General features: G+C 47.0%; 5 protein-coding genes across 6 annotated transcripts in view; 2 read left to right on the forward strand and 3 right to left on the reverse strand.

Annotated features, from left to right (window-relative positions):
- The first annotated feature begins 28,674 nt into the window (after positions 1 to 28,674).
- On the forward strand, positions 28,675 to 57,930 carry TLCD3A (TLC domain containing 3A). The gene is made up of 5 exons (XM_081346716.1): positions 28,675 to 29,006; positions 43,534 to 43,617; positions 50,266 to 50,479; positions 53,280 to 53,375; positions 56,379 to 57,930. The coding sequence occupies exons 1-5, from the start codon at positions 28,885 to 28,887 to the stop codon at positions 56,649 to 56,651; spliced, it is 789 nt and encodes a 262-aa protein (XP_081202842.1). The 5' UTR covers positions 28,675 to 28,884; the 3' UTR covers positions 56,652 to 57,930.
- Positions 57,931 to 64,451: 6,521 nt separating this feature from the next.
- On the reverse strand, positions 64,452 to 71,290 carry GEMIN4 (gem nuclear organelle associated protein 4). The gene is made up of 2 exons (XM_081346674.1): positions 70,751 to 71,290; positions 64,452 to 67,745 (listed from the first exon to the last, which is right to left on the reverse strand). Exons 1-2 carry the CDS (start codon positions 70,911 to 70,913, stop codon positions 64,588 to 64,590), a joined length of 3,321 nt encoding a protein of 1,106 aa, XP_081202800.1. The 5' UTR covers positions 70,914 to 71,290; the 3' UTR covers positions 64,452 to 64,587.
- An 8,591-nt stretch (positions 71,291 to 79,881) lies between these two features.
- GLOD4 (glyoxalase domain containing 4) lies at positions 79,882 to 96,336 on the reverse strand. Of its 2 annotated transcripts, none has more exons than XM_081346712.1 (9): positions 96,102 to 96,336; positions 94,779 to 94,828; positions 93,719 to 93,839; positions 92,774 to 92,918; positions 90,320 to 90,456; positions 88,487 to 88,573; positions 86,295 to 86,408; positions 84,840 to 84,926; positions 79,882 to 80,682 (listed from the first exon to the last, which is right to left on the reverse strand). In XM_081346712.1, the coding sequence occupies exons 1-9, from the start codon at positions 96,189 to 96,191 to the stop codon at positions 80,617 to 80,619; spliced, it is 897 nt and encodes a 298-aa protein (XP_081202838.1). In that variant the 5' UTR covers positions 96,192 to 96,336; the 3' UTR covers positions 79,882 to 80,616. The 2 variants fall into 2 exon arrangements, 1 of the variants encoding a protein (XP_081202838.1); XR_014028789.1 differs by lacking the exon at positions 79,882 to 80,682 and adding an exon at positions 85,568 to 85,723 and having other exon boundaries at positions 84,839 to 84,926.
- A 173-nt stretch (positions 96,337 to 96,509) lies between these two features.
- MRM3 (mitochondrial rRNA methyltransferase 3) lies at positions 96,510 to 105,190 on the forward strand (the record flags this gene model as incomplete). Its single annotated transcript, XM_081346708.1, has 4 exons — positions 96,510 to 96,784; positions 98,250 to 98,494; positions 102,294 to 102,461; positions 104,085 to 105,190. The coding sequence occupies 4 exons, from the start codon at positions 96,510 to 96,512 to the stop codon at positions 104,609 to 104,611; spliced, it is 1,215 nt and encodes a 404-aa protein (XP_081202834.1). The 3' UTR covers positions 104,612 to 105,190.
- A 12,357-nt stretch (positions 105,191 to 117,547) lies between these two features.
- Positions 117,548 to 137,440, reverse strand: part of NXN (nucleoredoxin) — an 85,534-nt gene continuing 65,641 nt past the window's right edge. Inside the window, exons 6-8 of the mRNA XM_081346707.1 lie at positions 135,839 to 136,018; positions 125,129 to 125,253; positions 117,548 to 118,123 (exon numbers count right to left, since the gene is read on the reverse strand). Coding sequence (XP_081202833.1) covers positions 117,941 to 118,123; positions 125,129 to 125,253; positions 135,839 to 136,018 — 488 coding nt within the window. The 3' untranslated portion in view covers positions 117,548 to 117,940. The remainder of the gene's footprint in view (positions 118,124 to 125,128; positions 125,254 to 135,838; positions 136,019 to 137,440) is intronic.

The following is a 137,440-nucleotide window of genomic DNA, read 5'->3' on the forward strand; positions in this document are numbered from 1 at the left end:
AATATATATAAAAAATTAAAGTCTTCTGACTCCCGTGCCTCTGAGCAAGTACAGAGGGCCTTCTGCTCCAGGAGTGCTTGGGGGGGAAAGGCCAAAGTACTGTATTGTAAGGCGACCAGAGTCCCTTTGGGTAGTATTCAAGATGGACATTGATTAATATTTATATGTCTATTTATGTGTAAGGGTGAAAGTTTATATATATGTTGTATATAGCATGTTTAAATGTGTGCTATGCCTTGTATATGTACACTTTTGAGAGCAAGCAAAATAAATTTCATTTTTAATGTGTGCCAATGTGCCCACAGTAAAAAAAATGACATTAAAGGTTTATCTATCTATCTATCTATCTGTCTGTCTGTCTGTCTGTCTGTCCATCTGTCTATCCATCCATGATCATCTATCTATCTATCTATCCATCCAACCATCCATCCAACCATCCATCCATCCATCCATCCATCCATCCATCCATCCATCCATCCATTTATCTATCTATCTATCTATCTATCTATCTATCTATCTATCTATCTGTCTGTCTGTCTGTCTGTCTGTCTGTCTGTCTGTCTGTCTGTCTGTCTGTCTGTCTATCTCTATCTCTGTCTATTCTCTTATCATATCTCTCTCCATCCTTATCTCTATCATCTCTCATCTGTCTGTCTATCTATCTATCTATCTATCTATCTATCTATCTATCATCTATCTATCTATCTATCTATCATCTAATTTATCTACTTATCTGTCTGTCTGTCTGTCTGTCTATCTATCTATCTATCTATCTATCTATCTATCTATCTATCTATCTATCTATCTATCTTCCTACAAGCCATTAGAATTCTCAACACGAACAAACTGGAACTATAAATACTTGTATTTGTAGTTTTTTAATTTTTTAGTTTAGAGTTATGTGTAGTTTGTGTTCTGTTCTTCGTTTGATTCGTGTTGTCTGATGTAGCTCCTTAGCCCTGGGGAAACGTTGTTTCATTTCACTGTGTACTGTAATGTATATTGTTGAAATGACAATAAATTCTACTACTACTACTACTACTACTACTACTACTACTACTCTCTCCTATCAATCCATTTCCTATCTATCTATCTATCTATCTATCTATCTATCTATCTATCTATCTATCTCTTTCTCCTATCAATCCATTTCCTATCTATCTATCTATCTATTGACAATTAGCATATACATTTAATTAATAAATATTTAATAAAAAATAAATCGAAAGCCCAAAGTGCATGGAAAAGTCAGCCTAGGATATTAGCTAGGGCAGTGCTTCCCCAACTTTCTCCTTCCTTTCCAAAATTGCCAATCAGAAACTCCTTTTTGCCCAATGTTAAGTCATCACCGCCACCATCATTGTAGCCAGGGTCCGTCCACTGCAGGATGAAGGCCTCTTCCGCATGTCTCCAACCCATGTGGTCCAGAGCTTCCTTATGCCAACTGGACAGGCCATACTGGCTGATCTCGTCACTCCATCTTGTTTTAGGTCTCTCTCGTGGACATTTTTGGTCAAGCAGGATCCATTCTACGACCACCTTGGTCCACCGGCCGTCAGTTAATTCAATGTTTATTGCTCAAGCCTAAACACAGGAATCTTCTCAGACTGATGATTTGCACCGGTAACCACAAACAACTAGTGCAAACTGATCACTACGAGATGATCACTTGGCCATGAGCCAGCCGTGTGCAGCAGCAGCCAAAAAAGATAATACAATCCTGGCTTGTATATAATAATAATAATAATAATAATAATAATAATAATAATAATAATAATAATAATAATAATAATAATAATAATAATAATAATAATAATAAACCTTTATTGTCAAAGTATAACATGTGTACATTGAGATTAGCTGAGCCTCTCCCCGTGCTCCCTCCCCACAACACACAGTGACAACAAACCCTCCATCCTACCACACCATGTGAACCAACTACACCACACACCGGCCTCCCAAGTCAATTCTGCATAAAATTCACAAAAGTTATTTCTCATTCAAAAGCCTAACAGCCCACGGATAAAAGCTGTTTTTCAGCCTGTTGGTGCGGCTGGCTATACTCCTATATCTCCTACCCGATAGTAGGAGAGTAAAGAGATACCATCCAGGGTGTGAGTTGTCCCTGAGAATTTTCCTCACTCTTCCAAGGTACCGAGCCCTGGCGAGGTCATCCAGTGGTGTCAGGGGACAGCCCACAATGTCTTGTGCTGTGCTCACTACCCTCTGTAATACTTTCCTATCCGCGGCTGTCAGACCAGCATACCAAACCACAATACCATACGAGAGGATGCTCTCTATAGTAGACCGGTAAAAGAGGGTCATTAGCCGTTGTTCTACCCTGTTCTTCCGCAAGACCCTAAGAAAGTGAAGCCTCTGTTGGGCCTTTCTAGCCACCTGAGTTGTGTTAACTTTCCAGGTAAGATCTTCACAGAGGTAGACTCCCAGGAATTTAAAGGAGGAAACTCTCTCCACACAGTCCTCCCCGATGTAAAGTGGGGCAGGTTCCTCCTTTTTTCTCCGGAAGTCTAACACCATCTCTTTTGTCTTGCCAATGTTTAGGTGCAAGTTGTTGTTACTACACCATATGGATAGTTTTTGTACTTCTGCCCTGTATGCTGTCTCATCCCCACCTGTAATAAGACCCACCACAGTTGTATCATCTGCAAACTTGATTATCGCAGTGGATGGGTCAGATGATACACAATCATATGTGTATAAAGAGTACAGGTAGGGACTAAGCACACAGCCCTGTGGCGTGCCGGTGCAAAGCTTCAGGGAGGTGGACAAAGCAGACCCGACCCTCACTGTTTGTAACCGATCCCTAAGAAAGTCTTGAATCCAATCGCAGATGGCGGGGGAGAATTTCAAGTCAGTCAGCTTCTCGATGAGAATGCTCGGCAAAATGGTGTTGAAAGCCGAGCTGTAGTCAACAAAAAGCATCCTGACATAACTTCCAGGTTTCTCGAGATGACTTGCTACAGAGTGTAAAGCAGTAGCTATGACATCGTCTGTCGTCCTGTTTCCCCTGTAGGCAAATTGATGTTTATCAAAGTCCAGTGGGAGGCATGTCCTAAGATGTTGGAGAACCAATCTTTCGAAGCATTTCATGACTACAGACGTTAAAGCAATAGGTCTGTAGTCATTCAGGCACTCAACTGCAGTTTTCTTGGGGACTGGGACAATGGTAGCTGCTTTCAAGCAAGATGGTACACATGCCGTTTGCAAGGAGATGTTAAAAATCCTTGTCAGGACCCCTGCTAATTGGTCGGCACAATTCCTGACCACTATCCCCAGCACCCCATCTGGGCCTGCGGCTTTGCTGGGATTCACAGCCTTTGTGAGATGGCCTCACGAGATCGATGGTTCGTTAAGGTGCTTCCAAGGAAAAGGCAGCACGCAGGGATGCAATCAGTCAAAGCTTTATTTAACGATAGAGTAAAGAGAAAGAGTTCCCTGGCATGGAGGCATCCATGCCTGGATTGAGCTCATGGATCAGCAAGCAAGCAAGCAGGAGAGAGAACAAAGAGAGCAAGGGGAGAGCAGCCCCTGAGCAGAGGTTTTTATGGGGGGCCTCAGCCCCTCCCTTACCAATTAACTCTCTCCAATGGGGCTGCAGGGGCCGGGGACCCCTGACCCACCAGTGAGAGCAAAGATGCCTCTTTGCTCCCATCTGATGACCTTTTGGGGGAACTGCCATGGCCGGCACAAAAACATCTAACAGCCTTCAATACAGCTCTCACTTGGTGTTCACACAGGGTGAGTGGCTGAGAGTCAGAAGGCCGGCCAGCAAAGGCTACGGCAGAAATCTTCAAACTTGGCCCTTTTATGACTTGTGGACTTCAACTCCCAGAATTCCTCAGCCAGTGTGACTGGCTGAGGAATTCTGGGAGTTGAAGTCCACAAGTCATAAAAGGGCCAAGTTTGAAGATCTCTAGGCTACGGGGTCTGGTCTTTTAACCTCGTAGCGGGCGAAGAAGATATTCAGCTCCTCAGCCAACGAGGCATCGGTGTTCGCCGTGCTCCTCGTGCTGCCCTTATAGTTGGTTAAGTGCTGCAGTCCCTGCCATACTTGCCTCGGATCGTTATCTGCTAAGTGGTTCTCCACCTTTTGTTTGTATTGTTGTTTTGCCATCCTAATGCCTCTTCTGAGATTTGCCCTGGCCTCTCTGTATGCGTCCCTGTCCCCTGCCTTAAAGGCAGAATCCCGGGCTCTCAGGAGTGCTCGTATCTCTGCAGTCATCCAGGGTTTACAGTTCCCGTAAACTCTAATGCACTTATCCGTTGTTACGCTATCGGTGCATGTTCTAATATAAGAGAGTACGGCATCTGTATATGAATTTAGATCTTCTTGCTTGAGGACTAGCCTCTTTCCATTTCAGTCCCTTTACTCTCTTGAAGGCCTTGTATACTTTTCCTTTGTTCTCTAATCCAGGGGTCCCCAAACTGGCCGGCGGCCCGTAGTGGGCCGTGGCCGGCTGGCCATCGGGCCGCAGGACAGGCTGGCCAGGGTGTGTGCATGTGCGCGCACCCCCCCTCACTTGTGCTAGCACCGAAGCCGCAGGGCGCAAAAACAGGATGCCGTGCCACGCAAAAATGGGCCGCCGCTGCGCCTTGGGGTGCGAAAATGGGATGCCACCATTGCACCTCGGGGTGCAAAAACGGGCCGCTACCGCACTGCGGGACACAAAAAAAGTCCAACACCATGCAAGGTGCAAAAATAGATGATGACACACCTTGGGGCAGAGAAACGGGCCACTGCCACGCTACAGGTTGGAAAAACGGCACCGCCGCACCACACGGCACAAAAATGGGCCACTGCTGCGCCTCAGGGCGCAGAATCAAGGCACTGCACTATGTAAGAACGGGGCAGGGCTAGTGAGTATCACGCAGGTGTTAGGCCCGGCCTGTTTATGATGCGCACATGCTTGTGGCCCCGTGTGCCTGCACGCACACACTCACATGTAAAATGTTTCCCCCTCCCTTTTCCTCCAGTCCACCAACTGACAAATCTTGGTGACCTCTATGCTAATCCATGTGCGGGTCTTTCTTTGTTGTCTTGTGATGCCGAGCATGTATGATTCCATGCCTCTTTGCGTCACTGCTTTTGTATCAATTGTGAGGTTACTGTCCATGTTAGAGCAGGTAGCACATACTGATTGAAAACTTTTCAGGCGTAAGGGGATTGTTCTTGAAAATTATGCTTAGCTTGCTGAATGCCTAACAACCACATTTAACATCCCAATGTAAATAAAACACTTTTAATCTGGGTGTCTAATCTTGGCAATTTTAAGACTTGTGGACTTCAGTTCCCAGAATTCCCCAGCCAGCCTTCCTGGCTGGGGAATTCTGGGATTTGAAGTCCACCCATCTTAAAAATTGGACACCCCTGCTATAAATCAATTTAAACATCCCTGTTGTGATTGGGTAATGGCTTCAGGTGTCATTACCCAAAGGAAAAAAAACCCACTTTTATCTAATTCTGCCTAATTTACCCAGGTGTGGAAACCACCAGGCTAAGGAAATGTTAAATAAAAGTATCAAAAAGTCCAGATCAAAACGTCCTCCCGATTTCACCAAATGTTAAAGTGTTTGAAAAAGGCTGAATTTTGGCTATCTGGAAAGATTTTCATGCCCAGAGGATTGCAATTTTTTTATTCCTTCAGGAATCGTACAATTTCCTTGCCCATGAAAAATCTACTCCTCTGCATTCGCACAACACACTATTCCAAACCAGTGGTTTGCAATTTTTGCTCCTTCCTGAAGACAAATTGGAAACATTTATAATAATAATAAAGTTGGAAGGGACCTTGGAGGTCATCTAGTCCAACCCCCTGCTCAGGGAGGACACCCTATACCATTTCAGACAAATGGCTGTCCAGTCTCTTCTTAAAAGCCTCCAGTGTTGAAGCATTCACCACTTCTGGAGGCAGGTGGTTCCACTGGTCAATTGTTCTAACTGTCAGGAAGTTTCTCCTTAAATTCAGGTTGCTTCTCTCCTTGATTAATTTCCATCCGTTGCTTCTTCTCCTTCCTTCAGGGGCTTTGGAGAATAGCTTGACTCCCTCTTCTTTGGGGCAGCCCCTGAGATATTGGAACACTGCTATCATGTCACCCCTCACCCTTCTCTTCGTTAAACTAGACATACCTAATACCTAATTTAAGAACAGTCCATCTATCAAAGCTTGGCAACTCCTATAATTCTGCCCCCAGTTGCAGTCGTAAGTGGAGAACTACACCCACCTTCCCTGTTTGTTTCCCACAAAGTCCATGGAGAAGAACACAAGTTCCACTGAAAAGCCGCTCACATTGTCCTTTGCCAGGCAACAGCCCTGGACTGGCCTGGTTGCAAGTCGCTTGCAAATTCCTGCCGTCTTTTTTCATGGGAAACGGGACGGGAAGTTACAAAGTAGTGGATGGGAAAAAAATAAATCAATCAAGGAGAGAAGCAACCTAGGACTAAGGGAAAACAACCCAACAGCGAGAACAATTAATCAGTGGAACGACTTGCCTCTGGAAGTTGTGGGTGCTCCAACACAGGAGGTCTTTAAGAAGAGATTGGACGGCATTTTATCTGGAATGGTGTAGGCCAGGGGTAGGCAACCTTGGCTCATTTATGACTCGTGGACTTCAACTCCCAGAATTCCTGAGCCAGCATGGCTCAGTATGGAAACCTCTCTTTCTCCTCAGCATGGCTGGCTCAGGAATTCTGGGAGTTGAAGTCCACAAGTCATAAAGCGGCCTAGGCCTAGGCCAGGGATAGACAACCTTGGCTCATTTATGACTCGTGGACTTCAACTCCCAGAATTCCTGAGCCAGCATGGCTCAGTATGGAAACCTCTCTTTCTCCTCAGCATGGCTGGCTCAGGAATTCTGGGAGTTGAAGTCCACAAGTCATAAAGCGGCCTAGGCCTAGGCCAGGGGTAGGCAACCTTGGCTCATTTATGACTCGTGGACTTCAACTCCCAGAATTCCTGAGCCAGCATGGAGTTGAAATCGAAGAGTCATAAAAGAGCCAAGGTTGCCTACCCCTGGTATAGGTTTTCCTGCCTGAGCAGTGGGTTGGACTAGAACAGGGGTCGGCAACCTAAAAAAGGAAAAGAGCCACTGGGAACCGGTTCCATCACAAATTAAAAAAAGTGGGAGCCGCGTGCATGTGTCCATGCACGCGCATGTGCAAAAAAAGTTTTGCGCATGCGCAAAACGGTTTTTTGCGCATGCGCGGACTCACGCGGTTGCCATTTTTTTAAAAAAGTGAGATGGAACCGGTTCCCGGTTGCCCGACGGCGACGGCCCGTCTGCAAAGCTGCCGCTTTCAGCAGCTTTGCAGACGGGCCGCGGCAGCTTCCTCAAAGAGCAGCGCCCCTGCCCATTCTGAGAGGTGCGCACGCACCTCTCCGAACGACCGGAGGTGCGCGCGCACCTCCCCAAACCTTTGGAGAGGTGCGCGCGTACCTCCGCGCGAACGGGCAGAGGTGCCGCTCTTTGAGGAACCTGTAGCGGCCCGTCTTTCGGCAGCTTCGGAGACGGGCCGCTACAGCTTCCTCAAAGAGCGGCATCTCTGCCCGTTCGCGCGGAGGTACGCGCGCACCTCTCAGAATGGGCAGGGGCGCTGCTCTTTGAGGAAGCTGTAGCGGCCCGTCTGCAAAGCTGCCGAAAGCGGCAGCTTCGGAGACGGGCCGCGACAGCTTCCTCAAAGAGCGGCACCTCTGCCCGTTCGCGCGGAGGTACGCACGCACCTCTCCAAAGGTTTGGGGAGGTGCGCGCGCACCTCCGCCCATTCAGGGGAGGTGCGTGCACCTCTCCAAACGGGCGGTGCCACTCTCCATTTGGAGAGGTGCGCGCGCACCACTGCCCGTTCAAAGAGGTGCGCGCGCACCGGGCGGCTGGGAGCCACAGGAGACGGCTCAAAGAGCCGCATGCGGCTCCGGAGCCGCGGGTTGCCGACCCGTGGACTAGAAGTCCCTTCCAACACTGTTATACTGTTCTATTCCATCATTCTTTTCATTAAACTAGACATACCGAATTAGAATAGAATAGAGCTGGAAGGGACCTTGGAGGTCATCTAGTCCAGGGCTTTTCAACCTTTTCACCCATTGTACCACTTTTAGGATATGGCAACATCTGAGTACCACCAGTCACCTAGCAAGGTGTCAAAAACTTGATGACCCCCCCCAAAAAAGAGAAAAAAGTGATGAAGTACAGGTAGTCCTCGACTTACAACAGTTCGCTTAGTGAGTGTTTGAAGTTACAATGGCGCTGAAAAAAGTGCCCCCCCCCAAGCCACAGCCGAGCAAGATGCCTGCCTACCCACCCGCCCGGCGGCGCTCTTCCTCCTGTCCAAGGTTTTCATTGTTGTGAGCATTTCTGTTGAGGATTGGCAGCAGGGTTGGGGTGGGGGGGTGTTTGGTTTTTATTCCCCCCACTGTGCTAGGGGGGTGCAGCAAGGTTTGGTCACTTCACATGACCCTGGGACACTGTGACTGTCATAAATATGAATCAGTTGCCAAGCATCTGAATGTAAATCACAAGAGCCTGGCGCTGATCCTGGCGCTTCCACTGAACCCTGACAGCCCTGCAGCTCCAGCCCTCTCTCGCTCAGGCTTGTGCGGTGCTGCCACCACTTCAGCTCATTCCCCTCCCCTGCTACCACTTTTCTAGGATGGTCGCGTACCACCTGCCAGGTGCCCATGTACCACAGGTGGTACCCGTACCACTGGTTGAAAAGCCCTGTTCTAGGCCAGCCCCCTGCTTAAGCAAGAGAACCTCTACCATCTCAGACAAGTCACTGTCTAGCGGCCTCTTCTTAAAAATTTCCAGTGATGGAGCGTCCACGATTTCTGGAGGCTAGCTGTTCCACTGGTTAATTGTCCTCACTGTTAGGAAGTTTCTCCTTAATTCCAGGTTGCCTCTCTCCTTGATCAGTTTCCATCCATTGTTTCTCGTCCTGCCCTCTGGTGCTTTGGAGAATAACGTGACCCCCCTCTTCTTTGTGGAAGCCACTCAGATACTGGAATACTGCTATCATGTCGCCCTTGTTTCTTCTTTTCCTTAGACTAGCCCAGGGGTAGGCAAGCTTGGCTCTTTTATGACTCGTGGACTTCAACTCCCAGAATTCCTGAGCCAGCCACGCTGAGGGGAAAGGGAGAGTTTCCGAGCTGAGCCATGCTGACTCAGGAATTCTGGGAGTTGAAGTCCACGAGCACCAGTTGCGGCCCTATCTGGACCGAGATGCCCTACGCACAGTCACCCATGCGCTCGTGACCTCCCGGCTAGACTACTGCAACGCTCTCTACATGGGGCTGCCCTTGAGGACCACTCGGAGGCTTCAACTGGTGCAGAATGCGGCCGCGCGAGTTGTTATGGGAGTTTCCCGATACTCCCGTGTAACACCTCTTCTCCGTGAGCTACATTGGCTTCCGGTTGTCCTCCGGGTGAGATTCAAGGTGCTGGTGATGACCTATAAAGCTCTAAATGGCTTGGGTCCGGATTATCTAAGGGAACACCTGCTGCCGGCATCAACTTCCCATTGTCCTGTGCGCTCCCACAGGGAGGGCCTTCTCAGGGTGCCGAAGGTTAGGGAGTGCCGGCGGGTAATCCCCAGAGGGAGGGCATTCTCTGTGGGCGCGCCTGCCCTTTGGAATGATTTACCTGTGGAACTCCGGACTGCCCCCAATCTGCGTTCATTTCGCCGGGACCTGAAAACCTGGCTTTTCGATCTATCAGGCCTGGACTGAAGGGGTTTTAGCTTTTTAAATATTGTTTTAACTGTTGGGCTTAATTAATTTAATTTATTTTAATTTTATATTATCTTTATATTGTATTTTATGCTGCCCTGTAAACCGCCCTGAGTCCTTCGGGAATAGGGCGGTATAAAAATCTAAATAAATAAATACATAAATACATAAATACATAAATACATACATACATACATACATACATACATACATAAATAAATAAATAAATAAATAAATAAATAAATAAATAAATAAATAAATAAATAAAAGAGCCAAGGTTGCCTACCCTTGGCCTAGGCCTAGGCCTAGGCCTAGGCCACTTTATGACTCGTGGACTTCAACTCCCAGAATTCCTGAGCCAGCCATGCTGAGGGGAAAGGGAGAGTTTCCGAGCTGAGCCATGCTGGCTCAGGAATTCTGGGAGTTGAAGTCCACGAGTCATAAAAGAGCCAAGGTTGCCTACCCTTGGCCTAGGCCTAGGCCACTTTATAACTCGTGGACTTCAACTCCCAGAATTCCTGAGCCAGCCACGCTGAGGGGAAAGGGAGAGTTTCCGAGCTGAGCCATGCTGACTCAGGAATTCTGGGAGTTGAAGTCCACGAGCCATAAAAGAGCCAAGGTTGCCTACCCCTGGACTAGCCAAACCCAAGTCTTGCAGTCGTTCTTCCTATGTTTTAGTCTCCAGGCCGTGGATCATCTTAGTTGCTCTTCTCTGTACTCTTAGTGACAAGCCAGCTTAACCTACCAGATGAATGTACAGGAACTCATATCTTGCTGAGCTTCACTAAATATAATGTGATTTATTTGGCGTTGGTCCACCTGTGCAAACCAAGGCATGTATAAAAGATGTCTGGCTGACTTAGGGTAGGATGTAAACAATGTACCGAGGTAGCCAAGCCTTTTCCAATCTCTCCTGTTTAAAAATCGGGAACGATATTTCCCTAACCGGCAAATCCGGTTGCACAAATTAGATTGTCACAGAGGCCAGTCTTACCAGTCCTGGGGCATACGCGTCCAGACAAATTTATTTATTTGCTCACTTTATTTGTTTAATTCAATTCAAATGAATAGGTGGCAGGAACCTGTGCGGTCTTGAGTTGACACATGCATGCACACACACACACACACACACACACACACACACATACAGTATATATGAAGGGGAAGGAGAAGGGGAAGGGGAAGAGGAAAAGGGAAAGAAGTTGGAAGAGGAGGAAGAGGAGGAGGAAGAGGAAGAGGAAAAGAAAGAGGAGGAAGATGGGGGGAAAGGGAGAGGAGAAGGAGGAAGAGAACTACGACTTCTAGTCCCGCCTTAAGCGTGAAAGCCAGTTGGCTGACTTTAGGGCCAATCACCAGGAGACGGTGAGTTCTAGTGCCACCTTAGGCATAAAAGCTGGCTGAATGACTGGGCCAATCACCAGGAGATGGTGAATTCTAGTCCTGCCTTAGGCATGAAAGTGACTTTGGGCCAGGAGACAGTGAATTCTAGTCCCGCTTTAGGCAAGAAAACCAGCTGGGTGACTTTGAGCCGTTCGCCAGTGGATTGGGAATTCTAGTCCTGCCTTAAGTGTGAAAGGCAGTTGACTGACTTTGGGCCAATCACAAGGAGATTGGGAGTTCTAGTCCCGCCTTAGGCCTGAAAGCTGGCTGAGTGACTATGAAGCAATCACCAGGAGACGGTGAGTTCTAGTCCCAACATAGGCATGAAAGCTGGCTGAGTGACTATGAAGCAATCATCAGGAGACGGTGAGTTCTAGTCCCACCTTAGGCAAGAAAGCTGGCTGAGTGACTATGAAGCAATCACCAGGAGACGGTGAGTTCTAGTCCCAACTTAGGCATGAAAGCTGGCTGAGTGACTTTGGGCCAATCTCCAGGAGACAGTGAATTCTAGTCCCACTTTCGGCAAGAAAACCAGCTGGGTGACTTTGAGCCATTCACCAGTGGATTGGGAATTCTAGTCCTGCCTTAAGCGTGAAAGGCAGTTGACTGACTTTGGGCCAATCACAAGGAGATTGGGAGTTCTAGTCCCGCCTTAGGCAAGAAAACTAGTTGGGTCGAATTTGGGTCAGTCCCTCTCTCAGCCCAGCCCACCTCACAAGGTTGTTGTGGTGGAACAAAAGGAGCAGGAAGCAGGATGAGGCATATTCTACACCCTGAGTTACTTATAAAATGATAAAATCGGGATAAAAATCTAATAAGTCAATGAACACAAACAAGGCAGACCTCAAGCACTTGATGCCTGCCTGTCAATATTTCTTTCTGGTGAGAGGTTCTGCACTCTGCGTTGAAAAAATAAAATAAAAAAAAGCTAAAGCTGGGTAATTCGCTGTAGAAAAATGTACTTCAAAAAAATAATAATAGAAGTTTATTTCTAATTAGCAGCTTTAGATCATTAGCTGCATCTTTCCTTGGAAAGTCTGCTTTGTCACTTGGAGATTTGCACACTTCTGGGCAGTGTGTCGTGATCTGGCTCAAGCATTGTGCTAACTTCCTTCTTACGTAACAGCCGGAGGGCGAATATGGAGCTGTTTTGGCCCTTTTGTAAATCCAGGCACAAGACAAATTCCTTTGGCTCTCCATTAATGCGGCCCAGCCTTTTGCAATCTCAGCTCACAAGCCGGTATGAAAGGTGGGGCTGCTTTAAGCAGGCGATTCATTAAAGCAGGGGTGTCAAACTCAATGTCATTGAGGGCCACATCAGCATTGCGGTTGCCCTCAGGGGGCTGGGTGGGTGTGGCCTGGGTGGGCGTGGCCTACTGGGCGGGCATGGCTAGAGTGCGTATGGCCTACTGGGTGGGCGTGGCCAGCTCTACATCGTTGGCATCAAGGGTGCCTATGGGGGCCTGGGCAAGAGTGGGACAGATCTGGGGGACTCTAGCAGAAGGAGGGTCTCTGGGCCAGGGCCAAGGCAGTGGGGGCCGTTCCCTCACTGTTTCCAGGATGGCTTCGCGGGCCACATGAAACCACTTCGCGGGCCGGATCCGGCCCCCGGGCCTTGTGTTTGACATGTCTGCATTAAAGCATTAAACCTTGGCGACTTTAAGTCTTGCGGACTTCAACTCCCAGAATTCCTCAGCCAGCCATGGAATTCAAGTCCACAACTCTTACAGTCGCCATATCCCAAAGAGGCAACTGGACTTTTTTTCTTTTTTTTTCTTTGAAGACGTTTTGCTTCTCCTCCAAGAAGCTTCTTCAGCTCTGGTGGGGAACAGAAGGATTTATACTCCTTGCAGACGGCTGGCCGTTTGCATTCTTTTCAAGCAGGCATGTCAAACTGCCGGCCTGCGGGCCGGACGCGTCACGCCGAAACCGCGCCCTGCCCCATTGCCGGCAATGGGCGAAACGTTGCACAACGTCACGTGACGTTGCGAGTTTGAAACGCCTGCTTTAGAGAGTCGTTGAGGCTGCTTGGAGGTTTGTGATACAGGAGAACTAACCCCTCAGGACGAGATTCATCAGCCCATCTGCCTTTAAAAGACGAAGGCCGCTCTTTCGAAGACAGCAAAGTCCGCATTTTGGACAGGGAGTACCGCTGGTTTGAAAGAGGAGTCAAAGAGGCCATCTAGCTCAAAACTGGACAGCCATCTCTCAACAGAGGGGGAGGGATACGACAAAATCCATCTCCAGTCTACAACATGGTCCTCTCAGCAGTTCCAAGATGGCTCCACACACAGAATAGAATAGAATAGAATAGAATAGAATAGAATAGAATAGAATAGAATAGAATAGAATAGAATAGAATAGAATAGAATAGAATAGAATAGAATAGAATGGAATGGAATGGAATGGAATGGAATGGAATGGAATAGGAATGGAATGGAATGGAATGGAATGGAATGGAATGGAATGATATGGAATAGGAATGGGAATGCAATAGGAATATGAATAGAGAATGGAATAGAGTAGAGTACAGTAGAGTAGAATAGAACAATGAAAGAATAGAATAGAATAGAATAGAATAGAATAGAATAGAATAGAATAGAATAGAATAGAATAGAATAGAATAGAATAGAATAGAATAGAATAGAAAAAGAATAGAATAGAATAAGAATTAGGAATAGAATAGAATAGATTAGAATATAGAATAGAATAGAGTAGAGTAGAGTAGAACAATGAAAGAATAGAATAGAATAGAATAGAATAGAATAGAATAGAATAGAATAGAATAGAATTGAATAGAATAGAATAGAATAGAATAGAATAGAATAGAATAGAATAGAATAGAATAGAATAGAATAGAATAGAATAGAATAACAGAGTTGGAAGGGACCTTGGAGGTCTTCTAGTCCAACCCCTTGCTCAGGCAGGAAACCTTACAGTTTCCTTCAGTTGTCTAATCTCTTCTGAAAAACTTCCAGTTTTTTTGTTACTATTTATTGATTTATGAAATATATTTACGGATTTATTAAATCTACTTGTTTATGAAATTTATTCGCTGCCCATCTGATAACCCACAATTCTGGGCAGCTTACAACGTATCTTCGGGGTGTCGAAAAGATCCACCCAGCAGCTGTGACCACTAGTCACAGACGTCACAGGACGAGCAGCCCTATAGGGGAGTCCTCGTTTTAGAACCAATTCGTTTAGTGACAAAGTTAGAATGGCCCCGAAAAAAGTGACTTACTGTATGATCATTTTTTCATCCCTAAATGAACTGTCATAAGTCAAGGACCACCTCCGGGTGCTAGATTTGTTTCCTTTTCTGCATGCTGGTCCTTGGAATATTTCAAAATTCCCCCTTCATTTCTCCCAAATCCTATCCTAGGGCTACTCCTAGGCCTTAAGAAGGAGCCAGGCCGATAATCACAAAAGTGTGGGTTTTTTTAAACAGATAAAAACAGGCTTAAGGTCTGCAATGGAAAGGCCTATCAGGCTGTTTTGTCTTCTAATACAGGGCTTTTCAACCTTTTCACCCGTTGTACCACTTTTAGGATATGGCAACATCCGAGTACCACCAGTCGCCTAGCAAGGGGTCAAAAACTTGATGACAAAAAAAAGGAAAAAAAGTGATGAAGTACAGGCAGTCCTCGACTTACAACAGTTCGCTTAGTGACTGCTCGAAGTTACAATGGCACTGAAAAAAGTGCCCCCCAAGCCACAGCCGAGCAAGACACCTGCCTGCCCGCCCAGTGGCGCTCTTCCTCCTGTCCGAGGTTTTCATTGCTGTGAGCATTTCTGTTGAGGATTGGCAGCGGGGGTGGGGTGGGCGGTGTTTGGTTTTTATTCCCCCCCATCTGCTGGGTGGTTGCAGCAGGTTTTGGTCACTTCACATGACCCTGGGACACTGTGACCGTCATAAATATGAATCAGTTGCCAAGCATCTGAATGTAAACCACAAGACCCTGGAGATGCTGCAACATTCCAGCTGATCGGCGCTTCTTCTGGGCTCAACGGAAGCGCCAGGATCAGTGCCGAGCTCCAGCTGGAGCCTGGTGCTGATCCTGGCACTTCCACTGACAGCCCCGAAGAAGCGCTGATCCTGGCGCTTTCGTTGAGCCCTGACAGCCCTGCAGCTCCAGCCGTCTCTCGCTCATTCTCCTCCTCCACTACCACTTTTCTAGGATGGTCATGTACCACCTGCCAAGTGCCAATGTACCACAGGTGGTACCCTTACCACTGGTTGAAAAGCCCTGCCCTAATAGACACAATTCTGAGATATTGTGAGCTGCAACTGCGTCAAGAGCAGAGTGTGAAGGCACTAAGTGGGAAATGCGAAAGAGTTAAGCCATGCAAATTGAACAACCAAAGGAGGGAAACAATATTTTATTTTATTGCATTGCATTGCATTTTATTATTTTATTTTATTGCATTGCATTGCATTTTATTGCATTTTAATTTTATTGCATTTATTGCATTTTATTTTGTTGCATTTTAATTTTGCGTTGCATTTTATTTTATTGCATTTTGTTGCTTTTTAATTTTGTTGCATTTTATTATTTTTTTACTTTACTTTACTTTACTTTACAGATAGTCCTCAACTTACAACAGTTCATTTAGTGACAGCACAAAGTTACAACGGCAATGAAAACAGGGATTCGTGACCGTTTTCCAAACTTACGAGTGTTGCAGCATCCCTTGGGGTCATGGGATCAAAATTCAGCCCCTCGGCAACTGACTCATATTTATGACAGTCGCAGTGTCCGGGGGTCACGTGATCTCTTTTGGGGACCTTCTGAGCAGTCAATGGGGGAAGCCCGATTCACTTCAAAAGCGTGTTACTAACTTAACCACTGCATTGAGACTACCCGTAATTGTTTTTCACACTACAACTGTAGCATCTCCATAGCAGAAGATCAAAATCTGAAGGCTTGGCAACTGTTGTGTACTTATGCAAGGCTTTTTTTGTCATAGAACGCTCAGAACGGAGTACCGGCACCTTTTTTGGATGGAACCTTGTAGGGTAGGCAAGGCGGGTTGTATGACATGTGTGAATTCCGGCACCTTTTTCTTTTACAAAAAATGCACTGTACTTATGACAGTTGCAGTGTCCCGGGGTCAAGTGATCCCTTTTTTGTGAACTCCTGACAAGCAAAGTCAATGAGGAAGCCAGATTCACCTAACAATCCTGCAATGCTCTCTACATGGGGCTGCCCTTGAAGACCACCCGGAGGCTCCAGCTGGTGCAGAATGCGGCCGCGCGGGATGTGATGGGAGCATCCCGATACTCCCATATTACACCCCTCCTGCGTGAGCTGCATTGGTTACCGGTTGCTCTCCGGGTGAGATTTAAGGTGCTGGTTCTTACCTATAAAGCCCTACATGGCTTAGGCCTGGGATATTTGTAGGACCGTCTTCTGCTGGGAACGACCTCCCATCGCCTAGTGCGCTCACACAGGGAGGGCCTCCTCAGGGTGCCATCGGCCAGACAATATCGGCTGGCGACCCCCAGGGGAAGGGTCTTCTCTGTGGGAGCGCCAGCCCTGTGGAACCACCTTCCCCTTGAGCTCCGGATGGCCCCGGATCTCGGGTCCTTTCGTCACGGCCTTAAAGCATTTCTCTTCCATCAGGCTGACCTGGACTGACGATAGGGATTTTTAAATAGAATATTTTTAATATTTTATCATTTTATCATTGAGGCTTGTTAGTTTAATCTTTTTTAACATTTGTATTATTGTGTTTTATTGTTGTTAGCCGCCCTGAGTCCTTCGGGAGATAGGGCGGCATATAAGTCCCAAAAATAAATAAATAAATAAAGTGGGGCAAAACTCGCTCAACACCTGTCTCGCTTAGCGGTGGAAATGTGGGGTTCAATTGTGTAAGCCGTAAGTCGAGGACTACCTGTACTTACCTTGCTTCTGGCTACTTGCCTATTAAAAATATGATTAGCGCTTGTGGGATTTTGTTCTCCTCCAGTCCGAAATAAATAAATCCGATACCCAGTCAGGCTGCTAAAAAAACAAGGAACAGATGCACACAGTCCCTCCCGCCCCCGGGGAGATTCGCATCCAGCTCTGGGCGTAGAACAGGTAGTAGGAGAAAGCCAGGCGAGGAATTTGAACACAGATGGTTATCAAGAGGGCTGGCGCTTAATACTCAGCAGTAATTCCCCTAGCATGCCCTGATAATGACTCCATCAGCTTTGCTGCAATAAATCTACTACGTCCTGGGAAATAAATTCCACCGCGTTTTGCCTCCTTAGCCCAGAGAGACTGAAACAAATGGATAATAATTTACTTTAGTCCCAAAAGGCTTGGATGAGGGGCAATAATTACAATTAGCACAGCTGGAAAACAGGGCTAGCGGCCCAGGGGACCCATTGGGTGATCCTCTGTATCTATATGTTTATATCTATATCTATATCTATCTCTATCTATCTATCTATCTATCTATCTATCTATCTATCTATCTATCTATCTATCTATCTATCTATCTATCTATCTATCTAAGTTGGAAGGGACCTTGGAGGTCATCTAGTCCAACCCCCTGCTCAGGCAGGAAATGCAAATCCCTCTGTTAATGCAGCCTAGCACTGTGTTGGCTTTTTTGGCCGCTGCAGCACACTGCTGGCTCATATTGAAGTGATTGTCTACTATGACTCTGAGATCCCTCTCACAGTTACTACTATTGAGCAAGGTACCACCTATACTATACCTGTGCATTTGATTTTTCCTGCCTAAATGTAGAACCTTACTTTTTTCACCATTGAATTTCATTTTGTTAGATAGCGCCCAGTGTTCGAGTCTGTCCAGATCCTCCTGTATTTTAAGCCTATCTTCTGGAGTATTGGCTATTCCTGCCAGCTTGGTGTCATCTGCAAATTTGATGAGTTCCCCATCTATCCCCTCATCCAAATCGTTGATGAAGATGTTGAAGAGCACTGGGCCCAGAACAGAGCCCTGGGGCACCCCACTACACACTTCCTTCCATGTAGATGCGGTTCCATTGAGGACCACATGCTGAGTACGGCCTGTCAGCCAGCTACGAATCCATCTGGTGGTGATGCTATCTAACCCACATTTTTCTATCTTATCAAGTAGTAGGTTGTGATCTACTTTATCAAATGCCTTACTGAAGTCTAAGTAAATTATATCTACAGCATTCCTCTGGTCCACTAATTTTGTCACTTGGTCAAAGAATGTAATAAGGTTTTTCTGGCATGATCTGTTTTTGACAAACCCATGTTGACTTTTAGTGATGACTTTGTTTGCATCAAGGTGTTCGCTGATTTGTTGTTTGATTATCTTTTCCAGAATCTTCCCAGGTATTGAGGTCAGGCTGATAGGTCTGTAGTTTCCTGGATCTATTTTTTTTTCCCCTTTTTTGAAGATGGGAACTACATCAGCTCTCTTCCAGTCCTCTGGTAGTTCCCCAGTGCTCCAGGATCTATGAAAAATATAGTTCAGTGGTTCTGAGATCACGTCTGCCAGTTCCTTGAGAACCTTGGGGTGTAATCCATCTGGTCCTGGTGATTTGAACTCGTCTAGGCTGGACAGGTGTTCACTTACCATTTTTTGCCTATCTTAACTTGCGTTTCTATTCTGTTTTTTATGGCACTGGTTTGGGTAGGTTGGACTGTTTTTTCCCTTTGTGTAAAGACAGATGCAAAAAACGAATTAAATAGTTCTGCTTTCTCCCTATTGCTTGTCACCTTCTTGCCACTTTCCCCCACTAATGGACCAATCATTTCCTTAACTTTTTTCTTGTTTTTTATATGTTGAAAGAAGCATTTTTTGTTATTTTTGACTTTGGTCGCAAGCCTTAGTTCATTTTGAGCCTTAGCTTTCCTCACTTCAACTCCCAGAATTCCTGAGCCAGCCATGCTAAGGAGTAATGGAGAAGTTTCCATGCTGAGCCATGCCGGCTCAGGTATTCTGGGAGTTGAAGTCCACGAGTCATAAAAGAGCCAAGGTTGCCTACCCCTAGCTAGTTTCATCATTTTAATCAGCATCTTGGCTGGAGAATTCTGGGAATTGAAGTCCACTCATCTTAAAGTGGCCAACTTTGGAAAGCCTGAGTCAAAAGGAGGGTCTAACGCAGAGGTCACCAACCTTTGTCAGTTGGTGGACTGGAGAAAAAGGGAGGGGGAAGCATTTTACACACACGTGTGCATTTGCTCACGGGGCCACGAGCACGCACGTGTTGCAAACAGGGCGAGGCTAGTGCCCACGTGATACTAACCCTGCCCCATTGTGTGGCACAGCGCCTTGTTTCTGCACCCCACAGCGTGGCGGAGACCGTTTTTGCACCTTGCAGCATGACGGTGGCCTGTTTTTGTGCCCCATGGCATGGCGGCAACTCATTTTTGCACCCCATGGCACGGCAGTGGCCCATTTCTGTACTCCGCGATGTGTTGTCATCCATTTTTGCGCCTTGCATCACAGCTGTGACCTGTTTTTGCACCCCTTGGTGCTGCGGCACTCATTTTCACGCCCTGAGGCGTGTCGTCGTCCCATTTTTGCACCCTGTGGCATGGTGTCCTGTTTTTGCACCCCACAGCCACAGCGCTAGCACAAGTGAGGGTGTACGCTCACACTGGCCAGCCTGTCCCATGGTCTGGTGGCCAGCAGGCCACAGCCCACTACCAAGCTGCGGCCCACAGGCTGGGGACCCCTGGTCTAATACAGAGCTGATTAAATTTACTCACCACCTTTTAAAGCAACTGTCACGGTTCCAACAGATGAAACTCTTCCAAAAGAACTTCGAGGCATTGTCTATCTTAAAAGATCTTTTATTCGAGCAGCAGAATATTCCGCATTTACATAATCAAAGCCAAAAACTGAATCCCCCTCCCCTGGGCACATAGTAAAGGTAAAGGTAAAGGTTCCCCCGCACATGCGTGCTAGTCGTTTCCGACTCTAGGGGCCAGTGCTCATCTCCGTTTCAAAGCCGAAGAGCCAGCGCTTGTCCGAGGACGTCTCCGTGGTCATGTGGCCGGCATGACTAGACGCCAAAGGCGCACGGAACGCTGTTACCTTCCCACCGTAGTGGTCCCTATTTTTCTACTTGCATTTTTACGTGCTTTTGAACTGCTAGGTTGGCAGAAGCTGGGACGAGTAACGCGCTCACTCTGTTACGCGGCACTCGGGATTCGACCCACCAAACTGCCGACCTTCTGATTGACAAGCTCAGAGTCCTAACCCACAGAGCCACCGCGTCCCTGGGCACATAGTATCAAAGCACAATTCCCTCCTCCGGGCTTCCTCTCCAGCTCTCCAGCCCTCCAATTCTTTATCAGCTCTGGGCTCAGTAACCTTGATTCTCACGCTAAGTTTAGTGTTGTTATGTCTAGCTGGACTCTCATTCACATGCCCCCCCCCGCTCCCAGCATCATCTAACTCTAAAAGCGAAAGAGAAAAAGATGGCTACATTTCCCTCTGTTGTCAATGCAAAACATCCGATTTTAGCAGCGTTGACAGCAACAATGGGAAAGCCGCTGGTGTGGGACGATGTGTAGGAGGAACCTACTTTTGTCGAAATTTATTCTGCGATCTATAATCTCAAGTCTACACACCCAAACAATTAAAATGTTTTTATCATGATGGTTTCGGATGGTAGCCAAAGGTGTCATTTTCATACAGATTATCCAACAAGTAGTCAAAAACAATGACTCCAATCTTCCTTTTTCCTTCTGGCGTTTGATTCCGCCTGCATACCATTCTCTTGTTGATTTGTCCTCACAACCACAACCCCGTGAGGAAAGCGGGCGTAAGAGAGTGACTGGGCCCAATTTATTCAATGAGTTTTTAGAGGGCCATTTGAACATGGTTACGAAGATAGCAGGGACATCTCGCTGACAATGGCTAATCTTGAAAGTTGGACCTGGTTACTAACTGGATAGGAGGCCACCCTGAAATCCACAGCCTGAATTTCCTTATTACAGATAGTTCTCAACTTACGATCACAGTTCAGCCCCCCCCCAAAAAAACAACACCACAATTGGGTGAGCGAGCCTGTCCCTCTCTCTCATCCTAACCCACGACTGCGGCAAGAAATGTCGCGAAAAGGGGCCAAACTCACTTAACAAATGTCTCGCTTAACGACGGAAAATTTGGGCTAGGGTTTGCTCGTAAGTCGAGGACTGACTGCCTGGACTTTGTTAGTTTACCACTTTTCGTGTTGTACAGTTGAAACCAACCGATCCATCGCAATTGATCCAGCCAATTCCTGGTGAGTCAACTTGAGTTTTGTGTGTTGTGCACAGACACACACTGCTGTGAATGACGAGCCAGGCTTTGTGGTATAATGCGTTGGGCATCCTGCTGGGTGTATCCAGCAAGCCATATTTTTAGCGGTTTATTTATTTCAAGGCTGTATAACACCACCCGATTCGTAATCTATGAGTCCGGGCGGCATAGAAAAGAAGTATAAACAGCCACAAAATAATGTACTGTACACACATCCCTGAGGCTCAGTTACTATCCTGGCCCAATGCAAGGAAGACGAGATAGGTCTTCACGTCTTTCTTTCTTTCTTTCTTTCTTTCTTTCTTTCTTTCTTTCTTTCTTTCTTTCTTTCTTTCTTTCTTTCTTTCTTTCTTTCTTTCTTTCTCTCTTTCTTTCTTTCTTTCTCTCTTTCTTTCTTTCTTTCTTTCTTTCTTTCTCTCTTTCTTTCTTTCTTTCTCTCTTTCTTTCTTTCTTTCTTTCTTTCTTTCTCTCTTTCTTTCTTTCTTTCTTTCTTTCTTTCTTTCTTTCTTTCTTTCTTTCTTTCTTTCTCTTTCTTTCTTTCCTTCCCGCCCTCCTTTTCCTTCCTTCCTTTTTTTACCTTGTTTCCTTCCTTCCTTCCTTCCTTTCCCTCCCTCCCTCCCTTCTGTCTTTCCTTCTTTTTTCTTTTTTCCCCTCTTTCTTTCTTCTCCCTATTTTTCCTTCCTTCCTTCTTTCCTTCCTTCCTTTTCTTTCTTTCTTTCTTTCTCTTTCTTTCTTTCCCTCCCACCCTCCTTTTCCTTCCTTCCTTTTTTACCTTCTTTCCTTCCTTCCTTCCTTCCTTTCCCTCCCTCCCTCCCTTCTGTCTTTCCTTCTTTTTACTTTTTCCCCCTTTCTTTCTTTCTTCTCCCTATTTTTCCTTCCTTTCCCTCCTTTCCTTCCTTCCTTCCTTTTCTTTCTTTCTCTTTCTTTCTTTCTTTCTTTTCTTTCTTTCTTTCTTTCTTTCTTTCTTTCTTTCTTTCTTTCTTTCTTTCTTTCTTTCTTTCCTTTTCTTTCCTTCTTTCCTTTCTCTCCCTCCCTCCCTCCCTCCTTTCTCTTTCTCTCTCTCTTTCTTTCTTTCTTTCTTTTTACTTTTTTTCTTTCTTAACCTTTTTTTCTTTCTTCTCCCTATTTTTCCTCTTTCCCTCCTTTCCTTTCCTTTCCTTTTCTTTCCATTCCCTTCCTCCCTCTCTCTCTCTCTCTCTCTCTCTCTCTCTCTCTCTTTCTTTTTTCTTTCTTCATTTTTACCCCACTTCTATTACTTGATGAATAACTCAGGATGGCAAATATTTGATTATTTATGTTTATTCGATTTATTAATTTCCACCCCAATTTATTATTTTTTACAAATAACTCAAGGCGGCAAACATATCCAGCACAGCTTCCTTCTCCTATTCCCCACCACCACCCCACCACCACATCATCACTAACTTGTCCACTGCAGTGATTCACTTAACAACTGTGGCAAGAAAGGTCGTAAAATGGGGCAAAACTTTACAAAACAAATGTCTCACTTAACAGTAGAAATTTTGGACTCAATTGTGGTTGTAAGCCGGGGACTAATTATACTCTGTTATTCTGTGCCATTGAAGGACGAATTTTCTGATCCCTACTGTGGTCAGAAGTCAAGAATAACTGTGCAAATTGGGGGTTGGGGAGCTTGATTCATAAGAGGGCAACTCTGCTTTCATCATTTCCTCCCCCCCCCTCCGTATATGTATATTTTTGGCTGCTTACTGAAAAGCTGAAGATAATTAATATTTGGTGGAGGGGAGACCACCAGTGGATCCCAGAGTCACAATCAGGTCAGGAAAAGTCCTAGCAAGGACATGCTAATATGTGGGCATGTTTTAGCATGCTGTGCAATCCAGCCAGTTTGGTTAGTTTATAGTTTAATCTAGGCAGTGAACCCACAAGTATCTAGGTTAAGCATACTAAATGCTCCATCGTAAGCAAGTTGTCAGAATCCATTGATATCACATTCATAAATGTATGTTTAAAACATTATCCCCCATCCCTGGATTCTGCCGTCTCCCGAGGAAGGAGGAGCGGATGTGGAGATTCAGCCTGCCTTAGGTTATTTCAAAGACCAAGGGAAACCTTTTGAACTGGGGGAACAAAGGGGAGGGCTAGGGAAGGAGGCATCTGGCCTGTGTCTCCATTTGAATCTGTAAAGGAAGAAGGCAATAACCGTAAAGATCCGAAGTTCCCTTTTTCCCACGAAAGGGATGACACGAAGTAAATGATGGGGGGCTGACCAAATGGGGTTGAGGGAAGGGGGGTTGAACCGGAAACTCTTTATAAAGTTTCAGTCTGTAAAACAATACCAGGTCCTGTCTTGTATTTCCACAACCAAACATGTCCTAGTAAAAATTCCTTTTGGACTAGAACTGACTCCAAGAGTTTTTGTTTTCCTAAGTCGTGGATTGGGGTGGGTCCTGACACAAGTTGAACATTAAGTTTGCCTGTTACATTAGCCAATGTTGGTCTTTACTTCTAGTTTCCCTTCCATTCCTGTTTTTACAACTGTAATTTTAGACAGCCTGTATTTAAGGGCAGTTCAATACAAGCAGTCCTCGACATAATAATAATGATAAACTTGGAAGGGACCTTGGAGGTCATCTAGTCCAACTCTCTGCTTCGGCAGGAAACTGATACCATTTCGGACAAGTGGCTGTCCAGTCTCTTCTTAAAAACTTCCAGTGTTGGAGCATTCACAGCTTCTGGAGGCAGGTTGTTCCACTGGTTAATTGTTCCAACTGTCAGGAAGTTTCTCCTTAGTTCTAGGTTGCTTCTCTCCTTGACTAGTTTCCATCCGTTGCTTCTTGTCCTGCCTTCGGGCGCTTTGGAGAATAGCTTTTCAATCTTTTCACCCATTGTATCACTTTCAGGATATGGCAACATCCGAGTACCACCAGTTGCCTAGCTTGACTCCCTCTTCTTTGGGGTAGCCCCTGAGATACTGGAAGGCTGCTATCATGTCCCCCCTTGTCCTTCTCTTCATTAGACTAGACATACCCAATTCCAGCAACCGTTCCCTATATGTTTTAGCCTCCAGTCCCCTGATCATCTTTGTTACTCTTCTCTGTACTCTTTCCAGAGTCTCAATATCTTTTTTACATTGTGGTGACCAAAACTGGATGCCGTATTCCAAGTGTGGCCTTACCAAGGCGTTGTAAAGTGGTATTAACACTTTATTATTCATTTATTGAATTTCTATACCGCCCTTCTCCCGAAGGACTCAGGGCGGTGTACAGGGCAGTAAAAGCATTACATACAAAAGTTAAAAGTAAATTAAATTAATGAAGCCCTAACAATAAATAATTAAAAATACCCCAAACCCTTAAACCAGGCCGGCCTGTTCAAATAAGTAGGTTTTCAGATCACGGCGGAAAGAGCGAAGGTCGGGAGCCATCCGGAGCTCAACCGGCAATTGATTCCAAAGGTCTGGCGCGCCCACAGAGAATGCTCTCCCCTTGGGGGCCGCAAGCCGACACTCTCTGACCGACGGCACCCTGAGGAGGCCCTCTCTGTGGGAGCGCACAGGACGATGGGAAGATGACACCGGCAGCAGGTGTTCCCGTAAGTAATCCAGACCCATGCCATTTAGGGCTTTATAGGTCATCACCAGCACTTCACGTGATCTTGATTCTCTCCTTCTGTTAATGCAGCCTAGGACTGTGTTGGCTTTTTTGGCAGCTGCAGCACACAGCTGGCTCCTATCGAAGGGATGGTCCCCAATTCCAGCAACCGTTCCCTGTCCTTTTTTAGAGTGGGACTTGTGACTTTATCCCTGCAAGCAAAGAGGGTGATTTGGGGGCAACTGAGACAGAGAGAAGTTTGAAGCCTCTGGGAGGGATAGAGAATTACAGCTTAGTTGTGCAATAGGTCGTGTTGTTGTTGTTAGTTGCGAAGTCGTGTCCGACCCATCGCGACCCTATGGACAATGTTCCTCCAGGCCTTCCTGTCCTCTACCATCTTCTGGAGTCCATTTAAACTCACACCTACTGCTTCAGTGACTCCATCCAGCCACCTCATTCTCTGTCGTCCCCTTCTTCTCTTGCCCTCGATCTTTCCCAGCATGAGGCTCTTCTCCAGTGAGTCCTTCCTTCTCATTAGGTGGCCAAAGTATTTGAGTTTGAGCTTCAGGATCTGGCCTTCTAAAGAGCAGTCAGGGTAGCCAAGAAATTAAAAGACGATTGCTCCTTGGGAGGAAAGCCATGGCAAATCTAGACAGCACACTAAAAAGCAGAGACATCACCCTGTCAACAAAAGTGCGTATAATCAAGGCTATGGTCTTCCCAGTTGCAATGTATGGCTGTGAAAGCTGGACCATAAAAAAGGCTGAGCGCCAAAGAATTAAGGCCTTTGAACTATGGTGCTGGAGAAGACTCCTGCGAGTCCCTTGGACTGCAAGGCGATCAAACCGGTCAGTCCTAGAGGAGATCAACCCTGACTGCTCTTTAGAAGGCAATAGGTCGTAAAATGGGGCAAATGTCATTGAACTGTCTTGCTTAGCAACATAAATTTTTGGGCTCAGCCGCGCTTGTAAATTCAGCTGTCCAGTACAGATTTTTTTTTTAAATTGGGTTTTTTTCTCAGGGTGGCTACACATTTACTTTTTCATTCCTTTTTGTTTAGGTTACCCTTCGGTTCGGCTGGAACGCACTGTACATTTAATCCAGCTTAAAAAAGAAACACTGTGGCTACGCAAGAAGTGATATTCAAACAAATAACGAAAAGCACGGCTGGCATCTCGTTTATCACCACGTCCAATCCCCCCCTCTCTGCCCAGCCCCGTTTAATCCTCAAAGGAACGGAGTTTTTTGAGTGCCGTTTCTGATCCCCAAAACTCAACCGGGGTTTGCTGGGGATTTGAAAGCAACGTGGGGAGACGGTTACCGGCTGCCACGTCTCGGGGGGGGGAATTCACAGGAATGCAGCACCCCACTTTTCCCCCCCCCCCAATTTGTGGTGCGTGGCCTGAACACGACGAACGTTTGTATCTTAAAGCAAACGTGTTGGTCCAGTTTTCGTCACCACGGCGTAAAAAAGATGTCGAGACTCTAGAAAGAGTGCAGAGAAGAGCAACAAAGATGATCGGGGGACTGGAGGCTAAAACATATAAGGAACGGTTGCTGGAATTGGGTTCTTGTTGTTAGTTGCGATGTCGTGTCCGACCCAGCGTGTCTGACCCATGGACAACATTCCTCCTGGCCAGGGCTTTTCAACCAGTGGTACGGGTACCACCTGTGGTACATTGGCATCTGGCAGGTGGTCCGCGACCATCCTAGAAAAGTGGTAGCGGGGGAGGGGAATGAGCTGAACCGGTGGCAGCACCGCACAAGCCTGAGCGAGAGACGGCTGGAGCTGCAGGGCTGTCAAGAACCGTGGGGGTCTTGGTTAACCGGCTGGCAGCCAGCGGCATGGAACGCTTAGAGCAGGGGTGTCAAATTCGCAACCTCACATGAAGTGTCGCGACGTATCGCGACTTGTTTTCCATTGCCGGGCAATCGGGGGTGGGCACAGTTTCGGCATGATGCATCCGGCCCGCAAGCCGGCAGTTTGACACCCCTGGCTTAAAAGTCTCATTGTTCTTCTCCGCATCTGGTTGTATGGAACTTTCAGGGCTCCAGCATTCGATCGGGATGGACTGCCACCTGTCAGAAACGGCGTAGTTGGATTTCTGCTTGGGCAGGGGGGGGTTGGACTAGATGACCTACAAGGTCCCTTCCAACTCTTGTTATTCTCGTTCTAATTTCAAGTTTGGAACGTTCGGAACTCCAGCGTTTGCCCCCAATGGAACCACTCAGAGGGTTTCAGCGTTCGACCGCACGGTCTCGAACGCTCGCTTGCGTGGAATGCTCAGGGCTCCAACGTTCCAACCGGATAGAGACTTTTCCCTGCTCGCCTGCTGGCCGCCCCCCACCCCACTCCTTGCTTCCAGCGGATCCTGCGTGGAAGTGGGAGGCTCAGTGGAGGGTCAGGGGGCGGGGTGGGAGAGGGTTGGGGGTCTCTAGAACGTTCGCTCGGGTGGAACGTTCTGAACTCCAGCGTTCGACCCCATGAAACACTTGGGGTTCTCCGCGTTTGGTTGCACGGAACGTTCGGAACTCCAGCGTTCGCCCCAATGGAACGCTCAGGGTGTCCAGGTTCGACCGCCTGGAATGCTCAGCGTTCCGTTGCCTGGAACGTTCAAGATCTCAACATTCCAACCGGATAGAACTTTCACTGCTCGCCCGCTGCCCGCGTTCTCATCCGGCCACACACGCCCCCCCCTGCAGGATGGGTGCATCCTGCGTGGAGGGGAGGAAGGGCTCAGTGGAAGGGCGGGGGGTGGTGGTGGTGGTGGTGGCAGAGTTGTTTTTTCTTCTTCTTTTTCTTCTCCTCCCCCCCTCTTCCTCCTCCTCCTCTTCTCCTCCTCCTCTTTCTTCTCCTCCTCCCCCTCTTCTCCTCCTCCCCCCTTCTTCTTCTCCTCCTTCTCCTCCTCCCCCTTCTTCTTCTTCTCCTCCTCCCCCTCCTCTTCTTGTGCTCCTTCCCTCCTCCTCCTCCTTTTCTTCTTCTCCCCTCCTCCTCCCCTCCTTCTTTTATCCTCCTCCTCTTCCTCCTCTCCTCCTTTTCTTTCTTCTTCTCCCCTCCTCCCCCTCCTCTTCCTCCTCCTCTTCTTTCCTCCTCCTCCTTTCCTCCTCTTCTCCTCCTCCTTTTCTTCTTCTCCCCTCCTCCTCCTCCTCTTCTTCTTTCCTCCCCCTCCTCTCCTCCTCTTCTTCTTCTCCCCTCCTCCTCCCCTCCTCTTCCTCCTTCTTTTATCCTCCTCCTCTTCCTCCTCTTCTCCTCCTCTTCCTCCTCCTTTTTTTCTTCTCCCCTCCTCCCCCTCTTCTGCTTGGGCAGGGGGGGGTTGGACTAGATGACCTACAAGGTCCCTTCCAACTCTTGTTATTCTCGTTCTAATTTCAAATTGGGAACGTTCGGAACTCCAGCGTTTGCCCCCAATGGAACCACTCAGAGGGTCTCCTCTTTCCTCCTCCTCCTCTTCTTCTTTCCTCCTCCTCCTCTTCTTCTTCTCCCCTCCTCCTCCCCCTCCTCTTCCTCCTTCTTCTTTTATCCTCCTCTTCCTCTTCTTCTTTCCTCCCCTCTTCTCCTCCTCCTTTTCTTCTTCTCCCCTCCTCCTCCCCCTCTTCTTCTTTCCTCCCCCTCCTCTCCTTCTCCTCTTCCTCCTCCTCCTCCTCTTCTTCCTCCTCCTCTCCTCCTCCCTGCCAGGAAGCGCCTGGGCTGCCGCCTTCCTAACTCCCCGCGCGCCCGTCCCTTCCAACTCGCTCTCTCTCGCCCGACGGTCGCAGCTCCGCCCCTCCGCCTTCTCGCCGCCTTCTCTCCGCCGCCGCCCGGCCTCCTGTTGACCAAGACGGCCGGGGCGGGCGCTCGGCTGGGGGGGAGCGGCTCCGGAGTCTCTGCCTCTGCCCCGCCGGGAGCGCCGAGCGACTCTCCGGGAGCTGCTGGGCGAGAGCGGCCGGCCGGGCACTGGCGGGGCTGGGATGTGGCAGACTCTGGCCCTGGGCTTGCTCTTCTTCCCGGCGCTCTTCGCCGCCTCCCTCCGCAGCCTCGCCCGCCTCGCCCCGGCATGGAGCCTCAAGGACCGGGTCGTTCTCAGCGGCAGGTACCGGCTGGCACCGGGCGGGCTGGGCTGGGCTGGGGGCAGAAGGGAGGAGAGGCAGGGCGGGCGGGGAAGAGGCCGGCCAGCATCCCGGAGGAAGGCGGGAGGCCCCGGATCTGCTCAGGAAACCGGATGGAGCCGTGCAAAAAAAAAAGGAGCAAGCCGGGGCTGCGGGCGTAGCCGGAGAGAGGGACCCGGGCCGGGGCTGCGGGCGTAGCCGGAGAGAGGGACCCGGGCCGGGGCTGCGGGCGTAGCCGGAGAGAGGGACCCGCGGGAGAGAAGCGGCAACCCGAGCCACCTCGCTGGGTTCGAAGCGCCGGACCTGTTGCTTGCAAAGGAAAAGGAGCCGAGCTTTTTTTTTTTGGGGGGGGGGATGAGAGGGCTGAATCAGGATCAGGATCAGCTGGAAGGGAGCTCGGAGGTCGTCTAGTCCAGCCCCCCTGCTCAAGCAGGAGGCCCTCTACCGTTCCAGACAGGTGGCTGTCAATCTCAATCAATCAGAGCTGGAAGGGACCTTGGAGGTCATCTAGTCCAACCCGCTGCTCAGGCAGGAAAATCTATACCATTTCAGACAAATGGCTGTCCGGTCTCCTCTTAAAAACTTCCAGGGTTAGAGCATTCACCCAGCTTCTGGAGGCAGGTTGTTAATAATAACCATAATGTTGGAAGGGACCTTGGAGGTCATCTAGTCCAACCCCCTGCTCAGGCAGGAAAATCTATACCATTTCAGACAAATGGCTGTCCAGTCTCTTCTTAAAAACTTCCACTGTTGGAGCTTTCACCGCTTCTGGAGGCAGGTTGTTAATAATAACCATAAAGTTGGAAGGGACCTTGGAGGTCATCTAGTCCAACCCCCTGCTCAGGCAGGAAAATCTATACCATTTCAGACAAATGGCTGTCCAGTCTCTTCTTAAAAACTTTCAGTATTGGAGCTTTCACCGCTTCTGGAGGCAGGTTGTTAATAATAATAATAAACTTGGAAGGGATCTTGGAGGTCATCTAGTCCAACCCCCTGCTCAGGCAGGAAAATGTATACCATTTCAGACAAATGGTTGTGCAATCTCTGCTTAAATACCTCCAGTGTTAGAGCAGCCACAACTTCTGGAGGAAGGTTGTTAATAATAATAATAATAATAATAAACTTGGAAGGGATCTTGGAGGTCATCTAGTCCAACCCCCTGCTCAGGCAGGTAACCCTATACCATTTCAGACAAATGGTTGTGCAATCTCTGCTTAAATACCTCCAGTGTTAGAGCAGCCACAACTTCTGGAGGAAGGTTGTTAATAATAATAATAATAATAAACTTGGAAGGAATCTTGGAGGTCATCTAGTCCAACCCCCTGCTCAGGCAGGTAACCCTATACCATTTTCCAGTGTTAGAGCAGCCACAACTTCTGGAGGCAAGCAGTTCCACTGGTTAATTGTACTCACTGTCAGGAAGTTTTGCCTTAATCTCATTCCCGAGGTGTGTAATCTTGGGGGTGGGGGCTCTCACGCTCCCCACACATGGGGGGTTGCCAGGTTGGCAAAGCTGCTGTTCATCCTAAGCCCCACTATGCCAAGGACTGCAGTCTCCTGGCTTGGCAGGGCCAAGATTCGGTCCTTCGCACTCGGAAACTGGGTTGAGACAAGCAAGGATGAAACCTGCTGTCTGAAGACGCCAACCCTGGCATAAGGGTAACCCTCGACTTACGACCACAGTTGAGTCCCAAATTTCCGTTGCTGAATGAGACAGCGAGTTTTGCTCCATTTTATGACCTTTTCTTGCCACGGTTCTTAAGTGAATCGCTGCAGCTGTTAAGTGAGTCACACGGCTGTTAAGTGGATCCGGCTTTCCCCTTGGACATTGCATGTCAGAAGGTCGCAAAAGGGGATCAACTGACCCTGCGACCGTCATAAACGTGAATGAGTTGCCAAGCGTCTGAATTTTGATCACGTGGCCATGGGGATGCTGCAACGGCCGTAAGTGTGAGAAACGGTCATAAGTCCCTTTTCGTACCTTTGAATGGTCACCCAACGAACCGTTGTAAGTTGAGGACTACCTGTAATTACATTTTAGATGCAAAACATTAACTATTACAAGCTGTCCTCTATTTACAGCCATTCATTCAGTGGCCGTTCAAAGCTACAACGGCACTTTTTCACACTTAACGACCGTTGCCGCATCCTCGTGGACACATGAGCAAAATTCAGACCCCTGGCAACTGTCTCGTACTTATGACGGTCACTGTGTCCCCGGGGTTGTGTGTGTGTCACGTGATCCCCTTTTGGGGCCTTCTGACAAGCAAAGTCCGTGGGGGAAAGCCAAATTCACTTAACAACCTTGATACCAAGTGAACACTAGCAGCGATTCACTTCATAACTGTGGCAAGAAAGGTCGTAAAATGGGAGAAAACTCGCTTAATAACGGCCTGACTTAGCAATGGGGCTCAATTGTGGCCGTAAGTCAAGGGCTATCTGGATTGCCACTTTTTCTTCAGTTAGTATTTCAGATATTTCTGCCTCCCAACCAGCCGGCTCTGCAATCCCATTTAAGCAAGTTTCTAGACCTCTGTGCACAAGAATTTCCTCTCCTCGTTTACTTGGGTTGATGACAGGCATTGATTAATTGCTGAAATGCCGCCATTGTTGTTACAAAGGTAAGAAACCTTGAATGGGTATTTAAGCGGAGGCAATACTTGAATAGAGGGACGTGGTGGCTCAGTGGGTTAGGACGCTGAGCTTGTCGATCAGAAGGTCGGCAGTTTGGCAGGTCGAATCCCGAGTGCCGCGTAACAGAGTGAGCGCCTGTTACTCGTCCCAGCTTCTGCCAACCTAGCAGTTCGAAAGCACGTAAAAATGCAAGTAGAAAAATAGGGACCACTCCGGTGGGAAGGTAACAGCGCTCCGTGCGCCTTTGGCGTCTAGTCATGCCGGCCACATGACCACGGAGACGTCCTCGGACAAGCGCTGGCTCTTCGGCTTTGAAACGGAGATGAGCACCGGCCCCTAGAGTCGGAAACGACTAGCACGCATGTGCGGGGGAACCTTTACCTTTACCTTTAATACTTGAATGAACTTGTCTGAGGTTGAAAGTGAAGCAACCATCATTTCTGATTAAGAGTTACTTGCATTTGATTAATGACTGTTGCAAAAGAGGCCGGTCACATGACCAAGGCACTTTAGGACAGTCCTACCTTATGACTGTTCCTGGGGAGCTGCATTCCTGTCATAACTCAGGGATTACCCATATTCTGCTCCTTTATGTTTGCCTACAGGCTTGCCATTCGCAAGCGTGCAGTGTTACATACAGCAAGTCCTCCGTTTGTCGCTGCACTTCGGTCCCAAATTTCTGTTGCTAAGCAAGACGGTTGTTAAGAAGGGACTGCTGTCCCATTTTGCGACCTTTTCTTGCCAGCGTTGTTCAGGGGATCGCCGCAGAGGTTAAGTTCGTGACACGGTTCTTAAGTGAATCTGGCTTCCCCCATTGACTTTGCTTGTCAAAAGGTCCCAAAAGGGGATCACATGACCCCTGGGACACTGCAGCCGTCATAAGTTCATGCCAGTTTCCAAGCCTCTGAATTTTGACCACATGACCCGGGGGAATGTTGCTAGGGTTGTAAGTTGAAAAAAAAAGGGTTTTAGGTAATTTTTTTTTCAAACGGTCACTAAACGAACGATTGTAAGTTGAGGACTGCTTGTAAAGCTGGGTATAAATCTAACATTCAGGCTCTCCTGCTTGAACAGGGGGCTGGACTAGAGGACCTCCAGGGTCCCTTCCAGCTCTATTCTATTCAAACCCTCAGCAGTTGGATTATGAATGGTGAATTCTGACTATGACTGACTATGATTTTAAATTTGGTTTGTATGGGGTTAAATTGTTATGTATTTAACACATCTGTTGTTTAATATTTTTTTAAATTTTGTACTTTATGTTTTTTTTTAATTTTTTATTGTTGTGAGCTGCCCTGAATCCTTAGGGAGAAGGGCGGCATATAAATTTAATAAATTCAAATTCAATTCAAATTCAATTCAAATTCCAAAGCCAAGGAATTTGAACCCTTGGCACCTATTTGGCCTTGAGCGGAGGTGTGCCCCGGATTAATTCAAGAATATAAATTGTGTCCTTGTGCATACACAAGGAGGGAGGGGTCGCTTAGCATCAATTAGTATGACCACACAGGAGTATTCTCCAAACACCCATTGCTTGTGTCTTGCCTCCTCCCAATGGAGAATGTGGCAACTTCAGTCCGTGACTAATGAGATCTAATTGGGTGACACCTTTACTGGGACAGACCAAACCATCTAGAAGAACACACAACGGCAAGGAACTCTTCTCGGTTGAGACCTACCACCGTGAAGTGATTCCTCCTCGTTGAGCTCTAGCTGCTTGACACTTCGGATGGTTTGGGGGCTCAAAAATACCTCGGCCTGTTTTTAAGCAGGAACCCTGCATGGAATGGGTCACCCACCCAGAGAGACTTAGAAGGACATGGTGTACGGAACGGTGTTGCACATCTGGAAATGTACATGCAGTCCCCCATTTACAACCATTTGTTTAGTATCCGTTCCAAGCAGTGAAAAAAGGGGCTGGTTTTCCCCACGACCGTCGCAGTTGGGTCTGGCTAGCTAGTTTAACGAAGAGAAGGGAGGGGGGGGGGACATGATAGCAAGTCTTCCAATATCTCAGGGGCTGCCCCAAAGAAGAGGGAGTCAAGCTATTCTCCAAAGCGCCCAAAGGCAGGACAAGTAGCAACGGGTGGAAACTCATCAAGGAGAGAAGCAACCTAGAACTCAGGAGAAACTTCCTGACAACTAGAACAATTAATTAACCAGTGGAACAACCTGCCTCCAGAAGCGGTGAATGCTCCAAGTTTTTAAGAAGAGACTGGACAGCCATTTGACTGAAATGGTATAGGGTTTCCTGCCTGAGCAGGGGGTTTGACTAGATGACCTCCGAGTCATTATTATTATTATTATTATTTCCCCAAGATCACGTGATCCAAATTCAGGCACTGGGCAACCGGCATGTATTCATGGTGGTTGCAGTGTCCCGGGGTCACAATTAACACCATCTGACAATGGGAAAGGCGGTTTCGCTTAAGAAGTGCACAATTGACTTAACAATGGCAGTGATTCACTCAACCGTGGCAAAAAAAAGTTGTAGGATGGGGTGCAACAGAATAGAATAGAATAGAATAGAATAGAATAGAATAGAATAGAATAGAATAGAATAGAATAGAATAGAATAGAATAGAATAGAATAGAATAGAATAGAATAGAATAAATAGAATAGAATAAATAGAATAGAATAGAAAATGGAATGGAATGAGAACAGAACAGAACAGAACAGAAAAGAAAAGAAAAGAAAAGAAAAGAAAAGAAAAGAAAAGAAAAGAAAAGAAAAGAAAAGAAAATATGGAATGGAATGGAATAGAAATAGAAATAGAAAATAGAATGGAATGGAATGGAATGGAATGGAATAGACTGGACTAGAACAGAACAGAACAGAACTGAACAGAATAGAACAGAATAGAATAGAACTGGAAGGGACCTTGGAGGTCTTCTAGTCCAGCCCACTTAACGATTGCCTGGCTTAGCAAAGGACGTGTCCAGCTCTGTTGTGGTCATAAGTGAAGGACTGCCTGTAACTCAGTGGTGGGTTCTCGTTTCCTAGCCATTCTCGAGATGTAGCACCTTAATACTTTTTAATGAAGACTTTATCCTTTGAGGCCCAGTGGTACACACAATTCTGGTCTTTGGTGGGTTTTTTTCATTTTTGTGGGGAAAAAATTTCCAGTACAGGCCGTCCTTGACTTAACGACCACAATTAATCGAGCCCCAATTTTGTGTTGTTAAGGGAGATGGTGGATAAGTGACCTTTTGCCCCACCTTACATCTTTTCTTGCCACGGCGGTTCAGTGAATCTGGCTTTCCCATGGATTCTGCTTATCGGAAGGTCGCGATAGGGCAGGGGTGTCAAACTCAATTTCATGGAGGGCCGCATCAGCATTGCGGTTGCCCTCAAGGGGCTGGGTGGGTATGGCCAGGGTGGGCGTGGCCTACTGGGTGGGCGTGGCTAGAGTGTGTATGGCCTACTGGGTGGGCGTGGCCAGCTATACATCGTTCACATCAAGGGTGCCTATGGGGGCCTGGGCAGGAGTGGGACAGATCTGAGGGTCTCTGGCAGAAGGAGGATCTCTGGGCCAGGGCCAAGGCAGTGGGGGCCTTTCCCTCACTGTTTCCAGGATGGCTTCGCGGGCCACAGGAAACCACTTTGCAGGCCGGATCCGGCCCCCGGGCCTTGTGTTTGACATGTCTGCAATAGGGGATCACATGACCTCGGGATACTGCAACCGTCATACATGTGAGTCAGCTGCCAAGCGTCTGATCGTTGATCACATGAGCTGCAGAGGTCGTACGTGGAAAAACAGTCATAAGTCATTTTTTTCCTGCCGTTGTAACTTTGAACGGTCGCTAAACGAACCGTCATAAATCAAGGACGACCTGTAGTTTAGGCGTTGCTGGTTTGCATCCAAGGAATATGCAGACTCCGAGATTCCCACACATGATGCTGCTTTGGGGGTAACACACCAGAACACCCACTTCTTTCCTGAGTGAGTGTACAAATTGTTCTTGATTACCGACCACAGTTGGGCCTTGCAATTTGGTTGTGAGGTGATGCAGTTGTTAAGCGAAACCACGGCCGGTCTTATGATCTTACAAGTGGTCCTCACTTAGCAATGCCCATTTGAACTTGCAACAGCGCTGAACAGCGGGTCAGGCCATTGCAGCACCCTTGAGGTCATGTGATCTGCCAGCTTCCCACATGCAAAGTCAATGGGGAAGCCAGCGGGAAGTCGAAAGGGATGACCTGCCTTCTTTAATAGCAGTAACCAGGACTGCCGGAACTGTGGTTGCACTTTAGGACCACATCCCTTAACTGCAGAAATTCCGCTCCCAATTACCATTATTAAGCAAGGACTGCCAGCTTTACGGACCTGCAAAGGTTGTAAATGCGAGGATTGGTTGCGAGGTTACTTTTTTTTTTAAATCGCTGTTGCAACTGCGAGCGATCGCTAAACAAGGACTGTAATAGTTTAGGGAGAAAAATGACACGGGAGCGGCAAACTAGTTTTCAACTTGCAACCACACCTGAGCCCCAAATTTCTGTTAGTAAGTGAGACAGTCGTTAAATGAGTCTTGCCCCCATTTTACAACCTTTCTTGTTAAGTGAATCGCTGCAATTGTTAAGACAGCAATACGGTTGTTAAGTGTAGCTGGCTTCCCCATTAGCTTTGTTTGCCAGAAGGTTCCCAAAGGGGATCCCAGGACACCGTAACCATCATAAATACGAGTCAATTGACAAGCATCTGAATTTTGATCATGTGACCACGGGGATGTAATAATAATAATAACAACAACAACAACAACAACAACAACAACAACAATAATAATGTTGGAAGGGATCTTGGAGGTCATCTAGTCCAACCCCCTGCCCAGGCAGGAAACCCTATACCATTTCAGACAAATGGCTGTCCAGTCTCTTCTTAAAAACGTCCAGTGTCGGAGCATTCACCGCTTCTGGAGGCGACGGTCGTAAGTGTGAAAGACGGGTAAATCAGGTTGTTTTCTGTGCCGTAATTTATTTATTTATTTTTATTTTAATTCCATTTATATCCCGCCCTTCTCCGAAGACTCAGGGCGGCTTACAAGCTTAGCAGTAGCCTTCATTCTATGTATATGCCTGCTTATTAGGGCTTTCACACACACACCCCAAGCGGCATTATTACAAAGTCACTAAATTAACTGTTGTGAGTCTAGGTCTACCTCTATTCCGAATACTGGAGGAACTTAGCCGGAGGACTTTTTTTGTTTTACTAACAAACAACCAAAATTGGGCCAAAAACGTTTGCAAAAAACAGCAGAGTCTGGTTCGCTGGCTTTGCCGATGGAAAATTACGACACACGAGGTAAAACAGATGGGGAGGGAGAAGGAAAACAGCAGACCTAACCTCTGCTCTTGGTGGATTTCTGCACTCTGTGTGTGTGTGTGTGTGTGTGTGTGTGTACGTGTGTGTGTATACATGCACGCATGCATGCATGCATACATACATACATACAAAAAAAAAACACCAAGTGTGCTTCCCAAATGGAGTTAGGTTAAAACAGAGGCAAAATTTAGTTAACGGGCAGACCTCAGAAATTAGTCAGGGAATTTGCTTCACTTCCTTCAACCCTGCTGACTTTGGGGTGGATTCTGTTAAAAAAAAAAACTAAACTAAACTAAACAGTTCTGCTGCTTAGGAGGTCTGGGAGACAAACGACTTTGGATAACCGTTGCTCGGCTGCTGTTGTCGCGATTTGGAGGTAGACTGCTCCCGAGGCTGGAGGCTCTACTGTAGAGCTGACGTTTTCCCTCTGCTTGCCACCTTCCTGAGCGAGGCGGCTGCTTCCTGGAATCGGCACTTTTTAAAACAACAACAACAACAACAACAACCCCTTCTCTGCTTACATTGAGGGGTGCTGAGAAAGGGTTGGTCATGTTTGATTCCCTCTGATGGAGCTACTCCCTGGGTGGTGGAGGAGTAAACGGAGGAAGGAATGTCTAAAAAAAAAAAGCTGGACACCCTGTGCAAATTTTGACCCAGAATGGATTAAGAGTAGGATGAAACGCAAGCCAAGGTTATTGATCTAAGGATATGTACACACGGTGATCCGGACACGGCGTCCTTGCCGCATTACATATTGGGAACTATTCCTGGCACGGTGTTTCTTTGGTGTTTATCCTTTTTGACTTTACCTGCCCTCCTTTTTCCAGTTTAAACAGCTATACCTGACATACACCTGGTTCCTGGCTTCATCTCCAAAAATAACGCAATAGAATAGAATAGAATAGAATAGAATAGAATAGAATAGAATAGAATAGAATAGAATAGAATAGAATAGAATAGAATAGAATAAAAATATAGAATAGAGTGGAGTAGAATAGAACAGAACAGAATAGAATAGAAATAGAGAATAGAAATAGAGAATAGAATAGAATAGTTAATAGAATAGAATAGAATAGAATAGAATAGAATAGAATAGAATAGAATAGAATAGAATAGAATAGAATAGAATAATGGAATGAAGTAGAAGAATAGAATAGAATAGAATAGAATAGAATAGAATAGAATAGAATAGAATAGAATAGAATAGAATAGAATAGAATAGAATAGAATAGAATAGAATAGAATAGAATAGAATAGAATAGAATAGCAGAGTGGGAAAGAGACCTTGGAGGTCTTCTAGTCCAACCCACTGCTCAGGCAGAAGACACTATACCATTTCAAACAGGTGGTTATCCAAACTCTTCTTAAAAACTTCCAGTCTTGGAGCATTCACAACTTCTGGAGGCAGGTTGTTCCACTGGTTAATTGTTCTAACTGTCAGGAAGTTTCTCATTAGTTCTTGGTTGCTTCTCTCCTTGATTAGTTTCCATCCGTTGCTTCTTCTCCTGCCTTCAGATGCTTTGGAGAACAGCTTGACTCCCTCTTCTTTGGGGCAGCCCCTGAGATACTGGAAGACTGCTATCATGTCCCCCCTCGTCCTTCTCTTCGTTTGACTAGACATACCCAATTCCAGCAACTGTTCCTCACATGTTTTAGCCTCCAGTCCCGCAATCATCTTTGTTGCTCTTTTCTGTACTCTTTCTAGAGTCTCAACATCTTTTTTACATCGAGGTGACCAAAACTGGATGCCGTGGCCTTACCAAGGCCTTGCAAAGTGGTATTAACACTTCACGCGATCTTGATTCTCTCCCTGTGTTAATGCAGCCTAGCACTGTGTTGGGTTTTTTTGGCAGCTGCAGCACACGGCTGGCTCATATTTAAGTGATTGTCCACTAGGACTCCGAGATCCCTCTCACAGTTACTACTATTGAGCAACGTATCCCCTATACTATACCTGTGCATTTGGTTTTTCTTGCCTAAATGTAGAACCTTACTTTTTTCACCACTGAATTTCATTTTGTTAGATAGCGCCCAGTGTTCAGGTCTTTTGGCTAACAGGTATTTGACAATTTTGGTCATAAGTGGAGGCAGTCATGACTTTGTTCTTTTGCGGTGGTCGTTGAATTGTTAAGTGACCCGGTTGTTCGTGGTGGGGCATTATTTCAATAAAGAAGAATATTTGTGGCTGAGGGTTGAAATGAGGGGTCCTTGGTGCTCTCTGAGGTTGGTGGTTTCGTTGCAGACATTTCATGACCCAATTAGGTAATATCATCAGTGCTAAAAGGGAGTGGGATTTGTGGAGAGGAGGAGGAGGAGGAGGAAGAGGAGGAGGAGGAAGAACAGGAAGAGGAGGAGGAAGAAGAAGAGGAGTAGGAGGAAGAAGGAGCCTTGGTGGAGCAGTGGGCTAATGCCTCCTTAAGTAACACCAGCTGCCTGCAATTAGTGCAGGTTCGCATCCCACCAGGCTCAAGGTTGACTCAGCCTTCCATCCTTCCAAGGTAGGTAAAATGAGGACCCAGATTGTTGGGGGCAATTAAGCTGACTTTGTAATGATGCCGCTTGGGGTGTGTGTGAAAGCCCTAATAAGCCGGCATATACATAGAATGAAGGCTACTGCTAAGCTTGTAAGCCGCCCTGAGTCTTCGGAGAAGGGCGGGATATAAATGGAATTAAAATAAAAAAATAAATAAATAAAGAACAGGAGGAAGAGGAGGAGGAAGAAGAGAAGGAGGAGGAGGAGGAGGAGAAGGAGGAGGAGAAAGGAAGAACAGGAAGAAGAGGAGGAGGAAGAGGAAGAACAGGAGGAGGAAGAAGAACAGGAGGAAGAGGAATGAGGAGGAGAAAGAGGAAGAAGAGGAGGAAGAGGAAGAACAGGAGGAGGAGGAGGAAGAGAAGGAGGAGGAGGAGGAAGAACAGGAGGAAGAACAAGAGGAGGAGGAACAGGAGGAAGAGGAGGAGGAGGAGGAAGAGGAAGAACAGGAGGAGGAGGAGGAAGAGAAGGAGGAGGAGGAGGAGGAGGAAGAACAGGAGGAAGAACAAGAGGAGGAGGAACAGGAGAAAGAGGAGGAAGAGGAAGAACAGGAGGAGGAGGAGGAAGAGAAGGAGGAGGAGGAGGAGGAAGAACAGGAGGAGGAGGAACAGGAGGAAGAGGAGGAGGAGGAGGAAGAGGAAGAACAGGAGGAGGAGGAGGAAGAGAAGGAGGAGGAGGAGGAGGAGGAAGAACAGGAGGAAGAACAAGAGGAGGAGGAACAGGAGAAAGAGGAGGAAGAGGAAGAACAGGAGGAGGAGGAGGAAGAGAAGGAGGAGGAGGAGGAGGAAGAACAGGAGGAGGAGGAACAGGAGGAAGAGGAGGAGGAGGAGGAAGAGGAAGAACAGGAGGAAGAACAAGAGGAGGAGGAACAGGAGGAAGAGGAGGAGGAGGAAGAACAGGAGGAAGAGGAATGAGGAGGAGAAAGAGGAAGAAGAGGAGGAAGAGGAAGAACAGGAGGAGGAGGAGGAAGAGAAGGAGGAGGAGGAGGAGGAAGAACAAGAGGAGGAGGAACAGGAGGAAGAGGAGGAGGAGGAGGAAGAGGAAGAACAGGAGGAGGAGGAGGAAGAGAAGGAGGAGGAGGAGGAGGAGGAAGAACAGGAGGAAGAACAAGAGGAGGAGGAACAGGAGAAAGAGGAGGAAGAGGAAGAACAGGAGGAGGAGGAGGAAGAGAAGGAGGAGGAGGAGGAGGAAGAACAGGAGGAGGAGGAACAGGAGGAAGAGGAGGAGGAGGAGGAAGAGGAAGAACAGGAGGAGGAGGAGGAAGAGAAGGAGGAGGAGGAGGAGGAGGAAGAACAGGAGGAAGAACAAGAGGAGGAGGAACAGGAGAAAGAGGAGGAAGAGGAAGAACAGGAGGAGGAGGAGGAAGAGAAGGAGGAGGAGGAGGAGGAAGAACAGGAGGAGGAGGAACAGGAGGAAGAGGAGGAGGAGGAGGAAGAGGAAGAACAGGAGGAAGAACAAGAGGAGGAGGAACAGGAGGAAGAGGAGGAGGAGGAGGAAGAGGAAGAACAGGAGGAAGAGGAATGAGGAGGAGAAAGAGGAAGAAGAAGAGGAGGAGGAAGAACAGGAGGAAGAGGAGGAGGAGGAGAAAAAGGAAGAACAGGAAGAATAAGAGGAGGAGGAGGAGGAAGAGGAAGAACAGGAGGAAGAGAAGGAGGAGGAGGAGGAAGAGGAAGAACAGGAGGAAGAGAAGGAGGAAGAGAAGGAGGAAGAGAAGGAGGAAGAGGAAGAGGCAGAGGCAGAACAGGAGGAGGAGGAGGAAGAAAACGGTGGGGTCTTTGGTGCTCTCTAACCTTGATTGTTTTCTTACAGACCTTTCATGACCCAACTAGGTAACGCCATCCATGCTGCAAGGGAGGGCGGTTTGTGGGGAGGAGGAGGAGGAGGAGGAGGACAATGACTGTGGGGTCCTTGGTGTTCTCTGAGCTTGGATGTTTCCTTGCCGACCTTTCATGACCCAACATCATCAGTGCCAGAATATCCTGCGTAGGACTGATGATGTTCCCTAGTTGGGTCATGAAATGTCTGGAAGGAAACAGGGCACATTATCTGCTAGGCACTGAATGTTGGTTGCCAGCAAAGACGTCATACGTTGCAGCCCTGTGACGGGATGCCACCAATGGCCGTAAATGCCAGCTTAGGCTGGTTGCTGAATGCCTAAAAGGTGGTCATGTGGCCATGGGTGAGGGAGCAGGCCAGTGGTCGTAACTTCGAATCCGGGTCATTAAGTAGCTTTTTCGGGGTCTGTTGTAACTTCCAAACGATTGTAACTCAAGGATGATCCCTACTTCTCAGAGATCGTGTTCAAACAAACAGTTGACAAACACAAGTTACGACGGCACGGGGAAAAAAGGAACTTATGACCGTTTTTTACACTTACGACCGTTGCACATCCCAGCGGTCACGTGTTCGAAATTCAGACGCATGGAGACTGACTCACATTTATGACGATTTCAGTGTCCTGGGGGGGTGGGGCCTCACGTGATCCCCTCTTGCGACCTTCTGACAAGCAAAGTCAACGGGGGAAGCCAGATTCACGTAACAACCGGGTGACTACCATAACAACTGCGGCGATTCACTTAACAAAGGTGGCAAGAAAGGTCATAAAATGGGGCAAAGTTCTATGTGAATTTCCTGACAGAACAATTAATCAGTGGAACAACCAGCCTCCAGAAGGTGTGAATGCTCCAACACTGGAAGTTGTCAAGAAGAGACTGGACAGCCATTTGTCTGAAATGGTATATAGGGTCTCCTCCCTGAGCAGGGGGTTGGACTAGATGACCTCCAAGGTCCCTCCCAAGTCTGTTATTCTATTTCTATTCTACATAACCCCAGGACAGTGCAGTTGCCTGGATTTTGATTTTGATCACATTATCATCATCATCATCATCATTTCAGACATGATTTGCAACTTTTAAGCTGTTTTTCCCCCTCACTTTTCCAGTGTTTGGGGCACGGGAAGGGAAGCAACGGGGCCTTGCCAGATTTGGGGATTTAAGGCCTTTGAAACTCAGCTGTGTGAGTCAAAAGTGGGTCGCCTAACAAAGCGAGGCTGTGTTGCTTCCCTTGGATAAACTGGCTCAGCCAACGGCAGATTCCATGTCAAATGAGGGGCCAGAGGAGGTAGAAGGGTTTTCTGGAGGTCATCTAGCCCATCCCTGTTCGTGGGGAGGATCTTCCTTGTTCCTATCTGGGTTTGTTTTCTCTGTCACTTTGTGGCTTTTTTTTTTTGCATTTCTTGTGTTTTGTGTCTTGTTTGGAAACATTTTTAACCATTTATATACTGCCCTGAGTCCTTCGGGAGAAGGGCGGTATATAAATAAAATTAAAAAAAAATTGTAAAGAGGCTATCCAGAGTCACTGGACATTGGATGACATATAAGTTTAATACCAACAACTAATCAATCTAAAGCAATGTATCTCAACCTTGGCAACTTTAAGCTAGGTGGACTTCAACACCCAGAATTCCCCAGCCAGCAAGGAGTTGAAGTCCACCCAACTTAAAGAATGCCGGCTGGGGAATTCTGGGTGTTGAAGTCCATCTGTTTTAAAGCAAGCTCACTAAGGAATTCTGGGAGTGGAAGTGCACCCATCTTAATACATGCTGGCTGGGGAATTCTGGGAGTTGAAGTTCACCCATCTTAATGTATGCTGACTGGGGAATTCTGGAACCTTGGAGGCCATCTAGTCCAACCCCCTGCACAGGCAGGAAACCCTATCCCATTTCAGACAAATGGCTGTCCAGTCTCTTCTTAAAACTTCCAGTGTTGGAGCATTCACCGCTTCTGGAGGCAAGGAGTTCCACTGGTTAATTGTTTTCACTATTAGGCAATTTCTCAGTTCCAGGTTGCTTCTCTCCTTGATTAGTTTCCATCCGTTGCTACTTGTCCTGCCTTGAACCTCCCGTCTCCGTTGCAAGCTCCTGTCTGCTCACTTCCAGAAATATTTCATATTTTTACTTATCTATTTCTCCTCTTCTCTCTTGGTCACGTGCCTTATTCTGACTTTATTTTATTTTATTTTTTCTAGGCTGGTCTCCTCCATTCAAGCCATCATGGCCACGCTCTCCGGCTTGGTCGTCATTTTCAGCTGCAAAGACGTGGTACATGACAGGTAATGAAAAACATGACTTTTTCAGAGAGGAAAAAACATACGAAATTCCACTTGGACTTCGGACAGGATGTTCACCTGCCAAGCCAGAACATTCCGGAATCAGATGAGGGCCCAGACAGATGGCAGGGTGACACCAGTTATCCTCAAGGCCGTAAGTGGGTAATCATTAGCACTGTTACACCCAAACCAGGCCTCCACTTTCAGAGTTTCTTTACTTGCAGGTAGTCCTCGACTTACTACCACAATTGAGCCCACGACATCCACTGCTTAGCGAGACCGCTGTTAAGTGAGTTTTGCCCCATGTCACGACCCTTCTTACCACCGCTGTTAAGTGAATCACTGCATTTGTTAAGTGAACCTGGCTTCCCCCTTAACTTTGTTTGTCAGAAGGTTGCAAAAGTTCGTCACGTGACCCCGGGACGGAGCGACCGTCATAAATACGAGTCAGTTGCCAAGCGTCCGAATTTTCATCACGTGACCCCGAGACAGTGCGACCGTCATAAATATGAGTCAGTTGCCAAGCGTCTGAATTTTCATCACGAGACCCCGGGACAGTGCGACCGTCATAAATATGAGTCAGTTGCCAAGCGTCCGAATTTTCATCACGTGACCCCAGGACAGTGCGACCGTCATAAATATGAGTCAGTTGCCAAGCGTCTGAATTTTCATCATGTGACCCCGAGACAGTGCGACCGTCATAAATATGAGTCAGTTGCCAAGCGTCTGAATTTTCATCACGTGACCCCGGGACAGTGCGACTGTCATAAATATGAGTCAGTTGCAAAGCGTCCAAATTTTGATCGCATGCCCGGAGGATGCCGCAACGGTCGTAAGTTTGAAAAATGGTCATAAGTCCCTTTTTTCAATGCTGTTGCGACTTTGAATGGTTACTAAACGAATTCTTGTAAATGGAGGACGATCTGTGTTTATTTATTTATCAAACTTGTATGTCACCCATCTCGCCGAAGGGGGCTTATGGATATTGAATAAAGTGCAGAAGCAAACGTTAAAACAATAAATAGAGTTCTTTAATTTAAAATTTCAATTCAGGTCATACTCTAGAAAGGGTGCAGAGAAGAGCAACAAAGATGATCAGGGGTCCGGAGGCTAAAACATAAGGAACGGTTGTGGAATTGGGGATGTTTTGTCTAATGAAGAGAAGGACGAGGGGGGACATGATAGCAATATTCCAATATCTCAGGGGCTGCCCCAAAGAAGAGGGAGTCAAGCTATTCTCCAAAGCCCCTGAAGGCAGGACAAGAAGCAATGGATGGAAACTATTTATGGGATAATTTGATTTAATACCTTTTAATGTTTGTATTTTGTGTTTTTATTGTTGTTAGCTGCCCTGAGTCCTTTGGGAGATAGGGCGGCATACAAATCCCATAAATAAATGAATGAATGAATGAATGAATGAATGAATGAATGAATGAATGAATGAATGAATGAGAGAAGCAACCTGGAATTAAGGAGAAATTTCCTGGCAGTGAAGATAATTAACCATTGGAACTGCTTGCCTCCAGGAGTTGTGGGTTCTCCAACACTGGAGGTTTTTAAGAAAAAATTGAGCAGACATTTGTCTGGGATGCTCTAGGGCAGGGCTTTTCAACCAGTGGTACGGGTACCAGCTGGGGTACATGGGCACCTGGCAGGTGGTACGCGACCATCCTAGAAAAGTAGTAGCGGGGGAGGGGAATGAGCTGAACCGGTGGCAGCACCGCCCAAGCCTGAGCGAGAGACGGCTGGAGCTGCAGGGCTGTCAGGGCTGAGCGGAAGCGCCAGGATCAGCGCCAGGATCCAGCTGGAGCTCAGCACCGATCCTGGCGCTTTTGCTGAGCCCAGAAGAAGCGCCGATCAGCTGGAATGTGGCAGCATCTCCTGGGTCTTGTGATGTACATTCAGATGCTTGGCAACTGATTCATATTTATGACGGTCACAGTGTCCCAGGGTCATGTGAAGGGACCAAAACCTGCTGCACCCCCCCCCCAGCAGAGTGGGGGGAATAAAAACCAAACACCCCCACCCCACCCCCGTTGCCAATCCTCAACAGAAATGCTCACAACAATGAAAACCTCGGACAGGAGGAAGAGCGCCGCCAGGCAGGCAGGCAGGGATCTTGCTCGGCTGTGGCTTGGAGGGGGCACTTTTTTCAGGGCCACGGTAACTTCGAACAGTCACTAAGCGAACTGTTGTAAGTCGAGGACTACCTGTACTTCATCACTTTTTTCCTTTTATTTTTTATTTTTTGGTCATCAAGTTTTTGACCCCTTGCTAGGCGACCGGTAGTCCTCGGATGTTGCCATATCCTAAAAGTGGTACAATGGGTGAAAAAGTTGAAAAACCCTGGACTAGATGACCTCCAGGGTCCCTTCCAACTCCTCTCTTCTTCTGTCCTTCAGACCCGTTCGTTTCGCAAGCCTTCCCCATTTTTAAAATCTCAAGCCAACAATACACCCATTTCGTATCAGGCATCGCTGACAAAAAACCGCTGACGGTGGCTTCTGGCAGGGGTGCTTGAGGGCAGCAGGCTGATAAGAATCAAGAAAAGGGCAGGCCGTGACCACAGGCTACGCATTTTACAGCCGAGAGCAGATGGAGTCTGGGTCTAAGGTCACAATGTAAGCGACTGGCTTTCTCGAACGCCGTTGGGCTCACTGGCCTGATCGGCGAACGAGAGAGTGGTTCATTTGTTCATTGGCTTACATTTAGTCCCCGACTTACAGCCGTTCATTTAATGACCGTTCAAACTTACCACGGCAGTGAAAAAGAAAATGATTTGGGACCGTTTTTCCACACTGCAGCATCCCCGTGATCACTTGATCAAAATTCAGACGCTTCGAGCGACTGACTCGTATTTATGACGGTCGCGGTGTCCCAGGATCACGTGATCCCCTTTTGCGACACGCTGGCTGAGGAATTCTGGGAGTTGAAGTCCACAAGTCATGAAGGGGCCATAGTTCCCCCATGCTGGCTCAGGAATTCTGGGAGTTGAAGTCCGCAAGTTATGAAGGGGCCATAGTTCCCCCCATGCTGGCTCAGTAATTCTGGGAGTTGAAGTCCACAAGTCATAAAGGGGCCATAGTTTCCCCCATGCTGACTGAGGAATTCTGGGAGTTGAAGTCCACAAGTCATGAAGGAGCCATAGTTTCCCCATGTTGACTGAGGAATTCTGGGAATTGAAGTCCCCAAATCATGAAGGGGGCCATAGTTTCCCCACGCTGGCTGAGGAATTCTGGGAGTTGAAGTCCGCAAGTCATGAAGGGGCCATAGTTTCCCCATGCTGGCTGAGGAATTCTGGGAGTTGAAGTCCACAAGTCATAAAAGGGCCAAGTTTGAAGACTGCTGTTCTAAGAGTCTTCTAACCTCTCATGAAATTTGAGAAAAATCCAGGAGGTCCTAAAGGGGCAGAGGGGATGAATTAGTCAGCTCTGCGCCCCCCCCCCATTCCAGTTTTGAAACAGAGTTAGTTGTTGTAGTTTTTACATTAACTTTTAGGATGTTGTAAACGGAACGAAGAAGTTTAGGCAAACAAGAGCTTGCAGCATTTGGAAATCATTTTAAATTAATTATTGCTGTTGAAATGTTGAAACTTTAAAGTCTTTGGCAAAAGGAGACAATCAGACCATGTGGACAGCGGTGCTCAAATGTTTGTGAACCTATTTTTTTTTCTTTTTTCAATATTGCCCCATCGATCTGACCTCTTATGTGCCCTTTTCTCCAGAAAAGTCCTAGAATGAGATTTTAAAAAGCCAAGGCAACAAATAGGGCAGGGGTCTTCAAACTTGGCCTTTTTGTGACTTGTGGATTTCAACTCCCAGAATTCCTCAGTGAGGCACGCTGGCTGAGGAATTCTGGTAGTTGAAGTCCACAAGTCACGAAGGGGACCATAGTTCTCCCATGCTGGCTCAGGAATTCTGGGAGTTGAAATCCACAAGTCATGAAGGGGCCATAGTTTCCCCCATGCTGACTGAGGAATTCTGGGAGTTGAAGTCCACAAGTCATGAAGGGGCCATAGTTTCCCCATGTTGACTGAGGAATTCTGGGAGTTGAAGTCCGCAAGTCATGAAGGGGCCAAGTTTGAAGACCTCTGAAATAGAGTCACTCACAATTTACATAAAGTTAGGTTACGACCACAGTGGAACCGAAAAATTTCGGTTGCTAAGCAAGACCATTGTTGAATGAGTTGTGTGACCCATTTTACAAGCTTTCTCGCCACGGTTCTTAAGGGAACCCCTGCAGTTGTTGCGTCAGTAACCCAGTTGTTAAGTGAATCTGGCTTCCCTATTAACCCTTCTTGTCAGAAAAGGAGATCATGTGACACCCCCGGGACACTGCAACCGTTGTAAATAGGAGCCAGTGGCCAAGCTTTTGAATTTTGATCACGTCACCATGGATCATAAGTCTCAAAAAAGCCCTAAGTCTCTTTTTTCAGTGTCTCTATAATATTGAACAGTAATAATAATACTAATACTAATACTAATAATAATAATAATAATAATAACAACAACAACAACAACAATAATAAGTAGTAGTAGTAGTAGTAGTAGTAGTAGTTGGAAGGGTTCTTGGAGGTCATCTAGTCCAACGCCCTGCTCAGGCAGGAAACCCTATACCATTTCAGACAAATGGCTGGCCAGTCTCTTCTTAAAATCTTCCAGTGTTGGAGCATTCACCACCTCTGGAGGCAGGTTGTTCCACTGGTTAATTGTTCTCACTGTCAGGAAGTTTCACCTTAGTACTAGGTTGCTTCTCTCCTTCATTAGTTTCCATTCGTTGCTTCTTGTCCTGCCTTCAGGAGCTTTGGAGAATAGCTTGACTCCCTCTTCTTTGGGGCAGCCCCTGAGATACTGGAAGGCTGCTATCCTGTCACCCCTCACCCTTCTCTTCGTTAAACTACACATACCCAATTCCAGCAACCGTTCCCTATATGTTTTAGCCTCCAGTCCCCTAATCATCTTTGTTGCTTTTCTCAACATCTTTTTTACTTCGTGGTGACCAAAACTGGATGCAGTATTCCAGGTGTGGCCTTACCAAGGCCTTGTAAAGTGGTATTCATTGATAAATGAAAGGTCATAAAATGGGGCAAAATCCACTTCACAAATGTTTCACTTAGCAACAGAAATTTTGGGCTCCCTTATGGTCATAAGTCAAGGACTACCTGGATGCATGGGCCAAATTCAGCACAGATAAGTGGTCAGGCTCCAAAATGTTAAAAGCTCCTATGCCTCCCATTAAAAGGCAAATATTAACGTGCTTGGCATAAGAGCTGCCCAATCCTTAAACCACACATCGGAGTGTATCTCGATATTCCAGTTTTTTTTTTTAAGTAGACCCAACCAGGTACAAGCTACACCCATTTTCCCCTCCTAAATGCCATGAATAGAAGCAACAAGGTGGGGTAGACGGAAATGTAACCAAAATGTTTAATCAAGCACACAAAATACTTTTTCTGAACATCAAGTTTCCACATAATTGCAGTGGGCGATGTTCCCAAAGCGATATGTCCTTGGCCTGCACTTCACATGCCAGATTAATGATTGTCCTGTCCTGCAGGCAGATTTAAGGACATTGCAGCCAGTCCTCTACTTACGACAGTTTGTTTAGTGACCATTCAAAGTTACAAAGGCACCTGAAAAAGGGACTTATGGGTCATTTTTTACATTGATGAATGTTACAGCATCTCCATAGTCAGGTGATGAAAATACAGACGCTTGCCAACTGGCTCCTATTTATGATGGCCGCAGTGTCCCGGGGTCACGTGATCCCCTTTTGCGACGTGACAAGCAAAGTCAAGGGGGGGAAAGTCAGATTCACTCAACAGCTGGCTACTAACATAACAACTGCAGTGATTCACTTAACAGCTGTGGCAAGAAAGGTTGTAAAGTGGGGCAGAACTGACTTAACCACTGTCTTGTTTATCGACAGAAATTTTGGGAACAATTGTCATCGTAAGTTGAGGACTGCCTTTAAAAGGATAAATAATATTACAGCCACAGAGCTGGGGAACTAGGACTGGCTCAGGAATGCTGGGAGTTGAAGTCCACAAGTCCTAAAAGGGCTATGGTTCCCCATGCTGGCTCAGGAATTCTGGGTCTTGGAGTCCACAAGTCATAAAAGGGCCATTAAATCGCCCTGCTCTATGGGTTAATATCAGTAGTGGGATTCAGCCAGTTCGCACTGGTTCAGTAGAACCGGAGCTAAATTTTTGTGAGTTTGGAGAACTGGTTGAATGCACACTGCTTCCATTCTAGGCCTCGGAGGCCTCCCAGGCCTAGAACAGCCTGTCAGAAGTGCATAGATGCCACTTCCGGAACTCCATTCTAGGCCTCGGGGGCGTAGAGGAGGTCTCCCAGGTCTAGAATGGCCTGTCAGAAGTGCATGGATGCCATTTCCGGAAGTCCATTCTAGGTCTCGGAGGCCTGGAGGAGGCCTCCCAGGTCTAGAACGGCCCGTCAGAAGTGCATGGATGCCACTTCCGGAAGTCCATTCTAGGCCTCGGAGGCCCAGGCTTCCATCCAATAAGAGAACTGGTTTTTCGGATATTTGAATCCCACCCCTGGTTAATATATATGAATTATGAAGGAATGTATGAAGGAGTGAGACTTGACTCGATCTAATTGCCCCTCACGTTCTTCTCTCCCTCAACAGGCACTGGATCGCCAGAGAATATGTCTGGATCGTGGTGTCATACATGACCTACGATATCTATGTCATGTATCTTTGCCACTGGCACAAGAGTCAGGAGAAAGGGCTGGCAGTTGGAAATGACTCCTGGAAGAGCCTCCAAAGTTTTCTGCAGAAGGAACGGCTGATGGTCGCCCACCATCTCTTCATCCTCCTCGTCTTAACGCCGGTCGCTGTGGTGAGGCCACCTCTCCAGGGCCAAAGGGTGGTCAAGCTTAGGGCCATCCATCTTAATTGCTAGAGAAGTCAACGGACACAACTTGATTCCTAGGTTTTGTTTGGTTTTGAAATGCAACTATAGTTAGTCCTCGACTTATGACCGCAGTGGAGCCCAATATTTCTGTTGCTGAGCGAGGCAGTGGTTAAGTGCGTTTTGCCCTGTTTTGCAGCCTTTCTCGCCACGTTTACTAAGTATTGCTAAGTGTGGCGGTTTTTATGTGAATGTTGCCCCATTTTACAACATTTCTTGCCACAGTTGTTAAGCAGAACATAACAGAATACAGAATAACAGAGCTGGAAGGGACCTTGGGGGTCTTCTAATCTAGTCCACCCCCCTCCTTAAGCAGGAAACCTGAGACAAATGGTTGCCCAATATCTTAAACACTTTCAGTGTTGGAGCATTCATAACTTCTGGAGGCAGGTGGTTCCACTGATACTCTACTCCTATTCTATTCTATTCTATTCTATTCTATTCTATTCTATTCTATTCTATTCTATTCTATTCTATTCCTAATTCTTATTCTATTCTATTCTATTCTATTCTATTCTATTCTATTCTATTCTATTCTATTCTATTCTATTCTATTCTATTCTATTCTATTCTATTATTCTATTCTATTCTATTCTATTCCTTCTTCCTGCTTCTATTCTATTCTATTCTATTCTATTCTATTCTATTCTATTCTATTCTATTCTATTCTATTCTATTCTATTCTATTCTATTCTATTCTATTATTCTATTCTATTCTATTCTATTCCTTCTTCCTGCTTCTATTCTATTCTATTCTATTCTATTCTATTCTATTCTATTCTATTCTATTCTATTCTATTCTATTCTATTCCTAATTCTTATTCTATTCTATTCTATTCCTAATTCTTATTCTATTCTATTCTATTCTATTCTATTCTATTCTATTCTATTCTATTCTATTCTATTCTATTCTATTCTATTCTTATTCTATTCTATTCCTTCTTCCTGCTTCTATTCTATTCTATTCTATTCTATTCTATTCTATTCTATTCTATTCTATTCTATTCTATTCTATTCTATTCTATTCTATTCTATTCTTTCTTCTTCCTGTTTCTTTTCTATTCTACTCTACTCTACTCTATTCTTCTACCTCATTCCATTATTCTATTCTATTCTATTCTATTCTATTCTATTCTATTCTATTCTATTCTATTCTATTCTATTCTATTCTATTTCTTCTTCCTGCTTCTATTCTATTCTATTCTATTCTATTCTATTCTATTCTATTCTATTCTATTCTATTCTATTCTATTCTATTCTATTCTATTCTATTCTATTCTATTCTATTCTATTTCTTCTTCCTGTTTCTATTCTATTCTATTCTATTCCATTCCATTCCATTCCATTCTTCTTTTCCTTCCCTCTTCCCTTCTCTTCTCTCCTCTCCTCTCCTCTCCTCTCCTTTCTTTCTCGCCCCTCTTCCTTCCAGTGGTGAGATTCAAATATGTGAACAACGGGTTCTCTGTGTGGATGCTGCTTCCAGAAGTCCACTCTGGGCCTGGGCAACAAAAAATTAAGCTACCGGTTCTGCCGAAGTGGTGTGAACTGGCTGAATCCCACCACTGCTTCCTTCCCTTCCCTTCCCTGTCAAGTTTTAATACTGCTCCATTCAACACTCTCAAATGTTCCTGACAAAAAACTTTCCCTCTTGAGCCACCTTCATTTTGCCAGGGGGGTTATTGCATGAAGGCTACAAAACACCTAGGCCTCTCACCTGCCAGGTAATCCAAGACGGCTCACAGCCCTTGAAGCTCGGAAGTCATCCTGCAAACAATTTAGAGCTCATCAATGGCTTAAAATAGGGGTCTTCTATCTTGGCTCTTTTATGACTTGTGGACTTCAACTCCCAGAATTCCTCAGCCAGCATGCCTGGCTGAGGAATTCTGGGAGTTGAAGTCCACAAGTCATGAAGGGGCCATAGTTCCCCCATGTTGGCTGAGGAATTCTGGGAGTTGAAGTCCACAAATCATGAAGGGGCCATTGTTCCCCCATGCTGGCTGAGGACTTCTAGAAGTCCACAAGTCATGAAGGGTCCATAGTTCCCCCATGTTGACTGAGGAACTCTGGGAGTTGAAGTCCACAAGTCATGAAGGGGCCATAGTTCCCCCATGTTGGCTGAGGAATTCTGGGAGTTGAAGTCCACAAATCATGAAGGGGCCATTGTTCCCCCATGCTGGCTGAGGACTTCTGGGAGTTGAAGTCCACAAATCATGAAGGGGCCATTGTTCCCCCATGCTGGCTGAGGACTTCTAGAAGTCCACAAGTCATGAAGGGCCCGTAGTTCCCTCATGTTGACTGAGGAACTCTGGGAGTTGAAGTCCACAAGTCATGAAGGGGCCATAGTTCCCCCATGTTGGCTGAGGAATTCTGGGAGTTGAAGTCCACAAGTCATGAAGGGGCCATAGTTCCCCCATGTTGGCTGAGGAATTCTGGGAGTTGAAGTCCACCAGTCATAAAAGAGCCAAGTTGGAAGACCCCAGCTTGTGGACTTCAACTCCCAGAATTCCTCAGCCAGGCATGCTGGCTGAGGAATTCTGGGAATTAAAGTCCACAAGTCATGAAGGGGCCATAGTTCCCCCATGTTGCCTGAGGAATTATGGGAGTTGAAGTCACAAGTCATAAAAGGGCCAGGTTTGAAGGCCCCTGGCTTAAAACATCCTGTTCCCTGGACCCAACCAGTGTCTCTTTCTCTCTCTCTCTCTCTCTCTCTTTTTCTTTCGGTCTACAGCATCTGCGTGGTGAACTAGGAGACTTTTTCGTGGGCTGCATCTTCACAGCCGAGCTTAGCACCCCGTTTGTATCTCTGGGCAAGATCCTGCTTCAGGTGAGCATCTGAGACCTGGAACCTCCATCTCTACCTTTTTTCTTTTTTTTTTTTACAGATAGTTCTCAACTTACAACCGTTCATTTAGTGAAAGCGGCAATGGCCCTGATGAAAAGGACTTATAACCATTTTTTCACACGACCGTTGTGGCATCCCCAGGATCACGTGATCAAAATTCGGATGCTGGGCAGTCGGCTCCTATTTATGAGGGTTGCAGTGTGCGTGTCCCGCGATCCCCTTTTTCGACCATCTGACCAGCAAAGTCAATGGGGAGGCCGGACTCACTCAATGGCCATGTTATTCACTTAAGAACAGCAGTGATTCACTTAAGAACCGTGGCAAGGAAAGTTGTGAAATGGAGCCAAGTTGACTTAACAAACTGTCTCCCTCAGCAACAGAAATTTTGACTGCCTGTATTAAATTTAGACGCTGCCCATCTCCCTCTGCAAAAGTGATTCAGGATGGCTTACAATTAAAATGCTAAATACGGGTAATCCTCAGCTTACGACCACAATTAAAGCCAAGTTTTCCTTTGCTAAGCAAGGCGGCTGTCAAGTGAGTTTAGCCCCATGTTACGACCTTTCTTTTGCTAGGGTTGTTAACGAATCACTGCCGTTGTTAAGCGAATCACGCAGTCATTAAGGGAAACTGGCTTCCCCCATTGACATTGCTTGTTGGAAGCTGGCTGGGAACGTTATAGATGGTGGTCACTTAATAGATTTAATTTAATTTAATTTAATTTATTGAATTTATATACCACCCTTTCCCGTAGGACTCAGGGCGGTTTACAGGGCATAAAAAACGTCAATACAAAAATTAAGAACAATTTAAAAGATTAAACTAAATCCCTGAAAAAATATAAAACATATAAAACCCCAGTTAAAACCCCAATTAAAACTCAGCCTGGGCTGGAAAGCTCGAAGAGCCAGGTCTTCAGGTCTCGGCGAAATGATCGAAGGTCGGGGGCAGTCCTAAGCTCCACAGGCAGCTGGTTACAAAGGTTAGGCGCACCCACAGAGAAGGCCCTCCCCCTGGGTGTTATCCGCCGGTATTCTTTTACCGGCGGCACCCTGAGAAGCGCACTGGACGAAGGGAACTTGATGCTGGCAGCAGGTGTTCCCTCAGATATCCCGGACCCAAGCCATTTAGGGCTTTATAGGTCATCACCAGCACCTTGAATCTCACCCGGAAGGCAACCGGAAGCCAATGCAGCTCACGGAGCAGAGGTGTTACATGGGAGTAACGGGAAACCCCCATCACAACTCGCGCGGCTGCATTTTGCACCAGCTGAAGCCTCCGAGTGGTCCTCAAGGGCAGCCCCATGTAGAGAGCGTTGCAGTAGTCTAAACGGGAGGTCACGAGCGCATGAGTGACTATGCGTAGGGCATCTCGGTCCAGGTAGGGTCGCAACTGGCGCACCAGGCGAACCGATGCCATGATTTGCTTAGCGATGGTGGCAAGAGAGGTCGTAAAATGAGGCACAACTCGATTAATAACTGCCTTGCTTAGCAATGGAAATTTTGGGCTCAATTATGCTCATAAGTCGAGGGCTACCCATGGTACACTTTCGCAGGTAGTCCTCAACTTACCACAGTTCATTTAGTGACCATTCATTGTTACAACGGCACTGGGAAAAGTGGCTCATGATCATTGTTCACACTTGTGACTGTTTCAGCCTTCCCCACGGTCACGTGATCAAAATTCAGACGCTTGGCAACTGACTCGTATTTATGACGGTTGCCGTGTCCCAGGGTCATGTGATCCGCTTTTGCAACCTTCGGACAAGCAAAGTCTATGGGGAAGCCAGATACACTTAACAACAGTGTTACTAACTTAATAACTGCAGTGATTCGCTTAACAACTGTGGCATGAAAGGTCATAAGATGGGGGCAAAATTCACTTGAGAACTGCCTCGCTTAGCAACAGAGGTTTTGGGCTCAACTGGGGTCATAAATCGAGGACTACCTGTACTAAGGCTGAAAGGGAAGGAAGTCGGAACAGAAATCGTACAGAGATGCAGCAAGCAACCTGCTGCCCAGTGCGGGAATTAAAGAAGCAGTTGCTGGAATTTCTCCCGGCCTTGATCTTATTTTTTCAATGGTGAAAAAAGTAAGGTTCTACATTTAGGCAAGAAAAACCAAATGTACAGGTATAGTATAGATGGGGTACCTTGCTCAATAGTAGTAACTGCGAGAGGGATCTCGGAGTCCTAGTGGACAATCACTTAAATATGAGCCAGCAGTGTGCTCCAGCTGCCAAAAAAGCCAACACAGTGCTAGGCTGCATTAACAGAGGGATAGAATCAAGATCAAGTGAAGTACTAATACCACTTTACAATGCTTTGGTAAGGCCACACCTGGAATATTGTATCCAGTTTTGGTCACCACGATGTAAAAAAGATGTCGAGACTCTAGAAAGGGTACAGAGAAGAGCAACAAAGATGATTAGGGGGCTGGAGGCTAAAACATATAGGGAACGGTTGCTGGAATTGGGTATGTGTAGTTTAACGAAGAGAAGGGCCAGGGGTGACATGATAGCACTGTTCCAATATCTCAGGGGCTGCCCACAAAGAAGAGGGGGGGGTGTCATGTTATTCACCAAAGCACCAGAAGGCAGGACAAGAAACAAGGGATGGAAACTGATCAAAGAGAGAAGCAACCTGGAATAAAGGAGGAATTTTCTGACAGAACAATTAACCAGTGGAACAACCTCCCTCCAGAAGCGGTGAATGTTCCAAAACTGGAGGTTTTTAAGAAGAGACTGGACAGCCATTTGATCTGAAATGGTATAGGGGCTCTTGCTTGAGCAAGGGGTTGGTCTAGATGACCTCCAAGGTCCCTTCCAACTTTATTATTATTATTATTATTATTATTATTATTATTATTATTATTATTATTATTATTATTATTATTATTATTATTATTATTATTATTATTTGTGGGCCAGCACTTGCCTCTCCTTTAACCTTCTCAACATTTTCTTTTTTGGGTGGTGGGGTTACAGCTGAAAATGCAAGATTCCCTCCTGCATAAGATCAACGGGATCCTCATCCTGGTCACCTTCTTCCTGTGCCGGATCCTCCTCTTCCCATACATGTACTGGGCCTATGGGCGACAGATGAACCTGCCTATCTACGTGGTACCCTTTCGCATCCCTCTGCATTGCAACGTGGCCAATGCATTCTTGATCGCACCCCAGATCTACTGGTTTGCTCTCATCTGCCGCAAAGCAATGAGGCTCTACAGAAGTTCACCAGCTCCGGACCGAATGCGATAGTGAACAATTAAACATCCACTTTGGAACCGAGACGGATAGATAATCACGAATTACGTGCAAGGAGGTGCCTTTGTGGTCGCAAAATAACCACTGGCTGTGAGGTTGTATGCTTCCCAAAGCCTCCCAGTGACTGCAGCTCTCACAGTGTTCCAGATGTGGCGAGATGTTGCAAGTGGAACCTGGGACTTGTGGTTGGTCAACCACGGAGGCCGTGAGAATTCTGCAAATCTCTTCTTTTGCCCGGGGGTCTTTAGTTGACGGTTTAGGGCAACAAAGTTAAAGAACACCATGCAGACTGATCTACATGTCCTTCTCTGATTGTCCCTAATCAGAGTCCGCCCTGATCGTTTCATTTCCCCACCTCAAAAAATTGCCTGTCACCTTTTCTACCTTTTAAATCTTCTTCAAGATGTTCCCTGTTGTGCCAGTTTACTGATAGTGAAACATTGATAGCCTTATTTGGATATCTTGACGGCTGCCTTGATTTTACCGAAAGTGCCGAGGGATTGCTCCTGGAGAATTTTAGCATCTTTTTTTTTGTTTTTTGTTAAAAATATACCTCAACGTTCTTGTGCTTCTCATTTGTAACAATAGCTGTGCCCGTCAAAGCAGCAGAAGCTGGAGAAATGTGGGGTTGTTCTTGCCCCAAATTGTGCAAAGATTCTTAGTTCAACGGACAATCTTGTAGAATGTTGCATTTTTAACATGTTCGCACATTCCAGGTTTCCTTTGGATGCACAATATGGAAAAGCGACATCAAGGTCATTTTGGAACAGGTGCCAACTTTTGAGGCGGATAACCAGATCCTTATGATTCAAGAAGATGAGCTCAAAAAGATAAAGATTCAAAAAGATCATTTTTGGTGCTCCGTGTGGGTGATGCACGTAAAAATCAGTGAGGTTTCAACACTGGTGTTTAAACAGCCATTTTGATTTTCCTGACTTTACAGTTATTGAACAAAAAAAGGAAGGAAAATTGAGAGAGTGAGCTGAAGTGAAGATGAATCAGAAGTTGCTGAGAATGGATTGAACCTACCTTTCAGATCTGGAAGGATTCTTGCAAGATTTTTTTCTTGCCTTGCGGTTCTAATTCTGGTCCCCGGAAGTCAGTTGGATTAGCACACTGGGATCGTGCACAAGAGGCCAATTCACTTGCACCACCAAAAGACCACGTTTCTTAGCAGTAGCCAATTCAGTGGCAGCTACCTCCTCAACTGGGCCTAAGCCAGGCACAACAAGAAAGATCCATGGGAAAGGCCTTTTTCATTGCCTCTGAGACAGCCACACCTTTGTGAGGTCTAGGACAGGGGTAGGCAACCTCGGCTCTTTAATGACTCGTGGACTTCAACTCCCAGGATTCCTGAGCCAGCCCATGCTGAGGAGAAATGTAGAGGTTTCCATGCTGAGCCATGTCGGCTCAGGAATTCTGGGAGTTGAAGTCCATGAGTCATAAAAGAGCCGAGGTTGCCTACCCGTGTCCTATGCTGTATAGAGAGGACTTATTTCCATTCAACTTTGGAAAGCTCGGGCGTTGTTCCCTCCCGGTCCCGTTTTGGGGCAGAGGAGAGCAGAGAAATCTTTTTCAAACATTGGCGGTGGAAACAAATTAATAAAACTTGAGGAGGAAGAGGAGGCCGAAACATTATCCTGGACATTTGCTACTACACGTAGTCCTCAACTGAAAACGATTCGTTTCATAACCTTTCAGCGCTACAGTGGCACGGCGAAAAGGGGCCCGTTTTCCACACATTCCCGTGCTCACATGACCAAAATTCAAAAGCTTGGCACATGGCATGGACGTACGACAGTCGCAGTGTCCCGGAGTCACATGATTCCCTTTGGCGACCCTTCTGACAAGCTAAGTCAATAGGGGAAGCCAGATTTGCTTAACAGCCTGCGTGACTAACTTAACAACTGCAGCAATTCACTGAACAACCGTGGCAAGAAAGGTCACAAAGTGGAGCAAAACTCACTTGACTGTCTGGTTTAACCACAGAAATTATGGCTCAATTGTGGCCATAAGTGAAGGACTACCTATATACTGTCCCATCTGTACTCCTGGAAATGTTTGAACCAGCCCTGTTTTGAGTCGGGGGATTTGAATATTTCACAGTAGGGTCCGAACAACTGTCTCGGTCCTAAAATGCTGTGGTTTGAGTTGAAAGGTATCAAGATTGGAAAATTTTTATCTACAGCTTGTCTGTATCACGAGAGACAACGATCTCTTAAACCAGTGTTTCTCAATCTCAGTAACTTTAAGATGGGTGAATTTCAACTCCCAGAATTCCCCTGGGGAATTGAAGTCGACCCATCTTAAAGCATGCTGTCTGGGGAATTCTGGGAGTGGAAGTCCACCGTTTTTAAAGTGTGCTGGGCAGGGAACTCCGGGAGTCGAGGTGCACATAGGTGTCAAACTGCCGGCCCGTGGGCCGGATGCATCATGCCGAAACCTCACCCACCCTATTGCCGTCAATGGAGAAAAAAAAATCACAATATGCCGCAACACGTCACGTGACGTTGCGAATTTGACACCCTTGGCATAAAGCATGCTGGTTGGGGAATTCTGGGAGTGGAAGGCCAGCCATCTTAAAGCATGCTGAGTAGGGAATTCTGGGAATGGAAGTTTGCCCATCTTAAAGCATGCTGGCTGGGGAATTCTGGGAGTGGAAGGCCAGCCATCTTAAAGCATGCTGAGTAGGGAATTCTGGGAATGGAAGTTTGCCCATCTTAAAGCATGCTGGCTGGGGAATTCTGGAAGGCCAGCCATCTTAAAGCATGCTGAGTAGGGAATTCTGGGAATGGAAGTTTGCCCATCTTAAAGCATGCTGGCTGGGGAATTCTGGGAGTGGAAGGCCAGATATCTTAAAGCATGCTGAGTAGGGAATTCTGGGAATGGAAGTTCGCCCATCTTAAAGCATGCTGGCTGGGGAATTCTGGGAGCTGAAGTCTTAAAAGTTGCTGCGATTGAGAAACACTGTTGGAGTAAGAAAAACTTCATGGATCTTTTCTTCCCTAATTCCGTCTCTTGCTTATTTTGCACATCCAGAGAACAAGGTAGAGTACTGGAACCAGGTTAAATGTGTTGCTTAAGAGTCCTGGTTTGAATGAATAAAGCCTTGTTTCCCTCAAAGGAGCATTTTTTCCCCCATTATAAAAGCACAGCGGTGTTACGTCACCGTACAATTTTCAGTGCAATGTGATCAGAGGTATATATATTCACCCAGAGAGGCCTGATGGAGAACAGATGAATTTAAAACACTGGTTTTGATTTTACCTTTGTTAAATTTTTGAACATGAGATGGGGCGCCGGCTTGGCATTCCTCCTCTCTCCCATTCCCCTCCTTTCTCCTCCATCCCTTCTCTTCTTTCCTTCTTTCCCCTTCTTTCTTTCCTCCATCCCTTCTCCTCACCTTTCTTCCCTTCTCTTCCTTCTTCTCCCCTTCTCTCACCTCCCTCCCCGTCTCCTGCTCCTTGCTTTTTTCTTCCCTTTCTCCCCTTCCTTTCTTCTCTCCCTTCTTTCCTTCTGCTTTCTTCCCTCCTTTCTCTTCTTTCCCCCCTCCCCTTCCTTCCTTTCCTTCATTCCTTTTTCTACTTTCTTCCTTTCTCTTCCCCTTCCTTTTTTCCTTCCTTCTTCTCCCCTCCCCTTTCTTTTCCTGCCTTTTCCTTCTCCTCCTCCTCCTTTCTTTCCTCCCTCCCCTCTTCCTTCCTTTTCTCCCTCCCTTCTCCCTTTCTTCCCTTCTCTTCCTTCTTCTCCTTCTTTCTCACCTCCCTCCGCGTCTCCTGCTCCTTGCTTTTTTCTTCCCCTTCCTTTCTTCTCTCCCTTCTTCCTTCCCTCCCTTCTGCTTCCTTCCCTTTTCTCTTTTTTCCCCTCCCCTCCCTTCCTTTCCTTTATTCCTTTTTCTGCTTTCTTCCTTCTCTTCCCCTTCCTTTTTTAAATTTCCTCCTTCTCCACTCCTTCTCCTGCCTTCTTCTCCTTCCTCCCTCCCCTCCTCTTCCTCCCTCCCCTCCCTTCCTCTTCCTTCCTTCCTCCTTTGAAGATCACCTGCCTGTGGGCTTCCTTCACCAGCTGTTGCACAACAGGATAACAAACCGCTGGATGAGACAGGCCCGGGGTCTAATCCGACAGGGCACAACTTCTGTTGTTCTTAAAGCTGTTGTTTTTTGTGATACCGCCCCCTGGTTATTTTCTCTCTGCCTGTGACAGGTAGACAAGCCTTTTTTTGTAATTGTTGAAAGCATACTCGGCCTGTTTGTGCTTGCATCAGGAAAACCCCATCTAAGAGTGCTGTTTAACCATCTTAATTGGGGGGGGGGATTTAAAGGGGGAGAGAAGGCTAAAAGGTAATAACTTAGAAGAATTAACTTCTAGTGCCATTAACAGTTCTTCACATTCCTGAAGAATAGTCAGAAAAATTAGGGCAAGGGAAGCGTGGGGTCCTGGGTGCTCTCTGAGCTGGGTGGTTTTCTTGCAGACGTTTCATTACCCAGCTAGGTAACGTCATCAGTGCTGGAAGGAAGGAACGATGCATTTTTTGACCCTTCGAAAAAATAAAAAAATGGGACATGGGAAAAACCACCGCCCGAGATGTCGTAAATGATCGGAGTGGCTTGCCAAAAGGCACGTAACCAGTTTGCGTTTATATTACATTTGCCAGATGTCAGGGTGCACACAAAAATGTGATTTTTTTAAAAAAAATATTATGATACAGCCTGAAAAACAGATGAGTGCTTAAGACACCAGTCTAGAAAGCGAGAGATTGTGAGTTCAAGTTCTGCCTTAGCTATGAAAGCTGGCTGGGTGATTTGGGACCAATCACCAGGAGACAGTGAGTTCTAGTCTCGCCTTAGGCAAGCGAGCCAGCCGGGTGACTTTGGGCCAGTCTCTGTCTCAGCCCAACCTACCACACAGGGCTGTTGTGAGGAAAATAGGGGGAATGTGTGTTGGATATGTTTACACCTTATTTGTAAAAATAATAAAGGCAGGATACAAATAAATAATAACATATATGGATTGCCTGGGTTTCCAATTGCACTGGATTGTTGCAACTGTGCACACAACTTGAGCCCTTGATTTTTGGCAACTAATAAAAAACAATCAGTGAAAAAAATGGTTGTTTTTTTTTCTAGACTGCCTTCATTCTTTGATTTCTCTGCTAACAGACAATTCTCTCATGAGAATCATTCATCTCTCGGTGAGTGATCCTTATGAATCTTGGGGCAACATGTTCCACTGGTTAATTCAGTGTTTCCCAACCAGGGCAACCTTTAAAATGGGTGGACTTCAATTCCCAGAATTCCCCAGCCAGCCTGCTTTAGCGATAGGTGGACTGCAAGTCCCAGGATTCTCTGCTCAGTATTCTTTAAAAATCAGTGGATTTCAATGCTCAGAATTCTCCAGCCGACATGCTTTCAGAGGGGTGGACTTATATGTTGGCTGGGGAATTTTGGAAGTCCAGCTATCGTAAAGCATGTCGGCTAGGGAATTCTGGGAGTGGAAGCCCACCCATCTTAAAGCAGGCTGGCTGGGGAATTCTGGAAGTTGATGTCCACCCCTCTTAAAATGTGCTGGCTGAGGGATTCTGGGAGTGGAAGTCCACCCCTCTTAAGGCATGGCTGGCTGGGGAATTCTGGGAGTTCCCTGCCACCTGACCCTCTTCCCTTGTCTCCTCATTGGCAACTCACACCAGCTGAGAGGGACAACGATCCAGACTACCAATGGTGGACTCGCCACAAACCTCTTCCACCTCAGACTACAATAGGATTTTGGTCCAACATGGCGCAGCATCTATTTTTTTTATTATTTATTTATTTTTATTTTAATCCCATTTATATCCCACCCTTCTCCGAAGACTCAGGGCGGCTTACAATTTAAGCACAAACCAATGTGCTTAGCAATCTAACTCAATCCCAATCAAGAGCAGGCCACAGGATTGGACAAATTAGATGGATGCTTGATTAGGCCATCTGTAGCTTAGGCCTGTGTTTCTCAACCTCGTCACCTTGACGATGTGTGGAATTCTGGGAGTTGAAGTCCTCATGTCTTCAAGTTGCCGAGGTTGAGAAACTCGGGCCTAGACTGTTTCCTGAGAAACTCAGGCCTAGACTGTTTCCTGAGAAACTCAGGCCTAGACTGTTTCCTGAGAAACTCAGGCCTAGACTGTTTCCTGAGAAACTCAGGGCTAGACTGTTTCCTGAGAAACTCAGGGCTAGACTGTTTCCTGAGAAACTCAGGGCTAGACTGTTTCCCACATTCTTCCTCCAGCACAAGGACCACCCCAGGATGGCATATACACCCCACCCCACCCGAGTACAGATAATCTTCGAGTTATGAGGATAACTGAGCCCCGAATTGCCATAAGAGTCATCCTGCTTGTGAAGAGGGCGACCACATAACCATGACCCATTTTACAGGGTTGTGTTTGGTTTTTTTTGCCGTGGTCATTAAGGGACCATCGCGGTAGTTAAAGAGAAAGCTGTGCTTGTTAAACAACCACACTGTTTGCAATGGGTGAAGTTGTCCAGGAAACCACAAGTTTCCGGTAGAAATAATTGTAAATTGCAACCACGGGACAATGCCAACGGTTGTAAACGTGGTCCGGCTGCTGAGTGCCCAAAATGGGATCATGTGGCCTTGGGGGGGGAGGGAGCTCATAAGTAGCCTTAGAGAGGTGCATCGGAACTTCAAATGATGGCTTAGAGGCCGGTTATAAGTTGAGGACTGCCTATACAGTGTTCCAATATTTCAGCGGCTGCCACAAAGATGAGGGGGGTCACGTTATTCACCAAAGCACCCGAAGGCAGTACAAGAAGCAATGGATGGAAACTGATCAAGGAGAGAAGCAACCTGGAACTAAGGAGAACCTTCCTAATATTGAGGACAATTAACCAGTGGAACAGCTTGCCACCAGAAATCGTGGGCGCTCCATCACTGGAGGTTTTTAAGAAGATACTGGACAGTCACCTGTCTGAAATGGTATTGGTTTTCCTGCTCGAGCAGGGGGCTGGACTAGAAGACCTCCAAGGTCCCTTCCAAATTCTACTCTAATGTAGTCTACTCTTCTCTACTTTACACACATTTTAGGGCCTTCCAGACCTCTGTTTTCAAACTCAAGCCACGTGAAGATGGGTGGACTTCAACTCCCACAATCCTTCAGCCGTGTGATCTAAATATTATTACAAAACACGTGCATTGCAGGTAGTCCTCAACTTACACCCATTTGTTTAGCAATCTTTTGAAGTTACAGCAGCACTGGAAAAAGTGACTTACGATCGGTTTTCACACTTACAACCTTTGCAGCATATCTGTGGTCACGTGATCAAAATCCAGGCAACTGGCATATACTTGTGACAGCTGCACTGTCCCGGGGCTATGTAGAATAGAATAGAAATAGAATAACAGAGTTGGAAGGGACCTTGGAGGTCATCTAGCCCAACCCCCTGCTCAGGCAGGAAACCCTATACCATTTCAGACAAGTGGCTGCCCAGTCTCTTCTTAAAAACTTCCAGTATTGGAGCATTCACAACTTCTGGAGGCAGGTGGTTCCACATCTTTTGTGATCTTCCTAGTCAGCTTCTGGCAAGCATGGTAAAAAAGGGGAAGCCCGATTCGCTTAATGACACGATTCACTTAACAACCACTGCGATTTGCTTCACAACTGTGGCAAAAAAGGCTGTAAAATGGGGCAAAACCCAACCACTGGCTTAGCAAAGGAAGGTTCCATTCTGGTCGTAAACCGAGGACCAGCTGTAATCTCCTCAACCCCGCCTACCCCCGGCCAATAACTTTCCGAAGAAGGAGATAATAAAGGTTTATTAATAGATCTTGCAAATTTCCCACTTGAGCTCTCTCTCCTCGGATGAAAGCTGTTTTGGCTTCTCTCGAACCCGCAACCCAGGGCCCCACTGTCCACGCGCCTTCTAGAATCCAAATGTGACCCTCAGAGTTTATGGAGCTTGTGGAGCAGCATGGTGCGGAGCTCCTTGTTGGTGACGTTTTCCACGATGGATTCCAGGAAGTGGGTCTCGTTGGCCTTGCGCAAGGCACTGCCCAGGGATTCATCAAGGTCATACAGCAACTCGTACTGGGACAGGATCTCCAAGGAGACCAGGAGGAGAGGATCCCCGGTCCCGTGGTTGGGCAACATGGCGGCCACGTGAAGCGTGTGGCAGAACATCTGGATGTAAACGAAAGACAGCTCCCGGACCACGTTCTTCTCTTCCACGGAGTGCCACTGGCCACGGGCGATGGTCTTCACCGAGCCCAGCAGATCGGATAAGCTGAGGCAGTAGAGCCTTCCGGTGTGTTTCCACGCCTCCGCTGGCATCCACGTCGCGCCACTGGCACCGCAGAGGAATTGGAAGGCCCGCAGAAGAAGCACGGACAACTGAAGGTGGTAGGCAAAAGGCCGGAAATTCAACAACGGTAAATACTGGATGTATTCCAGTGAGTAAGGTACGTAGAGGATCTCTCGTTCCAAGAGACTTTTGATCACGTGGACAAGTCTTCTCCACTCACTTTGGCTGCACCATGGAAAGACTTGGACAAGGGCCACCAAGAACCCTTTGCTGAAGAGATTGACTTCTTCAGGGTTGTCCACGTTAACCACGAGGAGCACAAGCATCTGCTCACGCAGGGCTGTGGAGATGCAACACGTTTCCAACCAGGCCAGCAACCCACTGCCTGCCCCATAATTTGGGAGCGGACGGGTTGTCCAATCCTCCTCTGGAAGCTTACAGACCTCAAAGAGAGTAGCCGGGACTTCGTTTCTGAAATGTTCTCCGAAGATGTTCTTCACGCGGAGGCCAATGGTCCAGTCCAAGACGCTGAGCTTCTTGTGCAACCAGGCCACCGATTGGGTCCACAACTGTGGAGATAGAGTCTCCTTCTGGACCAGAAGAATATCACAAAGCTGAGCTAAGTTGGTGACCACCAAATCTTTGGTCTCCAGGGAATATCTCTCTTGGTCTTCTAGCTGGTGCCAATATTGGGAGAACCCATCCAGGAGTTTGCAGAGAGAAAAGATGAGTGGAAACGGGTGGCAGGTATGAATCCAACTCTGTTCTGATGGGACTTTCAAAGCCTTGTCAAGGATCTGCAAGCAGAGCTCAATTCGGGGAGAATCCGACTTTAGAAATGGGAAGATCAAACTCTGGACCACCTCTGAAGGAGACAGGAGGGGACTTGTTCCACTCGGTTGCATGAGATGGACTAGGAACTCTAAAAATTGCTCCTTCTCCTTGGGAGAAGAGAGACGGTCCCAAACCGTCTCTTTCAAACATTCTAGGAGAAGGTTGACAGAGACGTTGGGTTGATCCTGAGGTTCTTGGAAGTTCAGAGCTGGGAAAGAACAGAGGATCTCAGCCAAGAATTGATGGGTTCCCAAATTGGCGATAGCTAAATTACTGATCTTCTTGATAGTGCCTTCTGGGTTGAGGACCACCAGCCGAGATACGGCAAGGATGGCTTTCTTAAAACCTTCCCCAGAGGCACTCTGGATGATCTGGTTGAAGGCCACGTTGAGTTCCTCCTGAAATTGTTCCGAGAAGGCTACCATCAGCTTGGAAAGACCACGTCGGCCCCAAGTCGCCAAAACATCAGCAATGACTTTGTTCTTATCTGGCAAGGAAAGTTCGGTGTAACACTCAAGGATGATCTTGACCACCTTGGTTTGTGGATCTCGGTTTCTGGACGAATCCTCAGGGGATTCCAAAGATGCGACTGTCTCCAGCAACTTCAAAATTAGCTCCGGATCCTGGAAAAGTTCCTTATTCTTGACAAGGCAAGCCACCCAATCCTTGCTCAAGGCCCAGTTTTTCTCCTTAGCGAACACAGAACACACTTCTTTGTGTCGGTCCATTTTCTTGTCAATGATCACCATAGCTACTGAAGCCACCAGATTGCCGCCGGTGCTCTTTCCCCAAGTCTCAGGGTTGATCTTCTTCAGGAGATCTGCGATGACTTTGCCCAAATCCAACATCCCTCGGGCTGTCTCTTGGTCGAGGTCCTCTAGACTACAGTTGGTCAACCTCTTCTGTAAGGCCGCCAAGCAGTTGAGGAGCCGATAGCTCTCATAGCAGACCTGGTGAGGGTCACTCAAGAAGACCTGGACCTCTGAAGCCCACTCCTTCAACAAGGAGTGGAGGAAGCTCACGTTGCAGAGCACCAATTGCTTGGACAGCTTGACCATGTCTGGCAAACTCATGCTCCTCTCAGCTTCCTTCACCTTGGCATCCAAGTCCTTTTTGTTGTAACGGTTTTCACAGTCACAGCTCCAGAGGGTCACCACAGAGGAGATCTTCTCCAAGTAAGCTTGAGGAGACAACGCCTTTGCTTGACACTCAGTGGCCACCAAGGCGGACAAGACATCTGCTAAGTTAGCAAGGGCATAACACTTCATCCTGGTTGAGCCCAGGCTATCTTTAATCAGCTTGAGCCCTTCGGTCAAGATAGGGAGGACAAGAGGGATGGCAGAGTTCTCCGGCATGGACGAAGGGCTGCTCTTAAACCTCTTGGGAGGCTGGTCCAGTTCTTCCGACTCCAAAACGTGTTGGTGAGTCACGTTTTGGAACAGCAGCACCAACCGGTCCTCCTCCCCTCCTTTGTGTTTCATAATCTCCCACCAGACATCTAAGAAGAAGGCCACGTCAGCTGGAGACGTTCCCGTGGCCACGTACTCTACGAACGTCTGAAGCTCTTTTTGGCAAAGGGGATCCGGCAGGACCAGAAGCAGCTGGGTGAAAAGTCGGGGTGTGTTGACTGCCTTGAACAGCTCGAAAAGGACAGTGTAGTTGATCTCGGGGATCATGTTGCTGACAGAGAAGAAAGCGTCGCTCTTCCATCTTTCGTCGGATGGGACAGCCGAGAGGAGTAATTTGGACCAGAGGACAACGGCCGCCTTCTTTTTCCAGAGGTTGGGCTGGGGGGGATAACAAGAGTAGGAGGTGCAGATCTCCTGCAAAGCTTCCAGGATTGGCTTTCCCACCACAGACCAGTCGGACTTGGCCAGTTCGGATAACGGCTTGGGATGGCACAGCCTGGACGCCAGCAGAAATCCCCCGTGCAAGATGGTCACTTCACCGCAGATGGTCACCGGCCCTGTTGCAAAGAAATGAATGATGGAGTGAAGAACGAGCATCGTTAGCTCCAGGTTTTCTGTTCTAAAGGCCCGGACTACCTGTAATGGTACAGGTAGTCCTCAACTTACGGCCACAACTGAGCCCAAACTTTCTGTCGCAAAGGGAGAAATTTGTAGTTAAATTTGTTAAAAGAGCCATGGTGGCACAATGGTTAGAATGCAGTATTGCTGGCTAACTCACTGCCCACTGCCAGCAGTTCAATCCTGACCGGCTCAAGGTTGACTCAGCTTTCCATCCTTTCGAGGTCGGTCAAATGAGGACCCAGATTGTTGGGGGGCAAATATGCCGACTCTGTAAACAGCTTAAGAGAGGGCTGTAAAGCGGTATATAAGTCTAGGTGCTATTGCTAAGTGGGAAGAAGGAAGGAAGGAAGGAAGGAAGGAAGGAAGGAAGGAAGGAAGGAAGGAAGGAAGGAAGGAAAGGAGGGAGGGAGGGAAGGAAAGGAGGGAGGGAGGGGAGGAAGAAGTCATGGTGTCACAGTGGTTAGAATGCAGTATTGCACGCTAACTCTGCCCACTACCAGGAGTTCGATCTTCACCAGCTCAAGGTTGACTCAATCTTCTGAGGTCAGGAAAATGAAGAACCAGACTGCTGGGGTGCAAGATGCTGAGGGTGTAAACAGCTTAGAGACATCTGTAAAGCACTATGACGCCCCATTATAAGTCTAAGCGAGTTCCGCCCCATTTTACGACCTTTCTTGCCACAGTCGTTAAGTGAATCACTGCAGTGTTAGGTTAGTCACACGGTTGTTAAGTGAATCTGGCTTCCCCCATTGACTTTGCTTGTCAGAAGTTGGCAAAAGGGGATCACGTGACACACACACACACCCCTCCCGGGACGCCGCAACCATTGTAAGTACATGCCAGTTGCCAAGCATTTGAATTTTGATCATGTGACCCTGGGGGAATGCTGCAAAGGTCAGAAGTCATTTTTTTAAGTGCCGTTGTAACTTCAAACGGTCACTAAACTGTTGTCAGTCAGGGACTACCTATATTTGAGGCACCAGCCTAGAAAGTGGGAAGCAGCGAGTTCTAGTCCCACCTTGGGCACCAAAGCCAGTTGGGTGATTTTTAAAACCAGCCCCTCCCTCTCAGCTCAACCCACCTCACAGGATTGTTGTTGTGGGAAAAAGAGGAGGGAATATTATGTCTATTTGCCATTTTGGGTTAACTGTAAAAATAAAAAGGCGGGGTATAAATAAAAGAAAAATAAATAAAAGACGTCCTGAACAAAACCATTAACAGATATTACCTATCTTCTTCCTACTAACTTTAGCTGGGTTGTTTATTTCTTTTTGAGTGTTTTATTTATTTATATTTATATTATTTTTTTTTTATGCTGCCCATCTCCTTTCTAAAGTGACTCCGAGCGGGTTTTTTATTTTATTTTATTTATTTTAATTCCATTTATATCCCGCCCTTCTCCGAAGACTCAGGGCGGCTTACAAGCTTATGGTTTTATGGTTTCGTTATTGTTTTTCTACGCTGCCCGGAGTTCTGTTCCCCGAGACCGATGTCTGTATGAATCAACCAAATAGAATAAATCAAGAATTTCATCCCGATGGGATCGAAAGGAATTTATTTCTTTCTTTCTTGCAAATTTGTTTGGCTCTGCAGGGCGAATCCTTGCTGCTTTCAAACGCGTACTGAAAATTTAACAAAACACTATGATGTTGTTAAGCTACGCATTTTATTTAAAGCTGTTTTTTTTTAAAAACAACAACAGTGTTTTATTAAAGCAAATTGGCAATTGTGTACAACATGTCTATAGTTCATTTGCATATTCAACATATTTTACACCTTATCTAAGTACAGCTAAGGATTTGTCTACAGAAGAGAAGAGAAGAGGGGGCTAAGGAGGAAGGAAAGAAGGAAGGAAGGAGAAATGGAGGGAAAGCAGAAGGGAAGGGAAGGGGGAGATAGAGAGGAAGGAAGGAAGGAAGTAGAAAGGAAGAACAGGAGGGGAGAGGGAGGGAGGAAGGAAGGAGAAACGGAGGGAATGAAAGGAGGAAGGAAAGAAGAAAGGAAGGAGAAATGGAAGGAGAGAAGGGAAGGGGGAGATAGAGAGGAAGTATGAGAGGAAGTAGAAAGGAAGAATAGGAGGGAGGAGGAAGAAAGGAAGGAGAAATGGAAGGAGAGGAGAAGGGAAGGGGGAGATAGAGAGGAAGTATGAGAGGAAGTAGAAAGGAAGAATAGGAGGGAGGAGGAAGAAAGGAAGGAGAAATGGAAGGAGAGGAATGAAAGGGAAGGCAGAGGGAGCCAAGGGGGAAGGAAAGAAGGAAGGAAGGAGAAATGGAGGGAAAGCAGAAGGGAAGGGAAGGGAAGGGGGAGATAGAGAGGAAGGAAGGAAGGAAGGAGAAATGCAGGGAGATGAATGAAAGGGAAGGCAGAGGGACTAAGGAGGAAGGAGAAATGGAGGGAAAGCAGAAGGGAAGGGAGAGATAAGAGAGGAAGGAAGGAAGGAAGTAGAAAGGAAGGAGGGGAGAGGGAGGGAGGGAGGAAGGAAGGAGAAACGGAGGGAATGAAAGGGAAGGCAGAGGGAGCTAAGGAGGAAGGAAAGAAGGAAGGAAGGAGAAATGGAGGGAGAGGAGAAGGGAAGGGGGAGATAGAGAGGAAGCATGAGAGGAAGTAGAAAGGAAGAACAGGAGGGGGAGGGAGAAAGGAAGGAAGGAAGGAGAAATGCAAAGGGGAGGAATGAAAAGGAAGGCAGAGAGAGAGAGCTAAGGAGGAAGGAAAGAGAAATGGAGGGAAAGAAGAAGGGAAGGGAAGGGGGAGATACAGAGGAAGGAAGGAAGGAGAAACGGAGGGAGAGGAATGAAAGGGAAGGCAGAGAGAGCCAAGGGGGGAAGGAAGAAGGGAAGGAAGAGCAACGGAGAAGAAGAGAAGAGCGACGCAGGGACGGACGGACGGAGAGGGGAAGGGAAGGGAAGGAAGGCGCGGCGCCCTCCCGGGCCGACCCACCCACCTACGTCCATGGCTGCCGCCGGCTCGCCTCCCCACGCCGCTCCTCCTGCCGGCCGAGCCAAGGCGGCATGGCCCAGGTCCGGGCTGCGCGGCCGCCGCCTGCCCGCCGCGGGCTCCGCCGGGTTCCCGCTGCCGGCCTGGGCGCCGCCCGCCGGCTCAGCCATTGTGCGCTCAGGGCGCGCCGCACAAGGCCCAGCCGGAGAGCCCGGCAGGAGGAAGAGCAGGAGGAGGAGGAGGAGGAGGAGCCGCCCAGCCCGCCCAGCCCGCGCTTCTCGGCTCCGGCCCCGGCTCAGCCAGCGAGACGGGGCTGCGCAAGGCCAAGGGCCGTCGGAAGAGCTTCCTCTGCCGGCTCCTGCGCAACACTGCACGGCGCGCCCGCTCGCCGCTGCCCGCCTACACCTGCTGGTAAGCCCGGAGGATAGGATGGCCCTGCGCGGCTCTCCGGGAGGGAGGCAAGGGAAGGGAAGGGCGGAGGTGCTGGCTTCGGCGTCCCCGCGCGCGGCTGCTAAATAATAATAATAATTAATAATAATAATAATAATAATAATAATAATAATAATAATAATAATAATAATAATAATAACAACAACAACAACAACAACAATAATAATGACAATAACAATAATAATAATAATAATAATAATAATAATAACAACAACAACAATAACAATAATAATAATAATAATAACAACAATAATAATAATAAACCTTTATTGTCAAGGTACAACATGTGTACATTGAGATTAGCTGAGCCTCCCCCCAACACACAGTGACAACAAACCCTCCATCCCACCACACTATGTGAACCAACACCACCACACACCGGCCTCCCAAGTCAATTCTGCATAAGATTATGTCCCATTTAAAAGCCTAACAGCCCACGGATAAAAGCTGTTCTTCAGCCTGTTGGTACGGCTGGCTATACTCCTATATCTCCCACCGGTTGGTAGGAGAGTAAAGAGATACCGTCCAGGGTGTGAGTCATCCCTGAGAATCTTCCTCACTCTTCCAAGGCAACGGGCCCTGGCGAGGTCATCCAGTGGTGTCAGGGAACAGCCCACAATGTCTTGTGCTGTGCTCACTACCCTCTGTAATACTTTCCTATCCGCGGCTGTCAGACCAGCATACCAAACCACGATACAGTACGAGAGGACGCTCTCTATAGTAGACCGGTAAAAGAGGGTCATTAGCCATTGTTCAACCCTGTTCTTCCGCAAGACCCTAAGACAGTGAAGCCTCTGTTGGGCCTTTCTAGCCACCTGGGTTGTGTTAACTTTCCAGGTCAGATCTTCACAGAGGTAGACTCGGGCTTCTGGGATCCCTCGGAGAGGCTTTAGGAACGAAAGAAGGAGAGAGCGTCACGGGACGGGGGAAAGGAACCTTGGAGGTCATCTAGTCCGACACCCCCCCGCACTGCTCAGTCAGGAAACCCTGTCCCGTTTCAGACAAAAGGGCTGCCCGGTCTCTTCTGGAAAACTTCCAGGGATGGAGCATTCGCCGCTTCTGGAGGCAAGGAGTTCCGCGGGTGAATTGCCCTCACTGTCAGGAAGTTAATCACAAGGTTGCTAAGTGAATCTTAAACATCGTTTATACATAGCTATCCATCTCTCATCTATCTATCTTATCTATCTATATCATAATAATAACCATAATAATAACCATAATAATAACCATGATAATAACAATAACAATAACAAAACAACAACAACAACAACAACAACAACAACAACAACAACAATAATAATAATAATAATAATAATAATAATAATAATAATAATAATAATAATAAGTTGAAGGTGACCTTGGAGGTCATCTAGTCCAACCCCCTGCTCAGGCAGGAAACCCTATACCATTTCAGACAAGTGGCTGTCCAGTCTCTTCTTAAAAACCTCCAGTGTTGGAGCATTCACCGCTTCTGGAAGCAAGGAGTTCCACTGGTTAATTGTTCTCACTGTCAGGAAATTCCTCCATAGTTCCAGGTTGCTTCTCGCTTTGATCAGTTTCCATCCGTTGCTTCTTCTCCAGCCTTCAGGCGCTTTGGAGGATAGCTTGACTCCCTCTTCTTTGGGGCAGCCCCTGAGATACTGGAAGGCTGCTATCATGTCCCCCCTCATCCTTCTCTTCATTAAACTGGACATACCCAATTCCAGCAACCGTTCCTTGTATGTTTTAGCTTCCCGTCCCCTGATCATCTCTGTTGCTCTTCTCTGCACTCTTTCCAGAGTCTCAACATCTGTTTTACGTCGTGGTGACCAAAATTGGTTGCAGTATTCCAGGTGTGGTCTTACTAAGGCTTTGTAGAGTGGTGTTAGTACCTCAGTTTAGTGGACTGCAGTTTGTTTGGCCAGGTGTGTTGTTCCCCCCCCCAAGGGGTTTGCCATTGCCTCCTTCCTAGGGCTGGGAGAAAGGGGCTGGTTCAAAGTTAAAGAGCCTTGGTGGAGCAGTGGGCTAATGCCTCCTTAAGTAACACCAGCTGCCTGCAATTAGTGCAGGTTCGCGTCCCACCAGGCTCAAGGTTGACTCAGCCTTCCATCCTTCCCAGGTAGGTCAAACGAGGACCCAGATTGTTGGGGGCAATTAAGCTGACTTTGTAATAATGCCGCTTGGGGAGGGGGGGCGAAAGCCCTAATAAGCAGGCATATACATAGAATGAAGGCTATTACTTAGCACATTGTGCTTTAGATTGTAAGCCGCCCTGAGTCTTCGGAGAAGGGCGGGATATAAATGGGATTTTTTTTTAAAAAAGTCACCCAGCTGGCTTTGTGCTTGAGGCCGGATTAGAACTCAGGTCCCCGCTTCCTAACCTGATGCCTTAACCCCCTACCAAACTGGCTTTGTTCCGTATAGTATCAACCTTGTTAACTCTCGAGCTTCCTTCTTTCCGTTATGTATTCAAGAGGGACAGTGATTAATATTTGTATGTATTTGTAAGTAAGGGTGTAAGTATGTACACATTTGTGTGTACAGCTTGTCTATAGGTGCGTTATGCATGCGTACACTTTTGAGAGCAGACATTTCATTTTTAATGCGTGCCGGTGTGTCCACCGTAAAAAAAACCCCTGACAATAAAGGTTTTATTATCTTTTGGGGGGGTGGTTTCCAGTCAGTGCTGACTTTTGGTGACTGCCTGGACAAGTCCCTGCAGGGTTGTTTTTTTCCCCTCAGCAGCCTGTGTTGGAAGTCATTTGTCCTTGATTTGGGGAAATCCAGGTTTCTACCTAGCTAAGACTCAAAGCATCAATGACTTTGGACCAGTCCCTCTCAGCCCTTGGGGGGGGGAGGAGGAAGAGGGAGAGGAGGGTGGGTTTGGGTGGTTTTCTTGCAGATGTTTCATGATCCAACTAGATAGCATCCGTGCTACAAGGGAGTGGGGTTTGTGGAGTGAAGGAGGAGGAGGAGAACAATGACTGTGGGGTCCTCGGTGCTCTCTGAGCTGGGTGGTTTTCTTGCAGACGTTTCATTACCCAACTAGGCAATATCATCAGTGCTAGAAGAGAGTGAGGTTTGTAAAGGAGAAGGGGAGGACGAGGAGTGGAAAGAGGAAAAAGAGGAGGAGGAGGAGGAGGAGGAGGAGGAGGAGGAGGAGGAAAACTGTGGGGTCCTTGGTGCTCTAAGCTTGGTGGTTTTCTTGCAGACGTTTCATGACCCAACTAGGTAACACCATCAGTGGTAGAAGGGAGGGAGGCTTGTGGGAGGAGGAGGAGAACTGTGTGGTCCCTGGTGCTCTCTGAGCTTGGTAGTTTTCTTGCAGACATTTCATGACCCAACTAGGTAACATCATCAGTGCTAGGAGAAAGGAGGAAGAAGAGGAGGATTGTGGGGTGCCCTCTGAGCTTTCATGACCCACCTAGGTAACATCATCAGTGCTAGAAGGGAGTGAGGTTTGTAAAGGAGAAGGGGAGGACGAGGAGTAGAAAGAGGAAAAAGAGTAGTAGTAGTAGTAGTAGTAGTAGTAGTAGTAGTAGTAGGAGGAGGAGGAGGAGGAGGAGGAGGAGGAGGAACATTCTGGGGTCCCTGGTGCTCTCTGAGCCTAGTGGTTTTCTTGCAGACATTTCATTACCCAACTAGGTTACCTCATCAGTGCTAGAAGGGAGGGGGGCTTGTGGGAGGAGGAGGAGGAGGAGGAGGAGGAGGAGGAGGAGAACTGTGGGGTCCCTGGTGCTCTCTGAGCTTGGTAGTTTTCTTGCAGACATTTCATTACCCAACTAGGTAACATCATCAGTGCTAGTAGGGAGTGAGGTTTGTAAAGGGGAAGGGGAGGACGAGGAGTAGAAAGAGGAAAAAGTAGTAGTAGTAGTAGTAGTAGTAGGAGGAGGAGGAGGAGGAGGAGGAGGAGGAACATTCTGGGGTCCCTGGTGCTCTCTGAGCCTAGTGGTTTTCTTGCAGACATTTCATTACCCAACTAGGTAACATCATCAGTGCTAGTAGGGAGTGAGGTTTGTAAAGGAGAAGGGGAGGACGAGGAGTAGAAAGAGGAAAAAGTAGTAGTAGTAGTAGTAGTAGTAGGAGGAGGAGGAGGAGGAGGAGGAGGAGGAACATTCTGGGGTCCCTGGTGCTCTCTGAGCCTAGTGGTTTTCTTGCAGACATTTCATTACCCAACTAGGTAACATCATCAGTGCTAGTAGGGAGTGAGGTTTGTAAAGGGGAAGGGGAGGACGAGGAGTAGAAAGAGGAAAAAGAGTAGTAGTAGTAGTAGTAGTAGTAGTAGGAGGAGGAGGAGGAGGAGGAGGAACATTCTGGGGTCCCTGGTGCTCTCTGAGCTGGGTGGTTTTCTTGCAGACATTTCATTACCCAACTAGGTAACATCATCAGTGCTAGAAGGGAGGGGGGCTTGTGGGAGGAGGAGGAGGAGGAGGAGGAGGAGGAGGAGGAGAGGTCCAATGGTTTCTGACTTGTCCAGGCAGCTGCCAGGATTCAACACAGACTCAAAAGATGAAAGAAAAAATAAATCTAAAGGCACACAGCACAGATTCCAAAATCTTAGGACGCCTTTGACGAGTCTCCTTTTCTCTCCCCCCCCCCCCTTGAAGGGACAGTCATTATAAATCGGACACCCGGTTGATCAGCCGCCAGTCGCTCTGCACCGGCCAGAAGGAAGGGGCGCTGATGACCACCTGCCACCGTCTGAATTTGAGGAAACCCCTGCAGTGGTCGAACAAGTGAGGGCCGCCGTCTCCGGCCGGGAAAAATCCAATTATTTTAGTGGTTAAAATTGGTGACACCTCTCTGGCAGTCGTGAACCGGCTGTTTCTGGGAAGAATGGCCTGGCTGGAGGAGTGGAAACCTGGTGGATCTGTCAGCAGCGAGCCTTGAAGAACCAGCTTGGCAGAAAGGAGAGGCAGGGATGACGGGGGAAAAAAACTCCGAGTTGTAGCAGGAGGCACCTAGCATTTAAGCTGGGTGCAAGTCGCTTCCCTTCCTTCCATCTCTCCCTTCCCGGCTGCAGTAAGATTAATAAAAGGGTAGATCAAGTTGGCTAAACGGCTCCTTTGTGCCTGCAAATTCTTGACTTAGTTGTAAAGCTTAGTTAGCTTGCTAGTATGGGATTGTGCTACATCAAGACCTATGGGAGAGGGATCTCGGAATCCTAGTGGACCATGCCTTAAATAGGAGCCAGCAGTGTGCTGCAGCTGCCAAAAAAGCCAACACAGTGCTAGGCTGCATTAACAGAGGGATAGAATCAAGATCAAGTGAAGTACTAATACCACTTTACAAGGCCTTGGAATACTGCATCCAGTTTTGGTCACCACGACGTCAAAAAGATGTTGAGACTCTGGAAAGAGTGCAGAGAAGAGCAACAGAGATGATCAGGGGACTGGAGGCTAAACCGTATAAGGAACGGTTGCTGGAATTGGGTCTGTCTAGTTTAATGAAGAGAAGGACGAGGGGGGACATGATAGCAGCATTCCAATATCTCAGGGGCTGCCCCAAAGAAGAGGGAGTCAAGCTATTCCCCAAAGCACCTGAAGGCAGGTCAAGAAGCAACGGATGGAAACTAATCAAGGAGAGAAGCAACTTGGAACTAAGGGGAAACTTGCTGACAATCAACCAGTGGAACAACCTGCCTCCAGAAGCTGTGAATGCTCCAACACTGGAAGTTTTTAAGCAGAGACTGGACAGACATTTGTCTGAAATGGTATAGGGTTTCCTGCCTGAGCAGGGGGTTGGACTAGATGACCCCCAAGGTACCTTCCAACTACTACTACTACTACTACTAGAAAGGTAAAGGTTCTCCCGCACATGTGTGCTAGTCGTTTCCGATTCTAGGGCTCGGTGCTCATCTCCGTTTCAAAGCCGAAGAGCCGGCACTTGACCGAGGACGTCTCCGTGGTTGTGTGGCCGGCATGACTAGACGCCAAAGGCGCACGGAACGCTGTTACCTTCCCACCGTAGTGGTCCCTATTTTTCTACTTGCATTGTTACGTGCTTTCGAACTGCTAGGTTGGCAGAAGCTGGGACGAGTAACAGGCGCTCACTCTGTTACGCGGCACTTGGGATTCGACCCGCCAAACTGCCGACCTTCTGATCGACAAGCTCAGCGTCCCAACCCACTGAGCCACCGCGTCCCTCACTACTACTACTACTACTACTACTACTACTACTATTATTATTATTATTATTATTATTATTATTATTATTATTATTATTATTACTACTATTATTCTCCAAAGCACCAGAGGCTAGGACAAGAAATACCCAAGAAGTCCTCGACTTACGACCACAATGGAGGTCAACGTTTCTGCTGCTAAGCAAGACAGTTGCTAAGTGAGTTTTGCCCCGTTTTACGACCTTGCTTGCTAAGTGAATCGCTGCAGCTGCTGAGTTTGTAACACAGTTGTGTACCGAAATCTGGCTCCCCCCCCATTGACTTTGCTTCTCAGGAGGTCACAAAGGGGAATCACACATGACCCCAGGACGCTGCAACCGTCCTAAGTGTGAGTCAGTTGCCAAGTGTCTGACTTTTGATCATGTGACCGTAGGGACACTGCAACGGTTGTGAAGTGTGAAGAAAAAAAAAAGGTCGTAAGTCACTTTATTCATTGCCGCTGTTAACTTTGAACGGTTGCTAAATGAACTGGTGTAAGTCAGAGGAGGAGGAGAGCTGAGGGGCAGTTGGATATTCAAAAGATCAGAGACTCAGTGACCTTCAAATGCTCAGCTACATGTAGTCCTCGATTTACAGTAATTCATTTAGTGACCAAGATTACAACGGCACTGAAAAATGCGACTTATAACCGTTTTTCACACTTACGACCTTTGCAGCATCCCCGCTTGGTCCCGTGATCAAAATTCAGACGTCCGGCAACGTGACTCACACTTACGACGGTCTCATTGTCCCGGGGTCACGGGATCCCCTTTTGCGACCTTCCGACAAGCAAAGTCAACAACGAGGAAGCCAGATTCATTTAACAACCGTCTCACTAATTTAACAAGTGCAGTGATTCACTTAACAGCTGTAGAAAGGTCGTAAAGCGGGGCAAAACACACTTCACCACAGTCTTGCTTAGCAACAGAATATTTGGACCCAATGGTAGCCATAAATTGAGGACTACCTGTATTACATCAAGATCTATTCTCCAAAGCAACTGAGGACAGGACAAGAAACGACGAGCGGAAGATCATTAAAGAGAGTTACTTGAGTTGCTGTGTTTGAGTAACACAGTTACTCAAAAACAGCTAAGTGTGAGAGGGACCTTGGAGTCCCAATGGACAATCCCTTAAACATGAACCAGCCGTGTGCGGCAGCAGCCAAAAAGGCTAATACAATCCTGGGTTCTTATAAACAGAGGCACAGAATCAAAATCGTGTGAAGTATTGCTAGGGCTTTATAAAGCCTTGGTAAGGCCACACCTGGAATCCCGCATCCAGTTTTGGTCACCACATTACAAAAAAAAAAGAGGTTTAGACTTTGGAAAAAGTGCAGAGAAGAGAAACTTAAGATGATCAAAGGCCTGGGGACTTAAAACATACGAAGAACGGTTATAGGATATTGGGAAGGACTAGCGCAGGGGTCAGCAACCTGAAATAGTGAAAGAGCCACTCGGAACCGGTTCCCTCACAAAAGGAAAAACTGGGAGCTGCAAAAAACTGTGTGCGCATGCGCGTACATGGGCGCATGCGCAGAACAGGGTTTGACTGAAGAGTGGAGCCAAGGTGAGATATGCACCTACCCTGCATATTTGAATTGATTGGTTGAACTTTTTTAGTCCCACTTTTTTTTTTTTGGACTGCACATGGCAGAGGACTAGGAGCCGCAAGAGACGGCTGAAAGAGCCGCATGTGGCTCCAGAGCCGCAGGTTGCAGACCTGTGGACTAGCGGGAGACATGATAGCAGTATTCCAGTATTTCAGGGGCTGCCCACAAAGAAGAGGGGGGGGTCAAGGTATTCTCCAAAGCGCCTGAAGGCAGGACAAGAAGCAACGGATGGAAACTGATCAAGGAGAGAAGCAACCTGGAATTAAGGAGAAACTTCCTGACAGTGGGAACAATTAACCGGTGGAACCACCTGCCTCCAGAAGCGCTGAATGTTCCCACACTGGAGGTTTTTAAGAACGAGACTGGACAGCCGTTTGATCTGAAATGGTCTAGGGCACAGGTCTGCAACCCGCGGCTCCGGAGCTGAATGCGGCTCTTTCAGCCGTCTCCTGCGGCTCCCAGTCCTCTGCCATGTGCAGTCCAAAAAAAAATGGGACTAAAAAAGTTTAACCAATCAATTCAAATATGCAGGGTAGGTGCATATCTCGCCTTGGCTCCACTCTTCAGTCAAACCCTGTTCTGCGCATGTGCGCGCATGCGCACACATTTTTTGCGGCTCCGAATTTTTCCTTTTGTGAGGGAACCGGTTCCGAGTGGCTCTTTCACTGTTTCAGGTTGCTGACCCCTGGTCTAGGGGCTCTTGTTTGAGCAGGGGGGGGGTTGGACTAGATGACCTCCAAGGTCCCTTCTAGCTCTATTCTTGTTCTGAGAGATCTAACCTGGACATCAGGAGGGATTTCCTGATAGCAAGAACAATTTAATCACGGGTTAGCAATTCCTGGCGGGCTATACCAAAGGCTTGTAACGGTTATGTTCAGCAAACCATTTGTGACTTTTTAATCGGCCACCCCTGCCTGCAGGGAAAGAAACAGACACATGCAAACATTTTTATAGTGTTGTTAGTTTTTTTTTAATTCCATAGATTTCACATTTGACATTTTGCAGGCCGTCTTGTCAGTAGTTTCCCCCCCCCCCCCCGGTTAGCTTCTAAAAAAGGTTTAGTGTTGCTGGCTTGTTTGAGTGCCTGTATTGCTCGTAAACGTTGCGTTTGGGGGGGGAGGGGAAGTGGGGAAAAAAAAAAGCCCGAAGCGGGCAAGGTTGGCCCCCCCAAAAAAGTCACAACGGCAGTTATAAATATGCTCCGTGCCTCCCACCAAAAACGTGGTGCTGTCTGTGCCCTCAAAATTTGAGCAAAATACAAATTTGCTAGAATTAAATCAAAGGTTTGGGAAAAAAAAACCCACCACCACCCAAATAACAACAACAACAACAAAATCTCCCATTTTAACACACAGGCCTGGAGAGTCCGAAATCTTCCTGCAGCCGGTTCCGAGTCATTTTCCAGCCCAAAGTTCGACGGGTGCTTTTTCAGCGGAATGAGAAAAGAAAGTGTGCAGGGAAAAAAACCAAGAGACACCAGAACTGGTGGGAGGCTTGGGTTGCGTTAGCTGGAACGCACAATCACAACCTCGCTACAAAACGCTACAGGACCCAGAAGAGGCAGGGAAAAGAACAGGGGGGAAAAAAATCTGGCAGTACCGCAGAGGTGGGATTTAAGCTTCCTGTTTTCCAGGGTCAGAGGGGGTCCTGGGTTAGTAAATCCCGGTGGGTTACGCCAAAGGCTTGGAGCGGTTATGTTTGGCAAACCACTCGTGGCTTTTATCGGCCGCCATTGCCTGCAAGGAAGGAAAAGAAAACGCAGATCGTCCTCGGCTTACAATAATTCATTTCGTGACTGTTCGACGTTAAAAGGGGTCCTTGGTGCTAATAATAATAATAATAATAATAAGTTGGAAGGGACCTTGGAGTTCATCTAGTCTAACCCCCTGCTCAGGCAGGAAACCCTATCCCATTTCAGACAAATGGCTGTCCAGTCTCTTCTTAAAAACTTCCACTGTTGGAGCATTCACAGCTTCTGGAGGCAAGGAGTTCCACTGGTTAGTTGTTCTAACTGTCGGGAAGTTTCTCCTTAGTTCTAGGTTGCTTCTCTCCTTGACTAGTTTTCATCCGTTGCTTCTTGTCCTGCCTTCAGGCGCTTTGGAGAATAGCTTGACTCCCTCTTCTTTGGGGCAGCCCCTGAGATACTGGAATGCTGCTATCCTGTCCCCCATCGTCCTTCTCTTCATTAAACTACACATACCCAATTCCAGCAACCGTTCCCTATATGTTTTAGCCTCCAGTCCCCCAATCATCTTTGTTGCTCTTCTCTGTACTCTTTCTAGAGTCTCGACATCTTTTTTACATCGTGGTGACCAAAACTGGATGCAGTATTCCAGGTGTGGCCTTACCAAAGCATTGTAAAGTGGTATTAGTACTTCACTTGATCTTGATTCTGTCCCTCTGTTAATGCAGCCTAGCACTGTGTTGGCTTTTTTGGCAGCTGCAGCACACTGCTGGCTCATATTGAAGTGATTGTCCACTAGGACTCCGAGATCTCTCTCACAGTAAGGTACCACCTATACTATACCTGTGCATTTGATTTTTCCTGCCTAAATGCAGAACCTTACTTTTTTCACCATTGAATTTCATTTTGTTAGATAGCGCCCAGTGTTCGAGTCTGTCCAGATCCTCCTGTATTTTAAGCCTGTCTTCTGGAGTATTGGCTATTCCTGCCAGCTTGGTGTCATCTGCAAATTTGATGAGTTCCCCATCTATCCCCTCATCCAAATCGTTGATGAAGATGTTGAAGAGCACTGGGCCCAGAACAGAGCCCTGGGGCACCCCACTACACACTTCCTGCTCTCTGAGCTTGCTTGTTTTCTCGCAGATGTTTCATGACCCAACTAGGTAACATTATCAGTGTTAGAAGGGAGTGGGGTTTGTGGAGAGAGGGACGAGGAGGAGGAGGATTGTGGGGTCCCTGGTGCTCTCTGAGCTTGGTGGTTTTCCTGCAGACGTTTCATGACCCAACTAGGTAACATCATCAGGGCTAGAAGGGAGTGGGGTTTGTGGAGAGGAGGAGGAGGAAGAAGAGGTGGGAGGAAGAAGAGGAGGAGGATTATGGGGTCCTTGGTATTCTCTGAGCTTGCCTGTTTTCTCACAGACGTTTCATGACCAACTAGGTAACATCATCAGTGTTAGAAGGGAGTGGGGTTTGCAGAGAGGAGGAGGAGGAGGAGGAAGGAGAGACTGTGAGGTCCTCAGTGCTCTCTGAGCTTGGTTGTTTTCTTGTAGACGTTTCATGACCCAACTAGGGAACGTCATCAGTGTTAGTAAGGAATGCTGTTTGCTGTCCATTTTTCATTCTAGTGTCTTGCGTGTGTGTGTGTGTGTGGTGGGGGGGTGTCTTGGTGATTCTTTGGTTGGGCTGTTTATTAATAGCTCTGAGGCAGTTTCTTGACTGGGGTGTTGCTTACTTGGTGGTTGGTCTGAAGTTGACCTTGGAGTTAATCTACGCTGATCTGAGTGCTGATTATTGGTGGAGAAGTACAATGCCATAGATTAAGAACCCCTGGGGTCTTTCAACTTGGCCCTTTGATGACTTGTGGACTTCAACTCCCACGCAGGCTTGGCTGAGGAATTCTGGGAGTTGAAGTCCACAAGTCATCAAAGGGCCCAGTTGGAAGACCCCTGACCAAGAATATCCCAGAAACCGCAAATAGACAGCTACAACTACATGGAATCAGCATAGCACACGAGCCCACTAAAAGCCCTTCAAAACATGCTAAAAAGACCCAAAGACCCAGTCATCTACAACAGAGGTCACCAACCTTTCTTGGTTGACGGACCGGAGGGAAAGGGGAAAACATTTTACGCACGTGCGCGTGCATGCACACGCACAGGGCCGCAAGCATGCGCGTGACGCAAACAGGGTGGGGCTAGCGCTTAGGTGATACTCGCTAGCCTGGCCCAGTTCTTGTGCATAATGCCCTGTTTCTGTGAGCCGAGATGCAGCATCGGCCCATTTTTGCACCCCGAGGTGTGGCATCGGCCCATTTTTGCACCCTGAAGCGCAGTATTGGCCTGTTTTTGAGCCCCAAGGCATGGCAGCAGCCCGTTTTTGAGCCCTGAGCTGTGGCATCGGCCTGAGGCACAGCACTGGCCAGTTTTTGCACCCCAAGGCGCAGCATTGGCTCTTTCTTGAGCCCCGAGGTGCAGCATCAGGCCATTTTTGCGCCCCGAGGCATGGCATTGGCTCATTTTTGCACCCCAAGGCGTCGTATCGGCCCATTTTTGCACCCTGAGGCGTGGCATCGGCCCATTTTTGCATCCTGAGGCATGGCATCGGCCTGTTTTTGAGCCCCGAGGTGCGGCATTGGCTTGTTTTTGCACTGCAAGGTGCGGCATCAGCCCGTTTTTGCGCCCCAAGGTACAGCATCGGCCTGTTTTTGCACCCTGAGGCATGGCATTAGCCCGTTTTTGTGCCCCGAGGCATGGCATCGGCTTGTTTTTGTGCCCTGAGGCATGGCATCGGCTTGTTTTTGTGCCCTGAGGTGCAGCCTTGGCCCGTTTTTGCACATTGAGGCGTGACAGCGGCCCGTTTTTGCACCCCGCAGACACAAGTCAGGGTGTGTGTACAGATATACTCCTCCTCCTCCCTGCAAACCCCATTCCCTTCTAACACTAATGATGTTCCCTAGTTGGGTCATGAAATGTCTGCAAGAAAACCACCCAGCTCACCAAGGGCCCCACATTTCAGCCCTGAGCTACAAATATTCTCCTTCGTTGGAAGTTTACAAGGGCACTCCAAAAAGTGACTTAGGACCATTTCTCATCTCTCTTAAGACCTTTGCATAGCATCCCCATGGTCACGTGAAGAAGAAACTCCCGACAGCGGGGACTGAAATGGTCTAGGGCAGGGGTAGGCAACCTCAGCTCTTTTATGACTCATGGACTTCAACTCCCAGAATTCCTGAGTCAGCATAGCTGACTCAGGAATTCTGGGAGTTGAAGTCCATGAGTCATAAAAGAGCCGAGGTTGCCTACCCCTGGTCTAGGGCATATCTGCACTCTCAAGCTTCCTCACTGCATTTCAAGACGGACAGTGATTCACACCGAAATGTATTTATATGTAAGGGTGTAGGTATAGACCAAGGGTAGGCAACCTTGGCGCTTTTAGGACTCCCAGAATTCCTGAGCCAGCATGGCTCAGCATGGCAACCTCTCCATTTCTCCTCAGCGTGGCTGGCTCAGGAATTCTGGCAGTTGAAGTCCACGAGTCATAAAAGGGCCAAGGTTGCCTACCCCTGGCCTAGGCCTAGGCCGCTTTATAACTCGTGGACTTCAACTCCCAGAATTCCTGAGCCAGCCATGCTGAGGAGAAATGGAGAGGTTTCCATACTGAACCATGCTGGCTCAGGAATTCTGGGAGTTGAAGTCCACAAGTCATAAAAGAGCCAAGGTTGCGTACCCCTGGTCTATGCCTAGGCCGCTTTATGACTCGTGGACTTCAACTCCCAGAATTCCTGAGCCAGCCATGCTGAGGAGAAAGGGAGAGGTTTCCTTGCTGAGCCATGCTGGCTCAGGAATTCTGGGAGTTGAAGTCCACGAGTCATAAAAGAGCCAAGGTTGCCTACCCCTGGTCTAGGGGCTCTTGCTTAAGCAGGGGGTTGGACTAGTAGACCTTCAAGGTCCCTTCCAATTGTGTTATTCTGTTAATTAACCAGTGGAACAGCTTGCCTCCAAAAATTGTGGGTGCTCCATCACTGGAGATTTTTAGGAAGAGACTAGACAATCACTTGTCTGAGACGGTATAGGTTCTCCTGCTTGAGCAGGTTGGACTAGAAGACCTCCAGGGACCCTTCCAGCTCTATTCTATTCTAAAGTTCTGACGATAATCCCTGGTCTTTTCTGGGGATCTGTGTTTATTAGAAGCCTCGAAGTGAAGACTCACCTCATCCAAGAGTTTCTCGCCGTTCGGGTCCACCCTCGACAGCTCCCTAAAAGCTTCGTCGCCCACGAAGCAGATTTCGTGGCCATCCTACGAGAAATCGGAGAGAGAGAGACAACAAAGGAGGCAACGTCATTGGGTGGTTACCCAGCAAGAGATGGAGAGGACGAGCAGCGCAAATTTATTTTGTGTCTTTTGAGACTTCAGGCAGTGGCTTGGCTCGTAGGCCGGTTCCGATAGGCCTACCTGCACCCTTAAAATTATATACAGGTCAGTCCTCGACTTACGACCACAATTCAGCCCAACGTTTCTGTGGCTAAGTAAGACATTTAAGTGAGTTTTCCCCCCTTCCTCGGCCCAGCTGTTTAAGTGAACCGCTGCAGTTGTTAAGTTAGTAACACGGTTCTTAAGTGAATCTGGCTTCCCCGTTGACTTGGCTTGTCAGAAGGTCGCTAAGTTGCCAAGCGTCCAAATTTTGACCCCTTGACCATGGGGGATGCTGCCACCGTCGTTGGCGTGAAAGACGGTCCTACGTGACTTTTTTTCCCCCCAGCGCCGTTGTAACTGAACGGTCGCTAAACGGACGGTCGTAAATTGAGGGCTACCTGTATTTATTCAATGAGTTTATTGATCCAACTCGTCTGCCGGACCGTCTCACAAAAAGCGGCAATCCAATATAGAGGCACAGGTTTGAAGGTCGTAAAATGGGGCAAAATTCACTTAACACCTACCTCGCTTAGCAACAAAAGTCTGGGGCTTCAGTTGTGGTTAAGTTGAGGACTTCCTGCACTGAGCAAGGGGGCTGGACTAGATGGTGTCCCAGAACCCCAACCTCTCCTGGCTGGAATTCATAGCCACAAACTTATGTCACAGGCCCTAAAATGTTTCTTTAAAGGAGGAAGCAAATCAGTGGAGAATACAGGCGGTCCTCAATTTACAGCAGTTCATTTAGCGACCGTTCAAAGTTAACAACGGCGCTGGGGAAAAAGTTACTTATGACCGTTTTTTTTCCAGATTTACGACTGTTATAGCATCCCCAGGGTCGTGTGATCAAAATTTGGATGCTTGGCAATTGACTCATACTTATGACGGGGTCGCAGAGCCCCGGGGTCACGTGACTCGCTTTCCCGACCTTCTGACAAGCAAAGTCAATGGATTCACTTAACAACCGGGTTACTCCCTTAACAAATGAAATCATTCACTTAACAAAGGTGAATGGGGCAAAACTCACTTAACAAATGTTTTCAGCTAGCTAGCAACATACATTTTGGGCTCAAAAGTGTGGTAATAACTCAAGGACCAGGGTACCCGTATCACCGGCCACTGTGGGGTTTTAGCCATAACTTTTTCGTAAAGCCTTCATGTTCAGGAGCAGTCTACCTCCGAAAGACACTGACTTAGAAATAAACGAAGCCCTGCTCACCATCCAGATACATATTTATTTTAAAGGGCACTTACAGGATCGGCCAAAATAACAACTTGCACAGTTGCTTTCCCGGGGGTGTCCAAGCTCACCAAAGGAGTCAAAATCTTCTGGTTTTCCTTTTTCATTAAGGCTTCAATAACAGGCAACTTGGCAAGGTGAGAAACAGGATCGAAACAAGAAGACATTGGAGTGGGGGCAGGGGAGAAAGAGGAGGCATAATAATAATAATAATAATAATAATAATAATAATAATAATAATAATAATAATAATAATAATAATAATAATAATAATAATAATAATAATAATAATAATTATTATTTTATTTGTATATCGCCCTTTCCCGAAGGACTCAGGGCGGTGAACAGGGCAAACATGTAAAAATACAAAAATATAAAAGTTAAAAAAGAATTAAACATATGCCCAAGCTAAAAACATTAAATACATATATTAAAATAACAATAAAAACCCAAACCCGTCACCCATCAGGCCAAGCCGGCTTGTTCAAATAAATGCGTCAAATAAATAAAAGGCACAGTCAATTTTCTGCAAACAACAGTATAGTTTCAAAACATGACAAGAAAGTGTTTTCAGAAATGTAAAACAAAGTATTTTCCGAACGTGAAAAGAGAAAGCTTTTTCGAAACATAAAAGGGAAGTGTGTTTTCAAAAGGTGGAAAGTTTTTTTCAAAAACGCAAAGTATTTTCAAAAGGTTTAAAAAGGAAGCATTTTGAACGTGTAAAAAGGTTTTTCAAAACGTAAAGAGGGCTTTTAAAACGTAAAAGGGTTTTTTCCAAATGTAGAAAGAATGTTCAGAACGGAAAAACCTTTTCAAAATGTAAAAAGAAAGTATTCTGAACATGCAAAAAAAGATTTTTCTTTTTTTTTATTGAAAAGTTTTACAAAAACAAAGTTTTACCCCCAAATGCCCCCCACCCCAAAACCCCCCACTTCCCCGAGCTAAATACAGGATTGTAGTTATAATAATCATATTCTAAATAAAAATTATGCAAATATACAATTAACCAAGTTCATGATGTGCTTTAACTCCCCTTTAACATAACTACAATCAAAGTACCAATCAATATCCCGCTGACATCTACTCATAAGCTAAATGGAACTTTTTAATCCCATATTTGTTCTAAATATAATCTATCCATCTCCTCCAAACTGAAACATATCTTTCCTGTGAATGATCCTTCAAATACACAAAAAATCTTAGACGTCTCTGCAAGATTCAAAACTTTAGACACCCATTCTTCTATAATAAACAAACTATCCTTTTTATATTCAACATCAGATTAGTTTCTTTAACATCACAACCTACAATAATGCCCCATTATCCAATAGATTCAAAATAAGACTAACATCCCAAACCTTTTCTATATTTTCTGTAAGAATAAGAAAGATTTTTCAAAACGTAAAGAGGGTTTTTAAAACGTCAAGTTTTTCAAAATGTAGACTGTTCAGAACAGAAAAACCTTTTCAAAATGTAAAAAAAGTATTTTCAAAACAGAAAAAGTATATTTTCAAAACATGAAACGAAAGCCCTTTCAAAACGCAAAGTTCTTTTCAAAATGTAAAAAAAGTATTTTCAAAACAGAAAAAGTATATTTTCAAAACATGAAACGAAAGCCCTTTCAAAACGCAAAGTTCTTTTCAAAATGTAAACAAAAGTATTTTCGAAATGTAAAAAGTATTTTCAAAATGTAAAAAGGTTTTTCCAAAACGCCAAGAGTTTTTAAAATGTAAAAAGGTTTTCAGAAGGCAGAATGTTCAAAACAGAAAAACCTTTTCAAAACTTAGAAAGTATTTTCAAAACGTAAAAAGAGCTTTTCGAATGTAATTTTTCCCCCCCAAAACATAAAATCATTTTGGAAACAATTACTCAAAATCCCTTCCTCGTTCCTGACACTTTTGTACTATGAACATACGGATAAGTTCTTGACTTACAGCCATCGGTTCAGTGATTGTTCGAAGCTACAACGGCACAAAAATAAAGACTTATGACCGTTTTTCACACTTACGACTGTTGTGGCATCCCCCTGGTCATGTGATCAAAACTGGGGTGATTGGCAACTGGCATGTACTCATTGAACAAGTGGGGCAAAAAGGGACAGTGGGGCAAAACTGATTTAACCGCTGACTTGCTTAGCAACGGAAACATTTTGGCCTCAATTGTGGTCGTAAAATGGACCTTCGTGCCTCTCGCACCCGGATCTCACCTCTTCCTTGGGGCAAGAGAAGGCGATTCGCCCGAAGGCCGTGCCGTGGTCCACAGCCTGGCCGATGCTTTGCAGCTCCAGTTTACACTAGAAGAAAAAGAAAGAAAAGAAAGAAAAGAAAAAAGAAAGAAAGAAAGAAAGAAAGAAAGAAAGAAAGAGAAAAAGAGAAAAAGAAAGAAAGAAAGAAAGAAAGAAAGAAGAAAGAAAGAAAAGAGAAAGAAAGAAAGAAAGAAAGAAAGAAAGAAAGAAAGAAAAAGAAAAAAGAAAGAAAGGAAAGAAAGAAAGAAAGAAAGAAAGAAAGAAAGAAAGAAAGAAAGAGAAAAAGAAAGAAAGAAAGAAAAAGAAAAAGAAAGAAAGGAAAGAAAGAAAGAAGAAAGAAAGAAAGAAAGAAAGAAAAAGAAAGAAGAAAGAAAGAAAGAAAGAAAGAGAAAAAGAAAGAAAGAAAGAAAAAGAAAGGAAAGAAAGAAAGAAAGAAGAAAGAAAGAAAACAAAGAAAGAAAGAAAGAAAGGAAAGAAAGAAAGAAAGAAGAAAGAAAGAAGGAAAGAAAGAAAGAAAGAAAGAAAGAGAAAAAGAAAGAAAGGAAAGAAAGAAAGAAAGAAAGAAAGAAAGAAAGAAAGAAAGAAAGAAAGAAAGAAAGAAAGAAAGAAAAACAATTGGACTTGGAAAAAAAGCCACACCAAAAGGACACCAGTCAGTTTTCGCGCAGCTGTCAATCTGGTTCAGGATGCCACAAAGGTCTGGACTGTAAATTTTTGTGGACTTTGACGGTCTTGTTCTCATTTTTCTGTCTTGAGAGATAATGCCCCAAAGGTGCTTTTTTCAGGAGGCAACTGGACTATCTTTCTTTTTTTCTTTGAAGACGTTTCGCTTCTCATCCAAGAAGCTTCTTCCGCTCTGACTGGATAGTGGGGAACGGAAGGATTTATATTCTTTAAGAGGGATAGACTTCCACTCCCAGAATTCCCCAGCCAGCATGCTTTAGGAATTGCTTTAGGCAGCTAAGGAATCCTGGGAGTTGAAGTCCACCCACCTTAGAGCATGCAGGCTGAGGAATTCTGGGAGTGGAAGTCCACCCATCTTAAAACAGGCTGGCTAGGGAATTCTGGGAGTGGAAGTCCACCCCTCCTAAAGCATCCTTGCTAGGGAATTCTGGGAGTTGAAGTCCACTCATCTTAAAACATGCTGGCTGGGGCATTCTGGGAGTGGATGTCCACCCTGTTGTGATTCAGGGTCAGCCTGTGGGTTCGGCAGTTGGGTCGGACGACTCAGAGGAGGAGGGGGGTGTTGAAGACCTTGCTGAGGGGGTTGAAGATCTTGCTAATGAGAGCCCTCAGCCAGGCCCCTCCCACTTGGTCACCATGGAGACCCAGCTGTGTGAGCCTGACAGCGTGGATGAAGATAACCCACAGCTGGCCCTGTTCAAGGACGCCCGACGCAGGAGGCAGTCAATTAGGAGTAAACAGAGGAAGGCAATGGGGCTCCTCGGAAGGAGGCAGAGAGAAGCCACGCCCTGAACTCTATATAAGGGGAATGTGTGGGAAGGCTGGTTTGCTGAAGGCAACCGCTTGGATAGTTCATGTTTCTTAAAGCTCCTGTTTCTTGTTTTGTCTTGTTCCGTTTGTTTTTGTGGTAATAAATTTGGCAGGCGTTATTCCAGCCTCTTGCCTTCTTGTAAAAGGGGTTGTCCCTGCCTTTTCTGCAGGGCCGGTAGCAGGCTGGTACAGAACACACCCATCTTAAAGCATGCTGGCTGGGGGATTCTGGGAGTGGAAGTCCACCCATCTTACAGTGTCCAAGGTTGAGAAACAGTTCCCTAAGAACGTCAATCTCACCTGGTTATCGGCATAACCGAGCAAAACCTTCTTCTTCCCTTCATCCTTCTCGTACACTTTCATGCCCAGCAACCTGGACCAGTATTCTATCGATTTCGGCAGGTTGGATACAGCCAGAGTCACCTTCAGCACCGGATCTGGAGGGTAACACCAAGACAGATGGCCTTGAGTTCAGACTTTCTGTCAGGAGAAGGTGAGCTGGTGGGCCACTCGGCCATTCCAAAGATCTTGGCCTGGACCAGACTCACCCTGTGACATTCGGATTCTAGCATGGATCAATTAGAGGCCTTCACCAGTACATCCCAACTAGCAGTCAGTCCCGCTGTTTCCCATCCCCTTCGGAAGGATATCTTCTAGTCCAACCCTCTGCTCAAGCAGGAGACCCTATACCAGGGGTAGGCAACCTTGGCTCTTTTATGACTCGTGGACTTCAACTCCCAGAATTCCTGAGCCAGCATGGGGGAAATATGGCCCCTTTGTGACTTCTGGACTTCAACTCCCAGAATTCCTCAGCCAACATGAAGGAACTATGGCCCCTTCACGACTTGTGGACTTCAATGCCCAGAATTCCTGAGCCAGCAGAAGGGACTATGGCTCTTTTATGACTCGTGGACTTCAACTCCCAGAATTCCTGAGCCGGCATGACTCAGCTTGGAAACCTCTCCCTTTCCCCTCAGCATGGCTGGCTCAGGAATTCTGGGAGTTGAAGTCCACCAGTAATTAAAAGAGCCCAGGTTGCCTACCCCTGCCCTAGACCATTTCAGACAAACGGCTGTCTAGTCTTTTCTTCAAAAGCTTCCAGTGATGAAGCACCCAGAACTTCTGAACGCAACCTGGTTAATTGTCCTCACCGTTAGGAAGTTTCTCCTTAATTCCAGGTTGCTTCTCTCCTTGATCAGTTGCCATTGTTTCTCGTCCTTCTCTCTTGTGCTTTGGTGAATAACCTGACCCCCTCTTCTTTGTGGCAGCCCCTCAAATACTGGGATACTGCTATCATGTCTGCCCTGTTTCTTCTTTTTTTTAGACCAGCCAAACCCAAGTCCCGCAGCCATTCTTCATATGTTTTAGTCTCCAGGCCTTGGATCGTACTAGCTGCTCTTCTCTGCGCTTTTTCCAAAGCCTCAACATCTTTTTCGTAAAGATGCAGTACAGGTAGTCCTCAATTTATGACTACAATTGAGCCCAAAACTTCCATTGCTAAGTGAGACGCTTGTTAAGTGAATTTTGCTCCATTTTACGACCTTTCTTGCCACAAGTTGTTAAGTGAACCACTGCGGTTAAGTCGCAGGGTTGTTAAGCGAATCTGGCTTCCCCACTGACTTTGCTTGTCAGAAGGTCACAAAAGGGGATCACACACACACACACACACACACACACCCGGGACGCTGCGGCCGTCATAAATATGAATCCATTGCCAAGGGCCCGAATTTTGATCCCCTGACTCGGGGGAGCCTGCAAAGTTCGTAAGTGTGAAAAATGCTCGCAAGTCCTTTTGTTTCCAGTGACGTAACTTGTGTAAGTTGAGGACTACCTGTATTCCAGGTGTGGTCTTACTGAAGATTTATAAAGCGGTACACTTTATCCAAAGCTCTTGAGCAGGGCTTTTCAACCAGTGGTACGGGCACCACCTGTGGTACATGGGCACCTGGCAGGTGGTACGCGACCATCCTAGGAAAGTGGTAGCGGGGGAGGGGAATGAGCTGAACCGGTGGCAGCACCGCACAAGCCTGAGCGAGAGACGGCTGGAGCTGCAGGGCTGTCGGGGCTCAGCGGAAGCGCCAGGATCAGCGTCAGGCTCCAGCTGGAGCTCGGCGCTGATCCTGGCGCTTCCGTTGAGCCCAGAAGAAGCGCCGATCAGCTAGAATGTTGCAACATTTCCAGGGTCTTGTGACTTACATTCAGATGCTTGGCTACTGATTCATATTTATGACGGTGACAGTGTCCCAGGGTCATGTGAAGTGAACAAAACCTGCTGCAACCACCCAGCAGATGGGGGGTGGGAAATAAAAACCAAACACCCCCCCACCCCACCCCCGCTGCCAATCCTCAACAGAAATGCTCACAATAATGAAAACCTCGGACAGGAGGAAGAGCACCGCCAGGCGGGCAGGCAGGCAGGCGTCTTGCTCAGCTGTGGCTTGGGGGGCACTTTTTTCAGGGCCATGGTAACTTCGAACAGTCACTAAGCGAACTGTTGTAAGTCGAGGATTACCTGTACTTCATCACTTTTTTCCTTTCCTTTTTTTTTGGTCATCAAGTTTTTGACACCTCGCTAGGCGACTGGTGGTACTCGGATGCTGCCAAATCCTAAAAGGGGTACAACGGGTGAAAAGTTTGAAAAGCCCTGCTCTTGAGGACTTTCTACCAACTTCCCTGAGTTTAGGCTTCAGGGCATCATCAGATGGGCAAACGGGGTGGCTGCATGCAGCCTCATTGTTCTGTTCTGCTCCTTACCTTCCTGAGGCCGTTCTTTGTCTTCCAGAAAGAACTTATATCCTCCTGGGGCTTCCGATGCGTAAAGGCCTGCTGAGATCTCCTTCAGTGGCCACTGCAATTTTCTGGCATTTTTCACAGCCTGGCTTGATGCAACGGTCATCCCCTGTATAACCACCGGGGAAAATAATAAATAAATAAAAATATTAAGGCCCTAGAAAGGGTGCAGAGAAGAGCAACAACGATGATCAAGGGGCTGGAGGCTAAAAACATATAAGGAACGGTTGCTGGAATGGGGTATGTCTAGTTTAATGAAGAGAAGGACAAGGGGTGACAGGATAGCAGTCTTCCAATATTTGAGGGGTTGCCCCAAAGAAGAGGGAGTCAAGCTATTCTCCAAAGCCCCTGAAGGCAGGACAAGAAGCAACCCCCCCCCTCCTTATTTTAGTGGCAAACCTTCCTTCCCACGATCCATATTACAGGGTTAATAGCATCCCTGTAATTATGAACATGATAATATAATGAGCGTTCGGATGATGGGAGCGGCGTTATAAGGGCCCTCTGGGCCCTTCAAGATCACCTGAAGGGTTACTACCACTTTACAAGGCCTTGGTAAGGCCACACTTGGAATGCGGCATCCAGTTTTGGTCGCCACGATGTAAAAAAGCTGTTGAGACTCTAGAAAGAGCGCAGTGAAGAGCAGCAAAGATGATCAGGGGGCTGGAGGCTAAAATGTATAAAGAACAGTGGCAGCTAATCAGATATTGGAACATGTGGCCATGGGGGAGGGAGGATGCTGCAACGGTCGTAAGTGTGAAAATCGGCCATAAGTCACTTTTTCCAGTGCCGTTGCACCTTTGAACAGTCACTGAACAAACTGTTGTAAGTTGAGGACTACCCTTTTTGTTTTAATGCAAATTCCAGATTGGATGCCTATCACAAAGCAATAGTGGGAATGTGGCTTACCAGGAAATCATTGCCAAGGTGGTAATTCCCAACACCGTAGTTGTAAGTTAGCTCTGCGACAAAGTGGTCATCCTCCGGTCCATAGCCCACCATAGTTTTGCTCCATTTGCCATCATAGGGACTAGAAACATATCCACCTTAGTTTGTTTACAGGAACAACAAAACACCACAAAACATCCCTATGGTTTCCCTTCCCTTGGAACAAGCCTGGAGTCTACAGGTAGGCCTCAACGTATGACCGCGGTCGGGGACCAGAATTTCCACCGCTAAATAAGGCAGTTGTTGGGTGAGCTGGGCCCCGTTTTATGACTGTTTTTTGCCATGGTTGTTAAGCGAATCACTGGAGCTGATTTGTGAATCCTGCGGTCATTAAGTGGCAAGGATCCTACGTGTGGAAAAACAGTCATAAGTGACTTTTTTTGGTGCTGTTGTAATTCTGAATAGTCACTAAACCAGCTGTTGTAAGTCGAGGACTCCCTGAACAGCAAGCTAAGGCAGGAGGTAAAATCCCCGTATCTGCTGAAGGGCTGCAATTACAGGCAGTCCTCGACTTACGACCACAATTGAACCCAAGCTTTCTGTTGCTAAGTGAGACATTTGTTAAGCGAGTCTTGCCCAGGTTTTTGCCACAGTTGTTAAGAGAATCCCTGCAGCTGTTAAGTGAGTCACACGGTTGTTAAGTGAATCTGGCTTCCCCATTGACCCTGCTTGTCAGTTTACAAAAGGGGAATCACGTAACCCTGGGACGCTGCGACCGTCATAAATAGGAGTCAGCTGGCGAGCGTCTCAATTTTGATTACGTGATGCAGCAATGGCCATTAAGTGTGGAAAACAGTCGTTAGGTGTGAAAAACAGTTCATAAGTCACTATTTTTCAGTGCTGTTCTAACTGTGGTCACTGAATGAATTATTGTTAAGTCGAGGATGGCCTGTAGAAGGCATCCAAAACTTGGCAGGAGACGGAACAGACAAATTCCCTGCAAGTCCCTTGTTCTCAGACAGCACAGCCTCCAATCCAGACAGTTTCTCTGATAAGAGTAGCCATGATTAAACCTACATACCCATTGCAGGTGGCCTTGCAACCTTCTTCAAATTCTTCATGTCTCAGGACCTGTTGGTTCAAGCCCACATCAAACTGGTCAGTATTCAAGTCACTTGCGCAGAGAGAGAGAGACAGGCAGACAGACAGCCACAGTGTGCCTTAAAACTGATTTATTTGCAAAATATATTTCTATACTTTTGAGTTGGACCATAAGAAAGGCTGAACGTCAAAGAATTGAGGCCTTTGAACTATGGTGCTGGAGGAGACTCCTGCGAGTCCCTTGGACTGCAAGGCGATCAAACCGGTCAGTCCTAGAGGAGATCAACCCTGACTGCTCTTTAGAAGGCCAGATCCTGAAGCTGAAACTCAAATCCTTTGGCCACCTAAGGAGAAGGAAGGACTCACTGGAGAAGAGCCTCATGCTGGGAAAGGTGGAGGGCAAGAGAAGAAGGGGACGACAGAGAATGAGGTGGATGGACGGAGTCACTGAAGCAGGAGGCATGAGCTTAAATGGACTCCAGAAGATGGTAGAGGACAGGAAGGCCTGGAGGAACGTTGTCCATGGGGTCGCGATGGGTTGGACACGACTTCGCAACTAACAACAACAAATACTTTTGAGGATGAGTGCAGACAGTCCTTGAGTTACGACTGTAATGGAGACTGCACATTACAGTAGTAAAATGGATCTGTTACATGACCAGCCCAATTTTATGAGGGTTTTTTTTGTGTGGCAGTTATTAAGTGAGCCTGGTGGTTGTAAACCCCGACATTTGTTAAGTGAATATTACAATCATTAAGGGGGTTACCATGGGCATAGTTTTGTCAAAAACTGGAAGTAACCTCTAATTTATTGGCAAAACCATCATAAAAACACAGTCACGTAATTCAAGGACTATCAGCCCTCACAATCCAAAAGTCTTATTTAAAAATTGCAACCAAGTGGGCAGGACTCAAGATTATGAAAAAATAAAATAAAATGTATACTCCAATCCCCAAAGGATGATGTAGTAGAATAGAATAGAGCTGGAAGGGACCTTGGAGGTCCTCTAGTCCAGCCCCCTACTCCAGCAGTATATTTCAGTATAAAGGCCAAATAGCTACGGTCTTAACTGCGTAGAAAATAATTTAAACGTAAATCTTTAAAGTTAAAATATTATAATTGGCGAAAGCAAAAGACACTCCCCAAGGAAACTTGGGTGCAAGAGGTAGCCGTAGCACACTGGCCACTCTAGGGAATTATATCTCGGTGGTCTTTCGCCTCAGGGTGCTCACAGCGATGACGTCATCTCTCAGCCTCAAAGCCCTCCGTGTTTTCTGGTCGCCTCCCCTATAGCTTACTTACGCGCATGCCCAGTAGTTCTCGGTAAAAACGGATGGTCTGAGCTCGGTCGCCGACTTTGAAGACAAAGTGTAGCGCGCGTCTCGCCTTCATTTTCTTCTCTCGAAAGATGGAAAGCTAACACGGCTTCCGGAATTCTCGGCTATTTTATTTTGTCGCGGCGTGATGACGTCACAAGCACATGCTCGCACCAAGCGTACTGGGTCTTTCGCTGCGGAAAATCCTTCCTGTGCAATTGATAACCACAGCCAATAGGAGCTGCTACTTCTAACCGGAAGTTCCTGTAGCCGCTCTATATCACTTCCTCTATGGCTGAAATAAACCACTTTTTTATTATTCGAGGCGGCCATCGAAATCTCGCGAGACTACCGCTAAGTCTCACATCTGTGACTATTTCCGCCCGTGAGCAAGATGGCAACCTTGTTCAAGCATGCGTGGGCTCCTCTGCTCTTCACGCCGTGTCGGATTAGCGTTGGGAGCCGCCGCGGCATTCGCGGCCTAAGAAGAAAACCTCTCCGCGTGCTGCCCTCGGTGGCGCAGGTGCAGGAGAAGCAACGGATCGTTCCCAGCAAAGTTAAGGCCCCTTACATCCCAAAAGCGCCCAGAAAGGAGCTCCAGCCGGAACCGGAACGTGAAGAGGCGGAGCTTCGTTACGAGCGGGCCGGACCCAACGAGAAGAGACTGAGGTAATGTCATTCGCGCAAAGCATGCTGGGTGCTGTAGTGCGAGATTCTGTGGAAAGCAAGCGGAAATGGAAGCCCAGAACCACAATTCCCAGCATCCTTCGGGAGAAACGTGAGTCGCGGATTGTGACCTGCCGCAAAGCTTTCTGGGAATTGTAGTTTTGAGGAGAATCGAGGCGGGAAAGGAAAAAAAAGCTCTATTTTTCTTTCTTTGCTGAAAAATCCGTTGGGGACATTAGTTTTCCTCCGTCCCATTCCTTCTTCCCCCATCCCGCTGTCGTAGCTGACGTGGTGGATTCCCAACTGCTGATTTCCATCGATGCCCATCACTCCCCAACCAGTGATGTTGGACTACAATAATGTTGGAGTTGTAGTCCATTTGATCTAAAGTAAACCGTCAGAGAAAAGCCCCTTTTCCCCCCGTTACTTGGTTACATATTACCCTGTGAAATATTTTAGCTGTGATGTGCAGTTGGTGCACCATGATTTAAACATGTGACTACCCTACTCCACCCGTAAAGAAATGATGATGATAACTTTATTGTCACTTTGAATGTACACCAATCGGCATACATCAAAATGAAATTTCGTTGCATACAGCTCTCAAAGGGTCACCACCTCCGATATATACTCCTTGTTCGGGGCCCGCTCAAATTTCACATTGTCCATTTTAGTCTCTAGGGAGTGAACGATGGCAAACAGGACAGATGGAAATGGGGCTCCATGTGGATTAGCCCTCAAATTCGCTTGTATTCTGACAACCTCGCCTTCTTTCCTTTTTCTGATCCTGACTCTTCCTTTTCCTTTAGGAGGCCAAAATCAGAAAAGAAGCTTAACAACTGTGTTGCACTGCAATGATAACTTTAGAATCAACTGGGATAAGAAAGAAAGAAAGAGAGAAAGAAAGAAAGAAAGAAAGAAAGAAAGAAAGAAAGAAAGAAAGAAAGAAAGAAAGAAAGAGAAAGAAAGATAAATATGATAGATGAGATAGATAATGAAATAGGTAGAGAGATGAATAGAGAGATAGATAGAGTGGTGGATGAATGATAGAAATAGAGAGCTAGATAGAAAGAAAAAGAAAGATAGAAAATGAGGGACGGATGGAAGACATGGATAGAGAGAGAGACTAGATAGATAACGAAATAGGGAATAGAGATCGATGGATGCATAATAAATAGAAATAGATAGATAGATAGATAGATAGATAGATAGATACATACATACATACATACATAGACACAGGGATAGATAGATAGACAGACAGGAATAGATAGATAGATAGATAGATAGATAGATAGATAGATAGATAGATAGATAGATAGATAGATAGATAGATAGGCAGGCAGGCAGGCAGGCAGGCAGGCAGGCAGGCAGATAAAGTCATGCCATGTTCCTTTCTTATGCACTTTTTTAAAAAAATACTTTCTTCTCCAGGCAGACTGTCACTCATCCCCTCTTTTCCCCACAGGAATTTGGTGACCCTGGCGAAGTCCAGGGCATTTCGCGAGAAGCACGGGAGAATTATGCTGGAAGGCCGGAGGCTCATTTTGGACGCTCTGGAGGCGGGAGCCGTCCCGCAGACCATCTTCTTTAGCCTAATGGAGAATCTGAAGATGCTGCCAGCGGCCAAACTGAAACGGGCCACCCTTGTCAAAGTGAAATACAATGAGATCAAGATGTGGTCGGACGTCATCACTCCACAGGGGTTGATCGGTAAGTTCCGGAAGAAATCGGAGGGCAACAGATTTAGCTGTTATTTATTTAGGAAATCTTTATCCTGCCTTTATGACTTCATAAGTAACTTGAAGCAAGGAACACTAATACTAAGCTAATAATCTTTCCTCCTCCGGTTTTCCCCAACACAACAGCCCTGTGAGGTGGGTTGGGCTGAGACTGAGGGGCTGGCCAGCTTTAGTACCTAAGGGGAGGCTAGATTTCACAGTCTCCCAGTGATTGGCCCAAAGTCACCCAGACAGCTTTCATACCTAAGGCGGGACTAGAACTCATAATCTCCCAGTGATTGGCCCAAAGCTACCTGGCTGGCTTTCCCGCCTAAGGCAGAACTAGAATTCGCCATCTCTTGGTGATTGGCCCAAAGTCATATAGCCGGCTTTCATGCATAAGGCAGGACTAGAACTCACAGTCTCCCAGTGATTGGCCCAAAGTCATGCAACTGGCTTTCGTCCCTAAGCTGGAAACTAGAATTCAGTCTACCAGTGATTGGCCCATAGTCAGCCAGCCAGCTTTCGTACCTAAAGTGGAACTAGAATTCACAGTTCCTAGTGATTGACCCAAAGTCACCCAGCCAAATTTTGTGCCTAAAACGGGACTAGAACTCATAGACACCCGGCGATTGGCTCAAAGTCACCCAACCAGTTTTCGTACCTAAGGCGGGACTAGAACTCATAATCTCCCAGTGATTGGCCCAAAGTTACCCGGCTGGCTTTCCCTCCTAAGGCGGAACTAGAATTCGCCGTCTCCTGGTGATTGGCCCAAAGTCATACAGCCGGCTTTCATGCATAAGGCAGGACTAGAACTCACAGTCTCCCAGTGATTGGCCCAAAGTCATGCAACTGGCTTTCGTCCCTAAGCTGGAAACTAGAATTCAGTCTACCAGTGATTGGCCCATAGTCAGCCAGCCAGCTTTCGTACCTAAAGTGGAACTAGAATTCGCAGTCTCCTAGTGATTGACCCAGAGTCACCCAGCCGAATTTCGTGCCTAAAACGGGACTAGAACTCATAGACACTCGGCGATTGGCCCCAAGTCACCCAACCAGTTTTCGTACCCAAGGCGGAACTAGAACTTACCTTCTCCTGGTTTCTCGGCCAGCGCCTTTAACCACTCCAGCAAGCTGACTCAGAGAGGGCTTTGTTCCGCCCTTAGCGGCCAGGTTGAGTAGGATCTCACGGGAACCGCCTCTGAGAAGAGCATTTGTTTTTTTTTCCCTTGGCGTTTTTCCTCGACGAGTAATCCTTCTGCTCTTTTCCAAGCAGTGTGTATAAATCAATCTAGAGCTGGCGGCTTTCCAGCACTTAAGGCTTGAAACAGCTCTTGGGAAAGTCTCATAAAAAAAATTCTTGCAGGTGTTTCGCAGCTTCTCACGTCCCTCCCCCCGTTGTGCCTCGGTGGCCAAGGTTGTCCACGGGGCCTGTGGCTCAGCACCGCTCAGCCCGTTCGGAGTTGCCGAAGCGCGAGATTTTTGCGGCGAAGCTTTGGTGGAGGGCGGGATCCCGACCTGAGGCCGAAAAAGCAGCTTGTGGCTTTTCAGGAGGGGGGGGGGCGTCCTTGTTTAGCCCTTGTTTGGGGGTTGCGAAGACATTTCTGAACCGTTGAGAGTGAAAGAGAGAAGGAAGAGAGAAAGAAGGGAGAGAGAGAGAGAGAGAGAGAAAAAGGGAGAAAGAAAAGGAGAAAGAGAGAAAGAAAAAGGGACAGAAAACAAAGAAGGAAAAAGAAAGAAAAAGAAGGAAGAGAAAGAGGGAGAAAAAACAGAAAAAGAAAGAAAGAAGAGAAAAAGAAAAAAGGAGAAAGAAAAAGAAGGAAAAAGAGAAATAGAAAAAGCGAAAGTAAAAGAAGGGAGAGAAAAAGAAAGAAAGAGAGAAAGAAAGAAAGAGCAAGAGAGAGAGAGAAAAAAAAGAAAGATTTTAAGCCTTTTGGCCCTGTCCTTTCGCCTTGCTGGGGTCCCCCTTCAAGCTGAGGTCACGGCTGGGGAGGGGGCGGCAGTCTTTCTGTGGAGCTCAGGATTCGAATCGCAATGTTAACAACCTTTACAATCATACAAGCCACCCAGTGTGACCTGACGTGTGAGCTGGGCAGCGAAAGGTGGGAAGTCCTCGCTTTGCAACCCTCGGTTTAATGACTGAAGTTCCAACGGCCCGGATCAAAGAGGCTTATTTTTATTTTATTTATTTTAATTCCATTTATATCCCGCCCTTCTTCTCCGAAGACTCAGGGCGGCTTACAAGCTTAGCAGTAGCCTTCATTCTTATGTATATGCCTGCTTATTAGGGCTTTCACACACACACACCCAAGCGGCATTATTACAAAGTCAGCTTAATTGCCCCCAACAATCTGGGTCCTCATTTTACCTACCTGGGAAGGATGGAAGGCTGAGTCAACCTTGAGCCTGGTGGGACTCGAACCTGCGCTAATTGCAGGCAGCTGGTGTTACTTAAGGAGGCATTAGCCCACTGCTCCACCAAGGCTCTTTTATGACCATTCCTCACACTTAGCGACCCTTGCGGCGTCCCCGTGGTCACGCGATCGAAATTCAGATCTTTGGCAACTGAGTCATAGTTAATGACGGCTGCAGTGTCCCAAGGCTCCTGTGATCCGCTTTTTGCGACCCTCGGGAAAGCCAAGTCAGCGAGGGGAGTCGGATTCACTTAACAACTGTGTTACTAATTTGAACAACTGTAACTTTTAAAGTAACACCCCCACCCCCACCCACCCACCCCAGAAAGGTCTGTTGTAACTTCAAACGGTGGCTAAAGAACCGGGTAAATCAAGGACTACTGGTAGGCATAGAGGAGCAGTGCCGCACAGTGGTTAGAATGTAGTACTGCAGGCCACTTCTGCTGACTTTCAGCTGCCGTCAGTTCGATTCTCACCGGCTCAAGGTTGACTCAGTCTTCCGTCCTTCCGTGGTCGGTAAAATGAGGACTCAAGATTGTTGGGGGTAAAGAGGCTGATTCTGCAAACCGCTTAGAAAGGGCTCTAAAGCACTATAAAGCGGTATATAAGTCTTAAGTTCTATTGTTATTGCTTGCTTCTTTCCTTCTCTCCCTTCCTTCCTTCCTTCCTTCCTTCCTTCCTTCCTTCCTTCCTTCCTTCCTTCCTTCCTTCCTTCCTTCCTTCCTTCCTTCCTTCCGTCTTTCCTTGCCAGGGTGGAGCAGCGGTTATAACGCAGTATTGCAGGCTGGCTCTGCTTACAGCCAGCAGTTCGATCCTGACCGGCTCAAGGTTGACTCAGCCTTCCGTCCTTCCGAGGTCGGTAAAATGAGGACCCAGAGTGTTGGGGGCCATAGACTGACTTTGTAAACCGCTTAGAGAGGGCTGTAAAGCAGTATAAAAATCTAATTGCTATTGCTTGCCTCCGTCCTTTCCTTCTTTCTCTCCTTCCTTCCTTCCTTCCTTCCTTCCTTCCTTCCTTCCTTCCTTCCTTCCTTCCTTCCTTCCTTCCTTCCTTCCTTCCTTCCTTCCTTCCTTCCTTCCTGTCATGTTGGCACAATGGTTAGAACGCAGTATTCCAGCCCCCCCCAAACAATCTGTAAACCGCTTAAAAGAGGGCTGTAAAACACTGCAAAGCGGTATATAAGTCCAAATGTTACTACTATTTTCTCCTTCTGTTTTCTTTTAACAACAGCCTTGTGAGGTAGGCTGAGCTGAGCAAGGGCAATTGAGCTTCTGCAGTTGGGGGTGGACCAAGACCTGCCCCTCCTCCCCTCGCCCCCCCACCCGACTTCCTCTTCCCCTCCCAGCCAATCACCTCCAGCCTCTCTCGATTTCTTGCAGGCATTTTCGCCATGCCCCATCATACCAAAATGTCCTATCCCGAAGTCCCGCAGAAGCACGCCTTGCCTCTCACGCTGATCTGCGACAACATTCGGGATCCGGGGAATTTGGGCACCATCCTGAGGTCAGCGGCGGGAGCCGGCTGCTGCAACGTGCTGCTTGTCAAAGGTGGGGAAGGGTTTCTGGGCACGGTGGAGGAGAAGCGGGCTGGATTCGATCTCGGCTCTTCCTCCACGGGGTGGGAAGGGGAAAATCGGCAGAGTCGGGGTGGGGGCGGGGATGGATCTCCTGTAGCAAAGTCAGGACTCTGCTGGGCAATTTTAGGGACGCTCTGCTGATCCCCTTGCAAAGGAGAGGAGGGTTTTTCTTTTTTGAGCCCAGCCTGAGTGTGGATATTGAGCCGTAAGATTTTTCATAGCGCCTCAGTTTGAAAGGGGTCGAAAGAGGCTTTTACATTGGTATGACTTCCTTGAGAAAGAGCTCTGTCGGCTTTAAGACGGGTGGACTTCAACTCCCAGAATTCCCCAGCACCATTTGTTAAGACGGGTGGGCATCAATTCCCAGAATTTCCCACCCATCATGCTTTAAGACAGGTGGACTTCAACTCCCAGAATTCCCCAGCCACGATGCTTGAAGATGGATTGGTTTCCACTCCCACAATTCCCCAGGCAGCATGCTTTAAGATGGGTGGACTTCCACTCCCAGAATTCCCCAGCCAACATCCATTAAGACGGGTGGACTTCCACTCCCAGAATTCCCCAGCTAACGTTCGTTAAGACGGGTGGACTTCCACTCCCAGAATTCCCCAGCCAACATTCATTAAGACGGGTGGACTTCCACTCCCAGAATTCCCCAGCCAACATTCATTAAGACGGGTGGACTTCCACTCCCAGAATTCCCCAGCCAACGTTCATTAAGACGGGTGGACTTCCACTCCCAGAATTCCCCAGCCAACGTTCATTAAGACGGGTGGACTTCCACTCCCAGAATTCCCCAGCCAACGTTCGTTAAGACGGGTGGACTTCCACTCCCAGAATTCCCCAGCCAACCTTCGTTAAGACGGGTGGACTTCCACTCCCAGAATTCCCCAGCCAACGTTCGTTAAGACGGGTGGACTTCCACTCCCAGAATTCCCCAGCCAACCTTCGTTAAGACGGGTGGACTTCCACTCCCAGAATTCCCCAGCCAACATCCATTAAGACGGGTGGACTTCCACTCCCAGAATTCCCCAGCCAACATTCATTAAGACGGGTGGACTTCCACTCCCAGAATTCCCCAGCCAACATCCATTAAGACGGGTGGACTTCCACTCCCAGAATTCCCCAGCCAACATCCATTAAGACGGGTGGACTTCCACTCCCAGAATTCCCCAGCCAACCTTCGTTAAGACGGGTGGACTTCCACTCCCAGAATTCCCCAGCCAACATCCATTAAGACGGGTGGACTTCCACTCCCAGAATTCCCCAGCCAACATTCATTAAGACGGGTGGACTTCCACTCCCAGAATTCCCCAGCCAACATCCATTAAGACGGGTGGACTTCCACTCCCAGAATTCCCCAGCCAACATCCATTAAGACGGGTGGACTTCCACTCCCAGAATTCCCCAGCCAACATCCATTAAGACGGGTGGACTTCCACTCCCAGAATTCCCCAGCCAGCCCGCTTTAAGAGGGGGGGAGGAAACCCCGGAACTGACTGAGGAATCCTGGGAGTTGAAGTCCGCCCATCTTACAGTCGCCCGTATGGAGAAACGTTGCTGCAACCTTCGCCTTTTTTCTCTCCTCCGGCAGGCTGCGTGGATGCCTGGGAACCCAAAGTCCTTCGGGCCGGGATGGGCGCCCACTTCCGCGTCCCCATCGTCTCCAACCTGGAGTGGGAGCTTGTGCCCAATTACCTGCCCAGCCAAAGCCCCATCCACGTGGCCGAGAGCTGCCACGAGGGACCCCAAGGAGAGGCTGAGGGAGCTTCAGCACCCCAGGCTGCCCGCAGGGGCTCCCCATCAAAGGGGAGACGGCAGACGGAGGAGGAGGAGGAGGAGGAGGAGGAAGAGTGGAACGTGCTGCAAGTCCAGCCTTATTACAAGCCGTGGATGGTGGATGCCTCCGTCGCCCTCGTGGTGGGCGGGGAGACCCACGGGGTGAGCCCCGAAGCCAAACAGCTGGCGCGGAGGAGCGGCGGGAGGCAGCTGGCCATCCCGGTGGTCCCCGGCGTGGAGAGTTTGAATTCGGCCATGGCTGCCGGCGTCCTTCTCTTCGAGGCCAAGCGACAGTTGCTGGTCAAAGAAGGCGGGGCTTCCCGGCTGGAGTTCCAACTGTGAGGACTAGCATCCTGAATCTTTGCTGCTTTTTTTTTTTTAATTTGGAAAGACAAGGTCTCTCTGAGCGGTCTCCATTTCAGGGCCTGCTGCTCTGCGGCTTCTTGCGTCGGGGAAGAGGCAAAAAAGTCAAGATGGAGACGGCAGTTAGGTGACCGAACGCTGATTCCCCTCTTTTATGTGTGCGAGGCTTTGATCGGGCAAAGATCAAAGAGGGGCCGCTTGACTTTTTGATACACACACACACACACACTGTACAAATCCCCCCCAATCAATGGGACGGTTTTTTGGCGGCCCGGCGTGGGCACCTGTGGGTCAGGATTTGCACACCTTTTCTTGCCAAATTCAAGAAAGGATCGGGTGAGGTTTCCTCATGCAGCTAGTCCTCAACGACCGTCACTGAGTCACAGTTTTGGTTACAAGTCATGACAGGCAGAGTGCATTGGGTGAAAGGGGCTGCAGCTCATGGAAGGATTTTATTTTCCATAAAATGTTTTGAGTCCAAAAAGCGCCTCCCAGATTCTTCCTACATGTTGCGGCCATCGACCGACACCTCGTGACACCCGACAATGTAATAAACATTCGGCAACAACCCACCATCTACCTTGATTTCCTTCCGTGGTTAAAAGGTGCAAAGAAATTTAGCAGGTCGGGAGAAAGGCCAGCCTCCTGGATGAGTTAACTGTACTCATTTCAGAATAACGGAGCTGGAAGGGACCTGGGAGGTCATCTAGTCCAACCCCCTGCTCAGGCAGGAGACCCTCTACCATTCCGGACAAGGGGCTGCCCAGTCTCTTCTTGAAAACCTCCAGTGATGGAGCGCCCACGATTCCTGGTGGCAAGCATTTCCACGGATTGCAGGCAGTCCTCAACTTACCACCACAATGAAACCCAACGTTTCTGTTGTCAAGAGAGACATTTGTTAAAGGAATTTTGCCCCAGTTAACGACTTTTCTTGCCACAGTTGTTAAGTGAATCATTGCAGCTGTTAAGTTAATAACAAGGTTAAGTGAATTTTAAACATTTATACATAGCTATCCATCTCTCATCTATCATAATGATAATAACCATAATGATAATAATAATAATAAAGTTGGAAGGGACCTTGGAGGTCATCTAGTCCAACCCCCTGCTCAGGCAGGAAACCCTATACAATTTCAGACAAATGGCTGTCCAATCTCTTCTTAAAAACTTCTAATGTTGTAGCATCCACAACTTCTGGAGGCAGGTTGTTAATAATAATAATAATAATAATAATAATAATAATAATAATAATAATAATAATAATAATAATAATAATAATAATTAATAATAATAAAGTTGGAAGGGACCTTGGAGGTCATCTAGTGCAACCCCCTGCTCAGGCAGGAAACCCTACCATTTCAGACAAATGGCTGTCCAGTCTCTTCTTAAAAACTTCCAGTGTTGGAGCATTCACCGCTTCTGGAGGCAAGGAGTTCCACTGGTTAATTGTTCTCACTGTCAGGAAGTTTCTCCTTAGTTCCAGGTTGCTTCTCTCCTTGATGAGTTTCCATCCGTTGCTTCTTGTCCTGCCTTCAGGCGCTTTGGAGAATAGATGGACCGCGCCCCCCCCTCTTCATTTCCTAAGGCAGGGGTCTTCAAACTTGGCCCTTTTATGACTTGTGGACTTCAACTCCCAGAAGTCCTCTGCCAGTGTGCCTGGCTGAGGAATTCTGGGACTTGAAGTCCAGAAGTCATAAAAGGGCCAAGTTTGAAGACCCCTGTCCTAAGGCGTATGCTAAAAGTTCTGTATCTGCGAGTGTCTGTCATTGATAACCAAACGGAAGTTTATTTCCCAAACTGCCCTTGTAACAATGCACAGCAGTCAACGTTTTTCAGGGCAATAATAATAATAATAATAATAATAATAATAATAATAATAATAATAATAATAATAATAATAATAATAATAATTATATAATAATAATAATATAATAATAATAATAATAATAATAATAATAATAATAATAATAATTGTGAGTTAGAACAAAAAGCTTTTTTTTCCCCCTCCCAGCTTACGACAGAAAGACCATGAGAAGCCCTGCAAAGGAAAGGGCGGTTTTCAGTACAAGGAAAAATGTTTTTTTTTTAAAAAAATAAAATAAAAGGGATCCTGCCACTCCTGAACAAACACAGCCAAATTTGGGAGTAAAGCAGCAAGCGAGGCTGGCGGGGGGGGGGGGGTGTTTGGCAAGGGATCAGAGGGAAGAAGTGATGTCACCCTGTAAGTTTTCACAGGGCCGGTGAATTCTGCGCAGCACAATGTACATTTTTTTTTCCTGCGAGAAAAACATCCAAAAAGGGAGAAAAACCGGGCTAGTTTGCTTTTGCCAGCTCAGCGGCCTGAACCAACTTTTGTTGCTTTTCCAAACAAAAGCAAGGGATGTAAATTAAATAAAAAGAAATTACTGTAGAAAATGTGAACTGGTGAGGGGGAAAAAAAAAATCCTTGGCTGCCAGCTTCTGAAATTTAGTCTAGAGAAAAGGAAGGACCAGGGGCAACATGACAGCAGTGCTCCAATATTTGAGGGGTTGCCACAAAGAAGAGGACGGGGGTACGGTGGGGTTCCATCCATTCTCCAAAGCCCCTGAAGGCAGGACAAGAAGCAAGATCAAGGAGAGAAGCAACCTGGAACTAAGGAGGAATTTCCTGACAGAACAATTAACCGGTGGAACCACCTGCCTCCAGAAGCCGTGAATGCTCCAACACTGGAAGTTTTTAAGAAGAGACTGGACAGCCATTTGTCTGAAATGATGATGATATAACAACAATACTAACAATAACAACAGTATTAATAAATAGAAGGGACGTTGGGGGTCATCTAGTCCAACCCACTGCACAGGCAGGAAACCCTATCCCATTTCAGACAAATGGCTGTCCAGTCTCTTCTTAAAAACTTCCAGTGTTGGAGCATTCACAGCTTCTGGAGGCAGGTTGTTCCACTGGTTGATTGTTCTGTCAGGAAATTTCTCCTTAGTTCCAGGTTGCTTCTCTCCTTGATTAGTTTCCATCTGTTGCTTCTTGTCCTGCCTTCAGGAGCTCTGGAAAATAGCTTGACTCCCTCTTCTTTGGGGCAGCCCCTGAGATATTGGAAGACTGCTATCATGTCCCCCCTCGTCCTTCTCTTCATTAAACTAGACAGACCCAATTCCAGCAACCGTTCCTTATACGTTTTAGCCTCCAGTTCCCTGATCATCTCTGTTGCTCTTCTCTGCACTCTTTCCAGAGTCTCAACATCTTTTTGACGTTGTGGTGACCAAAACAGGATGCAGTATTCCAAGTATGGCCTTAACAAGGCCTTGTAAAGTGGTATCAACGCTTCACGTGATCTTGATTCTCTCCCTCTGTTAATGCAGCCTAGCACTGTGTTGGCTTTTTTGGCAGCTGCAGCACACTGCTGCCTCCTATTTAATGGATGGTCCACTAGGACTCCGAGATCCCTCTCACAGTTACTGCTATTGAGCAAGGTACCCCCTATACTATACCTGTACATTTGGCTTTTCTTGCCTAAATGTAGAACTTTACTTTTTTCATCATTGAATTTCATTTTGCCCAGTGTTCAAGTCTGTCCAGATCCTCCTGTATCTTAAGCCTATCTTCTGGAGTATTGGCTATTCCTGCCAGCTTGGTGTCGTCTGCAAATTTGATGAGTTCCCCATCTATCCCCTCATCCAAATTGTTGATGAAGATGTTGAAGAGCACTGGGGACACCCCACTACACACTACCATAAGGTTTCCTGCCTGAGCAGGGGGTTGGACTAGATGACCTCCAAGGTCTCTTCCAACTTTACTACTACTACCACTACTACTACTACTACTACTATTATTATTATATTATACCACATACATCCAGATGTTGAAGCTATCATAAATACGAGCTCGTTCCCAAACACCCACATTTTTCATCACATGGCTGTATGGATTAAATTACACATCTTTTGTTAAAAAAAATTGGGGGGGGAAACTGCAATTTTATCAGAGGAAGCCTTTTGTTTCTATGCATCCCTTTCAATCCGTGAAATCGTTTCAGTGTTGTTGTTGTTGTTTAACTTCCAAGCCTTGCATACAGATTTTACAGATTTTATCTCTAGAAAGTTTTAAGAAAAAAAACAAAACTTGGAAGACAACACAGCTGGTCAAGATCAAAGGCCCAAGACCAACCTAGATTTTCGTCAAGCCATCTTTAACAGTCATTTTGGGCTTAAAAGAAGACGCCGGGAAACCACAAAAGGCTTTTTATTTCCCAGTCCGTTTTCTCCCGAGTTAATTAAGGTGGAGCGTCTCTCTGAATCTTGTGAATTGCTTCTTCCTTGGTTTCTCTCCCCACCTGGGCTGAGTGGCCATTTGCAAGATGAGCGAGCGACAGACACCATTTCCTCTCCCTTGTTGGTGTCGTATCTGTTTTCCCTTTTTGGACTCGGAATCATATTTCTCAAAAACTTCACACTCTTGACTTTCCTTTGCCGGTTTTGGAAATGAGGGCGGAGAGCTACTCCTTACCAGCAGGTGGCGATGTCTCCACTGTATGGAGTGCTCGATGAGACAAGCCACCCACAGCCCTCTGGTTTCTCCCTATCTATCATCTGTCTCTCTGTCTAATTCAGGGGTAGGCCACTTTGGCTCTTTTATGACTCGTGGACTTCAACTCCCAGAATTCGTGAGCCAGCCCATGCTGAGGAGAAATGTAGAGGTTTCCATGCTGAGCCATGCCGGCTCAGGAATTCTGGGAGTTGAAGTCCACAAGTCATAAAAGAGCCATGGTTGCCTACCCCTGCCCTAGGCCTAGGCTGCTTTATGACTCGTGGACTTCAACTCCCAGAATTCCTGAGCCGGGATGGCTCAGCATGGAAACCTCTACATTTCTCCTCAGCATGGGCTGGCTCAGGAATTCTGGGAATTGAAGTCCACAAGTCATAAAAGAGCCATGGTTGCCTACCCCTGCCCTAGGCCTAGGCTGCTTTATGACTCGTGGACTTCAACTCCCAGAATTCCTGAGCCAGCCACGCTGAGGGAAAAGGGAGAGGTTTCCATGCTGAGCCATGCTGGCTCAGGAATTCTGGGAATTGAAGTCCATGAGTCATAAACGAGCCAAGGTTGCCTACCCCTGGTCTATATCTATGTCTGTCATCTATCCATCCATATCTATATTCTCTCTGTCTATATCTATCATCTATGTATATGTGTCATCTATCATCTATCCATCCATATTTATATTATTTATATCATATCAACAGTTTTAATCTATTGGACAGCCCCGGAATTGGTGTACAGAATGTGGAAACTAATTTACATAAATGTTTCAGTTTTATTTACTGAAGTTCTTATATTAGTCACTTGAAGGCCTTTGAAACATGAAACGTAGCTAGAGGTTGTGCTCTCCTAATAGTGCTAAATACAATTCTTATTGCCCCTTACAGTTTTCCATATTAACAAGATGAATGAAAAAGAGGCAGTCATTCTATCTATCATCTATCCATCCATATCTGTATTTATTATCTCTATCTGTATCATCTGTCATCTATCCAGCCATATCTATCTTTATCATCTATCCATCCATATCTGTATTTATCTGTCTACCATCCATATCTATATCATCTATCTTATTCTGTCTATCCATCTTCCATCTTTCTTTCATCCATCCATCATCTCATCTGTCTATCCATCTCTTTCATCTTTGTCTTTCATCTATCATCTCTAATCTGTATCCATCTCTTCCATCTTTTTCATCCATCCATCTATCTATCTATCTATCTATCTATCTATCTATCTATCTATCTATCTATCTATCTATCTATCTATCTATCTATCTATCATCTCTATCATCTATCTATCTATCTATCTATCTATCTATCTATCTATCTATCTATCTATCTACCTATCTACCTATCTACCTATCTACCTATCTATCTATCTATCTATCATCTATCTATCTATCTATCTATCTATCTATCTATCTATCTATCTATCTATCTATCTATCTATCTATCTATCTATCTATCTATCATCTATCCATCCTCCTGGATTGTCTTATCAATTATCTGTCTATCTATCTATCTCTATTCATCTATCCATCCATATATTGTCTATATCATCTATCTATATCTGCCATCTATCATCTATCCACCCATATCTATATTTTATCATCTATCATGTTTTCTATCATCTATCCATTCATATCTATATTTATTATTTATTTATTTATTTATTTATTTGATTTATATACCGCCCTTCTCCTGAAGGACTCAGGGCGGTGTACAGGGCAATAAAAATAAGAATACAGGTTACAAGATTTAAAGTTAAATGATTCTGCCCAATGTTGTAGGTTAGTTAAAATAATGTTAGAACCCAAACCCATCAGGCCAGGCCAGCTTGTTCGAATAGATAAGTTTTTAGATCACGCCGGAAGGAGCGAAGGTCGGGGGCCATCCGGAGTTCAGCCGGTAAGCGGTTCCAAAGGATTGGTGCACCCACCGAGAATGCTCTCCCCCTGGGGGTCACCAGCCGACATTCTCTGACCGGTGGCACCCTGAGGAGGCCCTCTCTGTGGGAACGTACAGGACGGAGGGAAGTTGACGCCGGCAGTAGGTGCTCCCGTAGGTAATCCGGACCCATGCCATGTAGGGCTTTGTATGTCATCACCAGCACCTTGAATTTCACCCGGAAGGCAACTGGAAGCCAGTGCAGCTCACGGAGCAGAGGTGTAATATGGGAGTATCGGGAGACCCCCAAAAGAACTCGTGCGGCTGCATTCTGTACCAGCTGAAGCTTCTGAGTGGTTCTCAAGGGCAGCCCCATGTAAAGAGCATTGCAGTAGTCTAGACGAGAGGTCACAAGTGCATGGGTGACTGTACGCAAGGCATCCAGGTCCAGATAGTGTCGCAACTGGCACACCAGACGAACCTGGGCGAAGGCCCCTCTAGTCACAGCTCCTATATGATCTTCTAAGGAGAGCTGTGAATCTAAGAGGACACCCAAATTGCGAGCCTTATCTACGGGGGGTAATAACTCACCCCCAATATTAAGAGATGGAATAATCTGAATTTCCTGACATGCCGGTATGTACAGCCATTCAGTCTTGTCCGGGTTGAGTTGAAGCCTGTTCCTCCCCATCCAGACCCGGACCGCTTCCAGGCAACGGGACATCACGTCAAGGGCATCACTGGGGTGGTTTGGGATGCATATCTATATTATCATCTATCATCCATCCATACATCTCTATTTATGCACAGCTGCCCATCTCTATCATATACCTAGCTAGATCCATCTCTGTCAACTAATATCTCAACCAGCCATCTCTGTCCATCTCTATTTATACATAACTATCCATCATTTCCCTCTCTCACATCTGTCATTTTTCATCTATCTATAGAGATAGTGTGAGAAATGGTCACAATTTACTTTTTCCAATGAGGTATCTTTGAACACTCACTAAACAAATGGTTGTTGAGCCGAGGACTACGTGTGCCACAGTTCAAGCATTGTTGGTAAAAACGCTTATATTCTTCCCATCGTCTGCACACAAATACACCCAGCCAAGAAGAGAAATTGGGTTTTCTGATGGGCATTGGTGAGTTTTGCCCCATTCTACAACCTTTCTTGCCACGGTTGTTAAGTGAATCACTGCAGTTGTTAAGTGAGTCACACAGTGGTTAACTGAATCTGGCTTCCCTCTTGACTTTGTTTGTCAGAAGGTCGCAAAAGGGGATCACGTTACACCCCCGGGACACGGGCAACTGTCATAAATATGAACCAGTTGCCAAGTGTCCGAATTTTCATCACGTGACCACAGGGATGCTGCAACGGTCGTAAGTGTGAAAAACTGTCATCAGTTCCCTTTTTTTCAGTGTGCCATTGTGACTTCGCTCACTAACCGAACCGTTGTAAGTCAAAGTGTAGCTGTAACTGCCTTGAAATTATCCCATGTTAAGCTGCGCAGCAGTCAAACATCTGCATTGATCAGAGGAAATGTATTGAGACATTTTATATTACAACAACAACAATAAGTTGGAAGGGACCTTGGAGATCATCTCGTCCAACCCTCTACTCAGGCAGAAAACCCTATCCCATTTCAGACAAATGGCTGTCTAGTCTCTTCTTAAAAAACTTTCAGCATTCACAGGTTCTGAAGGTAAGTCGTTCCACTGGTTAATTGTTCTCGCTGTCAGGAAATTCCTCCTTAGTTCCGGGTTGCTTCTCTCCTTGGTTAGTTTCCATCCGTCGCTTCTTGTCCTGCTTGTATCACGTCATAAAATGTTTTACGACTTACGTTAGAAAATATTTTATAAAATTGGCTAATTTTCAATTTCATGGGCGTCCGTCCTAGATTTTTGAATGCATTCTGTTAGGGAATCCATTTGCCACGTCGTGGTTCAAAACCTGTTGCCATACAGTGCACTGTTTCGCATAGTTAAAGGTTTGTTGTTGTTGTTAGTTGCGAAGTCGTGTCCGACCCATCGCGACCCTATGGACAACGTTCCTCCAGGCCTTCCTGTCCTCCACCATCTTCTGGAGTCCATTTAAGCTCACGCCTCCTGCTTCAGTGACTCCATCCAGCCACCTCATTCTCTGTCGTCCCCTTCTTCTCTTGCCCTCCACCTTTCCCAGCATTAGGCTCTTCTCCAGTGAGTCCTTCCTTCTCATTAGGTGGCCAAAGGATTTGAGTTTCAGCTTCAGGATCTGGCCTTCTAAAGAGCAGTCGGGGTTGATCTCCTCTAGGACCGACCGGTTTGATCGCCTGGCAGTCCAAGGGACTCGCAGGAGTCTTCTCCAGCACCATAGTTCAAAGGCTTCAATTCTTTGGCGCTCAGCCTTTCTTATGGTCCAGCTTTCACTGCCATACATTGCAACTGGGAAGACCATAGCCTTGACTACACGCACTATACATTAAAGGTTACACACCGACAAACAAGACCTTGTGGTGTTATAGATTAGAATACAAATCAACAAAGCATGCATCCAACTCCAGTGGCCTCAACGCCTCTAAAAGAAGGCAAAGGACCGGCTGTCAGCAAGGAGTATAAATCCTTTCATTCCCCACCATCCGGTCAGAACTGAAGAAGCTTCTTGGATGAGAAGCGAAACGTCTTCAAAGGAAAAACAAGAAAGTCCAGTTGCCTCTTGAAAAAGCACCTTTGGGATCTCCAGTGCTCGTTTAAACTGACCGTCTTAAATGCTGGTTGAGCTTCATCAATAATAATAATAATAATAATAATAATAATAATAATAATAATAATAATAATAATAATAATAATAATATAACAACAACAAAACAACAACAACAACAAACAACAACAACAACAACAACAACAATAATAATAATAATAATAATAATAATAATAATAATAATAATAATAATAATAATAATATCTGTAATACCATCAAACATCCACATCTGCCTATCCCAGGTCCTTGGTAAGGACTCAACAGGTAGACAAAAATGCCAAATCCAGTCTGAATATCTGGCTGACTGTGCGATGATCAATAATAATAATAATAATAATACCACAATAACAATAAAGTTGGAAGGGACCTTGGAGGTCATCTATTCTGACCGCCTGCTGAGGCAGGAAACCCTATCCCATTTCAGACAAACGGCTGTCCAGTCTCTTCTTAAAGACTTCCAGTGTTGGAGCATTCACCGCTACTGGAGGCAGGTTGTTCCACTGGTTAGTTGTTCTGTCAGGAAGTTTCTCCTTAGTTCTAGGTTGCTTCTCTCCTTGATCAGTTTCCATCCTTGTCCTGCCTTCAGCTGCTTTGGAGAATAGCTTGACTCCCTCTTCTTTGGGGCAGCCCCTGAGATACTGGAAGACTGCTATCATGTCACCCCTTGTCCTTCTCTTCATTACACTACTAGACCAGACATGTCAAACACAAGGCCCGGGGGCCGGATCCGGCCCGCGAAGTGGTTTCATGCGGCCCACGAAGCCATCCTGGAAACAGGGAGGGAACGGCCCCCACTGCCTTGGCCCTGGCCCAGAGACCCTCCTTCTGTCAGAGACCCCCAGATCTGTCCCACTCCTGCCCAGGCCCCCATAGGCACCCTTGATGCCAACGATGTAGAGCTGGCCACGCCCACCCAGTAGGCCACACCCACTCTAGCCATGCCCACCCAGTAGGCCACGCCCACCCGGCCCCCTGAGGGCAACCGCAATGCTGATGCCACCCTCAATGAAATTGAATTTGACACACCTGTACTAGACAGACCCAATTCCAGCAACTGTTCTTCATATGTTTTAGCCTCCAGTCCCCTGATCATCTTTGTGACTGTTCAAAGTTGCAACAGCACTGAGAAAAAGGACTTGCGACAGCTTTTCACACTTAATGACCATCTCACCATCCCCACGGTCACGTTATCAAAATTCAGACACTTGGCAACCGGTTCGTATTTATAACGGTTGCAGCCTCCTGGGGTCATAGGATCCCCTTTTGTGATCTACTGAACAAGCAAAGCCAACGGGGAGGCCCAATTCACTTAAGAACCGTGCTCCTAACTCAACAACGCAGCGATTCACTTAACGTCCGTGGCGAGAAAGGTCGTAAAATGGGGCAAAACTCAACTTCACAACCGTCTCACTTAGCAACAGAAATTTTGGGGCCAACGACTGGCCTGTAATTCTGTAATTCGAGGACGCCCTGTCATTCTGTTTTGGGAAGCTACGTCTTGGAACTTGAAAATGGCATTTTAAAATGAAGAAGGCAGCCAAGGCAGACCTCTGGAGCAACTTACAGCGTATTACAGAGTTTATTAGAACAGTTTTTATTACAAAGATCCAATCACCATGTACAGTTTTTACAACTTCCACTTAGCCAGAAGAGGGGAAGACGATGCGTTTAATTCCAATTTCCCCAAATCGAAAAGCAGCAGAGTCTGTGCTAGAATTTTATCTACAATAACAACTGGTCTACCAAGATGGGGAACAGAGGCAAAAAAAAAAGAAAGAAAAAAAAGAGACATTTGGATTCAAAGAAAGGGAGAGAAAGAGAGAGAAATATCTAAAAACCATCCTGGATGTTAATTTTTGGGTGGTGTTTCCCCCTTGCTTGGCGCTCTCTGTCTGCGTTGGGACTACAGTTCCCAGAATCCTTAGCAGTTGGAATGTTCAGGGATGTTCCATAGCACCTTCTGGCTTAAAAAAAGCGTTTTTAATTCATTGCTATAGTTATTACAGTTAATGGCTTAGGGTGGTTAAGACTGCAACATTCAGAAATAACTCTGGGGGTTTCCCCCCCATGAGTTTTATTTTTGTTTTTTTTGGGGGGGGGGGGAAGGCAGGCCCAAGTTCAAGGAACTCACCGAAGTGATGAAATTTTATCGTTGTTAGAAACCTTTTGGCGTAGTTTGGATACAAGGGCACGATTGAAACAGGCAGAGCCCCCTGCAAAGTCAGCTCGACCATCTTCCGGAATTTCCCCCACAGCTTTTCTTACAATCTCCCACAGTGGGGTGGGGTGGGGAATTTGGCGCAAGACACGATGACATCTTTGTGCAAATGACACAATCTGCCTCGTTTTTGTCTTGGGAGATTCTGGCACGGTGCCCAGTCCTTTCTGAGTTTCGGGAATCGCCTCCTATAGCTAACGGGTCCAAAAGACCAAGTCCTCCCCACTGAACAGGTTCCGCTCTTTCTGTTAGCTAGAGGATTCTGGCTCTCCCCTCTGTCTCCCAAGAAGCATTCACAAGGAACACAGCGCCATTAGCCAAGCGGCTGCCTTTAGCATGTCTGAATCCAGGCTCCGGAATCGGTTTTGGATTCTGCAACTCGAGCAAAACTTGGGAGACCAGGTTGAGTGAACCAGGATTCAGCGTTTCGGGGGAACCCAATCCATTGACTGACTGAATTGGGACCTGAATCAGGACCTCCTGCCCCCCCCCCCCAGCAAACAGAAGAGGCTACATTTTGCAATAAACTGCAGTGTTTCTCAACCTTAGCAATTTGAAGATTGGGAGACTTCAACTCCCAGAATTCCACACCAAGCACGCTTGAAGATGGGTGAACTTCAACTCCCAGAATCCCCCCAGCCAGCCATGCTTTAAGATGGGTGGACTTCCTCTCCCAGAATTCCCCAGCCAGCACGTTTTAGATGGGTGAACTTCAACTCCCAGAATCCCCCAGCCAGCATGTTTTAAGATGGGTGGACTTCCACTCCCAGAATTCCCCAGCCAGCCATGCTTTAAGATGGGTGGACTTCAACTCCCAGAATCCCCCAGCCAGCAGGCTTGAAGATGGGTGGACTTCCACTCCCAGAATTCCCCAGCCAGCCATGCTTTAAGATGGGTGGGCTTCCTCTCCCAGAATTCCCCAGCTAGCATGTTTTAAGATGGGTGAACTTCAACTCCCAGAATCCCCCACCCAGCATGTTTTAAGATGGGTGGACTTCCACTCCCAGAATCCGCCAGACAGCCATGCTTTAAGATGGGTGGACTTCAACTCCCAGAATCCCCCAGCCACCATTTTTGAAGATGGATGATGGCCTTCAAGCTGCTACCGCTGAGAAACACCACAATCCGGATATAGTGAGAACAGCTTCTCCTTCCTCGGCTTAGTTTGCTGTAATATCCTTGGCTTTAGCCGTCTTTAAACCATCATTTCGATGGGCCGACTCGCTTGCCCCTTTCTGCGCTTGGTGGAAGAAATGAAAAGGGATTCATTCCCTCGCTAAAAGCGGGCAAGGGGGCTGCGGAGAGGAAAAGGCCGCAGCGCCGAACTCGCTGGGGGCTCCGGAACGTCATTTCTGAATCCATCCCAGCTATGAAGACCACTTGCCACCAGAAGTTTAAGCATCTCCTTCCTGCCCCGTCTGGATGGCCTCAGGGTACCCCATCTCCCTTCCCCCTCCCTCCCTCCCTATGTCAAATCTTCCCCTCCCGGAAGACCCCACCCCACCCCACCCTCCCACACACCCCCTTGCTTGCAAAGAGTCACCTGGAAAGCGTTTAGACAAGAGACATCATCTGGGTTAAAACAAGGCACCACAAGGAAATGACGGTCGGCCCACACCGAAGGGGTGGTGGTAGACCGACCCAGCCACTTTTAAATAGGGTCTAAGACAGGGGTCTCCTACCTGGGCAACTTGAAGACTTGGGGACTTCAACTCCCAGAATTCCTCAGCCAGCTATGCTGGCTGAGGAATTCTGGGAGTTGAAGTCCCCAAGTCTTCAAGTTGCCCAGGGGTGGCTGAGGAATTCTGGGAGTTGAAGTCCTCAAGTCTTCAAGTTGCCCAGGTTGGAGATCCCTGGTCTAACAGGTGGGGAAGGGGTGACAAATGAAAACACCCCCCCCCACCCCCAAATCCCTGCCTCAGCTCTGGCTTTAAATAGGCTCAGGTTTCAGTTTATCGGCCAGAAAGTCATTCACGAAAGTTTCCACAATCGGTGGCGTGATCTCTTCAACATCCATGACGTATTTGGCCCGGGCAGACATGTCCAAGATGGTGAGGAGGGGGGCGGCTTCGGGCAGGTTGGTATAATCCCGAAGAGAGTCGGTCATGTCATCCTGGATATTGGGGGGGGGAGAGGGGTGGGGGGAGGACAGACAAGGAAAAAGACACAAAAAGAGAGAATAAATCTCATTAAAGTTGGTTTGTATCATTACAAGCCATGATATCACCTGCCTTGAGACGGTATAGGGTCTAATGCTTGAGCAGGGGGCTGGACTAGAAGACCTCCAGGGTCCCTTTCCAGCTCCATTCCATTCTAAATATCAGCAGCAAACATCAAGTTGCAACTCAGGTTTATTGCTCCAGGTTAAACAGCGAGTCCTCGACTTACGACCACAGTGCAGCCCCAAATTTCTGTTGCTAAACGGAAGTGGAGCTTCGCCCCATCTGACGAGCTTTCTGGCCACGGCTGTTGAAGTGAATCGCCGCAGTCGTTAAACGAGGAACACGGTCAGAAAGTGAATCTGGCTTGTTCCCCATTGCCAGCAGGTCGCAAAAGGGGATCACGTGACCCACCCACCCCCTCAGGACACTGCAACCGTCATAAATACGAGTCGGTCGCCAAGCCTCTGAATTTTCGATCACGTGACTACAGGAATGCTGCAACGGCCGTTAAGTGTGAAAAAACAGTTGTAAGTCACTTTTTTTACAGTTCTATTGTAAATTTGAAGAGTCACGAAATGAACTGTTGTAAGTTGAGGACTATAACCGTTCAGTGACCAGGAGAAGTTACACCAGCACTGAAGAAAGTGACCTACGACCGTTTTTTCACACTTACGACCGTCACACCATCAAAATTCAGAGGCTTGGCAACTGACTTGTATTTGTGACGGCTGCAGTGTCTTGGGGGGGGGGATGTTCACGTGATCCCCTTTTGCGACCTTCTGACAAGCAAAGTCAATGGGGCTGGGGAGCCCAATTCAGATGGTATTTTTTCTACCCCAAAGCCAGTTTATTTTCTTTTTGCAGAAGTCTGCAAAACATCTTGACACTATTGAATGGGAGATAAAACTCGTACATATATGATGGGGTGGCGGGGTTTTTTGTCTGTTTGTTTGTTTACATCAGGGGTCCTCAAACTTGGCCACTTTAAAACTGGTGGACTTCAACTCCCAGAATTCCCCAGGCAGCCATGCTGGCTGGAGAATTCTGGGAGTTGAAGTCCACCAGTCTTAAAGTGGCCAAGTTTGGCTGGCTGGGGAATTCTGGGAGTTGAAGTCTAAAAGTGGCCAAGTTTGGCTGGCTGAGGAATTCTGGGAGTTGAAGTCCACAAGTCTAAAAGTGGCCAAGTTTGGCTGGCTGAGGAATTCTGGGAGTTGAAGTCTAAAAGTGGCCAAGTTTGGCTGGCTGAGGAATTCTGGGAGTTGAAGTCCACCAGTCTAAAAGTGGCCAAGTTTGGCTGGCTGAGGAATTCTGGGAGTTGACGTCCACCAGTCTTAAAGTGGCCAAGTTTGGCTGGCTGAGGAATTCTGGGAGTTGAAGTCCACCAGTCTAAAAGTGGCCAAGTTTGGCTGGCTGAGGAATTCTGGGAGTAGAAGTCCACCAGTCTTAAAGAGGCCAAGTTGGGCTGGCTGAGGAATTCTGGGAGTTGAAGTCTAAAAGTGGCCAAGTTTGGCTGGCTGAAGAATTCTGGGAGTTGAAGTCCACAAGTCTAAAAGTGGCCAGGTTTGGCTGGCTGAAGAATTCTGGGAGTTGAAGTCCACCAGTCTTAAAGTGGCCAAGTTTGAGGATCCCTGGCTTACGTCCTTGCAACCCCCCCAGCTTAATTTGGTTACGCTCCCTTGCATTTTGGCAGATGGCGCCCGCCAGATGAGGATTCAGTGCTGATTTGGACAGCCCAAAAGTCCACGCAGGCAGAGGACGATGGGGTGAAGGAGTCCACCTTAAAATAGCCGTGTAGGAGACAAAGAACTTTCCTGGGATAAAGCTGGAATCTTCTTGCAGTCTGCAAAGTACTGGGTTTGAATTGCATCATCTCCAGCCACAGGGAAGATTCCCTAACCACATCTAGCGTTCCTTAATTCTGGATTTTCCTCCTTTGCAAGCATTTCTCAATATTGGATTCCCCCTCCCCAAGCTGAAATTCTTTAGCTTTATTATCTTTCTTGGGTGGTGGTGTTTCAAGTCTCATGTCTGTTTCATTCCCGGTCTCCAGTTTGTTCTTTGCTTCTGGAAGACTTGAAGGAAGCACTATTATTCCATACATTTTTTTGGGGGGGGGCATAAAATTAAATCTTTTTCTTTTTTTTTACACTTCTGAATTTTCCCTTCTTTAACAGCACCTCCCGCTCCCCTCAAATTTTATCCCGGAAACTGCAAATTTCAGAGGTAGACTTTGCTGTATGGTGGGTGCATAATTGCATAATTATCTTCAGAGCAGCGTTTCTCGAGCTTAGCAGCTTTAAGATAGGCGAACATTCAGAATTCCCCAGCCAGCATGCAAACTGGGGAATTCTGGGAGCGGAAGTCCACCCCTCTTAAAGCAGGCTGGCTGGGGAATTCTGGGAGTGGAAGTCCACTCATCTCAAAGCAGGCTAGCTGCGGAATTCTGGGAGATGAAGTCCACCCATCTTAAAGCACCCTGGCTCAGAATTCTGGGAGTTGAAGTCCTCCCATCTTCAAGCATCCTGGCTGGAGAATTCTGGGAGATGAAGTCCACCCATCTTCAAGCATCCTGGCTGGAGAATTCTGGGAGTTGAAGTCCTCCCATCTTAAAAGATGCTGGCTGGGGAATTCTGGGAGTGGGAAGGCCACCCCTCTTAAAGCATGCTGGCTGGGGAATTCTGGGAGTGAAAGTCCAGAAATCTTAACATTGATCCAGAATCTGCTATGTATGCTCTGCAGTCCTCTTCCCACATTACGCAACACCCTTGTGAGGTACGGCTACCTTAATCCTTTCCTTCTTGCTTTAAGGCTGGTCACAATATTCTCTCCTTAGCAAGTTGGCATCCACCAAGGAGGGGTCCCTGTTTCCCACCCCTCCCTCCCTGGAACATCCTTTACTATGCCAAGTTCAGACCCGATCAGTGCCAATATTGAGGAAAACCCTTTCAGAACCCATTTCTTTGTCCTGAACTTTTTCCAACTTTGGACACCAGCAAAACGTTTAAATAATTTGGACCAACCCCCCTCCCCGGCTTCCGTTTTAATAGCATCGGTGGCCTTCAATAATTTGATTTTTGTTGGCATCGCTCGCCGCAATCAGCTTTTTTTGGGAGGAAAAATGACCCGCCTAGAATAATTTTGAAGTCAGCAAAAATAAACCTCGCCCCGGCACCGGATGGATATTCTGCATCGGCTTTCTTCTGCGGCTCCCCCCCCCCAGGCTTGCTAGAATTTATGGCTGAATTTATTATCTCTCCCGGCTATTGTGTGGTTCGTTTCGGCCTTGTTTGCCGTCCACCCGCCAGCCTGCCTGCGTCCATCTCGCTTTCCTGCCCTCCGCAAAATGGCGGGTGCAACTCCTGTGAATGCTGAAGACCACAAGAAGGCAGGGCTATTGTCGGAGAGGTGTGTGTGTGTGTGTGTGTGTACGTTTGTCTCAAATTGGCACGCTGTTGTTTCCTCCCCCCCCACTACCCCTCTGCAATGCACCCAAGGACCCGCCCCGCCCCCCCCCCCAGCCTGGAGACCCCAAACGATGCACCAGGGGCTGAACGTGGCATTTTGCGGGCTAAAAAAAAATAAAATAAAATCCAGAAATTAGCACCGCAATTTCCCTCCCTTGGCTGAGAAGAAAAAAAAAACCACGAAACAAAACCCCTGGAATTTGGTGGAAATTTCCCTCCCACCCACCCACCCCGCAAAGGGATTTCTTTACCCCACACTCGAGTAGGGTCATAGTGTCAGTTCGATAGACTCTGTTTGTGTGTGTGTGTGTGTGTGTGTGTGGTTTCTGCAGAGGGGGAAATCCATGCCCCCTTTTGCTCAGTCGCAAACAGGTGTTTTCCCAGCTCCGAAACGGCTTCTTATTAATATTTTTTTTCCCCCGGTTTCATCGCGTCTAGACCCTTGTTGCAAGGACTAACTTACCCAACGGGGGTGGGGATGGGGGTGTTAGAAGAGACAGGGCCCCCCCATCTGTCCCCAGGGTGGCCGCTTCCTCGCGAACCCACCCACCCCACCCACCCTGCCGCAGCCCCCTTCCCCTGGAAGGGCTGGCGGGAAGGGCGAAGCGTGGAGTTTGATGAATGGTTCATTCACAGAGCCGTCAGCCGAGCCGGCAAGCAGATGGCACTGGCGAATGAATGAAAGGTTGTGTTGTAGGGGGCAAGGCCGGCCACGGGGTGGGTTGAAGGAGTGGGGGGGCGGTATGGGGAAGGGGCTGCGGGGAGGGGCGCAGAGGGGTCTTTTGTTTTAGGATTCATTGGGACAACAACGGACACATTCAGCGATCAGCGGAGCAGGCAGGCAGATCCGGGCGGTGGGTGGGGTGTCTCCTGACCTTTTTTTGGGGGGGGGTTAGGGTTAGGGCTGGTGGTCCCGGGGGGGGGGCTGGGAAGGGCTGATGGGCTAAGGTGCCCTTGCTTGAATAAAGGCGGAAGCAACAGAACAGGGGACAGCCCGGCAACCAAACGGAGGTGAACCCACTCTCAAGATAGTCCTCGACTCACAACGGTCCATTTAGCGACCGTTCGAAGTTTACGGCGGCGCTGAAAAAAAAAAAGAGACTGGTGACCCCATTTCAGACTTACAACCGTTGCAGCCTCTTCAGGGTCAGGTGATCAAAGCCTGGGCGCTGGGCAACTGACTCGTATTTATGACGGTGGCTGCGTCCCGGGTGTGTGTGTGTGTGTGTGTGTGTGTGTGTATCACGTGCTCCGCTTTTGCGACCTTCCGACAAGCGAAGTCAGTGGGGGAAAGCCGGATTCATTTTACAACCGGGTGACTAATTTAACAATTGCAGAGATTCACTTAACGGCCGGGGCAGGAAAAGTCATCAAATGGGGCAAAACCCACTTAACAACTGTCTCACTCAGCGAGAGGAATTTGGTCCTCAATTTCGGTCGTAACTCGAGGACGGCCCCTCGTGAAAGATCAGGTGATATGGAGAGACCTGGACTCTAATAAGAGTCGGGCACAACTGAATGGATGACATCATCATCAGAATAAGAGCATTGGGAGGTACCTGGGAGGTCATCTAGTCCAACCCCCTGCTTGAGCAGGAAGGCCTATACCATTTCAGACAAATGGCTGTCCAGTCTCTTCTTGAAAACTTCCAATGTTGGAGCACTCACAGCTTCTGGAGGGAAGCCATTCCCCACTGAGGAAGTGCAATTCCCCACTTAGTGACGTCTTAGGCTAAGTGTTCAGCCCCTCCACCCAGGATGGACAGTGGGGAGGGGTTTCTCTTTTTTTGGCATGAACCGTACTGGGTGAAAACGAGAGATACCGCCCCTCACGCAAAGCAAGACTCAACACGTTGCTAAGTGAGGAATTTGTCAACTGAGTTTCACCCCATTTTACAACATTCCTTGCCACAGTTATCAAGTGAATCACTCTAACACGGTCGTTAAGTGAATCCGGCTTCCCCCACTGACTTTGCTGGTCAGGAGGTCACGCTGCAACTGTCATAAATACGAGCCAGTTGCCAAGCCTCCGAATTGTCATCACATGATCATGCGGGATGCTGCAACGGCCGTTAAGTGGGAAAAATGGTCATTAAGTCGCTTTTTTCAGTGCCATTGTAAATTTGAACAGTCGCTAAATGAAATGTCGTAAGCCGGGGTCTACTGTACCTGTATGACAAGGGTCTTCAAACTCGGCCCTTTTATGACTCGTGGACTTCAACTCCCAGAATTCCTGAGCCAGCATGGTTCAGCATGGAAACCTCTCCATTTCTCCTCAGCGTGGCTGGCTCAGGAATTCTGGGAGTTGAAGTCCACAAGTCATAAAAGGGCCGAGTTTGAAGACCCCTTGCTGTATGATCTTGCTTCTTCTGTACTACAATGGGAGGTCAGGGTTCTTCCGTGGAATTCTGGGTATTGTAGTTCTCCCTGGAACTCCCTTGGCTGGGCCTGCAATTCTCTACATTCCCGCCAAAACATTAACTTCATCTCCCAGCATTCCCTAGGCCAGGATTTCTCCTCTTGGATGGCTTAAAGAAAGGTGGACTTCAACTCCCAGAATTCTTCAGCCAGCATCCCTCAGTCATCTTTAACGTCATCAAGGTTCAGAAAAATTGGTCTAGATACAGGTAGTCCTCGACCTACGACCACAACTGAGCCGAAAATTTCCATTGCTAAGAGAGACAGCCGCTAAGTGAGTTTTGCCCCATTTGATGCCACAGTTGTTAAGAGAATCACTTCACTCGTTAAAGTAGTGACAAGGGAATCTGACTTCCGTTGACTTTGCTTGTCAGAAGGTCACAAAAGGAGATCTTGTGACACTGCGACCGTCATAAATATGAGCCAGCTGCCGTACGTCTGAATTTTGATCACATGACCACGGGGATGCTGCAATGGTCGTAAGTGTGAAGAACTTTTTTCAGTGCCGTTGTAACTTTGAACGGTCACTAAAGAAATACAGGCAGTCCTTGAATTAAAAAAGCTTGCTTAGTGACCATTCAGAGTTACCACAGCACTGGAAAAAGTGACTTACGACCGTTTTTCACACTTACGACCGCTGAAGCATCTCCCTGGTCAGATGTTCAAAATTGGGACGCTTGGCAACTGACTCGTATTTACGACGGTTGCAGTGTCCCAGGGTCACGTGATCCCCTTTGGCGACGTTCTGACAAGCAAAGTCAATGAGGGAGCAAGATTCACTTAACGACCGGGTTATTAATTGAACACCTTCGGTGATTCACGTAAGGAATGTGGCAAGAAAAGTCGTAATATGGGGCAAAATACAAATTTCCCACTTAGCAACCCAAGTTTTAGGCTCAAGTTGTGGTCGTACTTGGAGGACTACCTGGAGTGTGGCTGTCGCTGAGGCTCCTGGGAAAGAGTCCCAGGTTGTGGAAACTGGGCTAAGGCAGGCCGATGGGTCTAGAAGCCTGCCTGAAGCACCGCTGCCCGTAAACCACGAATGTCTGCTTGTTTGACCCTTCTTCTCCTTACCTCTCCAGCCACGAAAAACAGCAGCGGGATCTCTTCATCTTTGGCTTTATATTGGGCGATGATCTTCTCGGCGATGGGCTGGATCAGCTGCTTGGCTGCTTCGGATTCTCCATCATCGTCAGAATCTGAAACACGGGCATACCGAAGAAGGAATGAGGATCATGTCCCCAAAGGGGGTTTAGACAGAAAAAGGAGGGAGAGAGGGGGGGGGATAGGGAAGGGAAAGAGAGACGGAGGAGGAGAGAGACAGACGGGGTAGGGAAGGAAAGAGGGCCGGAGGGAGAGAGAGAGAAAGAAAGAAAGAGGGAGGGAGGGAGGGAGGGAGGGAGGGAGAGAGAGAGAGAGAGAGAGAGAGAGAGAGAGAGAGAGAGAGAGATGGGATAGGCAAGGGAAAGAAAGAGAAGGAGGGAAAGAGAGAGGGACTGAGGAAGGTAGAGAAAGAATGAGATGGGGTAGGAAAGGGATAGATAGAGGGAAGGAGAGGAAGAGAGATGGGAGAGAAGGAAAGAGAGGGACAGGGAGGGAGGGAGGAAGATGGGGGCAGGAAAAAGAAAGAGAGAGAGAAGGGAAGAGAGCGGGAGAGAGAGAGACGGGGTAGGGAAGGAAAAAGAGGGAGGGAGGGAGGAAGATGGGGTAGAGAAGGGAGAGAGAGAGGGGGAGAGAGAGAGATGGGGGTAGGAAAGGGAAAGAGGGAGGGAGGAGAAGAGAGACGAGGTAGGGAAGGAAAAAGAGGGAGTGATGGAGGGAGTGAGATAGGGTAGGAAAGGGATAGATAGAGGGAAGGAGAGGGAGAGACGGGAGAGAAGGAAAGAGAGGGACGGAGGGAGGGAGGAAGATGGCAGGAAAGGGAGAGAGAGGGGAAGAGAGCGGGAGAGAGACGGGTAGGGAAGAAAAAAGGGAGTGAGTGAGTGAGATGGGGTAGGGAAGGGATAGAGAGAGAGAGGGAAGGAGAGGGAGGGAGACGGGAGGGAAGGAAAGAGAGAAGGACAGAGGGAGAGACAGAGAGATGGGGTAGGAAAGGGAAAGAGGGAGGGAGAAGAGAGAGAGCAGGAGGGAGAGAGACGGGGTAGGGAAGGAAAAAGAGGGAGTGAGGGAGATAGGGTAGGGAAGGGAAAGAGGGAGGGAGGGAAGGAGGGACAGAGAAGGAGAGAGAAAGAGGGGGATAGGGAAGGGAAAGAGAGAGAGGGACAGGGAGGGAGGGAGGGAAAGAGGGACAGACGTGGTAGGGAAGGAAAAAGAAGGAGGGAGGGAGTGAATGAGAGAGGGTAGGGAAGGGAAAGAGAGGGAGGGAGGGAAGGAGGGAGAGGGAGGGAGGGAGAGAGAAAAAGAGAGAGGGGGAGATAGGGAAGGGAAAGAGAGAGAGGGACGGAGGGAGGGAGGGAGAGAGGAAGAGAAAGAAAGAGCAGAGCACAAGGTGTAGAGGGTTTTTCTATAAACACCTTACAAATACTCCTCGAGTTGTGACCATCACGGAGCCTGGCAATTATGGTCGTAAAGTGGGCCGCCATGTGACTGGATCCATTTTTATGGCTTTTTTTTTTGCATTCGTTCGTAAAGCGAACGCTGCGGTTGTTAAGTGAATCCACTGTTCGTTATATCAGTCAGTTTGGGCAGGGAACTGGAAGTATAAACGCCGGCTTCCGGGGGGAAAAAGTTGTTAAGTTGCGGTCCTATGACGGTGGGGCGAGTTACAAAACCCTCAAAACCTGGTCACGTGACCACAGGGGTGGAAGGTGACGAGCAGTGCTTTTTTTTGTAAAAGAAAAAGGTGCCGGAACTCACAACCCGCCTTGCCTACCCTACAAGTTTCCATCCAAAAAAGGTGCCGGAACTCCGTTCTGAGCGTTCTATGAGAAAAAAAGCCCTGGTGACGACAAACCTTCAAATCTGAGTTGTAACTCTCACGGGGGTGGGTGGTGGGTGGGAGGGAGGGTCCACCGGAGCTTTGAACTGTTGCTAAGCGACTGGTTATAAGTTGAGTACTACTTGCAGCAGAGCTTCCACTTAATTTTAGGGTGACTGCAGAAACTGGCAGGCAGGACACACGTTTCAAGTTTCTAGTCCTCATTCTTTACGAGCTGTCTCTTTTCTGCTTCTGCTTGCATTCCTAGATTTTTTTGGGTGGGGCTTTTGTTCTCTTCATTTATTTTAAGCATTTCTCTCCATATTTTCCTCCTCCTCCTCCTCCATTCCACAACCCCCCCTCCCTTCTAGCACTGATGAAGTTACCTAGTTCGGTCATTGAAATGTCTGCCAACCAAACTTAGAGAGCACTAAAGATCCCACGGTCTTCCTCTTCTTCCTCCTCCTCCCCCTTCCCCTCCTCTTCCACCCCCCCCCCCAGGATGCTGCAACAGTTGTTAAGTGTGAAAAACGGTCGTAAGTCACTTTTTTTTTTTGAATGCCTTTGTAACTCTGAACAGTCCCTGAATCAGGGGTGCTCAAACTGGGCCACTTTTAAGACTTGTGGACTTCAACTCCCAGAATTCCCTAGCCGGTTGGCTGGGGAATTCTGGGAGTTGAAGTCCACAAGTCTTAAAGTGGCCAAATTTGAGTACCCCTGGCACTAGCCGGTGAAAAGTCTGGGCAGATCAGCAAAATCTCATCAGGGGGTGGGGGTCGTGAATTTGGGGCGTATCTGGGGGGAGGGGTTTGTGGGGAAGGGTGGGGGAGCAAGAAGACTCCGTCTGCACACACACCCCCTCCCCAAAAGGGGCAACCTGGCCCGGTGTTAATTAAACCCAGAAGAGAATCTGGGGAGGACAAAACTTGAAATTCCTCCCAGCTTCTTTCTCGGTTTGCGTTCAGCAAGGAAACATTATTAATGGGATTAATCCAGTCCCCCTCCCACTCCTAGAGACCCCCCCCAAATCCCCTTGGCTCAGCTCCAGCTGTGGTTTTTTTTGGGGGGGGGCTGACCTCTGCTGGATCTCCCACCAAGAGGGGGCAAATATCAACGGGGTGAAACCGATTAACAAAGCCCCCCCCCCCGCCACCCCCCCATGCAACGGTCTGCAGAGGAACAGACAGGCTGGAGGGATGAAGGCCCCCCCAGCCCCCCCCGCCTCAAAAAGTCCCATTTGCAATCGAGGGTGTGGGGAGGGGTGGAAAAGAGGGGAGACGGGGGGGGGTCTTTGCTGCTAAGATTCTTCACCTGAACACAAAAAAGGGATGAAATTAGGGGCAGGACAAAGCGCAGAGCCTGATGCAAGGGGGAAAAAGGCCACAGCAGGATTGTATTCGTTTATTTTATTTTATTTATTTTATTTTATTTTATTATTATTTTATTTTTTTATTTTATTTTATTATTTATTTTAATATTTGTTTTAATATTTTATTTTAATATTTGTTTTAATATTTTATTTTTATTTTAGCTTATTTTAATTTTATTATTTTTATTTATTTAATTTTATTATTTTACGTTTTATTTTATTTCGTTATTTGATATATTTTATTTTATTTTTATTTTATTATTTTATTTTTTTACTCCTATTTCATTCTATTCCACTCGATGCTTTTTGTTATTTTATTTTATTATTTATTTTATTTCAATATTTGTTTTAATATTTTATTTTAATATTTGTTTTAATATTTTATTATTTTATTTTAGCTTTTTATTTTTATTTTATTATTTATTTTATTTATTTAATTTTATTATTTTACGTTTTATTTTATTTCGTTATTTGATATATTTTATTTTATTTTTATTTGACTTTATTTTATTATTTTATTTTTTTTTACTCCTATTTCATTCTATTCCACTCGATGCTTTTTGTTATTTTATTTACTTTTATTTTATTTTGCTTTACCTTTATCTTATTTTTATCTTTTTATTTTATTTTTATTCTATTCTATTTTTACGTTTTTGCATTATTTTTACTTTGTTTTCTTTCTTCTCATTTTTTACTGGATTATTTGATTTTTTTTTACTTTACTTTCTCTTTATTATGTTACTTGATCTTATGGTTTTATTTTATTTTATTTTTTTATTTTTTCCTTTGCAAAGCAACGGGGTCCCTGGGTTCACATCTCTGGGTTCTCCTGGATGTTCACATCTGCCCCATCAGATGCCATCGTTTTTTGACAGCAGGGCAAAAATAAAATAAAGAAAAATAGAATGATGCATTTCCACCCCAATGCGGCAAAAAAAATCTCTGGACCAGTTTGAAGGTCTTGCGCTAAATACGCCGAATTTATGGCCCTTTGGCCAGACACAAAAGAGAGACGCAACCACACACACGGCTAGACTAGCCCATCCTCTTTCCCAGAGTTATCCATCACTGGTGAGGCAGCTCCCCCCACCCCCACCCCCCAATTAAACCCACCCAATTTGGGCCACATGGAAATCCACCCCACCCGAAAGCCAGAGAAATGTGCTCCTTGTTCGAATCCTCCTCCCTTGTTAAAACAGGCAGCCGGGATGGGTGTAGTAGGCAGTGCTTTTTTTGTAAAAAGAAAACGGTGCCGGAATTCAACCCGCCTGGCCTAGCTTACAAGGTTCCATCCCAAAAAGGTGCCGGATCGCCGTTCTGAGCGTTCTATGAGGAAAAAAAGCCCTGGGTGTAGGGAAGGCTTGATGGAGAGCAAAGAGGATGAGGAGGGAATATTTATTTATTTATTTATTTATTTATTTAGATTTATATACCGCCCTTTCCCGAAGGACTCAGGGCGGTTTACAGGATATTTAAAAGAAAATCAATACAAAAGTTAAAAACAAATTAAAAAAGATTAAATGAGACCCTGAGAAAAATTAAAAACCCAGTTAAAATTAAAAATTAAAAAATTAGGTTATGAATTGTGTGTTTTTTTTCGGGGGGGGGGGGGGGAGAAAAGGAGAAACAACTCCCCCCCCCAAGACAGGGGGGAAAAAAAATCAGGCTAAACCTGGAATTCAAAATGGCCTCCTTCCTTTTTCTTCCTTCTTTTGCTTTCTCTCCTTTTCCTCTCCTTGTCTTTCCTTCCATTTCTCTCTTCCTTTCCTTTCCTACATTTTCTTTTATTTTCTCCTTTCCTTTGTGCCTCTCTTTTCTTCATCCTAACTTCCCTTCTTTCTTTCTTTCTCTCCTTCCTTCCTTCCTCTGCTTTTCTCCACTTCTATTCCCTTCCTTCCCTCTCTTTCTCTCATTTTTTTCCATCTCGTATTCCTTGTTCTTTTTTCCCCCCCGCCGCCTTTGCTTTCTTTCAGGCTTCTCCTTCCTGCCAACCTTCTTCCTCTCTCCTTCCTATTCTCATTTCCCATTTCCTTTTTCCTCCCTCTCTCCTGTCTTCCTTTCCTCCTCCCTCGTCTCTCTCCCTTTCTTTTACCTTCCTTCCTTCCTTCCCTCTCCTTTCCTGCCTTCCCCATCTCCTCCATCCTGCCTTCCTTAGCCTTCTCTTTCCTTCCTTTCTCCATTCTTTCCTCCTTCTTCCCTCCCTCACTTTCCTTCTCCTCCTTTCCCCTTAGCTTCTTCCCTTCTTCCCATTTTTCTTTCCTTTCCTTTCCCTCCTTTCCCTTCTCTTTCTCCCTTCCCTTCCTTCCTCTCTCTCTCCCCCTCCCCCTTCTGTCTCCTTCCTTCCTTCCTTCCTTCCTCTCTCCCTCCCTCCCTCCTTCCCTTCCTTCCTTCCTCTCTCCCTCCCTCCCTCCCTCCTTCCCTTCCTTCCTCCCTTCCTTCCTCCCTCCCTCCCTTCCTTCCTTCCTCCCTCCTTCCCTTCCTTCCTTCCTTCCTTCCTCTCTCCCTCCCTCCCTCCTTTCCTTCCTTCCTTCCTCCCTCCCTCCCTCCCTGCCTCCCTCCCTCCTTTCCTTCCTCCCTTCCTTCCTTCCTTCCTTCCTTCCTTCCTTCCTTCCTTCCTTCCTCCCTTCCTTCCTCCCTTCCTTCCTCCCTTCCTCCCTCCCTCCCTCCTGAGAAGCAACTTACAGCTCCACTGACCAAATAGCTTCCATTTTGCAAATTTCTATTTCTGTTCTGAACACATCTGTATGTGGGTCCCACTGGGTTGTTATTAAAAACCGTCAAACAGAAAATAACGAAAACCCAGAAAAAGCAAAATCGCCCCAAGGACTGGAATTGCAGGCGCTAAAAAAAGTGTCGGGCTTAAAATGGGGCGGGGGTGGGGGGGTGGGGAACAAGACCCCCCCCAAAATCTTTCTCTCGGTCCCCCCCCCATACTCCCTGCAGTCTTTCCATCTCGCCTGTGTGCACGAAGGCAGGAGACTGAACTGGGGACAGCGACATGTAAGACCTTGGAATCTGCTTTGTGTCGTAAATGTCCTATAAATCAAGCTGTGTGTGTGCAACCCATGTGTCAATAAAGGCATGCCCACGACAGCCCACCCTCTGTGGCTCTCCCACCTCACTGACTCTCGGAGGATAATTCAGCCAGGGCATACATCACAGGCAGTCCTCGACTTGTAACCGTTCCATTTAGTGACCATTCAAAGTTACAATGGCCCTGAAAAAAGGGACTCCTTTTCGCCCTTTTTCACACTTATGATCGTTGCCCCATCCCCATGGTCAGGTCTTCCAAAATTCAAAAGCTTAGCAGCTGACTCATATTTAAGACAGGTCGCAGTGTCCCTGCCTGAGCAGGGGGTTGGACTAGAAGACCTCCAAGGTCCCTTCCAGCTGTATTATTCTATTCTATTCTAGTCTATTCTAGTCTAGTCTAGTGTAGTCTAAATAAAGATTCTATTCTATTCTATTCTAATTCTATTCTACTCTATTCTTAATAAAGATTTCTATTCTATTCTATTCTAAATATTCTATTCTAAAGGTAAAGGTAAAGGTTCCCCCGCACATGCGTGCTAGTCGTTTCCGACTCTAGGGGCCGGTGCTCATCTCCGTTTCAAAGCCGAAGAGCCAGCGCTTGTCCGAGGATGATTCCGTGGTCATGTGGCCGGCATGACTAGACGCCAAAGGCGCACGGAACGCTGTTACCTTTCCACCGTAGTGGTCCCTATTTTTCTACTTGCATTTTTACTTGCTTTCGAACTGCTAGGTTGGCAGAAGCTGGGACGAGTAACAGGCGCTCACTCTGTTACGCGGCACTCGGGATTCGACCCGCCAAACTGCCGACCTTCTGATCCACAAGCTCAGCGTCCTAACCCACTGAGCCACCGCGTCCCTGTTATTCTATTCTACTCTATTCTTAATAAAGATTTCTATTCTATTCTATTCTAAATATTCTATTCTGTTCTGTTCTATTCTATTCTCTATATTCATTCTATTCTCTATTCTATTCTATTCTCTATTCCATTCCATTCCATTCTAATTCTAATTCTAATTCTATTCTACTCTCCTCTATTCCCTGTTCTATTTATTTCTATTTCTATCCCAGGGTCGTGTGATTGCCTTTTGTGACCTTCTGACAAGCAAAGTCAGTGGGGGGAAGCCGGATGGACTTCACAGCCCGGCGACTCGCTTAACAATCGCAGGGATTCCCTCAACAACCAGGGCGAGAGAAGTCATGACTCACTTAACAAATGTCTCGCTTAGTAACAGAAATTTGGTGGGTCAATTGTGGTCGTAAGTCGAGGACTATCCTCAACTTCCAGGTCAGCCCCCTCCCGCTCCCCCCCCAACGGCTCTCCGTTTAACCAACTGTAGGAAAACACCAAGGATCCTTCAGCCGGTGCCCAAATCGCACACCAGACAACTCGAGGCCGGCACACCGACACGGGCGCAAAAGTCACGCTCTTCTAACAACGACCGCCGATTCCGAGCTTTGAGCACGGCGGGTCTGTTCTGACCCCTTCAAACAAGCTTAGTTTCGGGGAGGCGATTGGAGGAACATGCAGATTAAGGCTTAAAAGCACACACACAAAAAAGAGAATTAATTACGGCACAATTGCGCTTCTAACCAGCCACCCCCTGCGTTTTTCCCCTCATAAAACCCGGGAAGGGGGGGGAAGGAAAGGAAAGAGAGGGGCTTAAACTGCATGTGCTGTTTAAGGACGGATGAAAGGAGCTGGCTGTGCACCCCAGGGGTTTCACAAATACCCCATTCAGACACAGCGGGGCGCGAAGAGAGTTCCTGTGATGGCAGGCCCAGCAACAAATGCAGCATATGGGATTGTGGCGGGCCGAGAGAGGAAAAACACGGCTGCCTTTTTCCCTCCTGAGGGGATCTGAGCATTCCTCGGCAGGAAGGGAGTTCTGCTTAGCGCCGATTCCTACATCCCCACAAGCAGGAATTCTCATTGTAGCAGGGCTGGGTTTTTTCAAAGTCATTAATTTTAAGAGGGGTGGACTTCCACTCCCAGCATTCCCCAGCCGGCATGCTTTAAGAGGGGTGGACTTCCACTTCCCAGAATCCCCCTGCTACCACGCTTTAAGAGGGGGAGACGTCCGCTCCCAGAATCCCCCAGCCAGCATGTTTTAAGGTGGATGGACTTCCACTCCCAGAATTCCCCAGCCAGCATGCTTTAAGAGGGGTGGATTTCCGCTCTCAGAATCCCCCAGCCAGCCTGTTTTAAGAGGGGTGGACATCCGCTCCCAGAATCCCCCAGCCAGCATGCTTTAAGAGGGGTGGATTTCCGCTCTCAGAATCCCCCAGCCAGCCTGCTTTAAGAGGGATGGACTTCCACTCCCAGAATCCCCCAGCCAGCCTGCTTTAAGAGGGGTGGGCTTCCGCTCCCAGAATTCCCCAGCCAGCCTGTTTTAAGAGGGGTGGACATCCGCTCCCAGAATCCCCCAGCCAGCATGCTTTAAGAGGGGTGGATTTCCGCTCTCAGAATCCCCCAGCCAGCCTGCTTTAAGAGGGATGGACTTCCACTCCCAGAATCCCCCAGCCAGCCTGCTTTAAGAGGGGTGGGCTTCCGCTCCCAGAATTCCCCAGCCAGCCTGTTTTAAGAGGGGTGGACATCCGCTCCCAGAATCCCCCAGCCAGCATGCTTTAAGAGGGGTGGGCTTCCACTCCCAGAATTCCCCAGCCAGCATGTTTTGATTGTTTTTTTGCGGTGCATTGTAATTTCGAACGGTCGCTAAGCAAGTCATCATACGCTGAGGATGACATGTAGCATCTGGAGGGAAAAACATATGTTGGGATATGAAGGAAACCACCACTTTAAAACAGGAACTGTTAAAGAAAAAAATATCTCTCTGGGCCGGAGTCAAGCAAAAGAGGGCACAGCACAAAATCATGCAGACCTGGGGCATGTTTGGTTGATCCGGAGTAGAACCAGATTTGCAAATTTGTTCCATATTACGATTCCATAATTTGCAGCGCAATGTTCCAAATTCCATAATCTGCCACAAGGCCTTCACGCAAAACATGTTTTCTTTCGTTGGGCACACCGCGATTTTCTTAACTCTCAGTAGTTAAGAGTACAGATTTAATAAGTCAGTTTCTTAAACAGCAGGAATCTAATTCAACCTCCTCAGATTGTGACATCAACCACCCCCACAAATATCTATTTTGCAATCATGAGGACTAGAAGCTTCATCAGACTTAAGTCCTTTTACAGAAAACTACACATACACCAGGAAACTGTCCCCATAAGTATCTCTTTGCAATCACAAGGACTAGAAACTTCATTAGACTTAAGTACTTTTACAGAAAATTACACTTCCACCAGTAAATTATCCCAAATATCTCTCTGCAATCATGAGGACCGGAAACTTCACCAGATTTAAGTACTTTTGTAGAAAACGACACTTCCGCATTGTCCCCATAAGTATCTTTTTTGCAATGAGGACTAAAATCTTCACCAAACTAACTTAAGTACTTTTACAGAAGACGACACTTCCACCAAGAAATTGTTCCCAGGATTTCTTTGCAATAATGAGGAGTAAAAACTTCATCAGACTTAAGTACTCTTACAGAAAACGACATTCCCACCAGGAAATTGTCCCAAGTAGCTCTTTGCAATCATGAGGACTAGAAACTTTGCCAAACTTAAGTACTTTTACAGAAGACTACGCTTCCACTAAGAAGTTGTCCCCAGAAATATCTTTTTGCCCCCAGAAGTATCTTGTCCCCATTAGTATCTTTTTTGCATTAAGGAGGACTAGAAACTTTACCAAGCGTTAAGTATTTTTACAGAAGACTACACTTCCATAAGGAACGGTCCTCAGGAAGTATCTCTTTTGCAATCATGAGGACTAGAAACTTCACCAAACTTAAGTACTTTTACGGAAGACTACACTTCCACTAAGAAATTGTCCCCATAAATATCTTTTTTCCATTGAGGACTAGACACTTCACCAAACGTTAAGTACTTTTACAGAAGACCACACTTCTACTTAAGAAACTGTCCCCATAAATATCCTTTTTCCATTGAGGACTAGACACTTTACCAAACATTAAGTATTTTTACAGAAGGTAAAGGTAAAAGGTAAAGTTTCCCCCGCACATGCGTGCTAGTCGTTTCCGACTCTAGGGGCCGGTGCTCATCTCCGTTTCAAAGCCGAAGAGCCGGCGCTTGTCCGAGGACGTCTCCGTGGTCACGTGGCCGGCGTGACTAGACGCCAAAGGTGCACGGAACGCTGTTACTTTCCCACCGGAGGGGTCCCTATTTTTCTACTTGCATTTTTTACGTCCACTAAGACATGGTACTCAGGAAGTATCTCTTTTGCAATCCTGAGGACTAGAAGCTTCATCAGACCTAAGCACTTTTGCAGCAAACTACCCTTCTATCCGATTTTTGCTCCCTCCTCGTTTGTTGGCAAAGAGAAACAAATGACAAGCAAAATCCAATTTCGTGGAGGGGGGGGGATGGGGTGGTTTGCATACCTACAAAAAGGACCAGACAAGGACCCTCATTCAGCTGGACAGCGTTGGAGTCGGTTAGCTCCAAGACAGGCTTGGGGTGCCAGGGGAACTCCTGGCATTCAATGTCATTCAGGACCTCGACTCGGCCTTGTCGGGTGATCACGTCTCCCTTAGTGTCCAGGACGATAAGAGTAGGGATACCTGCGATTGGACAAAACGAGAAAGAAACCGAGATAGCAGAGGGTTAAGGAGGAAAGAGAAGTAACCAAATAACAACAACAAGGTTGGAAGGGACCTTAGAGGTCATCTAGTCCAACCCCCTGCTCAGGCCGAGAACCCTATACCATTTCAGACAAATGGCTGTCCAGTCTCTTCTTAAAAAACTTCCAATGTTAGAGCATTCCCAGCTTCATGTCGTAGGTAGGATGTGCTATATTCCACATCGCCCGGCACTTTTAGTCAAACATTGTGCTTAAGTCAAGATATACTATGTCTACAGCATTCCCACAATCTATTAAGAACGTTGTTTGATTCAGAAAAGGAAGACAATTAGTCAGATGAAATCTGATCTTGACAAATTTGGGTCCCTTGTTGAGCTGAGGTCAATAAAGTTCTGTTCCTAAATTCTGATGGGATCAAAGTTTTCTTTTTCTTTTTAAAATCTGCATTAATTTTTCAAACTTGGGATAATGATCATTTAGAGCAGGGGTCTTCAAACTCGGCCCTTTCATGACTCATGGACTTCAACTCCCAGAATTCCTCAGCCAGGCATGCTAGCTGAGGAATTCTGGGAGTTGAAGTCCATGAGTCATAAAAGGGCCGAGTTTGAAGACCCCTGATTTAGAGGCTGAAGTCCACCCATCTTAAAGCATAGCTATCTGGGGAATTCTGGGAGTGGAAGTCCACCTATCTTAAAGCATGGCTGGCTGGGGAATTCTGGGAGTTGAAGTCCACCCATCTTAAAACATGCTAGCTGGAGAATTCTGGGAGTGGAAGTCCACCCCTATTAAAGCAGGCTGGCTGGGGAATTCTGGGAGTGGAAGTCCATCCCTCTTAAAGCATGCTGGCTAGGGGATTCTGGGAGTAGAAGTCCACCCCTCTTAAAGCATGGCTGGCTGGGGAATTCTGGGAGTGGAAGTCCATCCCTCTTAAAGCATGCTGGCTGGGGGATTCTGGGAGTAGAAGTCCATCCCTCTTAAAGCATGGCTGGCTGGGGAATTCTGGGAGTGGAAGTCCACCCATCTTAAAACATGCTGGCTGGGGGATTCTGGGAGTGGAAGTCCACCCATCTTAAAACATGCTGCCTGGAGGATTCTGGGAGTTAAAGTCCACCCCTCTTAAAGCAGACTCACTGGAGAATTCTGTGCACTGAAGTCCAAATATCTTAAAACTGCTAAGCGTGTTCGCCTGTACAGGTAGTCCTCGTCTTACAACCACAACTGAGGCCAAAATTCCTGTTGCCAAGCAAGCCATTTGTTCAGTGACTTTTGCCCCATCTTACAACTTTTCTTGCCACCGTTGTTAAGTGAATCCCTGCAGTTGTTAAGTGAGGAACCTGGTTGTTAAGTGAATCTGGCTTCCCCGTTGACTTTGCTTGTCAGACGGTCGCAAAAGGGGATCACA

This window comes from Vipera berus (genome assembly GCF_964194415.1).
Source record: "Vipera berus genome assembly, chromosome: 1".
In the NCBI taxonomy this organism is placed as follows: domain Eukaryota; kingdom Metazoa; phylum Chordata; class Lepidosauria; order Squamata; family Viperidae; genus Vipera; species Vipera berus.

Excerpts from the sequence above, each read along its gene's own strand:
- GEMIN4 (XM_081346674.1), bottom strand. The coding sequence starts at position 70,913 with ATGGCTGAGCCGGCGGGCGGCGCCCAGGCCGGCAGCGGGAACCCGGCG. Across the intron at positions 67,746-70,750 it reads GGCGGCAGCCATGGACGTAG|GGCCGGTGACCATCTGCGGT; the intron begins GTGGGTGGGTCG and ends TCTTTGCAACAG.
- TLCD3A (XM_081346716.1), top strand. The coding sequence starts at position 28,885 with ATGTGGCAGACTCTGGCCCTGGGCTTGCTCTTCTTCCCGGCGCTCTTC. Across the intron at positions 43,618-50,265 it reads AAAGACGTGGTACATGACAG|GCACTGGATCGCCAGAGAAT; the intron begins GTAATGAAAAAC and ends CTCCCTCAACAG. Across the intron at positions 50,480-53,279 it reads TCTTAACGCCGGTCGCTGTG|CATCTGCGTGGTGAACTAGG; the intron begins GTGAGGCCACCT and ends TTCGGTCTACAG.
- GLOD4 (XM_081346712.1), bottom strand. The coding sequence starts at position 96,191 with ATGAAGGCGAGACGCGCGCTACACTTTGTCTTCAAAGTCGGCGACCGA. Across the intron at positions 94,829-96,101 it reads GAGAACTACTGGGCATGCGC|GTCCTGAGACATGAAGAATT; the intron begins GTAAGTAAGCTA and ends TTGAACCAACAG. Across the intron at positions 84,927-86,294 it reads TTGTTATTTTGGCCGATCCT|GATGGCCACGAAATCTGCTT; the intron begins GTAAGTGCCCTT and ends GATTTCTCGTAG.